Raw genomic sequence first — 144,179 nt, forward strand, 5'->3', positions numbered from 1 at the left:
AAAATGTGATAAATTCATATAAAATTTAGTTTTTGAAGCTCTTCCTGAAGCTAATGACTAAAATCACATTGAAATAATGACATGAAAAGGCGTTTATTCTTTTTCATGTAAGAGTGATCTGTTGAGCTCCTATTGCTAAAATCTTCCCATTTGGGCTTACATTTATTACTTTCTTTCTGAATGTCAAATAATAATTAGCACCATTTTTAGTAACTAGAGATAAAATGATAAAATTCAAATCTGTATCCACTCTGAATAGTTTGTAAAACCATTAGAAATTGTTTAGTGAACTAATAAAACCTCAATTTCTGAGGTGATATACCAGTTAAAAGACTTCTCTGGACCCATCATCATAGGACAAACTGACTGTAAAGATTTCATCAAATATTTGTATTTGAATTTACTTGATGACTAATGATCATTAAGTACCATACTAGTTATCCTTTCCAATTTCTTTTTTTTTTCATTAATTTTTAAAATTCTCTTTCCCCACCTATTCAAATTTCTGTTATATTTCAGAAAATAAATATTTAATCCAAAGGACAAATAGTGAGCTGTCCTTTTCCCATGAACTCCATAAATTTTCCAGGGAGAAAAGTTATTCTATTTAATAATTTAAAACAAAACCAAGTAAAAATAGTAAAATCAACATTGAAATCAACATTGCCGAAATTAATTATTTGGTAAGTTTCCTTAAAGATCCTTTACGTATCTTTAGAATGGTGACCTTAAAAACAATTACACATTTTTGTTTTTACTCCCAAGGGCTACATGCCAACCACATTATGTTTTCCAAGTTGAGTCTCATTTTGTGGTTGCCCTTTAATCACTGAAGGTCTCTTTTTATCATTTCTGTACTAATTGGTGCTAAAACACTTGACAATTTATTGTGATTTAAGTTTCATTAGCTTGCATCTCTTTCCTCACTAGATGATTTATAGAGATGTTAAGGAAGATTACAACGTAATAACAATGCCCTCCCTATTCTGCCTGTATCTCTTCTCAACTAAGTAGTAATGTGTTCTCTTGATGGAAGCAAAATGTAGTTTCAGTCTATGTCCTGTGAAGAATTAGGCTACTTATCATTGATAATTTGAGGAGTCAAAAGTTTTCCCTTCAGTTTATGGTTTATGTGAATTGAGAAAAAAATTCATCTTATTTAATTGATATAAATCTGTTAGTATTTGCATGAAATCAAATAATAAATAATTTTCTCAATAATTTCACATTTTAAATATGAACAAAAATGCCATGTATAGGAATTTCACACCAACACCATCTTAAGACTAATTTGCAATTTTTAACTTATGCTTTTTAACTTCTTGACAATATCTTAGAGTAGAATTCACTGCAAAGTTTGGGCTTCCATTAAACTCATGTCAACTGACAATTTTTATATTATTTTAAAAACAGCTTTATTGAATTAGCATATTATAAAATTAATTATATAATATGTATAATTCAGTGATTTATAGTATATTTATAGAGTTGGATAACCCTTTGCTTCATCATTTTCATTAGCTACATAACATACAATACATACTCTGTCCTTGAAACATTTTTGTATAGTAGTTGGCTATATTACTGATTATAACTTATGTGTTTACTTACATCATAGTCATTTTATACAGATTTGTTTTCTCAATATGGTTGCAAATTTATTATTAGGTAGGCGTATATGCTTGTACTGGGATATTTAATAGGAGGCTTTTAAGGTAGCAATAAAGTAAATAAATGTGAACACTTCAAATCAAATATGAGATAATATTAAGCTAATTCTTATGAAGGAAATACCTCCCAAACTCCTTAGTAGAATTCATTTTGCCATGACCATGTACTGTTGTTAGGTAGAGACTTTATCTGTGACACTATGCCTGAGGGAGGACTATACTATGTTGAATTGTGTCGCTTCAAATTTGATATCTCCCCAGAATCTTATAATGTGACCTTATTTATATCATTCTTGCTGGTGCCATCTAATCAATATGAATTCATAATGAATTATGGTGAACACTAAATCCAACAGGACTGGTTTTCTTGTAAGAAAAGGAAATTTGACCACAGAGACTAGGAGAGGAGAAGGCTATGTGAAATCACAGACAGAAATTGATGTAATGCATCTAGAAGCCAAGTCACATCAAGAATTACCTGAAATCTCCAGAAGCCAGAAGAGGCAAGAAGAAATTCTTTCCAGATCCTTCAGATCATGTTGTCATGGTCTGGCCAACACTTTGATTTCAGGCCTCTTGCTTCCAAAACTGTGGAAGAAGTAGTTTCTGTCTTTTTAAATTACTGTGTGTGGTGAATTTTCATAGCAGTCTCAGGGAAATAATATAAAAAATCAACACTTCGGAACGCATACTTATTCTCTTTCCAGGGTCTAGGCACATCTGGGCTAGGCATGTAATGTAGACAGAATTTTCTAAGTTTATTTATTTCAAGTTCACACCGGGTAATGCTTGCATTAGTGGTCAGCAAGACAGAGTAACCACCTTTCAGACAAGTATTTGAACTAAATATGGCTGGCCAGAAGAATTGGTGATATAACATACATGATAATTTAATTACAATTAAGTATATGGTATTAGGCAACTTTAAAGTCAAGAAACTATTGTTTTAATTTAAACCTTGTGCAAAAAACCACTTCATTGTCTGGAATATTGTTACTACCTTTGTCTTTGTGGGAAGATGTGACATCTCCATACACATCAAATTCTATCTTGTTAGGAAAATATAGTCATACTTAGGGTGCTCATTATTTGCTGAACTGAGGCTTTGACTTAAAAGAAGAATCTTGTTTTGTTCTCTGATAATGATTAGCAATGTTCAGGGATTCCAAGAAAAGTAAGAGAGACAGACTGCTCTTCATGGTAATATTTAAAGGAGGTGTGGAAATGAAAAACGAAATCCATTTTGGTTATAGTCCATAATTTTGTTACTTAAAGATAGCTGTCAAAATTTGTTATAACAACATGGTGAACTGTACATTATGTTAAATGAAATAAACCAGGCGCAGAAGACAAAGCCACATAATGCCTCAGTCTGGCTGGGCACAAAAATCCCGAGCCACTCAAGCAGGAACAAACTTTATTTCCAAATCTCTCATGAACCACGCACGCGGCGTTCTCCCAGGACATACACACCAACAGGAAATCCCTCCTACCGCACTTCCCCAACCAATGGGAACTCTCTGGGAGTCCCAAGAGCTCCAAAGTAGCAGGCTAAGGCGACAGCAGGGGTCTAATATCCAATTGAAAGCAGATCTTAACATAATCATTATCATCTCAATGGCTTGCTGGCATCACCTTTCAACCAAAGATGCCATGCATCATTCCTACTGGGCTATGGCTCTTAGCAACATAATCATGATTATATGTGGAATTTTTAAAAATTGAACTTATAGAAGCAGAAAGTAGCATGGTGGATAGACTAGAATAGTAGAATTTGAGATGAGTGCTAGATGTTGGTCAAGGGATAGAAAACTTTAGTTAGATGGGAGGAATAAGTTCAAAAGATCTATCCTGCAATATAGAAACTATAATTAATAAAGTATTACATTCTTTAAAACCACAAAGAGAATGTATTTTGCATGCTTTCAGCAGATTACCACCAAAACAAACAAACAACAAAAATAAATGGTGAGTAGAATAAGGCATGCATCAATTAGCTCAAGTAGCTATTCCACAATGTAGTTCTAAATATCATGTTTCACACAATAAATACATAATCTTAATCTGCCATTAAAAAGTTAATTATTTAAAACATTTTTCTACCTAATATAACACAGACAATGCTATGATGATACATATCTTGATTTGGGTTATGCTATCAAGAGCTAAAAGGAAGGAAGATGCATTTTTCTGTAGTTTTTGGATTGCATTTTTTTTCTTTCTGTCTTATATTTCACAGTTGCATACTTCAAGTTTTCTCTCCCTGAAGAAATTCTAAACAACCTTGACCTGATGTCTTTTCATCCCACCTGTCCTGCAAGCATCTATCCTTGAATAAATCCTGCTGCCTGTGTTCTCTTTGTCTGTACATGGACTTCTGAGACTGCTGAAAAAAAAATCACACAACTGAGCCAACTGGTGACACTACACATTCATGGTCACCTGTTTGATCGGTGTTCTTACAGTGATTTCAATTGAATTATGTTTCACTAAGCAATGTTCTTTCTCATTCCCTACAAGTGGTATTTTATCTTCTGCACTTACTTCCCTTTTTTCACAATCCCCTTTATTCTCAATAAATCATGTAGCCCTTGACTTCACAAAGAGAATCCATCAAGAAGTAAAGTCCAATTTCAGCTTCTGTGAACCAACAAATCTTTCTGCATCGATATACATCTGTTCTTTCCCTTAAAATAGAAAAGTTCTTTTATGAGTGTCAGACCCATGTTTCCTTCTCCATTCATGAGTAGTGATCTCAAATTTTGAGGACCTCACATTATTAATGAGCTCATATTCTTCTAGACTATCCAGGCTCTTAACCAGGAACCTTTTCTATCCGTGCGTGAACTTGTTCAAATCTCCTTTATCTAATATAACAACAACCACAGAAAATAGCAAAAAGCAAAAATAAGGACTTCCATAGAAAAGCAATAATAAACACTTATGCCAGAAAAAGACAACAGAAATAAAAATAAAACTTCAGTGGATACCCATTTATTATTTATAGTGTGAAATGATTAAACCTCCATTGGGAGGTATTTTTGGTGATTTCTACTAAATTTACAAAAGCATAATCCTTTTTCCTAGAAGCATAAGTATGGAATTACAAAGATTCTAGTATACACACGAAGGGGAAATGCACAAATTTATTTATTATAACATCATTGGTGATAAAAATCAAAGTTAAATCAACTTGGTCCGTTAAAATCTACAGTTCTGCAGTGGTTGCTGTATGATCTAGTCTTCATCATGGACAATTGTGCCTTCTTCTGCTGTGCTTTGGGCTCCCTGGCTTCTTATCTGTTCTTCAATTGTGCCAGGCATATGCTGGAATAATGCCTCTCCCCCATTTGTCATGCCTGCAATGGAATTTAGGTTTCCTCTACATGAGGTGAGCTGGCTGTGAAATTAAGCTAAGGAAAAGAAACGTTGAAGAAACCACACTACCCAGAGAGTAATTTTGGAAAGTGGGAGGTAGATGTCTCTAAGACCTTAGGGGTCCAGTTTCCACAGTGGGAAGAGAGAGAGAGCAGGAACCTGTGTTTGCTTTATTAAGTATGTATGGGGAAACTTCAAAGATTATCCATAGAATGTTCTTTGCCAAATAAGGCACGAGGTGGGCTGTCCAGGCCCAATGGGTCATGCCCAATTCTGGACCTACGAGAGCAGCCCCAGTGAAGACTGAGGTCACATGCATTGCATAATCCATTAAGTGGGATGGGCCACAAAATAGTATGCAATGCCAGACCAAAATCTCCTTGGCTCAACATTGAGGGATGATGCTAAATAGCTCAGGAGTGGCTGCCCACAAATGCCCTTCCCTTTGATGGGAACATATTTCCCATATTATCTTCCTCTTCCATCTGGAATATAAATTCTATGAAGGTTTTGATCTTTCTTTCTTTTATTCACTAATAAATGTCTGAAATAATCTTGGTACATAGTAGGACTTAATATGGTTTGTTGAATTCATGAAGGAACCCAGATACTCTCTCTCTCTCTCCCCTCCCCCTCCCTCTCCCTCGCCCTCTCTCTCTCTCTCTCTCTCTCTCTCTCTCTCTCTCTCTCTCTCTCTCTCGGTATAGATATAGATATAGACACACATATATATTTAATAATTTAATTACAATATTCATATGTTGTTTTGCCCTTAATAATATGACAACATATAAGTGCCAGAAAACTGGAAAACATAGGCTATGTACAATTTTAGCTCTTCATTACAAGGAAAGAAGACAAAAATGAGATTTTATGGACAGCTAGAAGTTACTATGGTCTCTAAGAAAATACCATGTGTCACAGAATACAGATATCCTGATTTCTCCCAGAATTTCTGAACATAGATTTTTTTTGTAGTCTTATATTACTGAATGGCAACTGTTGCTTAAACCTTTAAATAATGCTCACTGCTGAAAGTTTCTGCTTGTCTCTTCCTTTGAATTATTTATAGCAATCTGCAAAGGTGCTGCTGTGGTTAAAATTCCAAAGTGTCTGCCCCAGGCATTTTGTAATCCTTTTCACAATTTTCCCCCTCAACTTTTAAGTTTCCTGGCCTGTGAACCCTTGTATTTCAATAGCATTCAAATTCTGTATCTTGCTGCATTTGTCTGAACTGTAGGATCCGTGCTTTTGGGCGTGTCATTTCCTTCTGTTGTTTTTCAGTCACTTATAGCCATAATTTAAGCCTGGCTGCTTTTTGAGGACACCTCTTCATGTCCATGACTCTCAAGAAATATCAGAACAGGAGACAAATAGGTGATCTCACCTCAGGGTTTGACTTTCATGTCATCTCTTCTCAATTCTCTTTTCTAGAAACTTAGATCCTTTGCCACCTTGACAAAATCATCTCATCAATCTGCATCCTGTTTCCGTAACTATTCAGTGAAGATCTGAGCTCCAATCCATTGTTTTTCTCCACGACTCTTATTCATGTATGGATGTCCCTTTTGGCAGCTCAAGATTTCAGTGTTTCTATAGGCTTATGGATTTGAGTCCATAGAGGAAACATTCACCCTTTATGCTCCATACAAAGACATTTTATGGAAAGTACAATTTACAAAAGGGAAGACGGCTAAGGGTAATGGTGAACTAATCTGATAAAATATCAAATAAAATCAAAAGAGATACAGAAAGAACCATATAGACAGGCAAGAATGCAATAACCAAGAAAAGATGAAACAGGGAAAGAAGAAGGAGAGAAAGAGAGAGGGAGGGAGGGAGATAAAGACAGAGAGGGAGAGGAGAGGAGAGGCAAGGAGAGGGGAGGGGAGGAAGAAAGAAAGAGGGGAAGGGAAGTGAAGAGAGGGGAGAGAAGAAAAGGGCTTTTATGTACCAGGAGTCAGAGATCAGATCTGCTGTTTTTTCAGCTATGGACTATTACTGTACCCTAAGCCTTGCTCTCTGCAGTTAGCCTTCTAGGCCCCAGTCCCCCAGTCCAGCTCTTCCTTGTCAATCTTGATGCCTCAGTAGCTCTTCTGGTAATGGGCTCTTTACCTGTGTCCCTACTTGCAGGCAGAAAAGGGGTCTGACGAACAGGTATGCATTTAATATTAGAGAATGATTAACTGAATGACTGCATGCACCTAGTCAGCTTGACTCACTTGGTGTAAACTTGTAGTTCATAGAGCATTTCAGACAGGAAGATTTTAAGGATATTGCCACACATCTGTCAGGGCCATGCTGCTGGTCACATAGTCCCAAACTGAGATAAATATTTATGTCCTCGCATACTCTCAAACCAGATGTCACAGACCCCACTGCTCTATGATCATAAAATAATAATGTGTTCCCTTTTAATTACTGAGCTATGATTCATTCAGACTCTTTTATCCTTTTGTAAGAAATTGCCTCTCCAAGTAAAACAATGACAAAGCACTTTTTCTCCTCCTTTAGCTCTCACTGACCCACTTTGGCAACCTTAGTCTTTGCAGACACTCAGGCCACTCCTGAACTTTCTCTCCTGCAGGCTTTTTGAATACGGTTATCACTCATTTTGGGGGTCACAGTTGGAATATCATCTTCTCAGTAAGGAGTCTCTGCCTATCCTTACTAAATTAGCTCCCTGTTATCCTGTCACACTGTAGAAGATCAAAGTAACAATGTTTAATTGAATTTGTAATTTGAAATAGTCGATTTTCTCTTTGCCTATTTTTTTTAATTTAGTTATCTAATGGTCTTCTCTTTACAAACTATAAGTTTTGTTTTGTTTACAGTGAAATTACAAGACTTACCATGTTAAACATTCTGTGTAGGTTTTTCCTATCATCTAGGTTGTTCTTGTCAGACACATGATCTAAGTTCTAAAATTATAAAATTCATCACTATTCTCTTCTATTAAATACATGTTTATACTTAGAAATTAGAAATACAAATTTTATATGCTCCTTACTTGGAAAAAAGTTTTGCTAATGTTTTAAAAGCATTCAAAGCAGCTAATACAGGTGAACTTGATGCATCTTCAACTTTTACTTGCTGAGTTCTGACTGAATTTGAGTTCTCAAACCCATCACTCCATCAGATATGAGACAAAGAAATTCTTGTTTTAATGCTCAGGGCTTGAAGAGTGGATATTTAGCTATTAAAATGTATAATATTATTTGGATGAAAAAGCAGCAAGTTGTGCTAATCTTCTTAAAAGCCTTGTGCTTTTAATAGGAAAGCACAGCAGCCTAACAGCACAATAAAAATTAGTGCCCTACTGATTTTCTGGCATCAAACATTTGCATTTTGTGTCATTTCCATTTTCTTATACTTGGCATAATAATATCTGTTTATTCATTTACTCTATGACAAATTCCAGGGAATTATAACTTTTTTTTTCAGCTGAGCTGTTCAAGTTGTTGTGGCTGGGAACACATAATATCTTCAATTGCTATAATGTAGTCATTTCATGCCCCTGTCTCTGAAGAATTTGCCCCTAACACCTTGTAATCCGTGAAGGACTCTCATATAGCATCATAGGGATTTTAGGTCCTGAATATCAATAAAATCTCAAAAGGGGAATGTATGTTTGCTTTATGTCTCGGCTTTCTGATATGTCCCAACAGACCTATTTTATATTCTCTCTTCATAGGACTATATAGCACTTTTCCTCCAATGCTACCTGCAATATTCATGCCATATTTCTACTTAAATTTTTACTAACCTAAAGATTTAAGAAGGAAAATAAAATAAACTATTAAAAACTGGCCTTCTGGTCGATGTCCATCTCTCTGTAATAAGATTTGACAAAGGCAATTTTATGATATCAGAATACAGCACAAATTGTCAACTACTGAAAAAGAAATACAAATAACTATAAACTGATAGGAAATCTCCCTGTGATAATATTATTAAATGAATCCTTTCAGCATAGATGCAGATGTTTATTTATGTTTAGCATCTTGCTAGTTTTTCTGCTCTGAATTTAAAAATTTATGGGAAAATATCAATATTTTAGTTGTGCTGCAATTAACTCTCTAACATCTACCAGGCAGATTTCCTATTGTAAAATCCAAGCTGCCCAGATGAGTTGAGTTTGACTGTGCAGAAAACCATTCCATTGGAAAGGTTCAAGCAACTTCTTTTTAAGACGGATGAGGTGGTACCATCATTACTGACAGAATTACAGTCCAGTGTATTACATAAGTTGTTTGAATTAGACCACAAAGTTTCATTCTGTCTCTGATAGTGTAAGGACTGTGCATAATATCACAAATACTCCGTGGCATTTTTTTGGGAGGTGTACTGGGTGTTGAACTCAGGGGCACTTGACCACTGAGCTATATCCCCAGCCCTATTTTGTATTTTATTTAGAGTCAGGGTCTCCCTGAGTTGCTTAGTGTCCCACTTTTGCTGAGGCTGACTTTGAACTTGTGATTCTCCTGCCTCAGCTTCCTGAGCTGCTAGGATTATAAGTGTGTGCCATTGCATCCAGGACCCTGTGACTTTTTATAAAACATGCTATTAATAGAGGCTAAAAACTAATGCCATTTAAGGATTGAACAGAGATTATGTCAATACATTATTTCAGGCTTGTAAAAACATGCAACTATTGGTAAACTTTTAATAAAAATTCGAAAATTACTAAGGGCTTGAATATATGTAGCAACTTTTTAATATATTTTTCCTTTCTTTCCCCTGGAAAAGTCCTTATGGGAATTTTGCTGATAGCCAGTAAATTGTAAGTCTAAGAAAACAGAAAAAGAAAATGCTAAGTCAGGAAGTATTTTTTTTAACACAACGAGAAATGCTCTTATTTAGAGGAATACTATAAGCTATTACCCTGAAAACGGATTTAGTAAGTGTCTACTTTCATTCAATAGAAAGCTTATTGAAACAATGGAACACACCGAAAGTCAAGTTCTGAAGCCTACAGATTATCCTTCCAGGCAATATGCAACCCAGTACTTGCAAATAATTATTAAGCATTTTTGGCTAAATTCCTGCTAAGAAAAGCATGCCTTTTTTTGGACTGGTTTTGATTAAGCATATATAAAAAATTTGGTGTATGTTTAATATGGAAAAATTACTTAAAAGAACAAAGTTTCTTGCTTTTAAATAAACATGGCACAGAACATTTGAAAGTAAAGTTAGTTTGCATCAAATAGCATTGATTTACATACAAAAATTACTAGGATTTACAATGGCTTTGACTGTGACATCTTATAATTAGGGAACCATGCAAGTTTGGAGGTTAAGAATGTATCATGGCCTTCCTTTCTTTTTTCTTTTTATTGAGAGAGGATTAGTTCATATAATTGTAGTACCAGAGAATTCTAAGTTACCTAGTGATATGTAACACCATCCCCTAATTTAGGGGTATAAAACCACAATCATTTTACTATGCTTAGAGATCCTGTAAGCCAAGAGTTTAGGCTTGTGCAGTGGGGGTGACTTATTTCCATTTAAGAGTTTAGAGTCTCAGCTTGAAAATCTGAGCTACCTAGTGGTCATTCAAGGGACTCGAATCATTTTGAGGCTCTTTCACTTGCATGTTTGGCACCTTGTCTTGGGCAACCCAGAGCTTGGGTCTCATTGATCTGGACTCCTAAGTCCTCTCCATGTGGCTTGGGCTTCCTCAAACTATGGTAACCCAAGGACAGTAAAATTTCTTGCATCATGTACCAGTACTTCAGAGAAAGCATTCAGAAGACATATAACATTGACAAAAAATTTTGACTTCATCTTAAAAAATCTCATTCATCTACTCTCTTTACTTAGTCAAAACATTTTTAAGTCCACCCAGTTAAAGAGAGAGGGGACCCCCTCACAGTAGGAAGAGTCTCAAAAAATTTTCTGCCATATTTTTTAAAAAACACCCTCTAATATCTAAGCTATTATGTCTATTAATTGATTTTTAATAAAGGCACATATGTTTCTACTAACTCATTAATAATGAACATATATTTAAAATTAATGTAAGGCTTTTTAATCACAATCTATTTCCATTATTTAATTTAACTAACTCAAGCAGTGCATCTTGAGAAGAAGATTTTTCTCATTAGTTGTCCTCATGGGTGAAATGCTCTAGAGTTATGAAAAAGTCTCTTGGTATCTTCCCATTATCTTCCCTTCCAGAGGGCTCTTAGGATCCATAATGTTTCCTTCTTTTCAAACTTATGAAAATGTAGTAGTCTATGAAGAACTTTATAGACAGTGACAACTCTCATATACACCAATTCATAATTTCTAATGATCACAGAGACATGTAAGACCTTCAAAATTAAAGATATTTACTTTCATACTGCGTTCTTGAAAATTAAATATCCCTTTAATTTCCAAGAAGATAACTTCAAAAGTCTCAAATCACATAACATGCTTTGCATTGTTTTGTATGATCCATGTCATTTGTGTGCATCAGACACATTTATTAGGGACATTGAATTAAGAAGTACAAAAGGCACTAAAATGAGCAGTAAAATAATAGTAATTTTACTAGATAAAAGGGAATAGATCACACTCCGGATTCATCTTAAAATTTGGCCTCAACTAAAAAGCTACATTGATTGAAAAAGTATGAACTTATAATGTGATTTTTATACAATTCTTTATTGTTCAGTCCACTATAAGAAACCTCTCTTAATCCACAGTTTGTTAAATTAGACTACAAAAACTTAAAAAATGATTCAAAGTTTTCACATCCAATTGTGATGTGATTCATTGTAGGAACTGGATGCATTAACTATAATATGTATATTTCTACCTAGTACTTAATTCTATATACTATATGCCAAATTTTGGTATCACGATTCTACATAATTTAAATACATTGTCAATGAAGAATGAAATTTGTAATCTATGGTACACATGGTAGTATATTGTCCAGTTCCTGATTCAAGGAGGGATTTGATGAGAAAATGCCTTCCCAGAACACTCATGTCCAGTGTCTTATGGAGTTAGAGTATAAAGTCCTAGCTATTTTGGACAATCATGACATGTAATCTGCACCAGTTTAGTCATGTAGGTTCAGTCAAGAATGTTGCAAGACCTGGATTTGAGCCTCTGCCCATTCATGCCTTTACCTTCTGGTGGGGTTGATACTAGCTTAGGTTACACCCTAATAAATAGCTAGTATGTTTAACTACACCACAGATTCTGCTTCTAGAAAACATGACATATGATAAACTAAAAAAAGACTAAGGTTAATCAAAGCTGAATGGAAGGCATCAGATTACACTTAAACTTTTAAGATATGCAGGAACACATTCTACTAGGAAAGGAGTAACTTATTTTCTGTGTACAAGAAGTTCTTCTCCAATTGATTATGTCATTTTGAATTAAAATAACTCTCTTGCTGATAATAGAAAGTGTCAGTGTCATGTCAGAGCTTATTTGGAAAGCATGCTTAGACTAGTGTATTGAGTAGAGGCTTGATAGATGCAGATTGACTTGCTAGGATATCCTACTGCCGTATAATATACTGCTAAACAAAATGGTTAAAAATGTCATAAAGTATATAATAGTTTTCCTTTATGCAAGGTGAAAGAAACAACAGAAACACTCTTAAAAACCTTCTTTAAGGTGTACAGATTTCTATTCTAATAACGACAGCTAGTGAGTTATAGATTCTTTTCAGTGACTTAAAAATGAAATAGAAAAGAACAATCTGGGACTTAGAATTGGAATAATTGGCTAAAACAAACAGAAAGGAAATTATTTCTTTTTGTGCACTAAAAAAAATGTCAAGTTTATGGGTTTTTTTTCTCCTTCTCTCTTTCTTCTTAGTTAGGTATTATGTTGTTGAGTGTATGTGGATGTTGGGTAGATTTTTGGCTTGTCCAGCCTTTATTTTTGGAACAACAGAGTTCATATTTCATTCCCAAAACATTTATGTGTTTTATTCAGTTATTCACTTTTGACCTTCTATATTAAAGTGTAAATATACTCTGCAACACATAAAGACTTCATCATATCTAAAGAATTCTACAAAATTGGAAGTTATTAAATAAAAAAATGCAAACTGTTTTCCTTTTTATAGTAATTAATGTATGCATTTTAGTGTGCAAAATGTCTCAAGGAGCACCCTTATTATTTTACTAAAAATAAACACCACTTAACACATTGAAGCTACAAATCTTTATGTTCTTTCTATACACTCTGGACTGTTTTAGCTGAGGATATAGCTGAGTTGGTAGAGTGCTTGCCTCACATTCACAAGGCTATGGATTCAATCCCAGCACCAAAAACAAATTCTAAGAGAAAAAAGCACCCTCTTCTTCTCCTGGGGTTGTGTTAAACTTGAAATATTTAGATGGGAACTGGTCTATGTGTACTCATATTGCAGCATATTGGAAGTCATATCACCTGATTTCCAATGTTTAGTGGTCAGTTGAATAAGATGTGGACCTCAGATGACCCCTTTCAAAATGTATGATTTTCTTCTTTAATCTACAAATTATCAGTGGGATAACATTCTAGCATCATGGGAATGTATGCTTCCCCTCAAATCTTTCACTTAATAGTTTTAGCAAATATTAATGATCATAATTCTTAATTAAACATTTCATTACACTTTCCAAAGGGTAAATTCCTAACTCCATCATTCTTTACCTAAAGTATGAAATTCTTCTGTAAGAATTTCTGTTTCTCATTTGGGAAACACTATATTTCCCCATCTGAGTGTATAATCAAAACTTAACTCTCACTAATATTCAGAGTAGGGAGTTGATGGAATAATAACTTCTAGTAGATCCAAGTTGAATGTTTTCCCAAGTTTTTAAACAAAGATTCAATCAATTACATTCAAAAGATCTTACAGCACTGAAATCGTCTCTTTTTCCAAGGAACCCTAACCTTATTGGTTAAAAACATTACTTAAAAATGAGGATCTGGGTCCTTGCTTGCAGTTTTTGTTTCTATGAGATGATTAGTGAACTATTTCATGGACAAAAGTAGAAGATAAGGGGAAATCATTTGTATCTTAAAAGAATTATTTGTTTTCATGTAGAGAATGGAAACAGAATAGAGAAATAAAAAATTTGTATAAATTTATTGCCAGTGAGGATGGAAAGAAATAGACAGATTGGACATATGTGAAAATGGAGAATTTACCACTTTTTTTGTCGTTCACTGGTTTGAGACAATGAAATTCTTGGAATACTCAAGGATTTTTTTTTTCCAGAATACTAGTTAATGAATCTAGGTGAATAGTGTTGTCATAGTGAAATTGGATGTCTTTAAGGTATATTACTATTGAGTTTCACAAAATCTGTATCAATTAGTAGTCCACTACGCATACAAATAATACACTTTTGAATCTAATGAAATAAGAATATTAATTTACATTACAGTATTTAAGACTATGTTTATACTTAATCATGCTCCAAAAAATCCTCCTTAATCATATCAGATTGAAAGTGAATATTTTAAGTGTTTGGTGGCATAATTTGTATGTCAGTACAGGGAAAGTTTAAACTTTTTTGTCCAATCAAATCTTTCATTGCTTAGAGAAAGCTCGTGTTCAGACATACATTTTAATATGATAAAATCCTTTTTAGAGGACATTTAGAGTACATCTAACTATGCTCAGTTCAGCCTGTTCTGTTCTATTATGGTTTTGACATGCTTTACTTGTAGAAATGATTGCTAGTTTATGAAGTAATTCCTTACAAATAAATTATACAGAATTTAAAGAGTATGAACATTTATAAATCAGAACTCAAATGTGAATTAAAATGTTACTAAAATTACAAAATTGTCTTTAAACAAAATAAATAAAACCTGTGAAGATTTTTAAAATGTATACTCTACTAATATGTGAAGCATATCAAAAGGAATCATTTGGGAAGTATATGCCAAAACTACTCATGTTAGATTGAGAAATGAGATGAAAACACAATTTATTTTATATTTTTGCATACAACTAAGTAAATTATTCTATATTTTTTTGCTGACAGGTTAGTAGTTCTCTTATTTAATGTATTGACTTCATATATCTTCCTAAGGTATTAATTTATGTATCTCTTTGTCCATTAATATATCTTATACACTGCAAATGAAAAGATGTGCAATACTCAAGGAGTATTCTTCAAGACATTATTCTAAAGGAGAAAGATATGCATAGACAAAATATAACAGAGAGCTATGGGAGACAGTGAAAGAAACTATCAGGAGCTTAGGAGAGTCAGAAAAGGTTGTGAAGTCGCAGCCCTTAGGGTTGGCTTGGAGAGGTGGCTGGGACTCCCCGGAGAAGACGCTTTGGGTAGGGCCTTAGCCCTGGGACTCTCAGGTTGCATGGAAATCCTGGCACAAAGCTGAGACCCTCTGGGAGACTTTGGCTTTCCCAAGCAGTATCAACTTCAGGTCATCACCGCGATGCCCCGGGCCTGTCTGAAACCTTAGAGGGTACACGTTAAGCCAACGTTGTAAACCACAGCCCACGAAAAGGTGAAGTTGAAAAGGAAGCAGACACAACTGCTGGAAAGCAAAATACTTGGGTGAAGTGTTAAAAGCCTCAAAGAAAATAATAGTTGGCGGGTCAAATGGCCATGAGGCCTGAAGTCAAATACAAAAATCTGCTGAAGTGATATTAGAAATTTAACAAGCAAAACAGTCCATGTAGATAAGAGACCTGGCATTGTTTCCTTTCTTCAAATGACAAGGGCTCGAAGTTTCCTTTGGCAGTTACCTGTGTTCTACTCCAGATTCCTGAGTTTTACATAGTGATCATATTTCAAAATATATGTTCCATTTGGCACTCTTGTATATGTTTTACATATGAATTTATTGAAAAATATTAAATGTTACAGGCCTACTTAGATAAAGGTATTTTTGTAAATATTTATGCATAGCTTTCGTTACATATGGTATTTTTAAAAGTACAAATATGCATGTGTATATGTATATACATATATATAATTCTCCTTGAAAAATTTCTTTATACACACAAGCATTCCCTACACATGTCTTGTATGTGAATTTTTTTCATTTGCTGTATTGTTAGCTTGATAAAAGCACTATATTACCATATGACTAGATAAATAACTTTTTTACAATTTCTGCAAAATATAGAGTCCAGGTGTTGCATTTTTTTTCCCCCTGAAACCCTATTTTCACTCTTCCACTCCATTCTAGAGGGTTTGTTTTGTTTTTAATGAAACTTCACTTCTAGACTCTAATTTACTCAGAACCTACCCCTTCAAGGGCCTGGTGGTACTGGTGGGTCTGACTTCTTTGATGGATGCCTAATTATTTATTTGTACTGAACATCTTCTGTGAGAAAACATGCCCTCATATAGTGAATTGGTCTTACAAATTAGTGAATTTCCTTTACAGCTTAGAGGGCTTTTAGGTTTGATGGATTTAGATTTCAGTATGTTAGGGGCTCTACTACTAGATTAGAGGAAAGTTTTGCTTCAGGAAGATTTTAGTGATTCTAAGATTTCTCCTCTGAATTTTGGAAAGGGTTAGCCTTGAAAAAAATTGGTGGTAACCTTAGAAACCTAACTGAGACTAACACTTGTAGAACACATGTCAGGCCCAATTCAGGAGAAGAGCCAAGGAGTATTAGCAGTGTCCTTAATATCCAGAAAGCAATCCACTTGCAGGGTGGAGAGCAACTAGTGGCTGTATACAAGCAAGTACTGACTAGACTTTAGCCACTTGTTACCAAGTGTGGTGCAGAGACCAACCATACCAAGTCCACCAGATGCCTGCTCCATTGGAATCTTCATTTTAATGAGCTGTAAATGGTTTGCATGCCATTTAATGTTCAAGAAGCACTGACAATGAGTAGGGGTCTCAAACTCTTAATGCACAAACTCATTTTAAAAGCTCACAGGATTCATGAACCCCCTTCAGGGAAAACCAACAATTACACAGAAGCTTTCTCAAACAATTTTAGCCTTCCCCTGAAGACCTATCTATTCAGGGCAAGGAAGTCCTACGTTAGATCTCCAGTAACAAATCAAGGAGAGTCACTCAACTGTAGTCAGAGAAGTTAGGGGAGGATTCTTAGAGGAAACAACTTTAAGTGAGCCTTGAGACACGGAACAATTGGGTAGGGAGAGGAGTAGTGGAGGGTATTTCAGGCAGGTGGAATGCATAGGTGAATGGCCTAGAAGAGAAAAGGGTATACCCACGTATCCATTTTATGCGGGTAAATGTGAAAATTAACAAGGAAATTGTAATTCCACAGCAGATTCACCTTGCAATTCATTATCATCTCTTGAACCTTCAAAAAATGAAGCCAGACTGTAGTAGACCAGTGGTCATTTCGTTTTGGGGGATGAGAAAGAACCCTGTGATATGGGGTTTTATGTAAGACCTCATTTCCCATTACTTTCTCTTCTTGCTCACTCAGCCCTGGCCATATTGGCCTTCACGTGGTTCCATACTCAATCTATCTGCTGGGGCACTTCCCCAAATCACCCAGTCCTCTCTTCCCAGTTCATTAAGGTCTTTATTCAATGAGATTGCAAAGGAATGGCTTTCCCTTCCCTATAGCAGCAGCCCTACCCACATTCCCTTTCCCTGAGTAAAGCAGGAGGAACAATTTCTTCATGACCTGACCGTGGCATCATATTTATTTATAGACTCAGTTCTGTCCTGTGTTCCATAATGTGTGGACTTGATGTGCTGTTATAGCTTCTGTACCTAAAACAGGGCCTGAGCACATAGTAGGTACTCAAATAGTTATTAAATAAATAAACCCTTAACTACCATAAGCAATGAGTGTAAAAGCCTGTTTACAAACTCCATAGCTACAGAGTAATATTATATTAAACATTCCTAGGATACACCACATGTATGCTGAGGCTGAAATTTCAATCACTTCTCTTTAATCTAACTGAAAAAGAAATATAAAACACATGGAACATTTTAAGTTCTAAAATTCAAACATTTTAAAGTGAGGCTTACAAAAAATGTCTTTATAGTCTATTTATAATGCAAAACTATTTTTCTTCTGGCAAAGCTGAAACATACTCGTGTGTGTGCTCAGCTGAGGTTTTCCTCCAAAATGCCACATTCAGGCTGAACTTGCATGTGTATGTTCTCCATTATCCCCTGAGTGAGAATTAAGAAAAAATGTAAGAGAATCTGGAAGATTATAACTTTTTTTCCCAGTGTTGTGGATGCAACTCAGGTCCTTGCACATGCTAGGCACATGCTCTACCAAGGAACTATATCCCGCCTTGTTGAAACTTTTAAGTGAAATTTAAGTAGGACCCTCCTCTCCTTGGTATACAATTAGAATTTCCCCATAGAGAAAATGTGTTAACCTGTGCTAATTTGGCTGATTAGTTGCCAAAGTCCAAGGAATTTTCTAACCAGTGATTTCCTTATAAATAAAGAAGTTCAAGTCACATCCTGGTTAGGAGATTTGAGTTTCACCTAATCAAATGCAGCCAGAAATAGTGTACTATAAGACTATGTTTGCTTGCAGACTTAGTCTAGCATGTAATTCTGAGCAGGTCAGAGTCACTCACCATAACCACCAAATCCTAGGACATTTTTGGCATTCATATTAGCTCTTCAACCCAGGACAGCACCAATTTAATTGGTGGATAAGGCCTTCAAATATCAATGCACACATGATCTGATTGCTAATAGAGATCAGTGACTAATAAATAGAATTACCTGAGATTTATATAGCCTGCCATGCTTTTAGAAATCCTTTCACGTTTATCTCATTTCATCCTCATATTAGGTCGTCTTGTTCATATTAAGTAAGTAAAGCACTTATTGTTAAATTGTACTTTTCTTCTTTCCAGATGGGCTATGAGGCAACATAGAAGGCCTTTGTGTATAATGAGTCATTTTCCTGCTCACAGCTTACTGGAGTGGAATTGATTCATTCTTATACTCTTTTTTCAGATACCTGTACATCTCCCCCTGAGCTTTCTTCAGGTTTCTACTTGAGTGTTGGCTCTCTAGAGACCTTCTAAGTCATCTCATGTAAGGCATCACCCATGATACTTCTTATTCCTTTGCTTTCTTTATTCACAGCACTTACTACCTGACATATTTATTGCATATTTATTTATTTTTCCTCTTGCCCCACACCACTGGAATATAAGCTCTGTAGGATAGAAATCTTGTCTATTTTGTGCACTCCTATATCCCAACCTCTTGAACAGTGATTAGCACATAACAGGAATTTTTTTAAAAAATATTTTTTAGTTGTTAATGGACTTTTAATTTATTTATTTATATGTGTTGCTGAGAATCAAAATCAATGCCTCACACATGCTAAGCAAGCGCTCTTCCGCTGAGCTACAACTCCAGGCCCCATAACAGGGATTTAAATACTTGTTGAATGAATGAATGAATCCCTAATGCTTAGTACAGGTATTTGTTGCATAAAACAATGCTTTGATAAATTAACTAGAGAAAGGTCTGTGAATCATCCAAAAATCATATGGATAATGATAGTTTATTTTATTTACATTTCAATCCCCACTAATTCTTTCTCTGAGCCCTCTTAATTTGTATACCTGAGGGCAAATCCTGACTGTTATATTGTCAGAATTCTTTGTTCACCCTATTTGGTACCTGACAAATGAAGGTAATAAAGCTATGACAGTGATTATGAGGTGAGAAGGAAGATATGATTATTTAAGTTCATGTTCTGGGTTAGTGAGAAACAAGATAAAGAAGAGAGAGGGGAAAAGAAAAGTCTGCCATGATAGTCCTGCCCTCGTTTCTCCTGCCCTCCCCAAAGGCTTTCATACACATGCACAGATGCACACAGTCCCATCAGCCTTCCCCTGACATCCACATCAAACTCACCCTTACACCTGAGGGTACTTGATGCCCCATGGTCTCTCTGCCATCAGAGTCACCTTTCTTGATACCCAGTTTGAGAAGTCCCTGTGCACAAAGGACTAATTACAGGTGACTTAATTTGGACTTCCATGAAGAAAAGCAGGAAATTCACAATAGGGGACACCCAGGACTTTCCTTGCATTTATATCACATACACACACACACACACACACACACACACACACACACACACATACACACACACACCAAAGATATGGGCCATGTCTGACAATGGCCTACACCTCCTTTTAGGCCCTTGGTGGCTTTTGTTCAGGGCCAGGATCCTTTGCTGTAGCTCACCTTGCTGATGTGCTGGGCTCTCGAGTGTGGCTCTCCCACCTGGTGGAGTGGTTGCTTGAAGCCACTCTGCTAGATTTTTGCTGGTCATCAACTCTCTAGAAACAATAGTTTCAGTGTTTTCCTCAAGAAGGTTGACAACAGATAGAGTTTGAGGCCTTGACAATACTTTGTGCTACCTAGCCACTGACTGGACAGGTTGGAGCAGACGAAGGACTCATGTCTCACATTCTACAACCTACTTGTAGGTTTATTTACTGGGTACCTACTTTGTGCCAAGGAATTGGGCTAACTTGCTGGCACTGTCCTTGGGCTGCCCTATGTTTCTCTCATCTCTCCAACCCCGCTTGACTGAATGTAGAAACTGTTCTCAAAAGCCTAAAGCAAAACCTTCCAGGGACATCTTGGTGCTCCTGGCTAGTCTGAGTCAGGATATGTCATTTAAATTGGGCTCTATATAAGAGTCAGCATTTGGAATGTCTGTGTTTTACATCAGCCCAGAAATGCTGTGAGACTTAAGAAATGAATGCTGAGCTGCTTTGAAGGTAGTTGGTTTCCTCTGTGGCCCGATATTAAAAATCTTTGTTCCTAAGAGTGGCCTAGGACCTTCTTTATGGCTTGTAAAATCTTATCTTTAATTTGTTTCTAATTGTGACCTGTCTAGAAAGCAGAGATAAGAATCTTGCAAGTTTGTTCCGTTATATTGTAACCGTTGTGATTTACTGGTTAAATCTGCTTGCTAGTGAACATGACCAACATTCTTACTGTCATTCAACTTGTATTTGCTAAACACCAGAGTGTAAGGCACTGTGACAGGTATTCTAAAGGACACAAAGGTGAATACACTTCCTCCACATAAGCTATTTAAATTTGTAGAGATGATAAAACAAGCACTCAAATACCTTTAATGCAGGGCGGTATGTGATAAATGTCATAAACTTCTTATGTTCCAAATGCCAAGTGATGACACATATTCTGATATGTTATCTGACAATGGGACATTGTGTATTGAATTTGGAACTATATGGATCATTTGAGATCTATGGCCCACTAATACTGATGTTTTGATGTGCATTAATGGTTTTGAAGGCTTTTTCCCTTTAAAATTGAGATATATATTATAAGCAAAAATGCAGCTGCTCTGGTTGATCTCTAGTGGGGAGCCCTTCCCTCTTAGCACCTTTCACTAGAGGGTTCTTGAAACTCCTTTCTGACTCTCTGGGCTCTGTTATGAGCTAAATATTTGTGTTTCTCCCAAATTAATATTTTGAATACCCTAACTCCCAAGGTATTAAGTGTATAAGAAGCTCAGACCTTTGAGAGGTGATGAGGTCATGAGGCTGGAGCCCTGGTGATAAGGATTAGTGCCCTCATCAATGGGTCATGAGAGTCGCTCCTTCTGCCCTGTGAAAACCTTCTGCCCGTTGAACCAGGAGCGGGCCCTTGCCAGACACTGCTGTTAGCCTTACTACTGGACTTCTCAGCCAAGATTCTTCAGAATTTATTTCTCCAAATTCTTTAAGACTGTGAGAAATAAATGTTTGTTGATTAAATCACCAAATTTGTGGTGCAGTGTTTTTGCTATAGCAGACCAAACAGACCAAGATAGACTCCAAGAAACACAGTTGAAACCACATTGAGATGATCGACAAGTGGAGAGTTGAAATTTAGTTAGAGTGATCAGGATGACCTGATTAACATGGGATAATAGACTTTTCATTGTACAGGGCTGGGGCCTGTCATCTGAGTGCATCGCTACGTGATCCAGATCTTCACATGCAGGTAAATGGCCAACATGAAGTGTGTCTGCAAGGATTCAGGACTTGATTAGTTTCATGGCCTATATGGGTTCCAGGTACAGTGATGAAGGATCTGAGGTTCATTTCTGGCCTCTTCTTCCATGCTCCTCTCTAGCCCACTACAAGTGACTTCCTGCCCTCCCTGTCTCAGCTCACAAGGCTGGCTTCCTTGGATACTTTTCTTTTGTCAGCAGCAGCACTAGTAGAGGATCCTAACATCTCTTTCTTTAGCGTTGGACCCTGGAAGCACACATTCCAATCACTGCAATGATGGGTGGACAGAGCCATCCTCAAAGAACACTGTGTTTGCTTCCAAGAAAGTCAGATTTGGAAAGAGGTTAGGCTCCAGACCCACAGCGCCAATGGACTGGAATCTCTTCCCTTTGTGTAGCTACTCTGCACTGCTATTCTGGCTGCTCATGATGTCACCATGGTGTACAGTTAATAAGCTTCACACGTACTGGGAAGATGGCTTCTGATTCTCAGGTTCATGCTGTCCTGAAATCTGCATATGTTAGAATTATGATGGAGGAAGACTGTGTCTCAGACACCATTCTTGTCCTTAATTGCTTTGTCATATCTTATCAGGCTAGTGACCTAGGTAGCTATAAAAGAAAGGAGGGCTTATGAAAAACCCAAAGATGGAAGTCAGACCCAAATTTCTTAAAATTTGAGGGTTGTGCAAAGCATCCAACTCAATTAAAAAGTATGTTTGTTGATTTTCCCTTTTTAAAAATTTTTCATTCGGGGGAGTCAATTTTAGGTTCCCAGCAAAATAGAGCATGAAGAATAGTTTCCAAATATTTCCTGTTGCTACATATGTGCAGCCTCCCACACTAAGGCACTAAGCTACATGCCATTTAGAGATATAAAAGACATTGCTCATAAAACAAGACATTGTTTAGTAGACATTTACAGAGCTTACTCTCTCTTAGGTCCTTAGTTAAGTGGTGGGATTATAAGGAAGAAGAGATTACAACTAGTTAAACTTCAGAGTTCTGGAAGAAAAAATGTATTTGAGGAGGACTTAGAAGTATAGATAGGATTTCAACCTTATTATTACTGTGCTCCCCCATCTCAAATTCATATGTTGAAGTTCTAACCCCTAATACTTCATAATGACTGCTTTTGGTGACAGTCTTTAAAGAGGTAATTAACATTAAATGAGATCCTGTAAACAAACTTGAGTCTAATCTAACTGTTGTCCTCATAAGAAGAGGAAATTTGGACACACCATGAGACACCAGAATACCTGTGCAGGACACTCTGTGCAGGATCATGTGAAAACCCAGTAAGATGTTGGCTATCTGTAAGGCAGGAAGAGAGGACTCAGAGAAACCGTCTCTGCTGGCATCTTGATGGTGGACTTCCAGGAAGTCCATGAAGGTGTCAGGATGGGTTGGGCCCCTAGGATTGCCCTTCTGAGTTCAGGCAGCTTTGGAGGAGGTGGCTTGGTCAGAGTAGGTGCTTGTATATACTTTCTGGTAATGAAAGTTGTTCTTCTTTAAAAGATGTTGGCTTTCTGTTTATTCCTGATGCCATCATACAATGGTTTTGGTGCACTGAGTTTGCAATGCTGAAAGATACATATTAACGAGGAAACACCAGGTAGGAGGATTTTGAGGTGTTTCTCATCCGAGGTGAGCACCATGTCTTCCTTGGATATCTGTCTGTATCTCTCAACTTCAAAGCAAAATGGGTCTCCAAAACAGAGGTACAGATGCAGATACATCTGATTGTCATCATCAGAGCTTAATGATACCTTAGAGGTCATCTTGTCCTGCCTTATCACTTTACATCAGAGAAAACTAAAGCCAAAAGAAAATGAGTTCTGAAGTTTGGATGTTGAATGTCACCTACAGGCCCATGTGTTAAAGGCTTGGCCCTCAGCATGGTCTAGTGGGAGCAGCTTTGGATCTTTAGGAGGTAAGCCTTTAGGGGAGGTCTTCAGGTCACTGGGGCATGCCCTCCACAGGGATTAGGGGACCCTGGCCCCTTCCTGTTTCTCTTTATTCCTGGACATGAATCGAGCAGTTTGATCTACCATGAACTCCCTGCCATTACCATCCAGCATTCCCACCCAAAATTCAAAGTCATGGGTCCACCCTGTCTTGGATTGGAACTCCAGAAGAATGAAGTAATAAACTTTTTTTTCTATTAATTATCTTAGATATTTCATTATAGTAATTGATAGCTAACAGTAATTTTCTCAAGATCATCTAGTTGTTTGTAGTAGAGGTTCTTAGAGTAGAGAGCAAGTAGTTTTGATTTTTTGTTTTTCTTCAAAATAATGTCACTTCTATTTGAAAAGAAACTCATCATCTCAAAGATTAGGAAGGGAAAGTGTTCTGACTTATGTCTATGGAAAGGTCAGGGAACCCAGAAAAATTCATACCCACATAATCTGGAGCCAGTCAGCTGTCCTTTGGCTAGCCATGAAACCTTGGTTCATGACTTAAGCTCTCTAAACCTTACTTTCAATCTATAAGAATGGTGGGTCTTATAAAACTCACTTTGAGAGTGATATGAAGATGTATGTAACTGCTACATTATCAGAACTCAAAACATATATTCATATCTATTTTTCCTATCACACAGAGATTGCCTTATTCATCTCTGTGTCCCTTGAACCTGGCACAGTTCCTATTACTGAGTCTGTGCAACAAATGTGTGTTGGTTGAAGGAAGCATCAGGAGCAGCTGAGAAGAAAAGACAGCACGTAAAGCTGAGAAAAGAAACAGGGAAACAGAACACAGATACAGAGTGATAGATGGCTAAGAGATCTGTAAATATTTAGATTCTCTAGTAAGCTGAGAGATTTGAGAAATTGGTAAATGGCAGTAAAAGTACTGGACAAATCTTCCACCTCCAAAGAGGTCACACTGAGTCATACAACAGATGCGTTGACATGCTTTGCAAAGCATGAAGTACAAAACAGGTGAACAAGCACTATTAATATTAAAAGCGACCACACCTTTCTAGAACTTGAAGGAGGAAATATTGCCCCAAGAGTCTGGGGAGGCTTCCACCCAGCTCAATCCTCAGGAACCAGGAAGATCAAGCAGCCTCAGGCAGTTCCAGTAAAAACAGACCTAATAATAAAATCTAAGCAAGAAGGAGTGTCTTAAGCATGTATTTCATTCAAATACTCTAACATCATGCAAGTTTTCCTCAGGGTTAGCAAATTCCTAGAGACAGGGAACTTGTCTAGGAGTCTGCCTTTGTAGATGCAAACCAACCAAGCCAAAGTTCACATCTCTACCACACCTTTATCAGACCAGGGCCAGATACCACTGGACTGGAGACAATCCTATCCCTGAGCCTGCTGAACTTATTCACACTAGCCAATCCTAAACTTATTTATCCTATCTTGCCTTAATTTTCCTTTGAAAACAGCAACAAAGGCTCTTGCCCACATTTCCCCATACTCTTTCTGCTCCCTGACCTTAGTGCTTCTCCATGTGGCCCTATGGGTGTACCCCCACCACCTGTTTTTAAGGATCTGTAAATATACAAGATTCTTCTCTTGTCGTCATCTTTTTGTGTGTGTCTGTGTGTCTTACCATATCGGATCTAAACAAATCCTTGTTTTCCTTACAAAAAGGAGCCATCAGGGTTTTTATGATTGTCCTGTCTACCCAGGTGGCAACCCTCTCTTCCCTTATTGGGCATGTTTTTTTCATTTTGGAAATTATATTCTCCTGTGTTTTGAGAAGTTATTTTCTGTATCTCTCACCTACATACACATTTCTTTTACATAAATTATTATATTAAGTGTTAATTAGCTCACACAACTTTTTTGTTCTCTTATTTGAGGATGAAGAAAATAGGAGTTAAAGTCAAAAGGAGGAAACAAATTGATGGCTTCTATATCCCATTCTTAATAGGACCCCCAAAACACCACCTCTTCTCCAATAGTCTGAGCTGACACACAATGATTTATGCCAGTGACCCAGATCTCTTTTTTCAATTTTACTGCCCACTTCTGACAGACTTTGATTATTTAAAAAAGTGGTTGGGCTGGGGATGTGGCTCAAGCGGTAGCACGCTCGCCTGGCATGTGCAGGGCGCTGGGTTTGATCCTCAGCACCACCAAAAACTGTCCACCAAAACTGAAAAATAAATATTAAAAATATTTATTTTAAAAATAAATATTAAAAAATTCTCTCTCTCCTCTTCTCTCTCTCTCTCTCTCTCTCTCTCTCTCTCTCTCTCTCTTTAAAAAAATGGTCAAGCAACAATAGAGACATTATTACACACTGATTAAAATGACCAAAATACAAAACAACAACAAACTCTAACAGTACCATTTGCTGACAAGAATTGACAGAACTTTGTGGAACAAAAGAAACTCTCATTCATTGCTGGTGTGAATTCAAAATGTTAACAGCGACTTTGGAAAACAGTTAGGCAGTTTCTTACAAAGTTAAACACAGTCTTAACCATAGAACCCACCAATCACATTCCTAAGTATTTATCCAACTGAGTTGAGACTATATGCCTATGAAAAAATTGGCATCAGAATGTTTGTAATGATTTTGTTCATAATTACCAAAACCCAGAATTGAATCAGTAGGTGAATTATTAAGCAGACTTTGGTACATCCATACAATGGAGCGAGCTATCGAATCACACTGACGTGCATGAATCTATGAATCTTAAATGCATCCTGCTAAGTGAAAGAAGCCAGTCTTAAAAGGTTTCCTAATATGTAACTCCACGTATCTGACATTCTAAAAAAGGCAAAACTCTATTTTAAAGAGATAGTAAGTAGATCAGTAATTTCCAAGGGCTTGTAGAAAAAGCAACAGTTTTTAATAGGTAAACCACTAAGGAATTTTTTTAGGGTGTTGAAACTCTTCTTTATGATATTGCATTAAGGTGGATACATGACACTTTGTACTTGTCAAAGGCCATAGAACATGAGAGAACAAAGAAAGAACCTTAGTTATGCAAAATTTTAAAACCATTTAGGTGGTTTGAGGATCTCGGGATGGAATATAAAATATGACAAAAGAATCTAACTGTGTTACAAATGCATGAAACAACCTCACAGAACAGGGATGGGAAAAAATGCTAGCCTCCGTAAATTTGGAAGTGAATGAAGTGTGTAAGATTAAAGGCACTCCAGGTTTCCAAGTTATTTTCTGTAACATTATGAGTTACAATTCTGGAAGTACTATACAGTACATTGGTATTGAATCATTAAGAAAATGGATGGTTGATGGTAAGATCCAGGCTCTATTGCAAGAGGGAGAGGATACAGATGAGCAAGGGAGAAGACTAGAATTATCTATGTGGAACTAGGTTGGAGCTGAAGATGTCAGTATCAACTCATATTTACCTCCAATATAGATAGAGATTTACATATAGAAATATTTATAGATCTACATGTAGATACATGATTATACATATTATAAAATCATGAGATATAACATGAGATTACATATATATTATATATAACATATATTTATATAATGTATTTGTATATTATATATACAATATATTTATATGTAGCATATATTATATATATAGCATATATTAATATATAAAATTTATATATATATATATATATATATATATATATATATACTCTCTCTGCCAGTTGAGTGAGGGTGTCTAGAAGCCATAGCACCCCAGTGACAAAGAGCACACCCATGTCTTGGTACCTAATACCATTCTCCAATAAAAGTGCCAGGAGAGATCCTTGTAGAAATAGCTGATTCTGGAGGGAAGAGGGGGAAGCTATACAAGATGACCTGGTGCATCTTGTAGTTCTAGAAACCAAAACCCCACAACGGCAGGACTATGGGAGCCAACTGAATGAACTCTTGATGGCTAAAACTAGAACCAATTTGAGCATTAAAATAAAGTAGAATTGAGTTATAACAGAGCATAAAATAAGTATCCATGTGTCTATATTAATACAGAAATGATTGAATAAATAAATAAATGGGCAACAATAAACAAATCTCACATGCAGGAGAATTTCAAGTCATTTTGTGACTATTTTTCCATCAAAGAAGTTAGTATACAAGACACTTCTGACTGTAGAACATAATTGGAAATGAAAGGTTTTAGGGAATCCTGGTCAATCTGAACTCTTAGGTGTTGTTAAATAGGTGAGTGTCTTGAACCTTTGATAAGGCTCTCCTGTTCACGTTGGCCCTGGCACTGGTCAGTGTTATCCTGGTGGATGGATGACTCATAAATTCAGATCATTTTCAAATGTCTGGCAGTCTACTTTGGAGTCTTTTAGAAACTATGTGGACTTTTATGCCCAGCAGGGCACAGGGAGATGCTTTGAAGCCTCTGAAGGTCTCTGGTGGGCCTCAAGTGTCGGTTGGATGTGCAGGATGACAGAGAAAGAAACCCCTGCACAGGAGGGAATTGCAGGGCTTTTTCTTGGTTTAAATACTGACCCTGGCACCTCTTGTCCCTAACACATATAAATCTTGTATTTTCTATGTATTCAACCAGTATTTACAGAGTGGTTGATATACATAAGGATTGGCTAAACACTGCACAACACAAAGGTGAGTTAGACACAGATCTCTCCTCTGAAAAGAGGAGGTAACTTGCATAAATAATCAAACAAGGGGAGAGTGCTCATTGAAAAATAATATTTCTGAGTAGATAAGAGAATTATTTCATTTTCTCTTCTTGCCTCATGAAACCTGTGGGATCCCATGAGGCTATTTGTCAGTTACACCTAATTATACCTTTGGTTGAAGCTCTCATCATGTATCACCTGGATCCTTCATCTACGCTCTCCCCTCAGGCCCAGTTAGTCACCAAGCCAACTAGATGGACCACCTTGTGTGGCTTCTTACAGCCATCAGGATAAAATACAAAGTACTTATTTGGCTTAAAAAAAAAAATTCTGTTTTGCCTTGGCTCTGCCTACTTTTCCAGACTCATCTACAGGTTGCAAACACAGTGATTTATGTGGGTGGTATCCCAAACTGCCACATTCTTTCACCTGGGTGTGTTCAGGGTGCCCATTTTCTAGAAATGCCCTTCCTCCTGGCTCTCCATAGCCTTCCCAGTTCAGCAAAGCATCACCTCCTCTATGACATGCTCCTGTCCACTGGGCTCTTCCCCATCCTCTGTGTTATTATAGCTCCTTGTCCATGGCTCTGTCCCATTTATTATTTCCTAGAATGTGCACCCTTCCTTCATATATTCTTACTCAGTAGTCTTCCTCCCCTTAGTCAGAGTTAATCATCCCCTCCTCTGGTGAGTCATTAAGATTTTGTTTATCCCCCATCATAGTACCGAGTCCTCTCTGTCCTGTGTGTTAGTCGCTGGCATGTTTTGTCTGGATTTTTCCCCTCCTTGCAAATCATTTCAAAAGAGGCAGCTTATCTTCATCATTTATTTGATCACAATGTCTGGCAAAACACCTGTTGATTAAGACAATTACCCTTTCTGTGGTTCCTTGGGCCTCTAGGCAACCAAACATCTCAAGGCAGGCTTAGCCCCATTTCTGGACACTCTAACAGGCAGGTCAAGCCAGTCTGTATATGACTTAGGGAGCCTCACACAACCAGGAGTTGGACTTGAGAGCCTGTTTATTTCTTCTCTCAAGATACCTGTTCTGCATTCATGGCCAAGCAGAAAGAATACATCTGGAACAGAATCTGAAATGTAAAAAGGCAACTTGTCAACCACATCATTGTTTTCTGCTGGAGCTAGCAGGGTAGCCTCGGCTGTACATTCCTGGGACATGAATAATATCAGTTGTGATTACACTTCAGTATCTCATCCATCACCAGCCCTCTGCACACTGAATATAACCTAATTAGGAAATGTGAAGGGCCCTTTGTTGGGAATGAGTGCTGGAGGAGCACAGTTCTCTCTGACACCAGTGGGGCTTGCTAAGGGTCCTCACATAATCACCTTGAAGGGCAGACCTCATCAGCCAAGTCCACATTCCTCTCATAAGCACCAGGAAGCCAGAGCACAACACCTTGGATTCCATCCTATAGTACTCTGCTTCAGTGCATTGTGAAGGAGGTATGCCAGGATTGATAAGTCAGTCCATTTCAAATACGTATTTATGTATTAAAGTATTAATGAAGTCATTAACTCTCCTGCCTAAAACAGTTGTTGAATACTGGTTTTGACAGGCCTGGAAGAGGAATCCTGGGTTTATGTTGATGACTGGTTTCTTGTCTTTCATTGAGTTCTTTTCAGCTTGTTTTTCTTTTTCTATAGGGTATTTAACTGGCGCTCAGAGAGTTGCCTTCTGGCTTTCAAAGTTCAGAGAGTGAGGACTAAGAGGATCTGCTTGGCTAAATTGCAAAGGATGAGACACTGCCCTTTATGTTCCATGACTTCTCTTTGCACACAAAGGAACACTTGCTCAATCTCTCCATCCATTCATCTGACCCTTGTTGAGCACCTGCTATGTTGACAATTCATCCCATGACCCTGGTGCCCTGGCATCCAGGATTTACAGAGCAACTGGTAGGAGCAAACAAGAGGCCTATGGCCACCAGGCAGTGAAACAATCACCTGTTGTAGGAGTTGAGCGCCCAGCCAAGCAAGAGTCCTAATCAACTGGGTTAACTGATGGGCCCACCTCAACTACTTCAGAATTTTTTTCCCCCAAAACCATCCTCTGCTGACTCTATGTTCAGTCCTGTAATCCGTATCTTATTCTAACAATGTGTGAGTGTCAATGTCATGGCCCAAGTTTCTTTTACTACTAAGACATGGGATCTCAGGGATGATTACTAGAATCCTTTGTCTTGAATTACAGTTTAGCTAACCTATTGCATTTCTGACATTTGCCACCTAAGTTTCCAAGAGTCCTCTGTCCCCCTCATTTCACAGAACTGGTCTTCCCTTGATTTTCCATTCTGGGTATCTAGTCTACTTCCTTTCAATTTTTACTGCTCTTCCCAAGGTATAAAGCTTGGGTGGAGGTCCTGGCATGGACCTCCATGAAATACTGGGATTCCAGATAGCACTCACTCGATTTTGTTAACCACCCCTGACCACGAGTGAGGCCATCCTGCTACTTCTGTCCTCTAACCTTGCTCAGTGACCTTGGTGCCATGCCTGACTTCCTTGTCTGAATTTCTGTTGTCACTTTGGTCTGACCTATTTCAGCAGCTCCACCCTGACTCCCAATGTGTCTTCCTGCTGTGCCTTACTGAAAAGTCTTAAAATCCGATAGGGTGGATAGTGCTGTTGCTGTTACTATATTGCTTTCCTGTTAGGAAAGCTAAGTAAGGCTCAGAGATATTGAGTGACTGGGCCAAGTACATATTTAATATCAGCAGAGCCAGACCTCAAGTTAGGACTCCTGTCTCTAAGTGGTTTGATCTTTGTCCAAATGCTATATATGCTATTTTGCTCTAAAAATCTTAAGGGTGGTTTTAAGATTTAAATGTGATAAAAAGCTGAAAATATTCAGGACATAAATGTCTTGTTGTGATTATCAACAGTAAATGGGCTTCCTCCAGTTTGCAGTAATGTGTTTCTTCTGGATGTGTCCAGGGTCTTTGAAACAGAAAAGCTGCTACTCCCTGCGTAAGATGAAGCCTGCATATGGGTAGGAAATTATGGCAATGTCTACAGATGCCAGGTGTGAACAAGTCACATTCCAAAAGTTCATTTGTGGTTATGTAGAACAGAGGCCTCATTTTCCCAAACAGATAGTTTTATAAATGGTGGTTAGATTCTTGGGCTGGCCTACAACAGCTGTTTAACTGATGATGCAGCTGGAGCACATTTCTTATTCACCAAGCACTGAAGTAATGTATTTATTATGCTCTTGCAACATAATAATCGAGTTCCTGATCAAATAAGAATGTTTGTTTTCAGTCTTGGTCTCTGTGGAGATGTGTCCTGATAGCAATAGTGATTTGGTCACTAGGGTCTGGAACAGGGGTTGTTCAAAAATTTCCCTGTGTTTTCATAGTTAAAGGAGCTGATTTGCCAAGTAAGAAGTGAGAAGCTAGTCTAGAAAGAGGTCAGGTGTCTGGAAAAAATAAAAAGTGCAGGTGTGAAATAAAGAAAGGACAGGAGAAGAGGACATTGGAAAAGAAAATGCTGTGAAGTGGAGGAAGAAATGAGAGATTAAAAAATCATTGGAATCAAAATGAGCTGAGAATGAGAAGCACAATCTGATAAGGAATTGTGAACAAAAAATGGGACCTAGACAATGTGGAGTTCAACAGTGAGGGGTTTTGTTTTAGTCAGCTTCTCATTGCTTTGATCAAAAGACACAACAAGATTTAAAAGAGGAAAATTTTATTTTGGCGCACAGTTTCAGAGGTTCAGTTCGTGGACTTCATTACTCTGGCCTATGGGGAGGCAGAACTTCATGGCTTAAGGTAATGGTGGAGGAAAGGATTCCAGAACATGGCAACCAGGAAACAGAGAGAGGGAGAGTGTTTATCACCACAGATCAAATATAAACCCTAAGGAAATGCCCTCAGTGGCCTACATCTTCCAGCCAAGCCCTACAGGTCTAAGGTTACCATCCACTTAATCCCTATCACTGGATTAATCCACTGATTAGATAATAGTTCTCATAATCTAATCATTTCACCTCTGAAAATTATTGTATTGCCTCACACGTGAGATATATGAGCGATCCCTCATATCTAAGCTATAACAGGTTTACAACGTGAGAGACACAATTTTGGCAGATGATTTTGAATGGCTTTGAACAGAGATGTTTTAAAGAAAAAGTTCTACTATAGTGTTTGTGTAACTTAATTCTAGGTATAGGCAATGGGCTGTCAGATTAGCCACAAATTTTCACAGATGGGTACAAAGTATGACCCAGGAGAACCTTAAGTCTGAGGAAGGATGGGAAAAAGAATCTTGCAGGAAACTGAAATTACTCCATGCCCAGCATAATTGAAAAAAGGCAACTTAACAGAGAAGAAACAAATAGCTCTGGTGAAATACACATCTTTATTTTGGTGTTTGCCCTCTTACTAAGATATCTGAGAGAGAGAAAGAGAGAGAGAGAGAGAGAGAGAGAGAGAGAGAGAGAGAGAGAGACAGAGAGAGACAGAGAGAGACAGAGAGAGAGAGACAGAAATATGGCTGAAGGTCCCAGAACTCAGTAGTCTCTGGGGGAGATACTATTGTGAGCTCTCCGTGTCTCATGATTGATTTATCAAAGAATGAGAGATTATATTTTAGGACATGACCAACACCCTTAAATAGGGAGATAATTGTCCTAGGGGAAGGTAGAGATTTACAACATAAAGGATTTAAGAATATTCTTTATTTCGAAGGTAAGAAGGGAGCAAGGCTATGACCTGGGAGACCCAAGTGTATCTATATGATGGATTTAACTTGCTCTTTAACTTTTTTTTTTTGTATAGATTTTGGAAACAGGATGTTCAGTGTTATTTTTAATATTAAAAGTTTTAATTTCCAAATCCTTAGTCAAGTCCCACAACCTCCTTATAGATGGACTGGATGAATGAAGGAATGTGGCAGTAGAGGGAAATGTCACCTTCTATCAAGGTCATAGACTGCAGCAGAGTTCTAGGGAGAGGAAAATACCCTGAAGATCTGAGCAGTGAACTAACAGTGAGGAGCCAGAGGCCCAAGGTGGAGCTGGGAGACTTCAAGAGCAGACAGGAATGGGAGTGACCTTCCATGGGGGAAGTGTCCCCTGGGATTACACAAATTAAAGAATGGAGACTTTCTATCTGACCTTCCATTAAGATGTTGGAAGGGCAGATTTCTCAGAATCCCACATAACTGAGTACATATGTGGCTGGGCTGTCTCAGGAATGCAAAGTAGTTGAAGACTGTTCCAGAAGGATTGAAGATACATGGAGGTGAGAGCCAGGAGGGACCCATCAGAAGACCTCTGACAGAAGCCAGTGGGGAAGCCAAGCCAGAAAGACTTTCTACCTCGTTAATCATTTTAGTGAGGTAGGGAAAAAAATGCATATATACAGATGTAGGAGTTAGGCAGGACTAGGAATTGTGTTTGCCTTTTTCTGATACTATTTATTGTGTTGCTTCCTATTAATTAAACTTCTATTAAGATAATCTCATAATGAGAGTATGGCAAGAGAAATACCTGTTCTTTATGTCAGATACTCTTAGGCAAGTTGGGGCTGTTGGCAGAATATTTCAGCCAAAGAAATATTTTGTGAAATTAATTATCTAGAAAGCTTTTGGAAGAGTTTGCTATAGTAAATGTGAGACTTAGGAGAAGAAAATTTTCAGAAACTGTGGAGGTCTCAAAGGATTTATTTTTTAGTTGATATAGCTGGAGCAGTAGAAGTCAACAGTTTCTGATGGAAGCAGACCCTGAGATAGTATTGTTCGTGCAAAATTAAGACAAGCCTTTGGCATTACTTCCAACCACATCATATAATTAGGTAGGAGGCTTGGTGAGGAAAAAAACTTGGAATTTGGCTTTAATTGTATTGCAATTTTGCTAATCCTTTTTTTGTACAATGTCCTAAAGTTTTATCACATTCAGGTGTTTCTTACCCCTAATAAGACTTTGACAAAAGTCTAGATAATTTTTATGTTTCTGTCTCAGTGTTATGTGTTATATCCTATAGTTAGCAGCTAGCCAAATTGCCTTCAAATATGGTTTTCCAGTTTCATTCATATACCCCATTTCTGGCTTCAGTTCATGTATTCATTTCAGTTTTTTTTTTGCTTACCTACACTATGCCTGTATAGCCACTTGGAAATTAAAAAATGCAGTATTTCTTGTGTTGATAGAATGTTCATCAACACCTTTCTGTGATTCACATTAGTTTATATATGACTAGTAAGAAGAAAAATAATAAGAGTAGTATAGATTTATGTGTGTCCCTTATGATAACATTTTTTTGTGAAGCCTAAATAATAGTGTTGAATACTTGGAACACAAAGGACACCACCACAGCGCACAACAAGCCAGTGCAATCCACAATGCCCAATCCCTGCATGCTTTTGCTCTTTCCTCAGTTTGGCTACATGCTATGTCTTGGGAGGGTTTGTTATTGGAAGAGTTCCTGATTTTTGTGCATGTGCTTTTTTTTTTTAAGTGTTTTTAATTTTGAGTTAATTGTAGACTCACATGCAGCCCTATGAAACAGTACAAAGAGGACATGTACAAACATTTACCCAGTTTCCCCCAGTGATAACATCTGGCAGAATTATAATATAATACCCACGTTAAGATGTTGATGTTGATATAAAGAAGATGCAGAACTTTTTCTCCACCATAGGATCCCTCCTGTTTGCTTTCCCTACCTACTCTGACCATGAGTCCCTGTCATCACTGATTTGTTCTCTAATCCTGAAGTAGTGTCTTTGTAGATTCAAACCTTATCCATGGAATCATATATATACGGAATCATATATACACAACCTTGGGAATTGCTCTTTTTTTTCACTTAGCATAATTCTGTGGAGATTCAAGTTGTGTGTGTGTGTGTGTGTGTGTGTGTGTGTGTGTCTAGTTCATTACTTTTACTGCTGTATCCCATGGTATTTAACCTTTTACCCCCTGAAGACAGCTGGGACGTTTCCAGTTTGAGGCAATTATGAATAGAATTTTTATAAAAATTTGTGTTCAGGCTTTTGTGTGAACAAAAATCTTCATTTTTCTAGGATAAATGTCTAGGAGTACAATTGCCAGGTTACATGAGAGCGACATGTTGTTTTGTAAAAACGGCCAAATTGTTTTCCAGTGTGGTTCTGCTATTTTACATTTCAACTAGCAATGTGTGAGCTACCCAGTTTTCCTGCATGCCTCCTGATATTTGCTGTTGTCTCTATTTTTTTTTTCATTTTAGTATTTCAGATAGGTGTGAAGTGATATTGTAGTTTTAGAGCACATTTCCCCTGTGTTTGATGACGTTGAACAATTTTTCATGTGTTTAATTGCCAGTGGTATGTCTTCTACAGTGAAATCGCTCTTCGTCTCTTTTGTCCATTTTCTAATGAGATTTTTTTAACTGATTAATTTTTTTTTATTTTTTTCATCTTTCATACATTTGATTCAAGTGAGTTATGCATTTCCATTTTTACCCCAAATACAAATTGCAGAATCACATCAGTTACACATTCACAATGTTTACATAATGCCATATTAATGACTGTTGTATTCTGCTGTCTTTCCTATCCCCTACTATCCCCCCTCCTCTCCCCTCCCATCTTCCCTCTCTACCTCATCTGTTGTTAACTGATTAATTTTGAAAGCCCTTTGTATATTCTAGATTCTAGTACTTTGTCATAGATGTGGTTTGCAAATTTTTTTTTTCCATTCTGTACTTTGCTTTTGGATCCTCTCCACTGAGCAAACATCTTTAATTTTGAGGAAGTTCATTTAATCTTCTTTCTTATAGATAGTGCTTTTGGAATCAAGTCTAACTTTGTTCCCGGCCATGAATCCTATAGAATTTCTATTTTTAAAATAAAAGTTTTACATTTGACATTTAAGTTTGTGGTTAATTGTTGTATTGCATGTGAGTTTATGTCAAGGTTTTTTTCTTGTTTTGTCTGTGGATGTCCAATTGTTCCAGCACCATTATTTGAAAAAGCCATCATTTCCTCCATTGATTTGTTTTTGCACCTTTGTCAAAAAGCAATTGGATATAGTAGTGTGAGATTATTTCCAAGTTCTCTACTCTGTTCCACTGATGTGTGTTTCTATCCCTTTGTTAATACCACACCATCTTGATTATATAAATTGCATTTGGGTAGATGGATTTCTCCCAATTTATTCTCCTTTGTCAAGGTAATTTTTAGCTATTTCAATTACTTTTCTTTTCTATATAAATTTTCTTGTCTATCTGCAAAAAAAAAATCATTAAGATTTTGATAGAAATTGTGTTAAACTGTATTTCATTTTCACTCAACTATGTTGAGTCTTCCAATCCATGAACATGTTTTGTCTCTCCTTTTGTTTAGATCTTCTGTGATTCCTTTCATTTGAACTTTTGTAGTTTTCAGTGTACAAGTGCTTCATATGTTTTGTTATATCTACACCAAAGTATTTCCTTTTTGAGCTGTTTTAAATGGTATTGTATTTTTAATATATGTCTTTCTAGGCTTTCCCTTTTCTGGTCCTTTGACTAAAAAAGCAAGATTTTGTTTGGGGCCTTTTTGTCTGTGTCCAGTGGTGTTTCTGGGATTGTTGGCTTCTTCAGCTCCAGGTCTAGCATACACGAGGTAGAAAGAAAACCTGGGAAACTCAGTACTGTGTTATTCCTTAGATCACAAGGTCTCTAGCTGGTTTAATAATCTCTTTTACGTGTTTTTAAAATAATTTTTTAGATCTCAAGGTTTTCACATATACATATTTTTATTTTAGTCGAGATGCATAAATATTAAATCGGAATCCTTCCCTTCAAGAACTTATTATTTAGAATGCTCCAAATTTCTCTCCACATTAACCCTACACAGTAAATTAACAGAAACACAGGCAAAATTTTTAGTTGCTAAATAGCTCCTCTAGTTATACTTAAAGCTACTATCTGTAGGTATACTTAAAGCTTCACTATTTGCACTGCATTCTACTAGACTTTGTTCCTTTTACCAATAGAATATAATTACTACCCATGTCTCAGGAGAGTTCAAACAACCTCTTCCTCAGGGAAAAGGGAAAAAAAGTAGATCTGGCAACTCTTTACTACACTTGGCCCCAATGACTCATTCTAAATTCCTAAATTTGTTTTGTGCAGGTCCTACAGGCTAACCACTTCTTCTCTTTCTGTAGCTCCGATCCTGTAGTTCAGTCAAGAAAATGGCCTTGTTATTTTTCTCAATTGTGCTTATATCTTTCTTTTGAACATTACTCTTTTAACGTGAAGTGTATTTCCCTTTTTTAAACCATTCATGTTTACTGAGTGTTTGCATTAAAGACAACCCTGACATTCTGCATCTGGTTCTGATTAAATTCACCTAGTACTGACCATTTCATTTTTCCTTTCTGAGTTCTCCAGTCATTTAGAGACTATAGTGTGTGTCGCATTAATTTACATTTGCTGAAAAGTCTTTAAAAAACTAGGTATTGCCAAACACTGCATATGTATATAGTCAATTCAGCTTGTAAATTCCAATAGGATGGGGCTGTTCTAATCTTGTCTCTTCTCAGATCACCAATGTCAGTTATTTTACGTAAGCCAGATGCTACAGTTCACATGAGCTGGTGCTTCTGAGTGAGACTGACAACCATTTGAAGAAATCATAGCATATTGAAACAGCAGAGAGGTCAAGAACACCGGGTAAATAGGACCTAAATATTTAGTAGGTGTTCTGTTGCTGAATGAGTAAGAAATGAAATGAATGCCTGCATGCATAAGGACCACTGGGGCTTAGCAAATCCATTTCCAGTGGAAATTATTTTGTTGCATCAAATATTTATTAAGCACCTAATAAGTTCCTGTCACTTTGCTAGGTGCACAGATAGGAATGTAACAATTGTAAAAAATTCAGTTTACCACTTCAGGAAAAACAGACAGTGAGGAAAGACACATATGCACATGGTTAATACAATCCAAGAAAAGCACACTGATAGCCCAGGGAGAGCTGCAAAGCTTGGCATGATTATTCAGGAAATGATTCTGAGATAAAATGAGACCCATCAAAGCTTAGCATGGAAGAGACCACCAGGCAAAGAAGGGGTGGAAGGGGAAGGGTACTTCAGGGAAGGGGAACTGCATGGGGCAAGGCCTGGGAGCATTTTAGCATGACTAGTCCAGTGAATGACCAGTTGTTTGGTATTATTAGAGGTAAGAATAGAGAAGTATATAGGCATGGACCATGAAGGACCTATTCTTCCTGAGAGAGAAAGAGAGTTTAGCCAGGTTTTGGGGAATCCCTAGACCATGGCAGGCAAAAGAGTAACAGGGTTAGAATCATCCCTCTGGCTGGAGGATGAAGTTTTTGAGTGAATTAAAAGCAGAAAAATAGTGTGATAGTCTAGGCAGGAAATGACAGAGTCCTTGAACTGGGCTATCATAATATAAATGAGGGAGAAGGAATGCATTAGAGAACTAGTTAGCATGAAAAACTGTCAGGGGCTGGGGATGTGGCTCAAGTGGTAGCACGCTCGCCTGGCATGCGTGCGGCCCGGGTTCGATCCTCAGCACCACATACAAAGAAAGTTGTTGTGTCTGCCGAAAACTAAAAAAAATAAATGAATATTTAAAAAATTCTCTCTCTCTCTCTCTCTCTCTCTCTCTTAAAAAAAAGAAAAAAGAAAAGCTGTCAGGAAGTGGTGATGATAGAATATGGAAGATGAAAGAGAAAGAAGACTCTAGGCAGATCTCAGAACCCTACTCTGGGTCATTGTGTCTCTTATTGTGTCACAGAAGAAAGGGAAGAGAATGGATAATGGAGATGAGAAAACAAGTTTGATTTTGAGTCTGATATAACCCTGGGAATATTCAGATGAATATAGGATCATCTTCAACTGGAGAAGGCTACTTAGGAGAGCCATGTCCTCAAGGGAGAGATGAGTTTCAGGTAAGAACAGGAATGGATCACTCATATGGACTTCGGAAACAAGCAGGAGTGTCCATACTCATATCAAATAAAATAGATTTCAAGCCAAAGTTAATCAAAAGGGATAAAGAGGGACACTACATACTGCTCAAGGGAACCATACACCAACAAGACATAACTATCATAAATATATATGCCCCAAACAATGGTGCAGCTATGTTCATCAAACAAACTCTTCTCAAGTTTAAGAGTCTAATAGACCAACATACAATAATCATGGGAGACTTCAACACACCTCTCTCACCACTAGACAGATCTTCCAAACAAAAGTTGAATAAGGAAACTATAGAACTCAATAACACAATTAATAACCTAGACTTAATTGATATATATAGGATATACCACCCAACATCAAGCAGTTACACTTTTTTCTCAGCAGCACATGGATCCTTCTCAAAAATAGATCATATATTATGTCACAGGGCAACTCTTAGACAATATAAAGGAGTGGAGATAATACCATGCATCTTATCTGATCATAATGGAATGAAACTGAAAATCAACGATAAAAGAAGAAAGGAAAAAACATGCATCACTTGGAGAATGAACAATTGGTTACTAAATGATCAATGGGTTATAGAAGACATCAAGGAGGAAATTAAAAAATTCTTAGAGATAAATGAAAGCACAGACACAACATATTGGAATCTATGGGACACATTAAAAGCAATTCTAAGAGGAAAATTCATTGCTTGGAGTTCATTCCTTAAAAAAAGAAAAAACCAACAAATAAATGATCTCATACTCCATCTCAAAATCCTAGAAAAAGAAGAGCAAAACAACAGCAAAAGAAGTAGAAGGCAAGAAATTATTAAAATCCGAGCTGAAATTAATGAAATCGAAACAAAAGAAACAATTGAAAAGATTGACAAAACTAAAAGTTGGTTCTTTGAAAAAATAAATAAAATCGACAGACCCTTAGCCATGCTAACGAAGAGAAGAAGAGAGAGAAATCAAATTACTAGCATACGGGATGAAAAAGGCAATATCACAACAGACACTTCAGAAATACAGAAGATAATCAGAAACTATTTTGAATCCTTATACTCCAATAAAATAGAAGATAGTGAAGGCATCGATAAATTTCTTAAGTCATATGACCTGCCCAGATTAAGGCAGGAGGATATAGACAACCTAAACAGACCAATATCAATTGAGGAAATAGAAGAAACCATCAAAAGACTACCAACTAAGAAAAGCCCAGGACCGGATGGGTATACAGCAGAGTTTTACAAAACCTTTAAAGAGGAACTAATACCAATACTTTTCAAGCTATTTCAGGAAATAGAAAAAGAGGGAGAACTTCCAAATTCGTTCTACGAGGCCAACATCACCCTGATTCCTAAACCAGACAAAGACACATCAAAGAAAGAAAACTACAGACCAATATCTCTAATGAACCTAGATGCAAAAATCCTCAATAAAATTCTGGCAAATCGGATTCAAAAACATATCAAAAAAATTGTGCACCATGATCAAGTAGGATTCATCCCTGGGATGCAAGGCTGGTTCAATATACGGAAATCAATTAATGTTATTCACCACATCAATAGACTTAAAAATAAGAACCATATGATCATCTCGATAGATGCAGAAAAACATTCGACAAAGTACAGCATCCCTTTATGTTCAAAACGCTAGAAAAACTAGGGATAACAGGAACTTACCTCAACATTGTAAAAGCAATCTATGCTAAGCCTCAGGCTAGCATCATTCTGAATGGAGAAAAATTGAAGGCATTCCCTCTAAAATCTGGAACAAGACAGGGATGCCCTCTCTCACCACTTCTGTTCAACATAGTTCTCAAAACACTGGCCAGAGCAATTAGACAGATGAAAGAAATTAAAGGCATAAAAATAGGAAAAGAAGAACTTAAATTATCACTATTTGCAGATGACATGATTCTATACCTAGCAGACCCAGAAGGGTCTACAAAGAAACTATTAGAGCTAATAAATGAATTCAGCAAAGTGGCAGGATATAAAATCAACACACATAAATCAAAGGCATTCCTGTACATCAGCGACAAATCCTCTGAAATGGAAATGAGGACAACCACTCCATTCACAATATCCCCGCAAAAAATAAAATACTTAGGAATCAACCTAACAAAAGAGGTGAAAGACTTATACAATGAAAACTACAGAACCCTAAAGAGAGAAATAGAAGAAGATCTTAGAAGATGGAAAAATATACCCTGTTCATGGATAGGCAGAACTAACATCATCAAAATGACGATATTACCAAAAGTTCTCTATAGGTTTAATGCAATGCCAATCAAAATCCCAATGGCATTTCTTATAGAAATAGAGAAAGCAATCATGAAATTCATATTGAAAAATAAAAGACCCAGAATAGCAAAAACAATGCTAAGCAGGAAGGGTGAATCAGGCGGTATAGCGATACCAGACTTCAAACTATACTACAGAGCAATAGTAACAAAAACAGCATGGTACTGGTACCAAAACAGGCGGGTGGACCAATGGTACAGAATAGAGGACACAGAAACCAATCCACAAAACTACAACTATCTTATATTTGATAAAGGGGCTAAAAGCATGCAATGGAGGAAGGATAGCATCTTCAACAAATGGTGCTGGGAAAACTGGAAATCCATATGCAACAAAATGAAACTGATTCCCTTTCTCTCGCCATGCACAAAAGTTAACTCAAAATGGATCAAGGAGCTTGATATCAAATCAGAGCCATGGCGTCTGATAGAAGAAAAAGTCGGCTACGATCTACATACTGTGGGGTCGGGCTCCAAATTCCTCAATAGGACACCCATAGCACAACAGTTAATAACTAGAATCAACAAATGGGACTTACTCAAACTAAAAAGTTTTTTCTCAGCAAAAGAACAAATAAGAGAGGTAAATAGGGAGCCTACATCCTGGGAACAAATCTTTACTCCTCACACTTCAGATAGAGCCCTAATATACAGAGTATACAAAGAACTCAAAAAATTAGACAACAAGATAACAAATAACCCAAACAACAAATGGGCCAAAGACATGAACAGACACTTCTCAGAGGAGGACATACAATCAATCAACAAGTACATGAAAAAATGCTCACCATCCCTAGCAGTCAGAGAAATGCAAATCAAAACCACCCTAAGATACCATCTAACTCCAGTAAGACTGGCAGCCATTATGAAGTCAAACAACAACAAGTGCTGGCGAGGATGTGGGGAAAAGGGTACACTTGTTCATTGTTGGTGGGACTGCAAATTGGTGCAGCCAATCTGGAAAGCAGTATGGAGATTTCTTGGAAAGCTGGGAATGGAACCACCATTTGACCCAGCTATTCCCCTTCTCGGTCTATTCCCTAAAGACCTAAATAGAGCATGCTACAGGGACACTGCTACATCGATGTTCATAGCAGCACAATTCACAATAGCAAGACTGTGGAACCAACCTAGATGCCCTTCAATAGACGAATGGATAAAAAAAATGTGGCATTTATACACAATGGAGTATTACTCTGCATTAAGAAATGACAAAATCATAGAATTTGGAGGGAAATGGATGGCATTAGAGCAGATTATGCTAAGTGAAGCCAGCCAATCCCTAAAAAACAAATGCCAAATGTGTTCTTTGATATAAGGAGAGTAACTAAGAACAGAGTAGGGACGAAGAGCATGAGGAGAAGATTAACATTAAACAGGGACGAGAGGTGGGAGGGAAAGGGAGGGAGAAGGGAAATTGCATGGAAATAGAAGGAGACCCTCAGGGTTATACACAATTACATATAAGAGGTAGCGAGGGGAAAGGGAAAAATAATACAAGGGGGAGATATGAACTGCAGTAGAGTGGGTAGAGAGAAAAGAGGGACGGGGAGGGGAGGGGAGGAAGATAGTAAAGGATAGGAAAGGCAGCAGAATACAACAGACCCTAGTATGGCAATATATAAATCAATGGAAGTGTAACTGATGTGATTCTGCAATTTGTATACGGGGTAAAAATGGGAGTTAATAACCCACTTGAATCAAAGTGTGAAATATGATATATCAAGAACTATGTAATGTTTTGAACAACCAACAATAAATAAATAAATAAATAAATAAATAAATAAAAAACCATTTTATATTTCAGAGTTCTTGGTTTCTATATTTATTTTCCACACAATATGGAACTACATTATCAAGAATATTAGTGCTGTAATGTATCTAGAAAAGAATATTCTTCTGTTGTCTGGAATTTTCCCAAGTCAATAAAATTCCCTTCTACAAATTTTAGTTATCCTGAATATAACAAAAGAAAGTCCACGGAAATTTTTCGAAAAACAGTGAAGACATATGTCTTCTTCAAGTTGTCTTTTAAATCATTTGTTCACTGAAATGTCTGCTGTCTGAAGTTAGAAATGATGTCTCCAGCAATAACAATAATGTCATCATCTGTAAAGCATTCTTATTTTGAAGCTGTTAAAATATAAAAACAAAATGTGCATATTACAGTTAGAACAGTATATTAGAGAACTGGTGACAAAACTACTGCCACGCTTAAAAGAAGTTGATTCTGATGACCAGAAACAGTGAGTGTGGAGAATGACTTGAAATACATTTCTTAGAAAGCATCTCTCTTGTTTAAGTGACATAATCAAAGAGGGGTCTGAGGAGAAGGGAGTTGGGGAAACCTAAACAGAGCAGAGGAAGACATTTAAACCAGTTTCACCTTGATTCTAGAGAATTCTAAAACAAGCTGTAGCAGAACACGTCTTCTCTTGAGACAGGGGTTTGCACTCTGTATCAGGTGGTCATTAGGTAGAGAGATGTGAACTCTGGGGCAAGGCAGTTTTCATTAGGTCAAGGTCAGTTCCACTGTCAGCAACTGGGAGTGTGTTAACAGGCATAATGAAGAGGGCATTGTCAGGCAACAGAGCTTTTCAGTTTGTTGTTTGTTTAAATAAATATTTTAAAATATTTTGCTATTTTGAACTATATGCTTAAAATAGTGAAGTAAATGTTTTTAATACACTAAGGGAGAACAGAGGAAGGAATTTATGAATTTTATAAACTTAGGGAAGGTTTTATGAACAAGATATTTGAACTGGGACTGGAAAGCTGTGTCAGTATAATAATTTCTCTGCCTACATCATAAAGTTATAAGTAGCAAATGAAATCATGCAAAATAAAGTATTTTTAACTGATAAGAAATAGCTCTGGTCTGCTTTAATGAAGATAACTTGTGATGGCATTAGGAAAATCATCCTTTTTCCTAAGAATTATGTCTGAGTGTTAGCCAAGATAACTGCCTCCTGAGTTTTTATATTTCTGAATGATTTTAGGCCAAAGACATTGGGATTATTGTTATTATTTTTTAAAAATGTTTTTGTTCACATCTTCTATCCGGACTAAGAGAAAAATAGACGTTTATACAAAACAAGTTGATCGATAAACATCAAAGTGTTCAGGGAAAAAAAACTGATTTAAAAAATTTTGTTTTAAATTGTTATAAATTAAAGTATTATTTTTATATATTATTTGTAAAATAATATGTAATATATGCTAAAGAAGTTGGCCCCCTTTTAAAAAAAAGCTTAAATTATCTCAGTATTTTAGAAAATGTGTTTGCTTAAGTACAATACTTTAAAAAAGGTATTTAAAAAATAATACTTTAAAAAAGTGCTGGCATTGATTCTTTATTTTTTACTTTTTTTTCAGCACTACATATTGAGCCTATGGAAGCTGTGTCACTGATCTACATCCCTAATCCCCTTTTTTGGAAACAGTGTCTCACCAAGTTGCCCAGGATGACCTTGAACTTGTGATCTTCCTGCTTCAGCCCCCTGGGTACTGGGGATTACAAGTGTGGGTCACTGCACTCAATGGCATCAATTTTTTCCCCTCAAAATTAAAAAATGTTTTTTTTAGAAAATGATTTCTAACTAACATAGTCCCTCTTAATTGGGGTACATCTTCTCTTGAGGGTGGATGTTGAAGTGTTTGAATTGGTGTTCTCATGACTTGCCCCCAAATATTTCAATTCTTGCTCATGAATGTGATAAATGGCAACACACTAATTATCACATTTTTCTCTTGCAATCAAAGTCCTCATTTGTAAAAGCAAATGATCATTTGTGGTTTATTAAAAATTTCCCAAACTGTGAATATTTTGTGAACATTTAAGCAAAAAAGAGAACACATTACAAAATACATATATTTCATTTTTCCTGACAACTACTGTCAATTTTAATGATTTATTATTGTATTTTAAAGTACACTGCTAAATGAGCTGTTACATTTATGATTTGAAAAATATAAACTCTACATGATATCTGATCTCATTACTGCTTACTATTAAAATAATAGTAAGATTTTTTAAATGTTATTATTTTCTGATAAATTTAAAGATATTTAACAAAAACTTTGATCAAGAATACATAATAAGGTAGAATAAAAGTGAACCCTTCTCCAGAAAAATTGATCTGTCTGGGTTCATTTAAATCCAAAAGATAATGTCCCTTCATTAAGAAGAAGTTGACTATTTGCCTTAACTTCCCACATTGACATTGTACAGTATTTTGACTCGCAAGTGAGTATATTAAAAAAACAAAACAAAACAAAACAAAACAAAACAAAACAAAAAAACAACTGAAAACCTTCCATCTATAAAGCTAAAAAAAGTATGGACTTGATTTTATAAAGGATGCTTTTGGATACATATTTATTTAAAAATGACACATTAACAGGTGCAATAGAAGAGAGAATTAAAACCTGGAGGAACATGTAGAAAACAATTAAACTAGCATTGTAGCCATCCTTGGGATAAGGTAGGCTTTGTCTAGTGGCTTGTTTTCTTTAATGTTAAGTCATAGTAGTGGTAAGACTCCACATTGTGAGGACTGGGTCTGGGATAATATGTAAATTTTTAATCACCTAAGTTTAAAACCTTCAATAAAAAGGAGAAGATGAAGCATTTCTCCTTTGGACCAAGGTATTAATAAAATATTTAGATCATCTATGTGATTTCTAATTAGGGTATAGAGAAGGAGACTTCTTCAGTGCTCATAACCAGTGGCTATCCCTTGCATTAATTTGAATGTTTATATTTATATTAGCCATGTGATTGAACAACCAACTAACTGAAATATTTAACCCCTTTGTTTTAGTTCTCAGATATTATCCTTGAGATAGCCCATAGGAAAAAAGCAAAATCTCTAAGGAATGGTACTCCCTAAACTCAATTCCTATAAGATTTTACTGTATTAATGCCCTACTGTAATACACATGATTTCTAGTTAATACAGATGGAGAATCAGTAATCTGAAAGTTTACAATTGAATTGCTCTAAATTCAAAACTTTTTGAGAGCCAATAGGATTCCACAAGTGGAATATTTTACAGCTAGCCTCATGGAATGGGTCATTGGCAAAACACAAGCACACAAAACTATAAAATTACCTTCAGACTATGTGCAAAGTGCATGTGGATTTTCTGTTTAGACTTGGACCCCATAATCAAGACCTATCATCATGCATGTGCAAATATTCCAAAATCTTAGAAATTAAAAAAATATGAAACATTTCTGGTCCCAAGCATTTTGGATTCCATATGGTAAAATAAAGTAGTCCACAATGCTAAGAATTAAGACACTATAAATATAAGCTAATATGTTGAGAAATTTTAGGTAATAAAACTCCCTTTGGTACCATCTTTAAAACTGCAAAGAAATATGTAAAATATGAGAAAATAATAAGATATATCAGCAAGATGCATGTTTTTTGCAAAATACATATTGAAATAAAAATGATTATTGAAATCAAAACTAAGTGGGAATATGGGTTAAACAGCAGATCTGATACAGCTGAATAGAAAATCAGTGAACTTGAAAATGGGAAAGGGAATTTACCATAAATCCAAATAGAAACATAAAGATATTGAGTATTTGACATAGAGTGTAATGACAATAGTTAAAATAATGTATTATATGATTGAAGTTTGCTAAGAAAGTAGATGCCAAGTGTTCTTAACCACCTCCCCCCCATCACACATACACAGACATGTGAATTGACAGATGTGCTTACCATGTTGATAATGGTTATCACTTCACAATAAGCAAACTACTACTAAAATAGTACATTGTGCTCTTTAACATACATAATTTATATTTGTCAATAACACTTCAAATAATGCTGGAAAAACAGGATAAGTAGGTCCAACAAATAGTATAAGAAATTGAAGAAGGATAGAACAAAGAAAATAGGAGCAGAAAATGTGAGATTATACATGAGGATTCTTTATATTCATATATTTTATAATTAAAAATAAAGTCATCTCCAGGCTAGGCAAAACAATTATAGAACCATAAAGACAAAATTTAAAACAATCACTCAAAATTAAAGATGAAATAAATGTTGTGTTCAGGAAAACAAATAAATTTATCATTGAAAACAATGATGAAAAGTATATTTAAGAAAGAAGGGAATTGATACTAGAAGAAAAAAATAAGGTATCAGAGACAATAGAGGCTAAAGACATTAGCTAACAAGTGGGCAGATGTGAGTGGGATTTTGTTATTGCAAATGAATAATAAAATTACTCCTTTGAGGATAAAAGTTGAATTGATTCAAAACATGAATAATAATGACTATTTTTGAAAAATGATAATATAATTATGAATGAATAGAATCTCGGAAACACTAAAATACTAAGGAACAATTAACATGTAAAAGAAGAAATGAGATTATTTGGCAATGGGGAGATTCACAAATTCCTTAGTTTTGTGAAAATGAAGTGAAAAATCCTAAGAGTAGATTTAATAATTAAATTATGCACATATTCATTCAAATAATGGAAAATTATTTATAAGCAGTAGAAGAAAAAATTAAATAGTGACATTTAACAAATTTGAATAAAAATGTGGCTGTATAACAAATGTGATCCTGCAATCTGTACACATGGAAAAATAAGATTATGTACCCCATTTGAATCAAATGTATGATATGTCAAGATCATTGTAATATTTTGAGCAACTAATAAAATTTTTTTTTAAAAAAGATAAAAGAAAAACAAAAAGAAATGGTATCCAAACCTATTATATATTTGAAAGTCTTCCAGATTAATCAACCCAAAATTTGTTTCTATATTTGGTTTGCAGAAGACAAAACTAAAATTTAAGAGCAAAGAAAATTTGACAGTGAAGTGTTAGAGAAATATCTATATAAAAAATAAAGTGAAAATGTGTATGTATTATGGAAAATAGATATTATAGCAACAAAGGTTTATTATACTCACTTGAAGCTAATGTATGCTAATGTATGAAATATGATATGTCAAGAGCTTTGTAGGGTTTTGAACAACCAATAAAAAAATAAAAAAAATAAATAAATAAAATAAATTTCAATTTAAAAAAAAAGAATTAATAAAGAATATTAATACACATTTTTTGATTTTTGAATACAGTGGGAAATTATAGAATTACAGTGAAGAAACAGACACATCCATGATCCTAAAGGCAAATTTTAACAACCTCTCCCAGTAATTTACATATTAGAAAGAACAAGAATTTCTAAGAATATTGTTGAGGACACTGTATTTTTACCCTGACATTTGTAGCCTATTCGTAATTCTCTTCTCCCTACTTTTTAGTTTAAACAGGCGTGCTGAGCCTTTTTACTTCTCGTCTTCAAAAAGGTGGATTTTCTCAATAAGGTTTTAGGGACTCAAGCTTATAGTCTAAATTCTAAAACTTAGCTTATGAGGCCAATGTAAGAGATACTGAGATACATGAAGTATGTATTAATTATTGATCAGAGGAAGAGTTTGTGGGCTATCTAATGCCAATGAATATGTTCAAGTCTAGGTGGAACTGAACTGGTCAAGAGTGGGCACATCAGTGCCATGATCTCTGATCAAACTTTTGTACAGAGTTCTGTTGCTTTCAAAGCTCTTGGCAAGAATCAACCCATGGAGACCATATTTCTTGGCATACACTGAAAAATTATTTAATAGATGAATGAATAGATGAGTTATTTCAATCTATCAGGGTGAAAGAAATCTGTTTCTTTCTGCATTAGCTCCTCACCAGCATTGAAGAAGAAAATGTAGAATAACAAGATTTCAAGTTGTTTTTGAACATAAATCAATGAAGGGTACTTTTTTTCTTTGACTTTGTTCTGCAAATTTACAAAATGGAAATTAGACCCCAAGGTCAGAATTTTCTAAGTAATAGAGAAAAAAATTATAGAAAACAAAACAAGACCTACATGCTGGTTTTTTACCTTAAATAACAATGTTTCTTATGCTATAAAGAAAATAACTTCAATAAATAGCTAACATAATTTCCTAAACACAACAAGGTTTAAATATTTATATGACTACACTGCTATATTTATTACTCTTTATCTCTTTTCATCAACGAATAAAAGACTAGGGAAAATTTTGTATCCTGGTAGAAAATATTGTGAAGAATTCCACTCCATTTATTAAGAATGTCTTTCCCCCTGAGGTGACTGAAATATGGAAATTGTCTAACATTTCTTTAATCTTGATGAGGCAGCCTCACAGGGCTTGTTTTACAGTAAATCTGGAGCTTACAGTTATATATCTTTGCATATCATTGTTAAAAGTTATTTTCTGTTATTTTCAAAACAGACACATAAACATTTTTCTTCTTCTCCCCTCTCAGCACCTCCCAAACTGATTCTCACACACAAAAAGATACAAATGGTCAGTATTAAAAAAAAAAAAAAAACCCAAAAACTTGTTGTGTCTTCTTCCTTTAAAAAATTCAGACATTTGAAAGAAACTATTGGGGAAATATATACTAGTATGGCATTATGTAAAAATGTGGATGTGTAACCCATGTGATTCTGCAATCTGTACTTGGGGTAAAAAAGGGAGTTCATAACTCACTTGAAGATAATGTATGCTAATGTATGAAATATGATATGTCAAGAGCTTTGTAGGGTTTTGAACAACCAATAAAAAAGAAAAAAAAAGGAAAAAAAGTGAATCAATGAGGTTGGAAAAGATAGGAGGGAAAAAGTAAAGCTGAATTTTTAATTGCAGGCTTCATGCATGTGTTGAAATTTTACACTGAACCCCATTAATAAGTGTAAATGATATATGATAATAAAAAATAAGTAAAATATTAAAAACAATTACTTCCAATATCTAAGAAAGCCAGCATTCCTAACCATAAATTAATATCAGAAATGATAATGCTTACATTAAAACAAACAAGGAGGGCTAGGGCTATATAGCTCAGTTGGTAGAGTGCTTGCCTACCCTGCAAAATGGCTTAAGTTCAATCCCCAGAACCATCAAACAAACCAACAAGGCCAAGTGGAACAAAAAGCTCTAAAAAGATGAATAAAATCTCTGAGTCAATACTCATTATCAAACAACTTCTGTGCCATATAAAACTCCTACACACAACATGTATACCTGACTCCTGCTCACATTTTATAGAAAATTTCCATACATACTGTAGTTGTCCACTGGCTTAAACAACTTTATAAGAATCAGAGTACAAAAAATCATAATGAAAAAAGAAGCTAGCAATATTTCTAATTATCAACACATTTATAAAAAAATCTTTTAAAAGGAGGAATCGTATTTCCTATCTTTAAACAAAACAATTCTTATAACTTGTGAACATATTCATATTCTTTCATGGGCTGCGATTTGGCACGTAGCACATTAGAGGAAATTCTAACACATAATTAAGAGATCTGGAATCAGACAAGTTTGAAGATAGCATTGTTTCTCACTATTTTTATACTTTTGAGTAAACTATTTGAACTTGTTTATGTTCAGTTTCTTTCCTGAAAACTGAGGATTAGTATACCCCATATGGGGTTGATATAAAAATAAAATGACATAAAACATGTAAATCTGCTTCATAAAATATCTGCTCAGAGTCATTGCTTAGTAACAGAAATGCTCTTTAAATTTTGTGTTTGATAAAATGGCATGTATTATATTTGGGGTTAATTTTGAAATAATCATACATGCATGGAATATACTTTGCTCCACTTAGGTCCCCAGTACTTCCTTTTCCCTCCCCTTTTCCCATACTTTGTTCCACTTCCTCTACTGATCTTCCTTCCATTTTATTTATAGTTTTGTTTAACTGGTGTTTTACAGATATACATAAAGGTGAAATTCACTATGGTACAATCATATTTATAAATGATATAAATTTATCAGTTTTACTCCACTGTTCCATTTCCTGTCCTCCCTCCTTCTTTCTCTATCTCCTTCCTCTATACTACTGATCTTCATTCTAATGTCTTGGGATCCTTCATTGCTTTTTTCCCCCTTACTTTGGTCTAGCTTCCACATATGACAGAAAGCATTCAACTTTGATTTTCTGAGTCCGACTTATTTCACTTAACATGATGTTCTCTAGTTCCATCTATTAGCCAAAAATGCCATTTCATTTTTCTTAATGTCTGAATACAACTCCATTGTGCACATATAACACATTTTCTTCATCTAGTCTTCTGTCAATGGGTACCTGGACTAGTTCCATAACTTGGCTGTTGTGAATAGCACTGCTACAAACATCAATGTCCCTGTATAATTATAGTATGCTCCTTTAGTTTTTTAGGATAAGTATCTAGAAATTAGATCAGAAACTTTGCAACTGCTAGGAAAAAAAAACATAGGGTCAACATGCAACATATTGGCATTGACACCAGCTTCCTTGATATGACTCCTAAAACTCAAGAAATAAAACTAAGAATTAATAAGTGGGTTGGTATTAAATTAAAAAGTTTTTGCACAGCAAAGGAAACAAAAGCATGAAGACAGAACCTACACAATGGGAGAAATTTTTTACCAGCTGCTATCTGATACAGAATTATTATCAAGAATATAAAGAACTCAAAAAATTTAATGTCAAAGAAACAAATAATCCTATCAATAAATGGAGCAAATGAGCTAAACAGACACTTCTCAAAAGAAATACAAATGGCCAGCAAAGACGTGAAAACATGTTCAACAACCCTAGCAATTAGGGAAAAGCAAAAAACCAAAATTACTTTGAGATTCTATTTCTGCAGCTAGAATGTAAACATTAAGAATACAACTCATGGACTGGTAGAGCACTTGCCTGTCATGTGTTAAGCACTGGGTTTGATCCTCAGCACAGTATAAAATTAAATTTAAAAAATAAAGCTATTGTGTCCATAAAAACAAAACAAAACAAGAATACAATTCATGATAAATGCTAGTAAGCATGTTAGAGAAAATTTACACTTATACATGTTGATGGGACTGCAAATTACTACAATCAGTCTGAAAAGTAGTATGGAGATTCTTTCCTTCTTTAGGTATTTATCGTAAAGTAACAGTAACTCTTTGAATTCATTTTTTAACGGAAAATATATTTATAAATGAAAAATATTTCAAATGATGTCTTTTTGAACATATCAGTCCTATAGTACAGTGTAAGCCATTTTCTTTTTCTATACGAGTTTAATTCTCAGTGTGCCTATGTTTGGAGTTTAGATGTTAATTTGAACTTCTAGTATTCATAAAAGTCCAGAGTTACATAGGAGGTATCTGTTGTATTCATCTTAGTAGACAATCCATCAGGAAATTCCATCTCATTTTTTGTAGCAGAACTTTTTAAATTTTATTTTTGGTAATAATCAGCCCATCTCTAACCCAGAGAATTAAATAACATTGTTAAAATCAATCTAGAAAATCTCATTTCCCTTTTTAGTAATTGATTTAAATATTTACTAAATGTTGTTAGGGAATTAAGGGAAAGAGTTGAACTGTGGTTGCTTGGGGAGGGTCTTTCAGTAAAAGAGATTTATAAGACAAGACATCATGGGACTTGCTATCTGTGGGTGAGGTTGCATGTGAGAACTATGCTTGAAGATGCAACCATGCAGACAAGTCAAGAGAGGTAGAAATGAAGAGAATATAACATCTCAGACCAAGTACATGCAATCTGGTACAGCCCCACTCCAGAACTGTCATCATGATATAATCAAAGCATAACCCATGCAAAGCAGTGCTCGTGATATTTTCCGCAACTTGCATTCAAAAGCAAAGCTAAAGGTGTGTCACTATCCCTGAAAGACATAAGCATGTGAGTTATTTTAAAACCAAATATTTTACAACTGTGTACAGCAGAAGGAAAGAAGCAGAAAAGTTCTGTCTAGTTTTATTGAAAATTTTATGGACAAATAAGTTACAAAAGGTCCCAGATATTTGGTTTTCTAATTCTTTAAAAAATTATCACAACCTTGGAAGACTTGCTCATGGTGATATGAAATCAGATGTTGATGTTTGATTTATCATAATGCTTTATCGAATTTAAATATCTATGCCTACATATAAAGTTTTAAAGTTGTTTTAAATTTTAATTTAAGCATCACATGAGCTAAGCAGGCATTCTACCACTGAGCCACAACCCCAACCCCAAGAGTTGAAAGACCTCTACAATGAAAATTATAACATGCTAAAGAAAGAATTAAATAAAAGTTATACTTATATGCATTGATGGGACTACAGATTGCTACAACCACTCTAGAAAGTAGTATGGAGATTCCTCAGAAAACTGGGAATGGAACCACCATATGGTCAGCTATCCCTCTTTAGGTATTTATCCTAAAGTAACAGCTTTTATAAATTCTGTTTTAGAGGATGGAATGATCTACTTTGTTCTTGGATAGGCAGAATTAATATTGTCAAAATTACCATACTATAAAAAGCAGTATACAGATTCAATGCAATCCCAATCAAAATCACAATGACAATCCTTATAGAAATAGAAAAAGCAATCATGAAATTCATCTGGAAAAATAAGAGATCGAGAACAGCCAAAGCAATCTTTGGTAAAGAAGAGTAAAATAGGTTGCATTATTCTAGGAGACCTTAAACTATACTACAGACCAATAGTAACAAAAACAGCATAGTATTGGCACAAAAACAGACTGGTAGATCAATGGTACAGAATAGAGGACACAGAGACAAACACATAACTACAGTTACCTTATATTAGACAAAGTTGCCAAAAACATACATTGAAGAAAAGATAGTCTCTTCAACAAATGGTGCTGGGAAAACTGGAAATCCACATGTAACAAAATGAAAATAAACCCCTATCTCTTACCATGCACAAAATTCAACTCAAAGTGGATTAAGGACCTAGGAATTAAACCAGAGACCTTGTGCCTAATGGAAGAAAAAGCAGACCCAAATCTCCACCATGTCTGATTAGGCCCAACTTTCTTAATAAGACTCCTATAGCACAAGAATTAAAACCAAGAATCAATAAATGGAATGGATTCAAATTAAAAAGCTTCTTGCTTTTTCTCAGCAAAAGAAACAATAAATGAGGTGAATAGAGAGCCTACAGAATGGGAGCAAATATTTACCACAAGCACCTCAGATAGAGCACTAATCTTTAGAATGTATAAAACATTCAAAAACCTTAACACCAAAAAAAAAAAAAAAAACAAATAACCCAATCAATAAATGGATTAAGGAATTGAACAGGCACTTCTCAGAAGAGGACATGCAATCAATCAACAAACATAAAATAATGTTCAACATCTCTAGCAATTAGAGAAATGCAAATCAAAACTACTCTAAGATTTCATCTCACTCTAGTTAGAATGGCAGCTATCAAGAATACAAACAACAAGGGGTGGGCTGGGGTTGTGGCTTAGTGGTAGACTGCTCACCTAGCATGTGTCAGGTGCTGGGTTCGATCCTCAGCACCACATAAAAATAAACAAATAAAATAAAGATATTGTGTCCTAAAAAAATACAAACAACAATAAATGTTGGCGAGTATGTGGGGGGAAAAGGCACACTCATACATTGCTGGTGGGACTGCAAATTGATGCAGCCAATCTGGAAAGCAATATGGAGACTCCTTGGAAAATGTGTAATGGAATCACCATTTGACCCAGCTATCTCACTCCTCAGTTTATACCCAGAGGATTTAAAAACAACATATACTACAGGGACACAACCATATCAATGTTTATAGCAGCACAATTCACAATAGCTAAATTATGGAACCAATCCAGATGGCCTTCAATAGATGAATGAATAGGGAAGTTTTGGTATATATACACAATGGAGCATTACTCAGCATTAAAAAAGAATAAAACCATGGCATTTCCAGGTAAATGGATGGAGTTGGAGAATATAATGCTAAGTGAAGCAAGATAATCCTCCAAAAACAAAAGAATGTTATCTTTTATATGAGGATGCTGACTCATAATGGTGATGGGAGGAACATGAGAGGAATGGAGAAACTTTAGATAAGGCAAATGGGAGGGAGGGGAAGGGAGGGAGTAAGGGTATAGGAATGATGGTGGAATGAGTCAGACATCATTACCCTAAGTACATGTATGAAGACACCAATGGTGTGAAAATACTTAGTATGCAACCAGTGAAACTTGAAAAATTGTGTTGTACATATGTAATATGAAATGAACTGAATTCTGCCACATGTATAAAAAATTAGAATAAATAAATAATTTTAAAAAGTTTTAAAATTGCTTTTAATAAGCTGTGGAGTATTCTATGATAGTAAGGGAAGTATGAGTGATCCAATAAGAAACTGTAAGAGAAATATGTAAAATAAAGAATGATTTTTTTTTTCTACTGCCCATGTCATAGTGGAAGTTTCTCATTTGGGGTATTATTCCTCCAAATGACTCTTGAAATCATATACTTTCCAGGTAAACCCTGCCTTCCTTTCTAGAAGAGCAAAAGGGCCAGCTCTTCACTCTTCACTGTCTGGCACCTAGCATGTTCATCTATGACAGGGCTCTGCAAACTGGATCCATGCACTAGGACTTGAATTCTTTCAAAGCAAAGTAAAAACCACAGTGGGTCATCAGAGATGACTAGATTTGACTGTCTAGGTCAAAGTCTGGCAATCCAAAGCAAGTGCCTAGAAGCAAAGGCAACAGTCTTGTCTGTAGCCACTGGTCATAACTTCTATTCTATCTGCCCTTGTAGATTCTGAAAAAGAATTTGTTTCCTTTTGTGTAAGAGAGCCACAGAGGTTTCTGCTACCTGCAGTCACGAAGACTGTCACATAAGATCATGGAAGAATATTTCTGAATGCATAATTAGTTTAAAATTTCAGGTGATGGGCTGGGGATGTGGCTCAAGTGGTAGCGCACTCGCCTGGCATGCGTGCAGCCCGGGTTCAATCCTCAGCCCCACATACAAACAAAGATGTTGTGTCTGCCGAATACTAAAAAAATAAATATTAAAATTCTCTCTCTCTCTCTCTCTCTCTCTCTCTCTCTCTCTCTCTCTCTCTCTCTCTTTCTCTCTCTTTTAAAAAAATCCTTTAAAAAATAAAATAAAATTTCAGGTGAATTAGAAGTCTTATTTGTAAAAACCTTGCTTTAGGCTATTGACTATGTTACATTTCTCTAAGTCTATTGTCCATAGAAATCTTCACAGTCATCTGGAAAAAACTGATAATACTATCAAGGAGAAAGTTTAAAATTGTATCTATGAGTATGGTTTTATAATTTGCATTCATTTAAGTCAATTTTTGCAGAGAAAATTGGCTACTTTACTAGCAATGATGTTACTATTGTATAAATTGATTAAAATTTGCTAGATTAAAAAGAGATTAGAGTTTTAGTTATCTATCAATTTGAATGCATTTCCCTAAATGTTTACATATACTCACCTAAAGTGGTGTTAAAATTTAATCTTTCTTAACACCTGAAAAAAATGAAAGAATAAAAACCAAATTTAATAGTAAAATCTTAAGCAGTTTTAATACTATTTTGTAGGCAGATTGGATATGGTTGCATTATATACTATTTATTTTATTATGTTTATTGGGAGTAGTTGGATTAAAGACTATAGCTAGTTCTCAAAGTGTGGTCTAATGGCAATGCCTAGACCTACTGGATTCAAAACCCTGAAGGTGAGCCCTAGTGACCTCTGATATAACAAACACTCTAAGTTGTTCTACTGCATGTTAAATTGGACTGAACAATTAGGTCAAAGAGCCCATAATAGTGGAAATAAGTCCCTCAACTCTGTTTCTAATGCTATGGTTTACATTCTAGTATAATTTATTTGGTTATAGGCTCATCTTACCTAATTCATTATAGATATATATAAGCAATCCTGTCTTCATGTCAGTGAACCTGTTCCACATGCTGGAATATATCCACTGATAGAAAATATTAGACTAAAGATTTCAGTTGAAGTGCACAAAAGAAAATAAACTGACAAGTACATGAAAAAGATTAACGGATTTGCAAAATAATTATTGTCATATTTTCCTTCTCACTTCCTATATGAAAGGTGAGTGTGGTGGAGCATACCTGCAATCCCAGCTCTTCACAAAGCTGAAGCATGAGACTCACATGTTTGAAGGCAGCCTGAACAGCTTGGAGGGACCTGTTCAATCACCAGTATCACAAAGACCAAAAAAGTAGAAGGATGGAGAGAAGGAAAAGAAAAACAGGGTGAGGAAAAGGAAAAACAGTTTATCCCTGATTATATCTCTTTGAAAGAGTTGTGTGTTAATGGAAGCTCTCTGACTTTAATGTTATAAAATAAAAACTTGCATGTTCATCCAATCATATTATATATACAATATTATTTTTAAATTAAAAAATTTTAAAGGAAAAAATGATAGCAGTATTTCAACCTAAAAATTAGTAGTGATGTAGCTTCACCACATTATTGTGAAAAACGTTGTTCTATTTTTTCTGAAACAATTTGAATTCATAAGGAAAAATATAAATCTGATTCAGGCTAAGGAAGGTAGTTATTTCTTTAATTGTTCATTTTGCTCTTGAATAGGTTTGGTTTTGAGTTCACATTGAAGGAAGAGAGGATCATAGCAATTTAATTAATAAAGTGTTTCTGCACACAAATCTTTTTTTCATTATGATAAATAAAGGAAAATAAAAGTATAATTGCTACTTCAAGGTACCAGTTTGATAATTTATATATAACTTTAAAAACTTCTCAAGTATATTATTTCTTACAGATATTCAAATAACTATTAATGCTCTTTGAAATAAAACTTAGTAATAGGAACTTTTCAGCATTAATAGATATGAGTGAGGGAAATTAGGTAGTTCCATAGTAAGAAATATACATATTATTGATCAAATATGATATGTTTGTATTTTATGGATTGTAACACAAACTACTTTATTTTCCACATTGGTAAATGTGTAAATTCAGAAATTTTATTAGTAAAATTTTATTAATATTTTATTACAGTTAAAATTAGATAATTATAAACTGTTAATTTGAGGAACATGCTTCCAACACAGATTTCCATCAAGGCCTATGCTTCTGATGCCCATCATGGCATTCAAATTTGATTAAAGTTCAAAAGAATGAATAGCTTTTGGGAACATCAGATGTAAGAAAATTAATTATTAGGTTTTACCAACATTCATTAAAAGAGTTTATTTTTGTCCCAAATATTCTTTTTAAAAACTTTACATAATTACAGAAGAAATAATTAATTTCAAAGAAAAACTAAAACTACCATGCACACAAATAAAAAAACATAAAATATATCTGTATTTCATGTCTTTCTGTATAAATTTCTAATTTTGCTTATGTATATGTTCACAAATATTTTTTAAAAAACATTGGTCAAGATTTAAACCTACATCAACTATTCTTTGGTAAAATATGTCAGTGACATCCTCCCATGTGCTATAAATGCACACATCTAATTTGTTTTTTTCTAAGGCTAAATAGTATTTTATGCAAATATTATGTCATAAATTGCTTAGTAAATCCTAAACTGATAAACAGTGACATTTTTTTCTATTTTACATTAAACCTTCATGTATATTTTTTTATGTAAAGGTATGTACATTTCCTTATAATGCACTCTTAGAAATAGTTTCCATTCTTTAAATAGAATGGTTGAAGTTAATTACAAATCTGATCATTAATTTAATTTTAGCAATTTTATAGAAACATTTTATAGAGCATAGATTATGCTTTATAGATTTGAATATTAACAGCACTAAACCTAACTGGCTTGAAAATATAATATTTCTTTAAGAGCTCAACAATTCTCTGAGAGCTTCAAATTAGTCCTGTTATAGTTATTATTATCATTTACAAATATGAGAATGTCAATTCTCCCAAATAAAACTATCAGGCAGGAATTAGAATGTAGAACTAAGGTCAATATAACAATATAGCACAGCACTTTCCAGATATTAGAAATATAATAAATATTTGCCATCAACATGAATGTGTTGGATCTATCTATGGAAATGTGTTAGTGCCACTTCAAATCAGCACAATTATTTTAATCACTGTAAGGCTGTAATACCTTGACACTGATATTTATTTCTGAAGAATAATGTTATCTCATCCCTACCTGTCTTACTCTCTTGACTGAATAAAACATAATGAAAGAAATAAGTGGAAATGATTTGTTGAAGTTGCCACCATTGTTGTTCCCAATGAAGAACACTATATTTATTTTCTGAGTAGAATAATAATGGTACATACTGAAGTCCTACTCAGTCTGACTCCAATCAAACCACCTATGCTCACTACAGGAACTGCTATTATTAGGTTTATTTGTATATAGCTTAAAGGATATTTTATAAAATATAACCAAATTTATAAATATATTTTCTTCTTAAAGCTAAAAATGTTATTCATCACTATATCAAAATAACTGAGAGAATTAATTTATAAAGTAAAAGATTTACTTTGGCTCACAGTTTTGGATTTTCCAGTTTACATTTGGTTGGCTCTGGTGTTTTAGCCTATGTCAGGCAACACATCATGGCAAGGTAAGGAGTGTGTGGAAAAGCACAACTGTTCATATCATGAGCCAGGGAGCAAAGTAGAAAGGAAAAGGAGCTGGGCCCCCTTATTTTTCTTCAATGGCACCATCCCAATGACCTAAGGGCCTCTTACTAGGCTTCCCTTCTTAAAGGTTCTACCACTTTCCAATGGGGACCAATCCCTCAAGAGGGACTATGGGGAACATTCAAGATACAAAGTATAGGTATTACCTATTGTTTTTAAACTGTAAACAAAAGGGATCACATCTGTCTGTCTCTTTTCACCAGATGAACATACTCATGCTTTTGAGATGAATCATGCTACTGACTACAGGTATGATTTATCTTTGGTATTAATGCTTAGTAATTCGTTATATGTATGCACCATTATTTATTTATTTAATAATAAAATTTGGGATGATTTTGTTTGTTTGTTTGTTTGTTAGTTTCCAGAGGATTAGTATTGCAGAACTGTGTGGACATTCTAGCACATATTCTTTGGGAAATATGTGCACACTTTTTTTTTCTATTTTGTATTTTTGTGGTACTGAGGGTTAAACCACAGTCTTCAAGTATAATAGACAAGCACTCTGCCACTGAGATGTTTTTGTTTGGTTTTGTTTTAAGACAGGATCTTGTAAAATGACAAAGCCGGTCTTGAACTTACAATCCTCCTGCTTAAACCTCATGGATAGCAGGATCACAGGCATACCTAGAAGTGTGTGTGTGGGTGTGTGTGTGTGTGTCTTTGTGTGTGTGTCTGTGTGTATTCAAATTAGAAGTTGAAATTTTGGGTCACAAGAATGTATATGCTCAGCTTTATTATTTACTGGCGAATAATTTCAAATAAAACAACTGCAGAAAATTTGCATTATCAATGTTTCTTGCTTCAGCTTTTTTCATTTCATTCACTTAATATAATTTCTATAAAATTCCAATAATGATTTTTTGAGATTGGCAAACTAAATTTTAAAAAATGAACAAGAGTAAAATTTCTATCAATTCAAAAAAAAAAGCCCAAGAAACAAAAACCTAGTAATGTAAAATATACATCCCAAGCAGAATACTTGAAATAGGAATTCTGAACCATATTGCCAAGCTATAGTTACCAGTCTGGTATGGATTTAGAAAGACACAAATAAATTAATATATAAACCAGAGATCACAGAATCAGATTCCTACCACACAGATACAATATATGAAAACCAAAGGTTGTGGCAGACATCAATGAAGAGAGAGATTTAACTTGTAAGTGGATTATTTGGCAGATGATTTATCTGAGAAAAAAACATGAATGAATCCCAGCTGTACACCATAGCAAATAAAATGGTAAAATTAATTAAAATCCTAATATATAAAATAAAAAGGTTCATGAAATCACCCAGCATGGGTGGCACACACCTGTAATTCCACCTATTTAGGAGTCTAAGGCAGGAGGATTGCAAGTTCAAGCCCAGTCTCAGCAAAAGCAAGGCACTAAGCTACTCAGTTTGACCCTGTCTCTAAATAAAATACAAAATAGGGCTAAGGACGTGACTCAGTAGTCAAGTGCTCCTGAGTTCAATCCCTGGTACCCACCTCCCCAAAAATAATTCCATGAAACCATGAAGAAAATTCAAAAGTATTTTAATTACTTTGGTGTAGACATAGATTTCTTAAATTAGAGAATAAAAAGATAAACCATTAATGGAAGGAAAAAAACTATTACATTTGAATAAATCAAAATTAAATAATCTGGTACATAATCTGATTATTTAATTTTTTGCTATCATAAAATAGCAAAAAAGTTAAAATATATGTAACAAATTGTATGAAAACAATTTTGTCATAGAGTAGAAACTTATATTTCAAGAATTCTCTGTCAATAATAAAAGCAAATATAAGAACTAATAAAAAGTTGACAAAAATATACAAAGCAAGTGACAGAGGATTAAGTCAAAAGTGGCCCATAAACCTATAAAAATATGCTCAACTTGCTATTAAACCTCCACTGTTTTGGCCAGTACTAAAATCTCTGAAAAAGAAAAAAATAAAAACAAAACTATGGAGTATAAAAAAATGATCATATATCTTTGCTTTAACCATTCTTCAGATTATAAGTAAAAATATCTAAGAAAGTTGCAAGTATACAGAAAGTATAACCTAACTCTATCTCTATGTCTAACTCTGAAATAAATCTTACATGTTCATAAGGAAATTTATGTACATATTTTAGACAAAATCATTTATAATGAAGGCACATTAATAAATACATTCTAGTATAACAAAATAAAAAACTGTAAAGACTTTTAAAATCTCTCTTTATATATTGATATAACTAATAAAAAACTTGGGTGGTAATAGCAAGTGGACTAACTGTGCATATCCGATAATCACATTAAACTAAACAATCCTTAAATTTTTATAGATATATGAACATTTCAAATAAAAATTGACAAACAAGGTGCTGGGGTTGTGGCTCAGCAGTAGAGCACTCACCTAGCATAATCGAGGCCCTGGGTTCAATCCTCAGCACCACATAAAAATAAATAAATTAATCAAATGTATAAAAAGTGACAAACATGGAAGGGAAATTATACAATTTTTAGAGTGGAAAGAAAGCAATTAGAAAAAGGCATAAAATGGGTTAAGCTATATAGTGATGTTTCATGTTAAAAAATAAGACTACAAACTGATTAATTTGGTGTAGTAGTTAAATGAGTGTTTAATGTATTTCACTCTGCTTTACTTCCCAGTTCATATAAAAATTTCCATCATGTCAAAGGAAAAAACAGAACTCTTGGCTTCTATTGTCTTGCTTTCATACAATTCCAGGGTCCTTTGTCTTCTCTAGCCTCATAAAACAATTTAGTGTAGCTTAACCAAAGATGGATTCTAGTACTATAATTCAGAAGAAGTTACAGAAAAGTTTTTGGGCCTCCCAAATGAAATATCCCTTTCTGATTCATAGTGGGGTAGAGACAGAGAGAGAGATCATGGGAGGAATAGAAGAACTCTAGACAGGGCAGAAGGGTGGGAGGGGAAGGGAGGGGCCATAGAGTTAGAAATGATGGTGGATTGTGATGGATATTGTTATTCAAAGTACATATATAAAGACATGAATTGGTGTGAATATACTATTATACGCAACCAGAGATATGAAAAATTATGCTCTATATGTATAATAAGAATTCATTACGTTCCACTGTCACATATAAATAAAAAAATTATAAAATGAAACAATAAACAAACAAACAAACAAATAAATAAATAAAATCCTTTCTTTCACTCATGGAAAGAATATTTCCTACCAGATACAAAGATCTGATTAGGAGATCAATTTATAAAATAATATGTTCCATGGTGAACAAAAATTGGGTAGAAGAAGGTGGATACATTTCTCAATGTTTTTCTACACCTCAGGTTCTCTAATGAATTAGCCTTTCCACTTCAGTGATGTTCGGATTCAAGGAATTAGTGCTTGTCATTTGAAATCAGGCCATTTGCTGCCTTACACTTTTGGGTAGATATATTGATGAATTCTTGTTCTATTATTTTTTTTTCTGTTCCTAGTGTTGTGATGACAATCTAAATCCCTTCATGTTATTTTGAGGAAGGTTTCAAGGGTAGTAATGAATCACACTCTTTTCTTCTTCTCCCTTTTCAAGAAGACCTCCAATGTGATCAAAACAGAGACCTGGGAATCAAACACTGAATTCAATGATGAGGCTTTTGGTTTCATTGCTGATCTGGCTGGACTGAGAGCTATGGGTAGGATAGAAAGGCAACATCCCACTTCCTCTTTGTGACCCTGACCTAGGACTTGGGAAAGCAGCAGTGTGTCCACACAGTAGAGATATCACACAGTCTCACAGTCATAGCTGGTGAGGACTTAGAGAAAAGTCTGAGATGGCAGTGTGGCCAAATCTGGCACAAGAATGTAGGGTGGACCTTGACTTAGGGTTCGTCTATGTGGGAGCAGCAGCAGAATCTTCAAGAAAAGGAAAATGCTATGAGACATTAGAAAGTGCAAAACCACAGATGCTCAGTTTCTTCTCCTGAAGCCTACCAATTATCTACTCACTGTTCTTCCTTAAACTTCTAAAGGAAGGATCAGATTTGTTGGACCATACTCAAACAATACAGAGGGAGAAAAGAATTCCTCTTTTTCCCTGTTCCTTTTCATGAAAATCACACATATTTCATCAAAGCACACCTAGATGCTAAATCTCCTAGTACTCAACACAGACTGTATGTTGAAATGACTGCTTTCTTGTCACATCTGTGACGGGAGTAAGAAATTTTCCTGGTTTTGAACATTTTGTGGATTGATTTCTCTTACTGAGGGCATTTATTGAAGGCAGGGACCTTATCTGTTCTTCATGGAATTCCTTACATATTAATTGTACCTTGCTAGAGTAATCCTTTAGGTGAGTCAATAGTTCTTACCAGTGCATTTTCTCCCAAATATATTGTTGAATGAGTTACTTTGAGGAAGGATTCCTGTGGACAGTTCATCATCCATGCATGATATGTTTTTTTAGCTAAAATTAGGAGACAGAAAAGGATCACTCATATTACTTCCACTATTTTCTGAAGAAACCTCAAGTGTCTTTTGTAGGAATCAATGCACCTTGATCCTGGAAGCACTGTGAAACTTCTGAAAATTACCTATGCCTAGGCCTCACCCCAAATTCTGATTAGTTTGGATAGTTCTTGGACATTAAATGTTTTTTGTAAGCCCTTCTGGAGATTGTAATGTGAACTCAGGACTAAAAATTGCTATCAGAAATCTTGAAGTTGTCTTTCATATATATATATATATATATATATATATATATATATATATATATATATATATATATATGTATTCTGCAAGTTGATGATAATTAGTATATTAATGAAAAAAATGACAATTTATGTAAAAAAGACAATGTAAGTATGGGGGAAGTTCTAAATATGTCCACATGTTGTTAGTTTAATAACAGAATGATTTTGTTCTTATATTGTTTATTCTGGGACCTGAAGGTTACCAGGAAAACTTTTCCTCTAGGAAAAGCAAAGTTAATTTCAAATTAAACTATTTTATCAATAACTGATTTATTTCCCTTGGACTCAGAGGATTAAAATTTATAATTTAATTTTTCCTATTTGCCTGAGAATTTCATTTAGATTCTATACTTAGTAAATGTTTAAACATGTTTTGGGCTAATAGTTTTTTTTTTCCATTTGTGTTTAACCATCACTTCATTATCACATTTTATGGCAGTCTATTTTTGGATATTTCATTTACTATTTCTCATATATTTTGGTTTTATAATTGTAACAATCCATGCATTTTATAGATTTTGGTTGAAGGAGTAGTAACTATTTAATGAAAATATCTAAAATGTCTAGAAAATATTTTCACTATATATTAAAATATTATTAACCTATATCCATTCACAAAATACAAAAATACACATAATTTTTTTAGGACCTTTGACTTATTTGTGGATGTTAAAATGTTCATGTTTTGATGACATTGAAAGTGAGTTTTAAAGTGTTTTTATCAGTTTTGGGCATCTTTGTTTAACTTGAGATTTATGCTACTTTTATGTCTGAACCATAAATTTTTATTGTCCAATCAATTTAATTGAAATTTCCCCTGAATTTCGTATCTTGTGCTTTTTAATGCAATAAAGACTGCATGACAGCTCAACTCGATTTTATTTAAACCCAGAACAACAACAAAAATATTTGGTATTTTCAAATGCAAACCGAAAGACTAGCTATTTTCAACCCTTTCCTCAAACCTGGAAATTCTGACTTTTGTGTTGATTGGATATAGTATTTAGCTTTACCTGTACACAGAGGGTTGATCTGCTTAATGAAGAAATGATTTGAATGTTGGTCTCTCTGCCCTTTTTCATTAATATACCATGTAGCCATTTATTTAAAAATAATTAGTTTTCAAGACTATAAAAACCACATGACTAGACATTAGAGTTGCAATAATCCCTCTCTTTTTTGAGTTTGACAAAAACTTTTCATTGGCTACTAATTTATTATTTCTCAAATAGGTGAAGATATGAAGCAGGTTGTGGGAGAAGGCTAGTAAATAGTGAAAAATAATAATTTTTCAATGCACTGCATGAGGAAAACATACAAGACTAAAACAACGGGCTGGGGTTGTGACTCAGTGGTAGAGCGCTTGCTTAGCATGTGTGAGGCACTGGAGGTTCAATCCCCAGCACCACATAAATAAATAAATAAATAAATAAATAAATAAATAAATAAATGTATTGAATCAATCTACAACTAAAAATATTTTTTTAAAAAAGACTAAAACTATTCAGGAAGACATAAAGTAGTAAGTGACACCTTATAATATGTATCAAAAGGACTTAAAATTATTAACTGTGTTAATAGATAGGAAGGTTTACTATGGTAAAAGTGATGTTTCCCCCAAATTAATACATACATTTTAAATACATACAGTTAAAAAAGTTTATTTTAAAGTATGAGTTTATGAAAATAGCCAAAAAGTTTTTAATGGAAAGTTCAGAGCCTGGATGATCAGATATCAAAATATGCTTTAAATGATACCAATTGAAACAGAGTTGCTCTTTTAAAAATGGCAAACATAGAATATATAGGAGATAAATAGAGGAAAATTTTATTAAATAAAATTATGTTAGTGCTGACAAAACATTTGGAAACAACATATGTAATAAAGTGCAATTTATTCCTCCTTCCAAAATATCTACTGAAAGTCAACTAAGAGTAGAAAGAACCCTTGAAGATGCAGCTAAACAACAAAAAGCTGGTGTGAAAAAAAATATGCTTAAACATATTGTCAATTTAATGTAATTCAAAAATTTATTATATGTATGTGAAATGAAATGAAACATCTTTAATGTTGATATACTCATTCTTACCTATTAAAAAAGTGTGTCAATTGACATTATTCATGAGAATCTTGCCCTTAAAAGGAGGAATATTTAGTCTGTATTTAAATGTCTGTCTACATATTAATGAGGTGGGAACATGATCTTAGTAAATAATCTTTCATTTTTGTTGAAAGAAACCATTAACTATGATCCTAGTACTATTTTAGTTTCTGGAATAAACAAAAAAAATAAAGCACACTGTCTTAATCTGTCTTAATAATGTAATAATCACTCTAACTTATTTATTTATTGAATAAATAGTTGTTAAATACCAAGCACTCCCTGCCCTCCTAGGCTTTTCACATTCTCAGGAAAGACATGGCAGGAACAGAACTAAGCATGTGGGAGTTAACTCAGAGTCCTCAGGAAGAACCTCAGTGATGATGGGTAGGACATAGCCAAGTGTAGGCTGAGAGTGTCCTAGTGGATGGAAAAGCAGTGCAGGAACCTGAGAGAACAGTCCTTGTATATGAATCAGGAGCAGAGGGAGGAAAGAAGGAACAGACGGAATGGAATCAGAGATTAATTTTTAGGGCTTCATGGGCCATTATAAGAGATTTCTCTTAATTTATGAGATGAGAAATCAATAGAGATTTTGAAACAGGGAATTATATGATCTACACAAATTCAAGGGGATCACTGTATTGTCAGCTTTCCATTACTGTAACAAATACCTGAGACAATTAGGAGAAAAGGTTTATTTTGGCTCACAGTTTTAGAGGTCTAAACCTCTAAATCAGTCTATGACCTCTTGACTCCGTTGCTTTGTCAAGACAGCATATCACAGCAGGGTGTAAGCAGTGGAGCAAAACTGTTCACCTCATAGCCAGGGTATAGAAAAGAAGAAGTGGAGAGGCTTCAAAGTCATAACCCCAGTGATCAGAAGTCCTCCCAAGAAGCCCCACCTGTTAAAAGTTTCTGTCACATCAGAGTAACAGGAAATTAGGGAATAACAATTTAACACATGGAACATTCAAGATCCAAACTATAGTAATTCCTTTAGTTGCTTTGTTGAGAATATAATGGCAAAAAGGTGAAAGTTAAAATCTAGTTAGAAGACAATTAAAATGAGCCAGGTGAATAATGATAGTACTTGCATTAAAGAAGTTAGCAGTAGAGGTGGTAAGAGATAAGATTTGAAATATATCTGAAGACAGGCCTAATAAGATTTTCTGATGCAAAGCTATAAAGAAAAGATAATTATAGCAGACTCAAAAATACTCATAATAAGAAAACTGCAAATTAAAACTATGTCATATAGCATCTCCCAGTAGCCAGATGAGAAATATATGTGTCATACTGTGGGTAGGATACATAGTGGTTTACATAACTAGTAGGCATAAAAAATGGCTCAATTTGGAAACAGCTCAGAATATTACATAGGCAAATTCAGCAACTTTAGGCCTAAAAATTTTCTCATGGAGAAATATCACACACAACATAAAATACATTTTTGCACATGTATATTTTGACATTATTTTACTTTGCAAAACATTATAGGAAATCTGAAACCCATACCTACAATATTGATTAACTATGAAGCCATTCAAACTGTGAAGCCCATATGTATTACTCAACAGTATAATGATTCATGAAAATTTAACAAAAAAGAGCAGGTAGAATCCTTTATTTTATATAAGAAAGATAAGAAAGGCAAATATGTATATATATACGTATGCATGTGTGTGTTTTCACATATATATGGATCACATGTATGTTTATCATTCTTGCTTTTGCAAATGAAACATAAAAATTTAACAAGAACATTATGAAATTGGTTACTAACAAAGAGTATAAGTAAGGTCAAAGGAATAGGGAACCAAATAACATTTCATTTTGTTCACCCTTTTATGCAATTTGGATTTTAGAATTTGTCCATGTGCACACTTTTAAAAGAAACAAAGTTAACATGATGGAGAAAATTTAACAGAAATGGGAAAAATTATCCTGTGTTTCCAATGAAGAAAAAGATGAATTTGAATAACCTTTGAATGCCATACTTAGGTTATATTAGTGCAGGATAAATGGCAATGAAACCCACTCAAAGCAGTTTTCATTACTCAAATCTGTGGCAATTTAATGACCAAACTAAGTATTGGCAGTAATAAAAACCCAAGGGAATAAAATAAGAATCACACAATATGAATTAGTAAACAAATGAATTAGCTAATTAACATGAAAGAAGAGAAAGCTTTTCCTTATAGTGGAATGAAAATGACTAAATGTAGAAAAACAAAAGAATAAAAACTCCTTTTTGGATATATCATAGTTATAATTAGTTTAGCCAAGAATCTATCAATAGATCCAAAAAGTGCTGCTTGAAAATTTAGATACGAAGTCTAAAGTTAATTTTTTCCTTACATTAAAAATGAAAAGTGGTAACATTATGATTGAAAAAACCAGCCAACACTACCTTTATATGTGAGCAAAATTAACATCACTGATTTGGAGTACAAGCTGACATGATATACCTCCTAACCTGGCACTCTGAGAACATAGCACCACTCATGTAGTGTTCTTGCCAAAGAGGCGTAACCTGAGTTATCACGAATAAATACTAGACTACCTTGTCCATAAAAGAACAAACCAGTAACTTTAAGGACAGTAATCTCATGAAACAAAAGACTATTTCCAGTTTGAAGGAGAACAAAGAGATCTGATAGCTAAATGTAAAGGGTGATTTGGGTTTAGATGCTGCTTGGAACAAAAGACTATATATAGAGAAAAATTATTAGACAGCAGAAAAAATGTTAATAAAGGCTATTAATAATACAATGTACACATTTTAAATTTCATGAATTTTTGTGATCACACTGACATAAGCGAGGGTCATTATTTTTAAGAGCTATATGCTCCAGTTACTCTTTAATAGTTCAGTGAAAATTATAACTGCAATAATGATAATTTATTTCTCGATTTCAAAGAAAAAGCAAATATGACAAAATCCTAACAACTTATGAATATAGATGACGGGTGTAAGTCAGTTGTTTGTAAGATGTTTTCAACTGTTCTGTAAACTTGAAATTACTTAAAAGAAACATTACTATAAACGAGCAGTACTCTAATGTAAAATCTATTGACCTTGTCAGCAGACAGATCTTGAGATTTGTTTGAATTATGTCAGAAACTTCACCAATGTTTGTGCATTACTACTTTTTCCACTTGTACTTCTACTTACTAAATTATTGGTTAAGTATTGCTATACCATTAGTTTGCTATTAATATATGGGTGTCTTTGGCATTTTTGTTTGTATCAGTAGCACTTATGACATTTTGCCTTATGTTCTGAGTAATTATGTAGAACATGTGACCCCCAAATACAGCATGAGTGATCACTGAAAATTATATTTGAATACTATATTGTCTTTCCTGGAGCAATTTAATATCTTAAAGGGAATGCTAACATTAAACAGATATGTTTAATATGATTTACAAAAAGATACAAAGGACTTATACAGCGTATACTCCAGGCACCAAAGTTGAGTGTTGACTTAAAGTCCAAAAGGGACAGGTGAGGATAGAAAAGGTTTCCAGATTGTCTCAGGGGTAAATATGATGGAGGTGGAAAAATTAAGTAGGCAACTGTGTGGGTTCTCCTTAACATGTACAAATAAAGACTGAAAGCAACAATTAGGTTTATTTGGAAAATGGCAGGTGAATGCATAAATGAAGGAAGGAGTTGTTGGCTAGTGATAAGAGTTGAGGTTGATTATGAAAGAATATCCATTTCATTGTTCTAATGTTTCAATGATGCACTTTGGTATAAATTACATCAGGCACTTGGAATATATGTGATTAGATATGTTTATTAATATTCAAGAAGAATATTATTATCGTTATACTGCATAATAGTTTTTTCTACCCAGGAAAATTATGAATTATTTAAGATGAACCTCCCTTTTAGATGTTAAGCTCACTGAAGAAAAGGCCAGAGCTCACCTTCAGTGCTATATAAATCTGCCTCCAGGTTAAGTCTCATTGTGCACCATTCTGCTTGCACGCTATTCTTCCTATTGCCCCCTTTTTTTTCCATTATAAATGCATTCTTCAACAGGGATGGTAGTGATAAATTCTATGAGTTATTGTGGGTCTACAACAATAATAATAATTTACTTTATTCTTTGTTACTTAGGCATGTAATTGGTTCTCATTTAACTAATTGTAGTTTAGTTGGTTTCTGTTTTCATTTATGACAATAGAAAAAATTTCATATTCTAAATATGTGTTTTTGAACTATCTCTTCACTTTTTAAAAATACTATTCCATGGTCAAGTAGCTATTACTATCATTGTGTAGAAATTAGATATGATTTGCCCAGGAAATGGATGAAACTGTAGAGGCTCAGGAAGTTCATGATCATGGAGCTAAAATTGAGTGCTCCTTTTAAAGCCAGTACATTTACAAAGCCTCTCTTTTTGCAGATTATGCCTCTTCTCCTTGTGTTACACGAGAGAGCACAAAAGGTTGAGGTCAGTGAATTGATGCAGTGGCCTTCCCAAATTCCTGAGGACTGTTTCCAATTCTTTGTATTTCATTGGGCATAATAGGTAGAGTAGGTTGGAGTGGTTACAACACAGGTTCTGAAATTATTGGACTGCATTTGTCTTTCAGTTGCAACTCAATATATTTGACCCCTTAAAAAATCTATTATTACCTTGGTATTTTTTATCTATAAAATAAGAGCAAGTGAGGTTATCTAATTTATAAACATATAATGATTAAATACATTATGAATAAATGGTATTAGCACTTAATCTGAGGAAACATAATGTTCAAAAATCAGAAATAATTTTGTTGAATATAACTTTGAATTTTCTTATTCCTCTTATGATTGGCTGAATACTGAATTAACCTAACCAGATCTTCCCACACGTTTTGATAAAACCTGCAACAGTCTGTTTATGCATAACTTTAAGACTCTGTAAGATATCTATCAGGATAGCTTAGACAGGAAAAAATTAATCCAATATGCTAAATATAAAATAAAATATTTAGCATTTATAGATGAGTATGCTGAATTATAATTTATAATTTTTACAATATTTACTTGGATAAATTGAATCTAATTTGCTTGTATTGCTTCTGCCTCAAGAAATTCAAAGATAACCTCTGAGTTAAAAGCAAACAAGAAACAGTCATGTAGCAAGGACTATGGGATCATGAGTATCCATACATTTTTCTTGATGAACAAATGAAAACATCAGATATAGTCACAATTCTCAACAAAGATTTGTGAAAGCAGGGCTAATTCTGTAGGTCAAAATACATGTGTCCCAGGGACAATTACTTCCCACATCCACCATTTTTACTACTATCCAAATATAGGCCTATTAAATATAACTAATGTCCCTTGTGTCCGGTCTTAATCACAGTATTTGAAAATGTTAAGTATTTTCTAATGCTTTTAGTAGATGTACCTAAAAGAATTAAGCAGAAATGTATGCAAAATGGAAAAATCTGAATTTATGTTGATGATATTTTTGTGTTCAGAAATGTTCTTCCCAAATCTTTTTATTTACTAATTATATCTTAATGGCAAGTTATAAGGATTTACAAAGATATAAAAAAAACTGAATATATTTAGTTTAGATAATGTACACATCTTTGAACTTTATAAAAGAGACCAACACTTGAAAATTGTCTAATTGTATTGACTTTCACATAATGTCTGTATCTCAGTTCAGTAAGGCTTGGTATTATTAATGCTCTTGCAAATCTTATGTGGTTCTTTTAAGCCACACTTAAACAGAGGAAACAAATGCAGGATTGTTTTGTTGTATTTCTGCTTAGTGTTTTGCCTGTCATCACAAGTGGATTTAATCTGCATTATTAGTAACTGTCAACAGCATACTTTGAGCATAAGACAAATACAGCAGGTGGTTTTAAAAATGGCTGAAAGCAAAACTGCAAAACAAATGATGCCTAGGAAATGGGATTCTACTCTTGCATAAATTTAAGATAAATTTAAATGCATGCAAAGCTCCCACTGAAGGCTATCATTATAGAGGAAAGAAATAAATGAACTAATTTCTGTTATTAAGCCATTTGACTTTAAGCTAAATTGTTAAATATTTTACTATATACTGATTAGTTTGATTCCAGAAATATGGTTTACTTACATTTATAAAATGACAAAATGGAATTTAAATTTTAAGTAACATTTTTATACTAACAAATTTGAAAGTTGTATTTGTGGCAACATATTTTTATGATATAGTTGATTATTTTTAAAATAGCACCAATTTAACTAAAATGAAGATATCGTAAATATAAAATGGAAATGTACAGAGAGATTATTTTTTACTCTGATGTAATTATATATTGAGTTAATGTAAGTTTATCTTCTTGATTTGGAGGGTGTTATAGTTGAGATCTAAATAACCCCCAGAAGTCCATGGGTTAAATGGTCAGTGCCCAGGATAACTGTTTGGAACTTATGGCACCTTTAAGAGGTGGGGTTTAGTGGTCCTTAGGTCAGTGGGTGCTGCCCATGAAGGGGATTATGGGACTGGATTTGACTTCATATTCCTCTTTTGCATTTTGGTCATGACTTGAGTAGTTTGCTCCTCTCTGTGCTCCCTGCCGTTGTCATCCTGCACCCCCATAAGTTGGTTAAAAGCAATAGCCAGAGACTGGCACCTCTAAAACTCTGAGCGAAAACCATTCTCTTTTTTCTTTTAAACGTGTCATTCTTTGTTCTTGTTTTAATTAGTTATACATGACAGTAGAATGCACTTTGACATATCATACATAAATGGAGTATAATTTCTCATTTTTCTGGTTGTACATGAGGTAGAATCACAGGGGTCATATGATCATATATGCACATAGGGTAATAATGTCTGATTCATTCTACTATCTTTCCTACTCCCATACTCTGTCTCTCCTCCCTTCACACCTCTCTACCTAATCTAAAATAATTCTATTCTTCCCTAGCCACTCCTCTCCCTTTTTGTGAATTAGCATCCACATATTAGAGAAAACATTCGGCTTTAGTTTTTTGCGATTTGGCTTATTTTGCTTAATATGATATCTCTAGCTCCAGCCACTTACTGTCAAATGACATAAAGTCAATGAAATTGAAACAAAAGAAACAATTCAAAAATTGACAAAATAAAAACTTGGTTCTTTGAAAAAATAAATATGGTTGATAAACCCATACCCACACTAATGAAGAGAAAGAGTAAGAAAACTCAAATTATTAAAATATGTGATTAAAAAAGGAAACATCACAATGAACACTATGAAATACAGAAGATAATTAGAAACTATTTTGAAAATTTATACTCCAATTAAATAGAAAGTCTTGAAGACATCACAAATTTCTAGAGACATGTGAATTACCCGTTTCTCTTTATAAGTTAATTATTTTAGGCATTCTCCTAAGGTGACAGGCAACACGGAAGAAAATCAGGTCAAGTTATCTATGGTATTCTGCACTTATTAATATCATGACGTACAATTACAGTGGGAGGTAAATGACAATTTAAAAAAAGAAATGATTTTTCCATACTCCACCCACTATTTTCTTCTCCATAGATTAGGGGAAAACACTGTGAAGACGTCTATACTTTCTATAGGTATCACAGAAACCATCATTTGAAATCAGGCTGCCAGATATCTAACAGGTGAAAAAATGATAGAGGTAATTTCATCAGTAAAAGAGAATGTCACTCCAGAGAAGCATTTACTCACCTGCCAACCTAGATACAGGAATCTCAAAGGGGCTCTTGTTATTTTAATCTTCTGAAAAATTAAAAAGGATGATAAAACTACTGAGACCAGGGACTTTGAGATGGTTAACTTTAATGTCTTTTTAGTGTGGGCCAAGGAAAGAAAATGAAAATTCAAATGAAATGAATATAATCATCAGTTAAAGTTTAAATACCCACAGAATACTGTTCCAAGAATTGAGAGCTCCTTGAGAGAGAAGAGCTGGTTATTAAACATGGGTAGAATTTCTACATTTGCAAGAAGTATTATGTGGAGTGCATATTTCAAAAAAACAGATAAATTTATTACAAAAGACGTCTCCACCATAATTTCAGAACAATGTCATTAATCAATTGCTTTTAAAACATGCAATGAAGGTTTTTTGTTTGTTTTGTTTGTTTTGTTGTGTTTTCCAAATGTGATGTAACACAAATTTCAAACTAATGGGAACCAATGCAAATCAATGCTGATTCAAACTAACAGCGGCTATTCAGGGGTCTCTTAATAATTATCAGTGCAAGGATGATAAATACACTAAAATGGACTTCAAAATGTTTTATACAGCTGTCTTTATCCCTATCTGCTCTCTTATCCTCTAAGTAAAATGTACCTTTCTTTCCATATCTCTCTAACCCCCAATGCATTTCTCTTTGTCACCATTTACAAAATGAAAATAATGGAACCTAGAACATATAGTTTGCAAATATATCACAGTGTGGTACACATACCAGTTCCACAAAGGAAGGGGAAGGGAGAGGTGTGGAAAGTGAAGGGGTTAGCATGGGGTGGCACTCACCTGTACTCCTAGTGGCTCCGAAGGCTGAGGCAGGAGAATGGAGAGGTCAAAGACAGCCTCAGCAAAATCAAGGTACTAAGCAACTCAGTGAAACCCTGTCTCTAAATAAAATACAAAAGAGGGTTGGGGATGTGGCTCAGTAGTTGAGTGCTCCTGAGTTCAAACCCTGGTACCAAATAAATAAATAAATAAATATAGATCTAGAGAGACTCTCTGGAGTCAACAATGCTGCATGTCAAGGTTAACCTGATGAAGATGTATTTTAAATCTGGACAACAAATGTTAGGGAATAAAAGTTTGACTTTTTAATTGTTCTTTTTAAATCGAGGTCCAACACTTGGGTGGTTCTGAGTAACTAAGAAAGACAATTTTCTTTCAGCTTTGAAATATAGCATTTTCTAACCGTTAATAGATATAGTTTATGGTTCAAGGACTGTGTTAGAAAATATCAACAAAACATAAACCAAGTTTTTAAATATGACTTTAGCACTTAATAACAACCAAATTCATGAAAGATAAATGTTTGTTCAATATGATTCCAGAGAAAAATATAGTCAGTTGTGAGCACTTTGAAAATAGAAAAACAGCAAAATAGAGAACATAAAATGTATTCAAATACAGACTGAAGGTCTGGGTTGGCCTGAAGACTGAAGACTGGGTTTGTGAAAGGTGTTTGATAATAAAATGTTAATGGAGTGTGTCCAGAGAAGTAAAAAGGTGGTAGAGATCCAAAGTTATGTGGGATCATGATGAGATGGTTTAAGGTGGGAGTGAAAGTGGGTGAGACAGAGCAAGACATATTCAAAAACTGGATGACTAGGATCACTAAAGAACAGGTAGGAGAAGGAGAAAAACCAAGTTATGTAACAGAGTTTGGTTATCATTTCAAGAACAATAGGAAACCAAGAAAAGGGCTTTAGTTAACAGATCAATGTAATCAAATTTAGATTCAGAAAGATGCCTGAAAAAGTGAATAGAAGTGACAAAAAATTTGTAAGCGTTGAGGATACAATGTATGAATTCAACTACTAGGTGTTACTTTAAGTGTCACAATTTTTCTTTGTAGCTATTAAATTATCTATGAAGTGAGGATGCTACAATCTCTACTATATAATAATTTGATGCTATTGTTTAATGAGATCATCCTTGTAAACCAATGTCAACAGCTGGGAGTGCATGGTAAGCATTCTGCAAGATTTATCTATCAAAATTACTATAATCAAGACTATTAAATAATGTGAAAACAATTACATAGGTGCCTGGCAGTGGTATATGGATAAAACTATTTATATGTATATATATATACATGTATACATAAATATACATGTATGTACATGTTATGCTAGTAAGAAGAGAATTACAAATGTTTGTTGGATTTACATTTAAACTCTTAAGTGTATAAATAGCATGTTGTTGGATCATGTGTTTCTAGTCTCTAATATCTACTTTTTATTTCAAACTTAAAATTTCCCTCCATTTGCTCAATGTGGATATACTTGAGTTTAATTCATCCATATTGCTTGCTACTTGCTTTCTGGAAGTCCTGCTATTCTTCATTTCTTACTTAATGGTTTTTGTAAGTTTAATTGTATATTTTAAAATTTTAATTTTAACTTTTTTATTGAAATTGCACTTAAAACTCCATGAATTGTATTTTATTGACAGTTCTAGGGATTACATATTATTCTTCATCACAATCCACCTTAAATGGAAATGACACCACTTTGATTGTATTATACCTTTCACCAAGTTAATTCCATTTATGTCTACTTGTATACTTTATGCTACTGTCATATATTTTACTTCTACCTAAACCATTAACTACATAAGATATTATTACTGTTTATTTATTTCTTTTTTGGCAATCAATTTATTTTCAAACAGTAATAAATCAAAATGGGTTTTATACTCACTCACTTATTTCAAACTTAACATATATGGCATTCCTCATTTCTTCTTGTACATCCAAAATTTACATCTGACACTGTTTCCCCTGTTTTCAAAAGACCAAATATATCTTTGTGGGTATACACACACACACACACACACACACACACACACACACATATATATATATATATATATATATATATATATATATATTTTATATATTTGTATATATGCTCCCAGTTTTATTTTTGTTGAACATCTATTCTTGAAAAGTTTTATAATGCTTCCAGTTCTTACTTATTAAAAAAATGTTTCCTCCTGTAATGTCTTCATATCACTTAAAAGTATAAAAAAGAGGATGAGTATATATTATGCCTCAACGTGCTTTCCTTTATATTTCCTGGTTATGTGACCTGTTTTAAAGAAAATTTTTAAAAATACTGAATTATATTTAATTTTAATGATTTTAGAGACTCAGATCTTTTATACTCTTGTGTTCAATTTTTTTGTTCATGGTATGCAATTTATATTTTGAAAAATATTGATTAGTATTATGTTCTAGAATGGCCACTTGTTTTGTTTTTATAAAAATTTTCATACATCTCTTGAAATTCTCTCTAAAATATTCCTTCAGATTTCTTAACATATACATTGCAGTTTTTTATCCATGCTATTTTGTCAATTCCAACATCCAGGTGGCCCAAGTGTCAGTGTCTATTAAATAATTTTTCTCTTAAGTATATAGTATATGTTTTCCTTATTCTCATACCTATAACATTTTGATTGTATAATGGGCATTGTGAATGACAGGATTCCAAGGATTTTTTAACACTGTCTAGAAAACTCTGTAAGTGTGTGTGTGTGTGTGTGTGTGTGTGTGTTTTCCAAACAGCAGATCAATTACTGGACTATGACCTTAAATTTGTAGATACTTATTTTAGGTTTTATGTGTATGAGAGTCTATTTTAGTTTTTGCTTTATTCCCAGGAATAGATCTTTATCTCTAAGGTCCATTCCTTTTTAATCTTAACACACAAATACCTTCAACATTTTTTTCTCATTTTTTTTTCATAAAATTATAATGGGTATGATGGTTATTTTGTGATTAGTTACTTTACAACTACCAGAAGTCAGAAGAAACTATGATGAGAATTTTTTAAAAGTATAGGTCATGACTTACTTATTAAGAACATTTTTTGATTCTCTCATAATTCTTTACAGGATCAAAAACTCAAAGGCAGTTAACTAAGGAGCAAGGAGATTTTAACAAAGTTTACACGGTATAAAAAATATGTCAGGAATATTTTCAGTAAATTGGTAGTAACAAAATTACATATTGAATGGGGTTTTCAGGACAAGGCAAAGTCTGTTTACTTGTCCAATAAAAAGTAGCACATTGTGCTTTAGTAGATGCTCAAACAAAACAATGAAATATTCCATTTGTTTCTATGAACCACCTCTCCCCCAAAATCCATCAGAAACTTTTATTTGGTATAGGTTTTTCCCTATGTTTGTTTAAATACATTTTTAGAAAACCGAGATCATGATATAACATGAATATCCTGAACACTGGCTATGTAGTTCCAATGGCTTTTCTGGATATACACGTGTCCTCTGAACTTCATGAATATGTCCTTTTTTCTTTGTTAAATCCATAGCTTGACTTAGTGGTTCCAAAACACACATTAGAGAAACAAATTTAAATATTTCAAAAGTTCATAATATTTTGGAAACTATTGATCCACTCTTTTAGCTTCTAGAAAATCATGATAAGAAAAATAATCAGACATTTAGATATTAACTCATTGTTGAAAAACGGTGAGATACAAGAAAAAATAAATGTCAAAATGGTTGATTTTTATGTAAGAAGTGCTACATATTTTACTACCATCTTACTAAAAAAGGATTACATTCAATATTTTGTTAAGATATGGGAAGACTTCCCCCCCTCCACCATATTCATATCAGGGTATTCATACCTAGAAAACTCAACTGTATAATAGACCAAAATTTAAAGGTCTATTATACAAATGATGCATATTTACATGGACCTAAAATAGTACCTTGGACTATGTGATTTGGAACATTTAATATTTTCTTATCTGGTTTTTGTTCCTATAATGAATACAGATTCTTATGATAAAACTAGAGGAGAAAATAAGTATCTTTTCTGGGGCTCTACAGAGTCCATGCCAAGAGTAGATGAGCAGTGTGGAGCAGCTACTGGAAATGTCAATCATTCTGAAGCAGTCTAATGCAGCTTGTGAGGATAATGGAAGAATCATAATGGGAAGACAGCAGAGGCATAGAACATATAATTGCTGCCAATTTGGGGATTTCTCACCTAAACAATATAAGCACATGCTGGTGTTTGCTGCTCCTGTTTTAATTTTTTTTTTACTGTGCCATTGCTTATTAGATTTGTCAATCTCCCCATCTCCAATTTTGTGACTATTTCTACAGACCAAGTCTATCACTATTGAAATTTTACTTTTAGTTTTCTTTTATAACAAATGTTTATACCATCCATATTTTTATATATGGAAAGAAATCTTGATTAAATACTACTTTTAAGGTCACTTTTTCATCAATTTGTTTGTGCAAAACTAACTTATCAGATCAAAATTGTCATAAAATACATTACTGAAAAATGCAAATACTTTTTCTGAGCTAAATGATTATTACAGGTTTCTGCATGGATTTCTAATTTAGTAGGAACTAATAATATCTAAGTGATAAAAAGCTTTATTTGAGGAATGAAAATCAGCAATAGAAATGCCACTTTTGTTCTAATTTAAGCCTCTCATATCCTACTCTGAGGAGTTTTAATTATGATGCTTAGATACTGCAACTTTCATATGAGTTTCCAAATGATTTAGCTCAAAGTTAGTTTTTAAGTATCTTCCTCTGTAACACAAATTATTTACTAGTATACTTACTGGAAGTTTGAGCTGAATCAAATACTGCAGGAAAGAGAAACCATTTTAGGTGCTTATGATAATAATCATCCAGTGATTGACCTCCGGGATTTCTTTAGGTTGTTGGAATTGAGTGAGCTAAGCATGACGCCTTACCTCTCAGCTAGAGGAGTTGCAACTTCTTCTGAGGACATGTCTTTCCACTACTGGGCATGTCTCTCAGGTCCTCAGGACAATGAACAACTCCATATCTAGGCAGTTATAGTCTCCTTGCAATCTCCCATGAAGGAAGCACAAAAGGTCTAAATGCAGGGTACCTAACCTCAAATAGACTATTTATTAAGGCTTCTTTATCGTTTGCTCCTATTAGAAGAAATAACACCAAGTACGCCATGTTTCTCCAGTGAATTCTTGTCTGTGGACATGGCATCTATACATTGTCCCAAACATAACTCTGCAGACTGCCCATAGTATAGATGATGCATTCACCTACTGATCCTTTTGATGTTAAGTTCTAATCTGCACCCTGAGGATGTCAATAGCCAAGATGCTCGAGAGACTCTAATGTAAAATGGCATACTATTTGCATATAATCTATGCAATTCACCCATATACTTTAAATCTTCTCTAGATTACTTATAATACCCCCCCACAAGTATATGCTATGTAAGTAATCACGATGCTGTATTTTTAAGAAAATAATTATAAGAAAAAGAAGTCCACACAGGTTCAATTAGAAGTATTCTTTCCAAATATTTTTAATTGTGGTTGGTTGAATCTGTATGAAGCCCACATACAACCTGAGAAATGATTTTATTAGAGAACTGTCAATTTCTCAAAATTGTGATCTTCAAAAGTGGATTTCAGCATGCAACTAAATACCACAAATAACTTTGATATGTAGTCACAACATATTTCTATAATAAATTGAGAAATATTGAGAGGAAAGGAAATACCAACATATTTGACAGTTCCCTTATTGTGAGAATGATCCTTGATTGCTTACTTGTCTGTTATAATTTTTGATGTGGTTTCAAATCATAGATACAGGGTGTTATTGAAACAAAAACACATGTTACAGATTTAAAATGACAAATTTTCCTTCTGTTTTGAATAGTTTTTAGCAGCTACTGAAGAGGAGAATTCCCTTACCATAATATAGGTAAGGATAAAAATTCATAGGATACAGAAAATCTTTGCTATAGTTGAATTGATTTTTGCTATGGGATATCTATGTAAATATATGTTCACTACTGTATTATTATCTAGGCATAATCCAAGAAAGCAATATATATCCTGAAAAATAATACATATCCTACACTAATTCATAAAATAAACTATAGTACATTATTGAACAGGTATCCTCTAAGATTTCTTCCTTGTCTTAGTTCAGAACTCAAAAAAATACATTCTTCTGTGAAATTTCATATGCATGTTACCAATGAAACCCACTTGGCTCAAAGTTGTTTTTCACACTGCAGTAAATGAAATAGTTATGGGAAAGAGAAGGATTAGGTTGAGAAGTTGGGCATCAAGCACAGAATGGAATCTGCTTATATTCTCAATAGAAATTTATGAGATGGTATTTAGTGGACTGAAGCCAATAATGCTTGTTACCTTACAATGAGCAATAGACTTACACAATGAAATCTTGTTCTACTTCAAGTCTTTCAATTTCCACTCATCACTATATCAGTGTAGATGTAAATCCTTTTATAATTACAAATGCCTAGAACTAGCTCCTTTTGTCATAAACAAAAAATATTGAGTATTACTTTTTCATTAATAAAAATTAAAAAGTGTGTGCAGAGTGAAGTTTTACTAAAAGAGATTGTTACTGTTTATTGAATTTTTAGTTGTTGAAACTCCCATAATATGTGAAAGAAAAGTATACTTTCCTTTTTTTTTACAGAATTTTATCAGAAATGTCCCACTGTTTCACACAATCCCAAAATAATCAATAGCTTTGCACATGGCACATTAATTGCCAATATTCATTGTGTTGGATGGGAAAATGCATGTGTTATTACATGCTTTCTACAACAGACTTTCTCAAATAGTCCAGTTACAAAGTATATATAATTTATTTGAATGATATTTCACTCCTCTATACATCTGCAATAGCACGGTATTATTTTTTAAAAATCTCTGGAGTTGGCACATATGTTTTCTATCAGTTTTCCTTCATGTTAGTAAATGAGTTTTACATAAAATTTCTCATGAGAAGAAAGTAATTGATTTGTAGGCTTGAGAAGAACCATTACAGATTATTTCTGGATTTACCTTTTAAGAATTGCCTGGTCAGAATTGTGTATTTGAAAAATATTTCTGCCAGCACTGATAATACACACACACACACACACACACACACACACACAAATCAACCCCGAAAAAAAAAAAGGTACTACTTAAAACTACACTGCATTTGTGGGTGAGAAGATAAAGACTTAAAGGGAAATAATAGTGAGAATGAACAAAATGGGAGACTTTGAAGAGACATTAAGAATCGTCTCTGAGACTTGAGTTTGAGTGACAAGTTTTTACCTGGTATGGAGAAGGCAATAATTCAGAAAATAAATAATAGAAAATAAAAATTGCTTTAGGGGATAGTTGGTGAGCTTTGTTTAGTTTTTTTTTTAATAAATTAATTTCTCTGGAACATTCGGTAGAGGTCTGGATCTCTGGATGGAAGCTGATTTTGACTGCTTTGGATTTACAATTGCATGTGTGAGTAAAATCAGCAAGGGGTATGTGCAGTGTAAAAATATACTTGAGGAGGGAGCCAAGAATGGAATGCTGAGGAAGTGCAGTATTTAAAGACATCTGAAGGAAAAGAAAAGTAGGAGTCCCCAAGGAAGCCTGAGATGTAGGACAATGTGAAGAAATCAGAAAAAGAAGAAACAAAAGCATTTAATAAATATAATGATTAATAACATTAAGTTTCATCTTATAATTCCACCGGATTTATGGACTTTAGGATGAAGCCAGAGAAAGGTATTCTGCATCAAAAAAAGACCTTGAGTTAAGTGCTACAAATAGGCTATAAAGAAATTAAGAATTTAAATTTCCACTATTTGAAAATCAGAGTTTATGATCATTTTTTTTAACTTGGAGAACTTTAAAAAATTTGCTGATATCTATATTTTCATCAAGAGGTTTTTAATTGGTCTTGGGTGCAAAGTGAGGATGGAAAATTCAAAGCTACTACAAAGGAAGAGATCCCGAGTGGAGTTTAATTGAGTACCCTTCCTCAGCACAACCAATGCCCCAGGTGTGAAGAATTGGTGAAGAAGTGAGGGTGGGGTGGCTGGAGAAAATGAAATTCAGAAGAAAGTTTACAGATAATTCTAATCAATGAAAATACTTACCGTATGCTTTCCCCTTAAAGATTCTATTCAAGTGTGTATGCCAGTGATTCATCATCATGTACCATGAAACCAGAAGGCCTAGATAAGGCATGCTGGCGTGTGCCTTTAATCTCATTGACTTTGTATTCTGAGGCAGAAGGATCCCATGTATGAGGTTATCCTTACCAATTCAGTGAGATCTTGTCTCAAAAATAAATAAATATATAAATAGATAGATAGATAAATAAATAAATAAAGGTGTGTAGCTCAGTAATAAAGCACCCTTGGGTTCAATCCCCAGTACAAACAAATAGATACATGAACAAATAAAATCAGAAGGCCTTGGCATTCTGTTGCTTTCCATTTTGAATGAATGTAGGAGAAAAGGTTAACTTATTTCAAAAAAATATTCAAATTTAATAACATAACTTGAACTGCCATACTATTTAATAATTCTGAAAACTTATTTGTGTGATATTTTATTTGACTGAGGCTTTTCTTTTAATTAATTAAAATAATATTTTAAGTGAACTCAACTAAATTCTAAATCAATTTGTTATGACAATAAAATTGATATTATATCTAGAGACATGTCATAGAAATATCACAATAGTCAAATTGATAAAACTTTAATAAAATGTTATAGACATACTTCTTTATTTAATACATAATGTAATATTAAACAGATTTATAGTAGCTGTAGTATCATAGATTAGGCAAAGCTACAAACTACACAGTCCCAAACATTCGACAAAACTTATAAATCAACAGTGTGCAAAAGAGAAAAGTTGACTTTTTTAAAATTGTCATGTAGCTATGGTTCTAACAGTACAGAGAACAACACAGGATGAATTTAACATTTAAATAACTTTATGTTTTAGAGGTGCACAACAAAAGAACTGGGTGAATATTTTATTAACCTAATTTGTGGGCTTTGCCTTATATGGAAGCAGCACTTGCTTCATCTTGTCTCTTCATATCCATCAGCTATTTTTTTTTTCACTGATTTGTGACTTTTTTTTTTTTAGAGTGGAAAGTAGAAGCTTTATTAAAGGACAGCAGAAAAGACTTCTCCCTGGAGGAAGAAGGGGATCTGAAAGGCAGAATCCCTGATTTGTGACTTTTTATACTCATAGGAATTCAATGTAGAAATCAACTCTATTTGTCTGCAAATGTACACTATGCCATAGTTGCTTGTAATTCTTCAATACTATTTTTATTTATTTGGGTATTTGCTGGGGTGCCTTAGGAAGCACAGACATTGTTATCCATAGGTCATGCTGCCACTGGAACAGGCAGCAGGATTGACCAGTCCTATATATTTTACTATATCATGAGGAATTCATCCCTAATGGCAAGTCAACAGTATGGCTTGACTGTAATATGCAGTTGTCTAGAAAATAGGCAGGAGGAAAAAAATAAAGGTGACTGTATAGTCCCTGAAGATCCAAGAAAATGTCTGAAATTTATAAAAATGCAGCAAGCATGGCTCATTTCTATCATTTCAGCATTCTTCTCATAGATCAAGCTTTTTGAAGTTAAAAGTAACTTCCTCATTCTCACATAGAAATTATACTACTGCACACAATTAGACACCACACACACACACACACACACACACACACACACACACACACACACAATATTAAATAGAACTAGTTAGTTGGGGGTGGGAGCAAGGATTGAGCCCCACATGTATTCACTACTTGTCTCATTGCCAGCTTGCCATTGGCCTTTTTATAGAGATGCTAAAATTCATGTACCCACATGCTATACATGAAAGTTAGGTACTAGGTTGTATAATTTAATAAATGTGAAGAAGTCACAGTCAAGAAATATGAGATTATTTTTCTTTTACTACATCAATCAATTTGAATGTATAAGACTGTGATCTTCAACCAGTTTTTTTTTTATTTCTTCTAGCATATTTCTTCATCTGTTGAATCAAATTTACTACAAGGAATTTAATTTCTTTACAACTTGTTCATATATGAAATAGTTTCTGGTGTTGACAATTAATTTTAAGCATAAAACAAAAAATATTACAATATCAATCATGGGCTTATATCAAAAAATTTCTGAGTTTCATTTTATAATCCCATTGATTTTATGGACTTTAGGATGAAGCCAGAGAAAGGTATTCTGTATCAAAAAGAAAAAAAAAGACCTTGGGTTAAATACGGTTTCCTTAAGAATGGAGAAAGTTTTCAATTATTACATTGTTGGGAGTGGTGATTTGAATCAAGCTCTCAAAACTGTTCGGTGACAGGAGTGCACCTGAGCTGGTGCAAAGGCACAGTTGAGACTGCTTAGTTATTATGGTGATGCCCTGTTCAAAGGAGTTCCATGCTTGCCTTAGGACTATCAGTATTGATGGTCTTGAGTTCAGACACTGGCTGCCAGGGGAGGAAGGTGGTAAAGAATTATGAGTGCAATGATAATTATAATTGGGCCAATGGTCTTCCACCTTGGTCCTGCTTGCTTTGAAGAAATGTTCCCACAAGAAAAGAAAAAAAAAAAAGCTTATTGTTAAAACCTATATAATAAACATGCTGAGCTGGCTCTGGATCATTCATACCTTATCAGGGGACAAAGAAGCACCAGGCTCCAGCTGTGTGTCTGTTAGTATTTTCTCCATCTCCCATAACCCCTCACCAGTTTCTGAATTAAACACCATGCAGGATGCGGTAGTTGATGCTGGAACAGGAACTGGACACAGGGGAACTTCTCCAATGGTAAGATGAGGGGACACTCTTGAGGACACATATTAGATAAAGGGAGCAAGTTTATAGCCCAGTGTAAAACATGGGACAAGTAGGATCCAAAGAAAGGGGTCTCTATGTTGTTATGCTTATGCTAAAGTCTATACTTAAGTCAAAGAAGGTGCAGTTGTCACAGTTTTTAAAATTTATTACTGAAACTTGCTTCTGGTTCCCTAAAGAAGGAGCAGTGAATGTATGGATGTGGGCAATTGTGCTCTGCTTAAAGTATGCTTAAAGCTTGAGGAATGAAAAAAAAAGAGGGGGGGAGGGCTCTCCCAAAAAAACATGAACCATAGCACCAAACTTTTAGAGAAGAGTTTTACAAAAGAAAAAATGGCTACAGCAGCTTTTCTTACTTCTTAGCTTCTGCTAGATCTCTATCTTTCTTAGGCTTGCATTTAAAATGTAAATTGGGTTAACCTACAAGAAAGGCTTGCAGAGAAGAAAAAAGGGTGTCATTTTTATATCTTGCACAGAATGGGTTAAGACAAAAGAAAAAAAGTGTCACTTAAATCCAACCTGCTTCTGGGTTGGTTGGCCATCTTTTCACACTCTACTAGTCTGCTTTATTTTGTTTTAATTTATATATGACAGCAGAATGCATTACAATTCTTATTCTTAGAGCACAATTTTTCATATCTCTGGTTGTACACATAGTATATTCACACCAATTTGTGTCTTCATACCTGTACTTTGGATAATAATGATCATCACATTCCACCATCATTAATTACACCATGCCCCCTCCCTTCCCCTCCAACCTCTCTGCCCTATCTAGAGTTTTTCTATTCCTCCCATGCTCGCTTTCCCTATCCCACTATGAATCAGCCTCTTAATATCAAAGAAACATTCGGCATTTGGTTGTTTGGGATTGGTTAACTTCACTTAGCACTATTTTCTCTAACTTCGTCCATTTACCTGCAAGCCATGATTTTATTCTCTTTTATTGCTGAGTAATATTCCATTGTTTATATATGCCACATTTTTTTTCATCCATTTATCTACTGAAGTGCATCTAGGTTGGCTCCACAGTTTAGCTATTGTGAATTGTGCTGCTATAAACATTGATGTGGCTGTGTCCCTGTAGTATGCTGTTTTTAAGTCCTTTTTGTATATACCGAAGAGAGGGATAGCTGGGTCAAATGGTGGTTCCATTCTCAGTTTTCCAAGAAATTTCTATACTGCTTTCCATACTGGCTGGACCAATTTGCCGTCCCACCAGCAGTGTATGAGTGTACCTTTCTCCCACATCCTCACCAACAGATATTTTTGTTTGTATGCATAATAGCTGCCATTCTGACTGGAGTGAGATGAAGTCTTAGAATGGTTTTGATTTGCATTTCTCTAATTGCTAGTGATGATGAACTTTTTTTCATGTATTTGTTGATTGATGTACATCATCTTCTGAGAAGACTCTCTTCAGGTCCTTGTCCCATTTATTGATTTAGTCTGCCTTTTTAACAAGTTCCTCCCTAATGCTATAGCACAGGGAGAGAAATTGAGTGATCTCATATATACAAGTCTTCTTTTCTTTGAGAATCTTGACCTAAAGACTTCATAGATTTCCACATATTTTAAATATTTGAGCTGACTTTAATCTAAGCTAAAAGTAAACACCTGGCAATGACAAAGTAAAATTATTCTAAGATGAATTATTTCTACTAATAACAGTTACTATCCATCACACAATTAAAAAAAATAGCCAGGCACAATCTAAACACAAGACCTAAACTATAAAACATCTAGAAAAAATATAGGGATAAATGTTTATCACTTTGACTTGTATAATCAGTTCTCAGATGGAACACAAAAAGTATGAGAAAATGAGAAATGAATGTCAAATTAAAGTTAAAATGTGGGGGCACAAAGGATCTTTATTATGAAGATGACAAGACAACCTATAGAATCAGAGAATATATTTTCTAGGCACATATCTATTGAGGGACTAGCATCCAGAATAATAAAAGCACTTGCATAACTCAAGGTCAAAAAGACAAAAAAATCAAACTAGCTTAAAAATGAGCCAAGAGGGGCTGGGGCGGTGGCTTGGTGGTATAGCACCTGCCTACATGTGCGAGACATTGGGTTCAATTCTCAGCACTACATATAAATAATTAAAATAAAAGTTCATTGACAACTAAAAAGTATTTTTAAAGATAGACCAAGAATCTGAATAAACTTTTCTCTCAAATGTTGTACAAACTGTTGGCAAGCATATGAGATGAATAGCAACAGAATTAATCATAAGGAAAATGGAAATTAACACTGAAGTGAGGTATACTTCACAGCCACTAGGATGATCATAATGATAGCAATCAAAGAAAATAATATCTGCTGAGGAGGGTATGAAGAAATTGGAAGCTTACACATTAATGATGAAATGTAAAATTGTAAGGTCACTGTGCAAAAAAAATCACTCCATTATCTTAAAAAATAAATAATTGTAGAGTTACCATCTAATCCAGAAATTCATCTTCTAAATATACATCCAAATTAATTAAAAGCAGGAATAAAATGGATACTTATATTCCAATGTTTATTTCAACATTATTCTAAATACCCCATATATTTAAAAAGGCAAAATGTCCATCAATAGCTTAACAAATAGTTGTGCATGAAAAGAACAGAATTATTCATCTGCTACAAAAAGGGAATGAAATATTGATACATGCTGCAATGCAGATGAACTTTCAAAATACAGTGCTAAGTGGAAAAAAAAAGAAATAGATAAAAAAGTCATATACTCTATGACTTATTTTCATTAAATATCCAGAATAGGTGAATACATAGAGACAGAATGCAGAATATGTTTGGCAGAGGGTGGGAAATGGAATAATAGGGGAAAAGTGATTAATGACTAAGATGTTTTACTTGGAAAGATAGATATGGTTGGAACTAGAGAGAAGTGGTGGTTTCAAGGAATGTGAAGAAACTGAGTGCCCTGAATTTTTCACTTTATAGTAGATTCATTGTGTGAATTTTTTCCAATAATCTATTTTTTAAACAGGAGACACAGAATGAAGTGACAGACATAGATGAGAATAATCAAAAGTAGACTCCAATGGTTATAGATAGCAGAATAGTTAGGGCTATATTAAAAATTGTGCATTATGTTTAGAGTGAGAAAAGAAAAGATTATAAATTGTAGCATAGAAAAAAAGATTACTAACAAGGATGCCATATATTTATTCAAGAACCAAGTTGAAATTCTGTAATTTAAAAAGTTCAACAACAGAAATGAATATATCAGTTGGCAGTTTTAATGGCAGTTTGAAATGGATGAAATGAGAATTAGTAAACTGGAAGACAGGGAAAATCTAAATATTAGAATAAATTAAATAGAAACAAAGGGATGGAAAATACAGAGGACAACAGGTAAGAAATATTCAGCTTCTACGGAGAAGCTCTATCATAAATTTGAACGGAATCATGGAAGGGAATAAAAGAGACAATAGAATATAAGAAACATTTTTAGGTATAATGACTAAGAATTTTACATATTTGCTGAAAGAAAAAAGCAACAATAACACTGATTTAAGTATCCAAGTAGGATAAATGAAAAAGAAAGATATACCTGAAGCATAATAAAACCAATGTAAAATAAACATAAAGGAAAAGTCTTGCAAATAAGCAAAGAAAAAGGAGATTACTTTCAAGGAGCAATGTATAGATTACTAAATTTTAAATAATGAAAAAAATAATGCCAGCTGGAAGCAGTAAAATTTAAAGTTCTGAAAGAAAAATGATTATCTTGGAATGATGTACTTTAAAAAATTCATTAAAAATTTAGATTAGAACATTTTCTCCCAGGGAAAAAAACTTAGGAGAATTTTACACCAGCAAAATATCACTAAAGGAAATACTAACGGATTTTTTTAGTAGTAAGTAAAATAATTAGATATGGAAGACCAGAGATATGGACAAAAAGAAGAGCAAAAAATTATTTAAAATCATAAAAGAAAATATTATATTGAACTCAGCATTTGAGTTTTACTGTTACCTTTTGTGAGAGTCACATTATTCAAGTGGATTACTCCAGAGTGTTATATTGTTATTATATTTAGCTGACATTTCTTCTGTAATTGAATCATTATACTACCCTCAGTACTGATTTTGGTACTAATAAAGGAAATGATTTTTATTTGTTTGCTTGTTTTTATCATTACCATGGCTTTATTTTTGTGTATTCATTTACACAAAAGACTTAACATTAACTCCAGTAAGATGTCATCTCAATAAATCCAAGATTTGAGAAATAAGTAAGCATAAATGCTTTGAAAACTAGTTCAAAACAAAAGCATGCAACATAGATTAGTTTGATCCACATTGGAAGCCTTAGGGAGCAATGTACCATATTTTCTATTATGTGTCAGGTTGTATTTATTGATTTACATATGTCAAACCATTCTTGTTCCCCAAGAGTGAATACCATATGATAATATTGAATGATATTTTTAACGTGCTGTAGACTTCATGTTGCTAGTATTTTGTTGTGAATGTTCGCATCTGTGATCATCAGGAATGTTGGTTTGTCCATGTCCCTCATGACCAAAACTTGTGAGATTTTGAGTTCATCATTGATCATGTGATTATTACTTGCTTCATGGGTGAATGGTTTCTTGGTGCATAGAACACTCTCTATTCATTTAATAAATATTCTATATTATGCCACTTGTAGGATCTAGTAGTGATCAGCAGTAAAAACAACATTTATAATCTAAAGTAATGAGGCATTAAACAAAAAATTATAATATAATATTAGGAATAAGGACTAAATAGAGTAATAAAGAAAGATAAATATATATATATGTATATATACATGTGTGTATGTATATATATGTGTGTGTGTATGTATACACATATATGTGTGTGTGTCTCTGTGTGTGTGTGTTTGTGTGTGTGTGTATATACATTCTATTTTTCTACCAGGGATCAAGAGTAGACATTCTAAGAAATGAATGTCTGAGTAGGGACTTGAATTAAAGGATTCCCTGAATCCTATACATTTTATTTAGCAGAAATTTTGATTTTAAGTATGTGGACAATTCTTATCCTCTGTTGTTTTCAGCCAAATATATATACACATTACATATACTCTTGTATGAACATTGTAATTAAGTACTGAAAGTATTAAGCCTTTATTTTAACCCAAAAGAATCTGAATTTTTATTAATAATTATGCTTAATTTTTAATATTTAAAATGGCCCTATGACATTCATCTCATTAATTATATAGAAAATCAGAAAATTTTCATACCAGTGATACATGTAGTGCTACAAAAAGCCCCAATACATCTCTTACTTTCTGCCCTATCTTTGTAAGTTTATTTAAATGATGACATTGATTTTTAGATTGTCTTTATTTTTAATACAGTCATTTATTTATGAATTAATCATGCAAAAATAATTTGAAAATGAAGGAGTTTTGCATGAGTATCATAAATCACTATTCATCTTTCTTAAGAGAATCAATTAGGATATGAGACACTGAAAACAAAATGTCCTGAGCTGGTATATGAACAATACTTTATACTGAATATATTGAAAAGCCCATTTCTACTTTGAGGTAAATATTCAGACATTTTAAATTTACATTTTAAAAATACACAGATGTATTGACCTCATATAAAAATGCTCCTGTTCACTAAATTTGCAACTTTTACTTTGCCTTCAAATGACTTGTGTTTATAGGTCTTAAAAATTATTAATTTGTTTCTTTTGAAAAATTTTTGATTAACACATGATTGTACACATTTATGAGGTACTGTATGATCCTTTAATTTGTGTATATATTGTGTAACAATCAAATATGGGTAATTAGCATGTGTATTATCTTAAACTTTTGTCATTTCTTTATATTGAGTATATTAAAAATTCTCTCTTCTAGATATTTGGAAAAATACAATGCATTACTCTTAGCTATATTCACCATATTATGCCATAGAACCTCAGAACTTATTCCTCCTAACTGAAACATTGCATATATTGTAATTGGAAATGTGAATTGGTTTAGCTATTATGGAAAAAATTATAAATTCTTTGTTAATGCAATCCACATTCAATTATATTTTAAGAAACATTTAACACAATTACTAGCTTGACTTTAAACATCACCCAACATATTTTCATTTCTAAATGTTATTTTGTGTCAATAAAAATGTGAATATTAAAAATATCCCTCAGGATCATTTTACTATTTCAAATAGCACTCATATCACACATTCACCTATATCAAAATGACTTAAGAAAGGAAGGAAGGAAGGAAGGTGTTTGATAATTAACACTGAGACATAGTAAGACAGTTTTTTTGTTGTTGTTATTGTTGATTAAGTTTGGATAAAAAGAGTTTATGGTAAACTATATCGGTAGTATAATGATAACATTTGTAATCATCACTGAATATGATAAATGCTTTTGTGATAAAGTAATCAACCCATACATTTATTTATTTTTTGTTTTATTTTCTGCAGAATTTTAAAAGAAAAAACCCGACTTTATTGGTACAATGATAAAGCTAGGCTACATCAAATGCTTTGTGAAAGTTACATAGCAGGTAAGTGGCATAGCTTGGTACCAAGTCTCCTGTCTACCAACACAGGGCTTCTGCGTTGTAACATACCACTTCACTCAAGTCAAGAAATAAGATCAAAGTAAGGATCTAGACATAGCTGTTGCTGTTCATCCCACTTGCTAATTCTAGTCATTACTTTGATCCTGTTGAACATGTACAATCTCCCAGCTTTTATCTAATTGTAATCAAGACCTCTTCAGATTTTCTTCAGGAACTTATTAGAATAATAGATCAACAAAGGGATTTATGCTCTTGGACTTTATATAAGGTAACCTTTCATGATTCTCTAATAAAAATTAAAGTAGTTGTGTTATTTAATTATGAAATATGTAACCTCATTTTAGCTTTCCCTATCAGGCAAGTGTTGAAGCTGACACTTCAATTGAGTTTACCTAAGGGTTCAGAAGCTTAGAGAGTTAAGCACAAGCAGCTATCAGACACAGGCATCATCATGGACACCCCATACCTAATTACTACAAGTGAAAAGTTTCCTCCTGAGAGAGACCACTTTCATTCCAAATCTGACAGGTAGAAATTAGTTGCCTAATGGAATGGAATCGTTCTGCAAATTGAAGGAATTAAGTGTGCTTTTTTAATTTAAACCCTCCCTAAATTAGATTTTAATTTGGATTCAAATGTGAAGAGGTTGATGGCATGAAGCAGCTTATGTTGGCCCAGAACCAATTATTTTATATTCCCTTGTCCAGATATAGTGTGTCCCCTTTATCACCACCAGCTATGATGGGACAGAAAAACTGTCATACCTTAATCAAGAGAAGTTTTCTTGAGAGCAGTGTGTCAGTTTGTAGCAATGATAAGTGAGTTGTTTTTCTAAGTCACTTCACTATCACATCTAAGGTTGAACAGAGGATGTTTTCATGTATGTAGGGGCATGTTTGTTTTTAATGAATATTGTTAAAAGGAAGAATAATAAATAAAATGTTATCGCATCAGAAGTTGTCACGAGCCATCCATGGGTTGCATGTGGGTCATAGCGCAGGGAAGCCTAATGGATAAATACATCTTGTGTCTAGGAATGACCAGTGGACATTTTCTCTGGTCAATTGCCCAGGGACATTGTGAATTCCTATCCCACTCTGCTGTGGCCCACATGGAACCTGAGATGGGTGTGACCTGAAAAGATGCCAATCAACCTGCTGACTGCAAGATATCTGGAAGCAAGACTCTGCCCTTGAAATCTTATCCTTGCCTTTGATGTAACCCCTTAAATAAACCACCAGAGCCAACTTTTCATTATGTAGTTCCAGCGCCCATGTGGACAAGATCTATCAGTGGCTTTGCTATTTAAATATATTTCTTGCTATTTGTATTTTGTTATTTGCTAATTATTTAAGATTTTAAGTTTCCGGGTGACTTATATCCTCCTGGGCATGAAGAAGAACACCCCAATGAGACACTGGCCATCTTAAGAAGTGATGATTTATATAGTCCTGGTTGAAATGTGGAACTATCCTCTCCAGCAATGATATAGCAACACCAAGGAAATCAATAAGATTATCTCTCATAATAAGTGATATACTAGTGATCAAAGTGTCTGCTGGAAGATGCTGAAACTCATGTTTCAGCAATAAACATAAATATGTTGGGAGTGTGGCTAATGATGCTCAAAGGGCATCTGTGCATACTGTCATATATATGAATTGAGAGCTTTAGCTGTTTATTCCAAAGGAATATATAGATTAACTATATTAAAAGGATGTCACATTGAATTCCAGGAGGAAGAATCTTCTTTAACAAATTTTTAAACTTCCAGGTGGAAATTTCAGATAATCATGAAAGCAACTATAAGTCTTTAAATATCTTGAAATATGAATGCACCTGTAATGTCAATGGTATTATATGCAAATATTGCTGTATGGAGTCAATTAATGAAATAATGGTAAGGAGGGGAAGCCCGTATTAGGACACAGGAGTACAGGTATAAGGATTGTACAGGCAAAAATCACAAAAGATATGCCTTTTGGGCATGAGGGTTGAGAACACATCATTTATTACTTACACTGGAAAATAGTCTTCATTTCTCACTAAAAAATAAGTCAAAGTATTGCCATTGTACACTCACTATCAAATAATATATTATTCTGATGATCAAGTACCATGCTATTCCTTGGTTGTATGTAATATTCAGAATACTTTTTAGACAGAAATGTCTCTTTCATATTCAGCATTACCGGCACTAGCTTGCAAAGGTGGATAATGTATTAGACATGAGAGAAGACCAGGACTTCAGCAAAAGGTCACTGTTCAAATAAGAGATTTGATTGAATAGCAGACAGAGGAGTTGTAGCTCTTTTATTTCTCTTGGTAAATAGTATTTGTTTATATAAAGAAAAAAAAAACACTTTCATAAATATGTGCAAATGGGAGGAGCTTAAATATCACTCATTTAAATTATTATATTTATCTTTTAAGGATATGCTAATTTTCTTCTTGTAGCCAAGAAAATATGAAATCAGTGATAGAATTATATTTTTCATAATCATAGGTTGTTATTCAGGTTGACCATATTTCTGAGAACAATTTAAAATATTGAGAAAAATACAGGTTCTTTAAATGTCAAATTAATTAAAGAACTGACAAGACTGATGGGAGTTTCCAGGTCCAGTGTTGAAATAGGCCTAAATCCTATTCAGTAAATGAAATGCTAAGTGTGTGTGTGTGTGTGTGTGTGTGTGTGTGTGTGTGCATGCATTTCACATATTGAGAAGATAAGAATGGAAGGCCAAATGCTACCACAAAGAGAGACTTTAAGAGAAACCTTTGTCACATTAAGGTAGGATACCAAAGAGACCCAGGATAAATGTGAATTTGATAGAAGTCTTCCAGGAGCACCTTGAATGCAGCAGTCTCTGGAGAAGGCCTTCCAGCCAATTTCTGTCCATTGCTTGTTTTGTGTCATTTTTTTCTTTTCTTTTTGTCATCAAATGAAACAGAGATATAACTGCCAAGGTGAAAACAATGTTCCATTGTTGTGTTTTTAGGAAGAATGTTCTCTCTGGTATGCTGATGCTGACACACAATGAGGGGCAGGTAGAGAATAGAAGTTCATGGTATTAGACAAAGGGGAATGAAGGGAATGGGGGAATGGGAATAGGAAATACAGTGGAAAAAATCAGACATAAAATTCATATGTTAATATATGAACACACAACCAGTGAAACTCCTCATCATGTACAATTCCAAGAATGGAATCCTAATTAGAGTAAGTATACTCCATGTGTGTATAATATGTAAAAAAATAAATAAATAAAATAAAAAACCACTCTATTTTCATGTGTATCTAAAAATAACAAAAACAAAAAACAAACCAACAAACTGAAGTTCCTGAGATGATGTAGCCACAGCTTTGTTCTTAAATCTAAAGCAGATGGTGTATGAGCAGGCTACACAGCTCAAAATCACATTTGGTTTGGGGTTTTCCTCAGTTGGTTTTAGCATAGTTGCATGGGAAGAATCAAACTCAATTCCTCCCTGTATAAAGATCCTTTAGCCTAGGCCCAGAGAATTCAGGAATATGCTTTTATTGTAGTGACCAACACTAGCCCTCATTCAAAAATAACATTAGTGACAGTGAGCAGAAGCAAATTGTATAAAACTTTCAGCTCACTCTGCTATAATTTCTGGAAGCAGAAACTAACACAAATTCCAAACACTGTTCCACCAGGAGAGGAGAGAAGAAATGGAGATTAAAAACAGTATTTGAAAGATAAAGGTTGAGTCCAAAAAGAGGAAAGACACCAATTAAAGAAGCCTAGTGACTTACTAGAATAAAGAAAATTAAATCTTTAGAAGGTAATGAAGCTAAGAAAACTAAGGACAAAGATACACATTTTTCTTTTCTTTCTCTTTATTTTATTTTATTTATTTGTTTGTTTGTTTATTTATTTATTTATTTTGGGGGGTACTGGGGAATAAACCCAGGGGTACTTTACCACTAAGTCCCCAGCCCTTATTATGTTTTTATTTTGAAACCGTGTCTCACTAAGTTGCTTAGGACAACTAAGTAAAAAAGAAAACAAAGACGTAGTAATTATGAATATTAGGGTAATTAGCTCTTTGACTTTCATATTCATAGCCCATTTCTTTTCTCTTTTTGTTCCTAATGTAAAACTAACAAAACAACAACAACAACAACAACAACAAAACTAGCCAGTAGTCTTAAGCTATAGATTTCTTGCCACAGGAAAAATCACCCCACTTTTTTTTTTCCTGAAATTAATTGCTCAAAAATTGGATCATCAAGGTAAGTACAGAATAGTTCTTGGATGATGATAAGAATTTTGTACTTACAAGATATTATGGTTAATTTCATATGTCAATATGGGTAGGCCACTTGGTGCCCAGCTATTTGGTCAAACATTCTGGGTGCTTCTGCTAGAGTGTTTACAGATGAGATTAGCATCTAAATTAGTAGATTTTTACATTAAACTAAATTCTAATCAGTGGACTAAAACAGATTATCTTTCACAATGTTGTTGAGAATCCTCCAATCAGCTGAAGTGCTAAAAAGACAAAAAGATCAGCTTTTACATAGGAAGAGAAAATTCTCCAGCTGATTGCCTTCACACTTCATCTGCATCATTACCTCTTCTGACATCCTCTGAACTGGAACATTGGTTCTCCTTGTGATTCCTACACCACTGGAACATCTTGCAGGTTTTGGAGCAATCCTAATATCAGTATATTATTTTTATGAGTATTTATTTAAATTTCTCTCTCTCTCTCTCTCTCTCTCTCTCTCTCTCTCTCTCTCTCTCTCTCTCCATGTTTGAAGTAGCAAACAGAATAATCTGACATGCACAAATTCATAGTGTTGTCTAGTTGATCACAGTATCTCTAGAAATGAAATGGGAACACTTTTAAATTCTCTCTTGATCTTCATAGGCAGAAAAGTGGTAAGTTAAGTGAACAAAAGACTAATCTGAACCATAAAAGAACATCATAGACTTTCAATAAATTTTCAATCTTGAGCCAATTCAAAGATTCAAAATTCCTTGAATGAAAGGGAGATTAGATCTCCTTGACAAAGGACCCTGTCATGCTGCCAAAAATGCATATGATTAATTGTTCTCTCAGCCTTATCCAATGAGATCCAGTGGATTTTACCCAGGATATTTTGTCTTGGGGAATAGAAAATCAGACCTCTGGGACAGCTGGGTCTTTACTAATGCTGATTCCAAGAGAAGGGAAATGTCACTGTGGTCTACTGGTCAGAGTAAGGACTTAAGAGAGATAGGTGATCCATGGTCCATCTCACAGTGATCTCAGTGGGTATCTGAACCCATTCAGTGTTTATTTCCCCAGTTCCAGAACCTCTAACTGAAATAAACACACTCAGATCCTGGTAGAAACATCACACTGATTTTGCCATTTGTATAATCAGGTTTTTATTGTGGGAAAGCCAAATGAAAAGCCTAGAACTGCCTCAGCCTAGGAAGATAATAAACCAAAAGCCATACAACATTTCTAGAGGAATTTTAAAGAACAGTTTCACCATTAAGGCCTTGAAAGATTGAAAGGGTTCTGATTCTCATAAGACCTTGCTCAGTTCTTCTAGTTGGACTATGCAGAAGACAGAGGACTCTGAAGAATGGTAGTAGAATATGGTAATCCTAAATAGGACAGCCTCCATTTGCAGCTGCTATACCAGATGTGGTCTTATTGGTTGAGGAAAATTACACATCCTCTTGTACCAGGTACTCAGCTCTCAATCTGGCAAATATGCCAGTAATAGAAGAATGCCTATTTTCTAACAATAGGAACTAGGAATCTCTAAGATTGGAAGGAGACATTGATATCTTACTATTGTTAGCTCCTTGGAGAAGAAAAGACACTAAAGATAGTGGTTGCTCTGATGACACGATTGATTTATTAAAGGACACTGCTTTGAATATGACAGCTAATGTCAAGTTAGGGGAAGAAAGTATACTTGTTGCCAGCATGCATTTAATAATGAACCAAAAGAGCATAGTAACATAAATCATAAGTGACAGGCACACAAAACCTTCCTGAGCACTGTTTCCACTGGCCATCTTCTCACGTCAGCTCTATAATAAAGTGACCTTATCTTAAGAGTCTAAAATGAGATATTCAGTTATGGAGGCAAATAGGGGCTAATCCAAATTTAATTTAAGAAATAGGAAAAGGAAAAAATCTAACCATCATTCACTCAAAGTGAAATTGTTATCTTTATGACTCAGAATGAGGTGGAAGGTAAGCCACACCTATTTAACTCTTAATTATATATCTCCTTAAAAATAAGGCTCTACTTTCTTCCTTTTGTTGAAATCATACAAATGCATGTATTTTTTATATAAAAGGAAAAATTCCCTTTTTATGGTTAATAGAAGATCTATTTACATAGGAAACCAATCATCTTAGCTACATATTAAGTAGTTAGTGGAATGGATAAAATAAAGATGTCCTCCACCATCTTTATTCATTCATTAAGAATGTATTGGTAAACTGGGCATAGTGGCAAATCCTTGTAATCCCAATGACTTGGAAGGCTGAGGGAGGAGAATCCCAATTTCAAGGCCAGCCTCAGAAATGTAGTGAGATTCTATCTCGAAATAAATAGAATACAAATAGTAAATTAAAAAAAATAAATAAATAAGGGCTGGAGGTGAAGCACAGTGTTCTAGTACTCCTAGGTTTAATTATTAGTAACTGTGCGCACACACGCGCGCGCGCACACACACACACTCACACACTCAAAGAATGCTTTGACAACCTATTATATCTTGATATTTGTATTTCTACAGCATATATTTATTTGTTTGTTTGTTTTTTAATTTATTTATGTGTAGTACTAGGGATTTAACCCCGGGCTTCTTTGCCACTAAGCTACATCCCTAGCTCTTTTTATTTTTATTTTATTTGTATGTATTTATTTTAAAATTATTTTAGTTATACATGGACTCAATATCTTTATTTTGTTATTTATTTTTATGTGGTGCTGAGGATGAAACCCAGTGCCTCACATGTGTGAGGCAAACGCTCTGCCAATAAGCCACAACCCCAGCCCAGCAGCTATTTTTATTTTTTATTTTATTTTACTTAGTTGGTTATTTTTGAAATGTGTTTTCCTAAGTGACTGAGACTGACCTCAAACTTGTGATTGTCCTGGCTAAGCCTTCTGAATCGCTGGGATTACAGACATTTGCCACCCAAACTGGCTCTTCTATAGTATATATAATGTGTCATGACCTGAAAGCTACATCTTTCCCAGGACAAGTATTATATCTTATTCATTGAATATTCCTTCACAATTCAACATATTTAATGTATATGATGCTTAGAAAATTAAGAAAAATGAATGAGTGAACAGAAATTCTGTATGTTAATCTGATATAACACTATCAGCTGTGCATTCTTATAGAAAAAGGGCTAATGACAAAGAGAGCATTTAGCAGAACATTCTCCACCATTCAGGATTATTAGAAACTCAAATTTTCAATGACCTGTTTCAAGTTTTCAATGACCTGATTCCATAATGACTTTTCTGTTTTCGGAATCAATATCTCTCTCCTCTCTCTCTCTCTCTCTCTCTCTCTCTCTCTCTCTCTCTCTCTCTCTCTCCCTCTCTCTCTTTATATATATATCGTGCCTGTTTCTCACCAAAGAAGACAAATATACCTAAGGAATGTTAATAACTTAACAATACCATTTACATTCTGAGATTGAATCTTTATTGGCAAAATTGTTTCATCCAGGAAGAATGTACTTAAATGTGTTGCAATATTTTTTGTCTGAGTAAAAAATTAAAATTATTGCTCTATAGTTTTATTTTTCTTTGTCTTATTACTTTGTATTTATTTTGTTTCTGATATGTGCCCAATTATTTAAAAGTTAGACCTTCTAGGAAATTACAAAGAGAGGTATTAAAACTATTGCAGATTGACCACCTAGAAGAGACATCATTTCTGATATTACATTTCAAAAGTGGGAAATTTCTATGTACAATTCAGCATCTTATTTTATTTTTAACATTATCTTCTGAGCACTTCTCTATTCATTAAACATCCCTGAAAAGAGATTTAAATAGTTGCATCATAGATGTCATACATTATGAATGTTAAAAACCTTTTGGGGGAAAAGTGAATACTTTCAAATTTTAATTAATATACTTCAGATTAAATACATAAACCTTTTGTTAACATGGTTGGTTCTTTATTTAGAATGGTTCCTATGGGTGGATATACTATTAAATCTATAGGTGTATATTGCCAGAATCTTAACTAAAGTTTGGATAAATTAAAATGCTTTTTGATAGACTTTTTCTATGTATAACAGTGAAAATCTCAAAGGAATTGACTTTTAAAAGGCACCACAATGTTTTAATCATATTGTCTGTTGTTGAGCTTGCATACTTTATATATTTTTGGTCATCTTTTTACATTTTCGTTCATTTCTCTCTCTTTTTTTTTTTTTACTTTGTACATTTGTCTTATTGGTTTATTTTCCTTTATTATAGCTGTAAGAGATTTTTTAAAGATTAAAGATATCAGTCTGTGAATGTAATTATTCAATATATATTTTTTCCAGTTTTTAAATTTAACTTTCATTTGTTATTATTTACACGAGGGCTTTCTCATTTTTATATATTCCAACTTTCATTTTCTTCCATGTTTTCATCTGCTATATTTATTGTAGCTTTTTTGTATTTTCTTGCTATAAAAGTAATAAATGTTTTTTTGGAAGCACTTGAGAAAAAACACAAGAGTTTAATAAATAAAATTAAGTTAATTCAATCTTAATACAAAGAAAACAATACTGCTAATGGTTTATGGTATTGCTACAGTTTGGATCTTGAATTACTCCCAAAGGCTCATCTATTAAAGCTGGGTTCCCAGAGTGGCACTATTGGAAGATGGTAAAAACTTTAAGAGGTGGGGCCTAGTGGGAGATCTTTACATCATTGAGGGAGTACCCTAGGAAGGAACTGTGAGACCTGGAACACCCTCCTTCCTCTACTTTCTGCTTCCTAGACATAAGGTGAGAGGATTTGTTCTTCCATACATGGTTGCCATAATGACTGCAGCCTCACCACAGACAGAGAGCAAAGGGACCAATCAATCATGGATTGGAAGCTTCAAAACAGTGAGTCAAAGTTAGACTCTTCTCTTTAAAAATTGATTATCTCACTGTATTTCACTATAATGAAATACATACCGGAAAGCTAGCACAGGTATTTCATTATCTTTCCAGAGTTTCAATATAGACCATGGGTTCCAAGTTTGCCTGATCATGTTTATTTAAAATTTATATATCCAGGCCCTTTCTAGGAATTTCTCATTTAGTACTCATGTGTGGAAGCTATTCTTCTGAATTTTAAAAGTGCAGATATTCAATGGATTCCTCTGAAGACATATTAGGTAAATGGGATCTGAGAATATATAAAATTTTTCCATCTAGTGGATGGAAAAAATATTTTATTTTTGTTGTAAATTTATCTTTTTGATTACCATAGATTGTAAATCTTAAATATGTGTTGTCTCTATTATTCTTCATGAATTTTCTCTTTATACTTTTTGCCTATTTTAATATTTCTTATTGAGTTTTCAGAATTCTTTCATTGATAAATACATATATTTATGTTTTCATATACAAATATTTTGATAATAATAAAATGTTTCCTGTGAGCATATATTTGTTCAAATGCACATATGATGATGTTTTCCTACATTTTATATTCTGTGTGTTCAAAACTACCTTTTTTCTCTTAAAACTTCAAGTTTTATTAATATTATTAGAAACAGCTTTTTATACTTTTCCTACTCCATCTCAATGTTAAACAAATGCTAACTTTTAATAACACTTGTACTTTACAGTATTTCTGGAATTTGTTTCAGATTTACTATAAATATACAATACAAAAATATTCCCTAAACACTAAATTTTCTCAACATGATTTTATTAGTGTAGTTCATACTTTTTACCATCTGTATCATGGAACACACTTAGACACACCCGCAGAGTATATTCGGACTTCTTATTATCACCTCATCATCCACCTGGTCATAGTGCCAAGGTGCTTTAATTATTTCATCTAGATGTGGTAAAATTTATTACTGTAAACTTGGCATCCCATTCCTCTTTATTTTGATTTTAATTTTTTTAGATGATGATTTTCCATAACTGCAATTAATATAGATGATTTCCTAGGCTTTCCTTCCAGAATCATGGTCTCTTCCTTTCTAAAACTTTGTATATATTTTAGAATGTATGAAATTGAACACAAATTCAAATTACTTTTCTAAGCTCTTTTACTATCTCATATCTATCACTTAGCTGTCAACATAGTTATATTTCCTCATAGCCATTATTCTTCTCTTAAAACTTGATTAGCAGCATTAATTTGGATAAAATCCAGGAGTGACTGAGGAAGTAAAACTCAAAAGATTTTTATATAATACTTAGGTTTTTAAAAATTTTTTGTTGTTGTTGATGGACTTTTATTTGATTTGTTTGCATGTGGCGTTAAGAATCGAACTCAGGGCCTCACACATGCTGGCCTAGCACTCTATCTCTGAGCCACAACCCCAGCCCACATAATACTTATTTTTAAACAAATTCTACATTGAAGATTTACCTGCATCTCTGTTGACATGCTTTTTCAAACTAAATAGCTGAGTTAGCATTGACTTTGTAACTCTGAAGACATTCTTTAAGCAAGAAAAAAATATAAAACTCCAGATTAAACTGTACTTCGATGACTTCAGAGCTCATGAAGAAAAGGAAAAATCAAAATCCACCCTTGCCCTCAGCCAGTGCTCTAAAGGAAAAGCATCTCATGTAAATCCTTAGGACAAAACCAACAATAAGTAATGATCTCACGTCATGAGGTCAAGACATTGAAAGCTGCCTTAGGGTATATGTTTCAAAGCATATTTGAAAATAAAAGAGTTGAAAGGAATAATTAAGATTAAAACATAACATCTGAAATATGGTGATTAAAAAATCTAGAAACTTATGGAAAAGAACTATTGATCGGCTACTCCTACAAAAATAATTATTAAATTAATCACAAGGAAACCTATGCCTACGTATGTGGAATTTAATAATGGTGAGGGGTTATGGTGATAAGGATGCATTAGTTAATGGTTGGCCCAACCTTGGTACACAGGTCGACTCCACTTGGGACTGGCATTTTCATGGCAAAGCGTCCAAGAATTCTCAGGGTTTTTGTTTGTTTCAGTTTGTTTTTTTCCTCCTGGGAAATCTATGCTGCTGCCTTTCCCAATCTGACGAATTCCCTCTTGAAGGGCAAACTGCCTCTTTGAGTTATTTGTGTTTCTGTTCTCTCCTCCTTTGAGAAAGCTTCGTGTATGGATGTAAAATAAAGCACATGTAGGATTAAATGAATTCAGGGATGAGTGAGTGCTTAGAGTTATACTTGAGAACCAAGTATTACCTGTTAATATTCTTTTTTTAAATGCTTTAGGTAAGTATGGAAATAAAGAGATCTGAGTACACAAAACAAATAAATAAAAATATTTTTTCAATTGTGAAACTCTGTTTTTGAAATTTCCTTTCCAATCCTTTAAGCCTTTATAGTTAAGCCTTCATATGAATGGAAAAGCAATACATGAAATACAGAGCAAGTCTACAAAATTCAGATTAAATATGATCACAAACATAAAAAGATTTTTTTCCTATTTGGGAGTCTTATTGGAGAGATGTTTGCTATTTTTTGTTTCCTGTTTTTTTTTGTTTGTTTTCAAAGTTACTCTATATCTTTAGTGTATGAAATGTCTGGTTATGAGCAGTTTCTCTGAATAGTTTGATATTTGCATGTTATCTCTCAGAACAATTAACAAGAATGTGTAGGCTCATCAAGTCAATGATGTATTAAGTTTTGTTTTCATTTGCATCTCAATAACAACTGACAATTTATTTATATAATTAATTTATCCTACAGTAGGCTCACAGAAATTACTATTGTATCTATAAATGTTTTTGACTCATTTTTTGTATTTTTTTATAAACAAAATTAATGAATGTGTAAGAGAACAGAAGTTCAAAGGTTATTTGACATACAAAAATCACATATTTGTCTCTTTAGAATAACTTAATATTAAACAAACTCAGAGAAACATAAAAAGGTCTTTACACTGTGGTCTGAGGATGATAAAGAAACATAAAGCGAAGATCCCACTCCTAAATTAAGGTGAGATAAGGAAATTTAAAACAAAATCCTAAGTTTACACAGGACCAGGAATAAAATTTTCTCATGAGCATGGATACGAAATTCCTAAAATGATTATTTAGTTTTTAAAGGGATCCAAAGACAGTGAAAGCCCTGGGCTATCCATAAGGAAAAGAAAAAATATATATTATGTAACTTAAAAAATATCTAAGAACAAAATATTAGGTAAAGATCTTTGAAAAGTTAAAAGGATATAGGAAAATGTTAAAATAAGTGAGAGGCAACATGAACTAGATCCCTAACAGTTTCATATAAGAACAATTCTATAATGACAGCAAAATATGCATATTTAAAGTGACTAAAGAGATGAAAAAATAATCAGAAACAATTTTTTATATTTAAATATCAATATTTTACTTCTTTCTTTTCTATTTTTCCTTTATTGATTATATATTAATTATACAGGCTAATGAGTTTTATTATAGTGTATCTGTACATGAAAATAGCATACCTTAATCTCCCCACCCTCCATTTCTCTTCCTCCCTTGAAACCTCACCTATCCCCTTTCTCTTGTCTAATATTCTCCTTTGTACTTTCATGATGCCTTTTTTTAATTTTCTAGATTGCACATATGACAGAAATACTTGTCTCTCTGAGTCTGATGATCTCAATTTACATCTCCAGTTTCATCCACATAACATGATGTTGTCCTTTATGACTGAACAATTCTCTTCTGCGTGTGTGTGTGTGTGTGTGTGTGTATGTGTGTGTGTGTGTGTGTGTGTGTGTGTGTGTGTATACTGAATTTTCACAAAGATATCTTTTACAAAGGGATAAAAATTTGAGGTTACAAAAGAATCAATGTGAACTTGTAAAAATGCAAAATACACCAGTGTAATTAAAAACTTAAGGGATGAAAGAAAAACATGATAAAATGAACCATAATGTATCACTGAGAAACAGATGAACAATAAGATAGACTAGTTACGTAATAGAAATTAAAATAGGAAGTTACAACATGGATACAAGTATGGTTCAAGGAGAAGAAAAAATAGGAAGACAATTTATATAATAAGAAAATTGTAGAGAATATTTTTAAATGTTGAAAGTCATAAATATTGGAGAACCATGAGTCCCAACAGGGCAAATAAATATACAGTCAAACTTAAACACATTATACTGAAATATATATCATGAAGAACATCTAAAGAGTAATGTAATAAAAGCCCAGATTATCTCCAAAGAAGCAATGAATGAATTTAGGGCAATATTTGCAAAAGCAGTAAATGAAGGCAATGTAATTTTGTCTTCAATATGTTTAAATTGCCAATATAAAATCCAGTATCCTTCAAATGATCCTAAAAATTGAAGGAGAAAAAAAAAGCTTACCCCCTTATCACTCATGTAAATTCAGTTACATAACAACTGAACACAGAATTCTACAAAAAGGAAATTAAACTCAGAATGACAAAGTGTTACATAAGAAGCAATTATGGATGAATGAAATTTATAAAATAATAATGAGCATTACAAGCACAACTAAAGTACCAGATAAGGATATCAAAGAAGATGACTGAGGTACAATAGGAGTTAAAGTGTTCTAAGGTCCATCTGCACTTCGCAAGAAGGATAGAAAGTTGGTAAAATTTAGATTTAATTAAATTATATAGGTTTGAAAATTATACTAACTATAGCATAGAAATAGACTGAATAGCTTCTAATAGCAAAAAAGTAGAAAGGGAAATAAAAATTTATAAATTCAGTAGAAGAAAAGGAAAGGCTAAAAACCCACAAGGAAAACTCATCACCAAGAGAACATAGAAAATAGCATGATAGAATAGCTAAACAATGGAACCAACCTATATGCCCTTCAACAGATGAATGGATAAAGAAAATGTGATATATATACACAATGGAATATTATTCAGCCTTAAATAAAAATGAAATTATGGCATTTGCAGGTAAGGGTGGAGCTATAGAATGCCATGCTATGCTGGGTGAATAAGCCAATCCCAAATGACTAAAGGCCAAATATTTTCTCTTATGTGCAGATGCTAATTCACAATAAGGGGAGGGAGTAGCTAGGGAAAAATATAGGTACTTTGCAATGGGTACAGGGAAGTGAAGGGAGAGGAAAAGTATGGAGGTGGGAATGATAGTAGAATGAACTGGACACTATTACCTTAAACTCTCATATATGACCAGTGTGATTCTACATCATGTACAACCAGAAGAATGAGAAGTTATATTCTATTTATGTACCATGTGTCAAAATGCATTCTACTGTCATGTATAACTAATTAGGAAAACAACAAAAAGATGGTGATGGTGTTGAAGCCAAACATTCAGACCACCTCATCTTAAAACTTGAAGAATAATTTTTCATCTCTTGCTAACACCTACCTTCTGTTATATGCCAATGTTCATTAAATTTAAACTTGTCTTAACACCTTCAAAAAGGAACATGTATTTTCTGTTGCTGTTAAGTTTAAATTAAAAAAATAATTCTAAACACAAAAGTGATTATGAAAATGTTAAGTAAATCAAATTTGCTACTTTAAAAAATGTAAGATTTCTCAAATTGGATTTTAAAAAATCTACCAGATTATAAGTGTCATATACAAATATAATGAGATGAAATGTTTTAAAACAAAGGAATGAAAAAATATAATAGACATACACTAGATCCCCTTTAGAAAAACTGGAACAGAAAACAATGCAGAACAATTAAAAACAAATGAAAAAACAAAGACATTTAGTGTACACAAAAACTCCAAGCACTACAAAGAAAACATTTCTAAATCAGGAAAGCTGAATAATGTATCCTACCTAAACAAATAGCAAAATAAAACAAAAGCACTGGTGAATACAGACCTTATAGAACTTACTACACATGATTACAGAGAGACATATACAAAGCTGTTCATGGTAACAATGTTTGCAGAAGACTCAAAAAACTTAATTGTCCACAAATATAGAAATGGAAAAGTGATATTATATTTGTTAAATGAAAACTAATTTTTAATAATTTAATTAGGTATATATGATAGCAAAATGCATTTTGATTCATTGTACACAATTGCAGCACAACTTTTTATTTCTCTGGTTGTACATGATGTAGCATCACACTCAATGTGTAGTTTCACATGTACCTAGGGTAATGATGTCCATCTCATTACACCATCTTTCCTTCCCCCCTGCACTCTCCCTACCCTCCCTCACCTTTACCCAAAGTTAGTCCATTTTTTTCATGCCTACCCCCTCTGCATTTTAGACCAGCATCCACTTATCAGAGAGAACATTCAGCCTTTGATTTGGGGGGATTGGCTAAATTCACTTGAATTTAACCAATCCATGACCTGAAAATACCATGATTTTATTCTCTTTTAATGCTGAGTAATTTTTCATTTGTGTGTGTGTATGTGTGTGTGTGTGTGTGTGTGTGTGTGTGTATAACAGTTTCTTTATCCATTCTATTGAATGGCAACTAAATTGCTTCCACAGTTTACCTATTGTGAATTGAGCTGCTATGAACATTGATGTGGCTGCATTACTATACTATGCTGATTTTAGTCCTTTGGTATAGACTGAGGAGTGGGATAGCTAGGTCAAATGGTGGTTTCCTTCCATTTTTTTTAAAGAATCTCCATACTGCTTTCCAGATTGGTTGCAACAATTTGCAGCCCCACCAAAAATGTATCCTCGCCAGCATTTATTGTTGCTTGTATTTTTAATAACTGCCATGCTGACTGGTGTGAGATGAAATCTCAGAGTAGTTTTGATTTGCATTTCTCTAATTACTAGAGATGTTCATTTTTCATAATATTTGTTGATTGAATGTATATGTTCTTCTGAGAAGTGTCTGTTCAGCTTCTTAGACCATTTATTGATTGGGTTGTTTGCTTTTTTGGATTTATTTTTGAGTTCTTTATATATCCTAGAGATTAGTGCTCTATCTGACATGTGCATAGCAAAAATTTGCTCCCAAATGTAGGCTCTCTGTTCACCTCATTGATTGTTTATTTTGCTGAGAAGATGCTTTTTAGTTTGAGTCCATCCCATTTATTAATTCTTGATTTTATTTCTTGCACTTTAGGAGCTTGTTAAGAAAGTCAAGGCCTAATCTGACGTGATAAAGATTTGGACCTACTTTTCCTTCTGTTAGGTGTAGGGTCTCTGAACTAATTCCTAATTCCTTTATCCATTTTGAGTTGAGTTTTGTGCATGACTTTCACCTCTTTTGTTAAGTTGATTTCCAAGTATTTTACTTTTTTTGAGGCTATTGTGAATGAGGTAATTTTCCTAATTTCTCTTTCAGAGAATTCATCAATGATGTAGAGAAATGAATTTGATTTATGGGCATTGATTTTATATCCTGCTACTTTTCTGAATTCATTAATTAATTCTAGAAGTATTCTGGTAGAGTATTTTTGGATCCTCTAATTATAAAATCATGTTGCCAGCAAATAATGATAGTTTGAGTTCCTCCTTTCTTATCTGTATCCCATTCTTTTGTCTAATTGCTCTGGCTAGAGTTTCAAGGACTATGTTAAATAGAAGTGGTGAAAGAGGGCATCCCTATCTTGTTCCAGATTTTGGAGGGAATGCTTCCAATTTTTCATCATTTAGAATGATGTTGGCCTTGGGTTTAGAATCGATAGCTTTTACAATGTTGAGGTACATTTCTACTATTTTTCTCTAGAGTTTTGATCATGAAGGGGTACTCTGTTTTGTCAAATTGATTCTCTGCATCAACTGATATAATCTTATGATTCTTATCTTTAAGTCTATTTATGTAATGAATTATATTTATTGATTTCCATATGTTGAAACAACTTTGCATTTGCTCCTTCTTACTCTCTGCTTTGTGGTTGCCATGAGGTAAGCAGCTGTCCTTCAAAATGTCCTTGTGCCCCAATGCTCTGCTCCACCTCTGGTCCAAGGCAATGGAGCTGGTTGTCCATAGACTGACACCTCTGAGACATGAAACGTTCTGCATCACCGTAGCCCCAAAGCAATGCAGTCAGCCAAACATGGTCTGAGATCTCTGGAAAATGCAATGGTAGGCAACAGGAAGAACACTGCACACCTTTAATGTGGTGTAGAGAAAAGGATGTGTTTATGCTTTGGTCAGGATGAGACGGAACTGCTCCCAAACAAAATATACATATTTTACCAGAAGTAATATCAGAGTCAGGCACCATTACTGGCTCAAGGATGCTATGGGACAGTTCCAGGGACAACTATAATGGATTTCCAAATTGATAGTATGGTGGGAACTATAGCTGTAGTTATCTGAGGGCAACGGATGGTGGTTTGACTCTGATGGCTACAGTCATGTCCAGTAGAATGGTGGAGATATTTTTGGAGCCAAGTGAAATGACTGCCTAAGTAACCCAAATAAAAGCAACCTCACAATGACCCTCTGGAGGGTGAGAATAACTGTGTGGTGGGTGTGGGAGAAGAAGCAGCTCAGAGTCAGGAGGAGCCTGAGCTCAAACCAAGTTGGGGTGGGGGGTCTCTTCACCCTGGAGCCTTCCTTTGACCAACAGTCTTGGCTCAAGTCCTTTGTGCATCAAGTGTTCCAGCCACACGTCACAAGGGCTAAACTCCAGTTCAGCCTTTGGTCGAAGGAGGAGCTGGCTTCTCAGCCAAGCTGCTCTGTGCGGACTAGCGTTGGACTAGTGTGGGACTTGTGCCTAGTGACGAGCCCCAGGTGCCCTCCATGGGCAGTTTTTTGACCAAGTGCGGTCGCAGGCTGCAGCGCAGGGCCCTCTTGGGCCTTCACACTCCCCTCCGCCTCGCCAGGGAGGCTCCCTCTCCTCACAGGGACCACCCCGCTGCACCTGCCTCTCCTCTCAGCCCTGCCAGCAGGCATTTCCTCCAGGATCCCCGACCTCGGGGGCCTCCTGCTGCTGGCAGGGACAGAGGCCCGCTCCTCTCTTGGGGGATCCTGCTGCCCATGTCCTGGGGGCCGCTCCCCAAAAAGCCAGTGCTATCACGGAAGAACTTGCGCATCTTGGGGCCCTTGACAGCAGTAAGGGTCACCCCTCCTGGACTCAGGCCACTCCTCCTGCCTTCAGTTCCTCAGCTCATCCACCAAGCTGAGGGGCCCCTGACACCTGCTTGCTGTGCTGTTGGTGCGTCTAAGGAAGCTGAGCTCAGGGCCCAGGAACCGCGAGAAAAAAGAAAGATCCACGAGGAGGAGGAGGAGAAGGAGGAGGAGGAGAAGAAGGAGGAGAAGCTGAAGGAGGAGAAAGAAGAAAAGCTGGAGGAGGAGAAGAACGAGGAGGAAGAGGAGGAAGATGAGGAGGAGGAGGAGGAGGAGGAGAAGGAGGAGAAGGAGGAGGAGGAGAAAGAGGAGAAGGAGGAGGAGGAGAAGAAGGAGGAGAAGAAGAAGGAGGAGGAGGACACTCGGGGAGACCTCAGTGCCCTGGAGGGAAAGAGTGTTCCAGAGAGGGCCCAGATGTCTCTCAGGATGCTGTCACATGGGAGCCCCACCACCTGTAGCTCCTATGGCCCTGCTCAGGGAGTGCTCCTCCTGCTTCAAGCCCAGGGCCACTCAATGATCCACAAGTGGTCCCAGGAGCATGTAGGTGAACTGGATCTGCCTGTCTCTCCAGCCTCCCAAGATACCATCCAGGGAGAGCAGGGCCTAAAGCCGACCTGTGTTCTATCCCAGAGTTGGCCCTCACTAACTGCTGCTTCCAGGAGGCCAAATAAAAGGAAACGGCTCATGCCAGTGGCCCTGCCATCACTGATTTCCTGGCATCGGGATGGGCTGCCCCCACCTGCAAAGCGGCCACTTTTATGTACAAAAGGCACCCTGAGGAGGGTTCAGAGTGCCAGAAGTAACAACATGGAGCCTGAGGCAGAGGTCGCCCAGGGCAGAAGAGAGTCTCTGAGGGACTGCACCACCACTGTCCATGCATCCTCCCCACCTGCAGGCCCTCCCTGGAATGCAGGCCCCCTCCCCCCACCCACTGACCCCTCCCCCATCCCAACCAACCTTGCCAGCAGGCAGATGGAATTCCAGCCTGCTGGGCCCCTGAACCTATCCATCCCTCCACCTTCCCCCTCATCTAATATTCCTCTGCCTCTTCCCTGGAAACCTCCTTCTCCCTTCAGCCCCAGTCCCCACGTTGGAGTTACCCCTAATGTGTTTCACCTTCCCACACCTCTTACCCAGGTCCCTTTCCCCTCCAATCCTACCTCTTCCAGAATGGAATCCCCAACCCCCATGTGTATTGATCTTCCTCCACCTCCCCCTCCTCCACCACAACCACATCCTCCCCTTCCTTCTCCTTTTCCCCCTCCTCTTCGTTCTCCTCTTCCTTCACATTTTCCTCCTCCTCTTCCACCTCCTCCCCCTCCTCCACCACAACCACCTCCTCCCCTTCCTTCTTCTTTTCCTCCTCCTCCTCATCCCCCTCCTCCTTCTCCTCATCTACCTCCTGCTTTTCCTCTGCCTCCTTTTTCTCCTAATCCTTCTCCATCTCCTCTTCCTCTTCCTCCTCCTCCTCCTCCTCCTCCTCATCTTCCTCCTCCTCCTCCTTCTCTTCCTCCTCCTCCTCCTTTTCTTCCTCCTCCTTCTTTCCCTCTTCCTCCTCCTCCTCCTTCTCCATTTCCTCTTCCTCCTCCTCCCATTCCTCCTCCTCCAACTCCTTTTTCTGCTCCTCCTCCTCTTCCTCCACCTAATGTTCCCTCTCCTTTGGCTGCTCCTCCTGCTGCTCCTCTTCCTCCTCCTCCTAATTCTTTCCCAAGACCCACTCCTGTCCCTTCCACCCACAACCCCAATACCCAGGGCCAGCACTCCGTCCCTCCAACCCTCATAGCCATGTCATCGGCTTACCTTTCCCAGCATCCTGCTGTGCTGCCTGAGGACACGACCATGGACACTACCCCCCCTTCCATGGCAGTCATTTTCCCATCTTCTGCGTCCAGTGACAGCTCTGGCCCACACCGCAGTGTCCATGGCCATAGGCAGCACAGGCAGCCAGCAAAGGGACCAGTCTTCCCCGGGCTCCCAACCCTTCAGTTCTCCCAACCCAACCCCAATCTGTCCCATTCCATTGTCCCACCACCCACCCCTCAGCCTGCATCAGGGAACCCTGCTGGACAGCAAAGAGCCTCTCTTCCCAATGCCCCCATGGTTACCATGCTGCCAGTGAAGGTCCACTCACCGGCCTCCACCCTGGCACAGAAGGCCTCTGCACCACCAACCTCCCAGGCTGACAGTGAAGAGCCCATGGATATGACCCCACCTTCGAAGGCTGTCATGTTCTAGTCACCTCCTGCCTGACAAGTTCTTAGACTGACTCAATTTGGTAAGCATGGCAGACACCTAGACAGCTATTTCTATATTGTAGGCCTGGTGCCACATATTTGGGGTTTGATTTCTGCTTGCTATTTCTTCCCAATGTTACTTTTGAGGTAAAATGTGCTTTGCAAATGTTGGCTTTTGACATAATAGCTGAAGACTCAATCACCAATGAAGCAGCATATGTGTGTATATGCACACACACACACACACACACACACACACACACCAGAAATGCCACAGTCTTTGTCTCTAAATTTCAGAAGTAGGCAAATTTGAAAATTTTCTAAAACTATAAAGGAGACTAAAGAGATGTGATAAGTGTATGAACTGTGGGAGCCTGGACTTAAATCAAGCATGGAGGATGACAACAGGACAACTAACAAATTGGGCTGTAGACTGGAGGAATGTCTTGTGTCAATGTTAGTTTCCTGAATGTAGGAATTTTTCAGGGTTATGGGAGAGAATGTGCTATCCTGGACTACTTTTCAAGAAAATTGAACAACTGGGCCTGGGCTCCCACACCAAAAACTACATTTTTGATAAAAAGGATAAATAAATTAACAGGCTCCATGTAAATGTCAATATGCGGAAATCTTAATAACAGTGTATAGGAAGTATGTTGAATAAATATGTATTTTTTTTTCATGGATAGCAAACATAGATGGAGAATGGGAGGAGAAGAACACACAACAGCTTCAGAATAGGGCTGTTTGGAGAACATAAACTACATTGGGGGGGACTGGCAAGCCACAAGATTCTCACTAAAGCTGTTCATTAAGTCTCACATTTGGACAGGTAGTAGCAAGATGTCTAACAAGTCTATGCTCAGAAATTCTTACCTTATGAGGGAGATAAAATTAAAACAAGAAGAAGGAAGCGGGAGAAGATAAATCCTTCCAGGTCATCCCCAGCGACCTACTTCCTCCAGCTAGTTCCTACCTCTCAGAAGTCTATTCAGAACCCTCATAATCCAACCATTGCCTAAAAGCCCCACCTTGAACCTTGCTGCACTGGGGAACATGCTATTAACACATGAACTCTGTGGGGACATTACAGATACAAATGATAATGGATAGATCTTCCTGCTCAATTTATTATTGTACGTACTTTTAGTTGATTGTTTTATTTTTATTTTTTTTTCCAGTCTGAAGAACCTTTGAGCCAACTGAAAGTCTTTCAGATAATTGATTCAATGTTGGAGATGTTTACTGGAAGGAACTGAGAGCCACCTATTGAAACAAGACACTCAGTGGCAAGCTTGCAATGCATTTTGGAGTTCACAGAGTTTTAGGGCCACAATGGGAGGGGTAGATGAATATATAAACCAGTTTCAGAATTTAAGTGACTCTCCAAACCAAGCTACATCAACACCATAGCATATACTCAGAGTAATTGAAGAGATTCATACATATTATTGCACAGTTGAAATTGTACTATTTATTCCTTTACTGCATCTCTAGTAATTGTGTAATTTATTTACTTCAGCTCAAACAATAATCTTAATTTTACATTTGTAATCCCTGAGGAATTTCACTTTCTGTTCTTTAAACTAACAGGAAGAGTTCTGCTACACACACACACAAAAAAAAAAAAAGAAAGAAAAAGAAAGGAAAAGAAAAAGAAAGAAAGAAAGATACAGTACAGTCCAGCTTTGATTAACATTGCAAATTTTCAAAAGACAAGAATGCTAATACTTGAATTACATATTTTATTACAGCTATTTACATTATGGCAACTAAAAATTGAAGTAGAAAATACAAAGTTAATTTACACTAATTTCTGCCAAGTTTTCTTGACAAAAATATTTGAAGTTCAGTTTATTCCAAAGAAGATTTTTAACAGAGTCTCAAAAATGGTGGTGATGATAAAAAATAAAAACAAAACAAAACAAAAAACTACAGGTATGTTATATTAGAGAAGATTTAATCTATGAATACTTGTCTTACATTCCTACATTTCCAAATTATTCTATTATTAAACACAAAAACTCTATGTGTGTAAATTCTCATGTTTGATAAGACAAACATGATCTATCATTATTCTTAATACTAGTGAGAAAACAGGCTGACAAAAGTTCATTGAACTGTGAAAGTTCACAAAGTCAATAAATCATGCAACTGATATAGAAACTGTTTTTAATTGTACATAAATAAACTTAGAAGAGCCTTACAATCCTGCTAAAATACTTAGTTTAAAAACTTTTCCAAACTGTTTTTGAAGAAAGTTCAAAAAACTTACTCTACACAAATAAAGAATTGTTCATTTTTCAGTGTCTCGTAAGCCCAGGCCTTTTTGAGCTTGTTCCCCATTTATTCTGAATAATTCTATGTACAATAGAACCCATAGGATAATGTTCAGGTTGAAAAAGAGGATAGAAATTTTAAGACAAAACAAAACAAACAAAAAACGCCACTAAATATTCAAGACAATAATGCTGAGGTCTTCAAGTATCATGAATAAGAAGATTTGGGGCAAAATTGTAGTAAATTTTCATTTTAATATTAGAGTTTTAGTCAGGTTTTTATTGCTCTGATGAAATACCTAAGAAAAACAACTTAGAGGAGGAAATATTAATTATGGATCACAGTTTCAGAGGTTTCCATCCATGGTCACTTGGTTCCCTTGTTTCTAGGAGTGTGGTGACGCAGAACATCATGTTGTGATAGAAAAAATCTCCTGGTGGCCAGGAAGCAGGGGCAGGGGGAGTAGTGAGGGACAAGATGGTCATGCCCCCAATGATTGTTCCTCCAAGATTTTCCACCACCTCCCAACAGCTCCACCAATTGGGAACCAAACCTTCAACTCATGAACTTTGGGTGACAGGGTATTTTAGTCAGCTTTTTGTCACTCTGATCAAAAGACCTGACAAGAACAACTTAAGCAAGAAAAAGTTTATTTCAGCTCAGGCTTCCAGTGGTTTAGTCTATGGTTTGCCAACTCCACAGCTCTGGGCCCAAGGTGAGGCAGAACATCACAGCAGAGGATATGACAGAGGGAAGTAGTTCAGGACTCAACAGCTGGGAAGCCAAGAGAGCTTTGCTCACCAGGGCCAAAATATAAACCCAAGACATTCCCCAAGCGACCTACTTCCTCCAGCAACACCATATCTGTTTACAGTTACCCCATATCCTTAGATTAATCCACGGATTAGGTCACATCTGTAATAATTTGATCACTTTACCTCTGAACATTCTTGCATTATCTTATGTAGGAGCTTTCAGGGAATAGGGGGCAGTGAATCTATTATGGGTTTGTTTGAGCCATATCGAGGCAGAGAGGCTGCTATTCTGAGAGCTCTAGGTAAAGTTCCACTGATTCAAGACTGCCCAGATTATGCTGACACCCTGGCCATTGGCTCCGTCAGCCCTAGCTTCAAACAGAGAATCCTGGAAGTGGCGAAGGTGAGTGTAACCTGCTAAGCCCCAACCAAGTTGTCTTTGCCATCTTCTTCCTGGTTTCCTCAGGAAGTCCTTCACTAGGAATCCCATTATTGTTTCCACCCCATTTAAATAAAGCACTTAGGCTCCATTTTGTTGTTAGATTTAATCTCCCTCAGAGCTGGATCATCCTGCCGTTCCCCCACTTTTCACTTATTTTTGTGTCTTGTATTTATTTCTTAGATTTCTCATATCTTTAGTATTTATAATCCTCCCCTAGTTCAGGGAAACTGGGTAAACATCATGCAGGTTATGATAGGGGGACACCATATATCCAGAAAATTATAAGAAGACATTTAAAAACCTAAACTATTATAGTATGCAAGGTGGCTTAGGGTTGAAAGAAAAGGATAAGAGTGGGGTGACTGAATTTTTCTTTTGAAATAAATGGTTCTTGGCCAACAGAATGTATTTATGAATGGTTTGGCATGTGGTTTACTGAGATTATATATGAAGTGGGAAGAGGTATAGATGGGATAGCTAACTTACTATTTGTTAGGCATAAATAGATTATTAGCCAGTTCGACTAATCCTGGATCCCTTTGAAGATTCTAAAATCTAATCATTATCTCATTTTTGTAATAGATATCTGCTGAACATGACACAATGAAACAATAACTTCAAACTGTCAGAGACACAATTGCTTATAAGCTATGGGCTCACCACTTACTGAGAATTACCTTATATGTAGTGAAAAGTCGATAAATGTGAGCCCAAACAATCATAAGATGAGAAGCATAAAAGTACACATGACTGATATAATCCAACTTTCTTTAATTTTATTGGAAGGACAGGGTATTGGTTAGAATGGCTTTTTCTGGCTATCAGAATTATACTAGTTCTAGGCTTTGGAGACAGATATGGAATGCTAAAGTAGTAAGGCAAAGAGCAAAGCGTAGTAGAGCATGATGGCCACACACCTGTAACCCCAGCTGCTTGGGAGGCTGAGGCAGGAGGATGGTGAGTTCAAAGGCAGTCTCAACAACAGTGGGGTGCTGAGCAACTCAGTGAGACCCTGTCTCTAAATAAAACACAAAATAAGGCTGGAGATGGGGCTCAGTGGTCAAGTGCCTCTGTGTTCAATCCCTGTACCCACTCCCCTGTCACCTCCCCAAGAAAAAGCAAAGGGTAGACTTTAAAAGTATATAAGCTATTCAATAATGGTGAATGGATGAATTTGAGAGGATTCTAAGGACTGTATTGAAAGTACATGTTGAAGTCACATTCGAAGGTCATTAAGGACCATATTAAAGCATTTGGCCTTGATATAGAAAGCATGGTTATTTGAGGAAAAAGCAAAGCATGATAAGAGTTATGCATTAAGAAGAATGGTCTGCAAGCAGAAATAGAAATTGGGTTGAAACAGAGGGAGTGCAGAAAATGGGGCAAACACCTCACAGCATCGCACTACAGAACTTAAGGTAAGAAGTAATAGATCAGAGCTTTCCATCTAGACTCTATTCTGAACTTCCTTTTGCTTAATCACTGAGCTATCATCACATCTTCCTAGGAGCTGCCTTTTCTTAAAAGGGATATATAATAACTCTACCATTTAATATAGAGGCTCTCATCTTGAGTGTGTACAAGGATCTGAAGATCCTTTCAAATAGGTATATACAGGATGTCACCTTCAGAAATTCACAAAGGGAGTTCTAGGATAGGACTCATGGAGGTGTCACTAATTCCCCAAGCAACTTGTTATAGTTGACCCATGAAATCATAACCTGAAAAAAAAATTGATTTAAGAGTTTTAAAACAATTTTTCTCTACTATATTTTCTCTGTAAGATATGGTCCAAAAATAACTAATTGCAAATGTTGTCTCATTGAACTTTGGACCTTTTCTATTTATGATAGTCAGCTTTGCATTTCTTTAACCTGAGCTCTCTCAAGTTTTATCCTTGAGATAGTAAACTTATAAAATGTTCTATTTAGCTCCTCACTCTTGGAGTTTCCAATCCATGAACAGTTGGCTCCATAGTTTTGGGCCTAGGCAAGAGAGCATATCATGTAGCAGAAGCATGTAGCAGAGCAAAACTGTTCATCTTGTGGCTAGGAAGTAAAAGAGAGGGAGACAGAGGAAAGGACTGGAGCCTCATTATTGCATTCAAAGGGCACTTACCCTAAAGACTTAAAGACCTCTTGCTAAACCCCATGTCTTAAAAGACTTACTCTCAATAGAGCAATACTAGAGACTAAATAAACCTTTGGGTAACACTTTAGATCCAAATTATAGAACTATTTAAAAGTATTGATTGTAAATGAACAAATTATTAAATCAATCATCTCATGTCATAAATAAGAAAATATTCATAAATTGAAAAGGTTTAGTACTACCTGTAACTCATTGTCCTTAAGAATTTGCTAGTTTGTGCGGAGATCTAGATTTTCATGTCATATTTGTCTCCTTTCATCATTCTTCTCAGGAACACAGAATTATTCAGATTTCATGTAAGAGTTGGAAATAGACTGTGTTCACTTGCCAATGAATCCACTGAATGCTTTCTGTAAATTTAAAATAAAGCTAACAAGAAATGCCACCCCTTACACTATTGAATCTTGGCTTCCCACACTTAATCACAAAACACACATGTGATGGAAATTCTCAGTGTTCAGGCCAGAATCCCTTGGTTTCTGGGTACTTTGCTTCCTTCAGCTCACATCTTCAACTTGTTTGGGAGGAATGTCCTTGAATGATCAGAGACCTCTTGCCCGCAAACATGAGGAACCACAGGTGCCAGGGCATTTACATTCTTCTAGGATAGTTCTTAGCCAGTGACTGACTCATATGAAATTAAGAAAACCCAGACCCCTCACTAAACTTGGGAAAAATTTTGAGTGCTGATCTGCAGTTTAGGACTTCCATGTGGGATCAGACTAAGATGAGATGTTGCCTGTAATCTCACCTGGTTGGCTTCCTTCCATTGCATACCCTATTTTCTCCATTATATGTTTCTCCTGAGAACACATCCTTGGTGAATGACATGTAGAAAGGGTCCCTGACTTTACATCTGTGGGTAGGGATTTATTAATGAAGTTTAAATACGGAAGTCCTTTTATTCCATCCACCTAACTCTAGATTGCTTTCACCAGACCCTAAATCCTCCCATTATTTACTCCTATGACTTAATACTAAAGATATATTTGATGGAAATGCAACATGTTGCCAGTTAAAGATGAAAATACTTTGATATTTTTTTTTATTTGTCAGTTTCATCATATAATTATCTCAGAAGAGTCACAACTGAGAACAGGCTCATATTTGAGAGGTGTCCAGGAAAGTCTGGCAACGCTGACAAGTTTGTCTGCAAATTTCCTTTTTTCAAAATCGATCAAACTCAATGGCTTCAGATATGCCTCTTCAACACTTAGGAGAAGATCTGTTAGATATAAATCATAAAGAAACCATTTGATCTTATCCATTCATCTACTGAAGGGCATCTAGGTTGGTTGCACAGTTTAGCTATTGTGAATTGGGCTGCTATAAACATTGATGTGGCTGTATCCCTGTAGTATGCTGCTTTTAAGTTCTTTGGGTATAGACCAAGCAGAGGAATAGCTGGGTCAAATGGTGGTTCCATTCCCAGATTTCTAAGGAATCTCCATATTGCTTTCCATATTGGCTGCACCAATTTGCAGTCCCACCAGCAGTGTATGAGTGTACCTTTTTCCCCACATTCTCACCAAAACTTACGTTTTTGTTTTCATAGTAACTACCATTTTAACAGGAGTGAGATGAAATCTTTTTTTTTTTTTTTTTTTTACCAGCAGGCCATTAATCATTTATTCAAAGTTATATATTTATATATGTTTGCATAATTTTTAATTTATAGTTTTTTTTGAAATATAGAACAAAGTTTGTGTAATTGAAAAAAAATTAAAACATATTATTTTTAAAATATATCTCTCTTTAATAAGTAATATCTGAAACAGTATGTGTAAAAATGAGAAAGTATTGTAATAATTTTCCTTTGCTTTTTCACAGCATATTTATTTTGGAAACCAGGAATAGTTTCTCTGAATATTTGCAGTCATTTCTCTAAAATTATCCATCATGTCTCAGAAGATTGATAACATGAAAAGGGTGGAAGTCTAAATCTGTGCATGGCCTCACTCTTTTTTCAACTCAAGAGGATGTGTTCCCATTGAGAATGTTGCATAATATTGGCTATCACCTTGATCATTGTGAATGAAATGACCTAAGTGACATAATAAGAATTCAGAAAAATCTGTTTCAGAGGGTCATGTCGAAGGGTAGTTTAATGCTGTTAAGCTAAAAAACAGACAAAAATTAACTTATATTTTTATCATTTCATATACTTTACTCTTCTCAAAGAACTTTTTTCAATCCTGATTTACTCTACTTCACTTCTGTAAGATTTCTGAAACAGCATGTCTTCTTGCTAGATAATTGTTTCAGTCTGTTTTTATCTGCAGTAGGACTCAAAATTTAATAGACATGGTTAAATTGTGCTTTTGCCAATTTTCCTTATAATTCAGGAAGAGACTTAGTACCAATATATTAAAATACAAAACACTTGGTAATTCCCTTAATATAACAACTCTGTTCCACAAGTATTGATAACTATAATAAAAAGATGAAAAAATCTATAGCATTTTGTCAAATTTTAATGGGCATCAGAACACCTGAATACATTTTTAGTTTAGGGTTTCCAAAACATATTCAATATTCCATTTCCTTGAACCATTCCTGGCATCAGTTGGGGGTTAAGAAGGATCCTCTCTTATACTGATGAAGATATTAGGAAGATATGCAATTTTGGAGTAAATACTTGGTAAAGATGGAGGGGAAGAGGATAAAAAGGATGGTAAAATCATTCACATGAAGATGTGCATGTGGGACATGGGTGTAACTCAGTAGTTTGCTTGCCTACAATCCATAGAGCTGAGTTTGATCCCCAGAACTTGGGAATGGGAGAGGGGTAAGTGTGAAAGAAGAAAAAAAAAGTATATTTAATATAAGAGGTCTCAGACTGTAGTACAGTTTTAAGAATGTTTTGACAAGTCTAGTACAATGGGTCAAAGTGGACTGTGAAAAGAGTCCTGCATCTTGCAGAATGACTTGCAGAATACCTCATTTCATATACTTGGGCTAATTAGTCATTGGCTCGGAGCAGTCTCCAAACAAAGTGGGGACAGATTCAAAAGGGCAGAAGTTAGGGTCAATGATTAATATTGCTCCCTTCAGCAAGAGATCTGAGCAGCACATTGACATGGTCAATACAGCTTGTCAAAACACAATTTTCGGAGCTCTACTCTAAAGAGTTTCTGATTCATTAAATGTAGAAGTGGATCTTAGAAACTGCATGTCTAACAAGTTGACTATGTTACTGTATTATTATGCAGTTTTCCATTAATATAAAAAATCCTGAAATAATTAAATTCCAAAGAGAAAAGGCTTATTTTGTATCACAGTTTGAGAGATTCTAGTCCATCGTTGATTTTGGTCCTTGCTTCACTGGGCCTGGGGTGAAATAGCACATAATCACATTTAGGAATGGTGGAAAACAACTGCTTACTTTATGACCCAGAATGCAGAAAAGAAGGAGAAGAGAACAAAGTCCCATGATTCCCTTCAGGGTCACCCCCTAATGACCTAGGGACTTCTTACTATCCCTGCCTCCAATAACTCCTCTCTAGAGACCAGGCTTCTGATTCATTGGCTTTTTGTGGCATTCAAAACCCAAACTACAGTTGCTACTGATTTATGGATTATGTTATGAAATATTATTAGCTATAAATAAACAGGATTTATTTATTCACTTTCCCCTTTAGATATCTCAGGATGGGAACTTAAATACGTAGGCTAGAGTTAACTCTTTGGATATAAAAGTTTCTGCAGAAGTTTACATTACTAAAATATTGAATAGCTCAAAGAGGGTGAGGGATAGTTCAGAAAACTGCATAAATGCTATTAGAAAAAAAACTGCTTTTAAAGCACTTTACCAGCTTGAGAAGAAACATGTGATATTTTTGCTTTGTACTCAGCAAAGAAAACCCAACTTTTCTTTATTACATTTTAATAGCCTGCATATTGAAAGAACACATTGAAAATTCATAGTGTCCACAGAAATAAATTTGTGGGGTGAGAGTATATTCAAAGAAAGGAGATTTACTTAATTCATAAAATCTACTAATGATAAGAAAAACAGAACAAGAATCCTCACCCAATGTACCATAGAAAGTACAAAAAACAAAACAAAACAAAAAACCCTCACTCGAAAATTCTCTAGAATGAGTAACACTCAAATTTCTCCTCAAATTTTGGTATATAAACGTTTGGCAAGAATTGTAGGAAATAATTTTGGCAAACAGATATTCTATCTAGGACTTTGTCAATAGAAAATATAGTTCTTTATTTCAATATGGGCAAAGAAAAAAAATGAGATTTAGCACCCTCAGGTGCTAAGGAGGATGTGAAGAACCACATGAAACTAAAAAATAAGGTACTCAGTGCTTAACAACAGAAGATAAGGACTCTTTTAGTGTGAAAACTAAAAGAATAGTAAAGAAAGAGTTCAGTCTATCCCCAGAAACAATGGGGCACCAAGTGCAAGGTCAAGTGGAGTGATTAAAACTAAGGTCTCTGATCTGAGATCTAGAATTAGGGAAGAGAGGGCAATGTACTAGCAACATTCATTCAATTTTGCTTATGAATAAGCAAAGCAGAAGTACACAATTAGTCTAGGTAAAGCAGAGAAGGAAAATTGTTTATTGTCATTGAATAAGCTCTCAAAAGAAGTCTTCACTGAAAGTAAATATATAGAGAAAGTATGAGACTCCTGGGTTATAACATACTCTCCATAAATGCAAAGATATCCTTTTTGCAGATTTTTAGTTTCATATTTCAACTCTTAACATCTCTAACAATTAGAACAAAACATGGGATTTAAAAGGACTTGATAAATTCACTTCATAAATTTATAATGAATTTTGAAAATAAAAATGAAAAATTATAAATGAGAATTAAAATATCATAACTATAAGAAATTAAATTAATATTTGAAAATATTTAGAAGAAATTAAAGAAAGATGATTCCTTTCAACATTCTACACATTTTCATGCACTAAATTGAACTTTGAAATTTCCTAATAAAGCAAAAACAGAAATATGGAAAAAACATGCTAGTTCTTTGTACTAGCAAAGAAGAAATTTCTTTCACAATTCTTAGATCTAAAAAGAATAATTTCGTTCTTTCTCTCTGATACCAGGGACTGAACCCAGAGGTGCTTAATACTGAGCTACAGCCTCATCTCTTTTTATATTTTTTTATTATTTTTTATTTGACACAGGGTACCACTATATTGCTCAGACTGGTCAGCAACTTGTGATCCTCCTGCCTCAGCGTCTTGAGTCACTGGGATTATAATATGCATCACCACACATGCCTAAAAAAAATGAGACTTAACAGAAATTAATAATTTTTGAGCAAATTTTTTAATCTCATCCCTCTTCTAAAACTAACATTCTTTGGGAATTATAAATGCTAATCAGAATTACATTGCTTATGTACTTTTCTATAAGCCTGATATTTTTCTCATTCCTTTACAGACATCATTTTACAAGCTCTGTAAATCCCTGAATCACAAATCTCTTTTTATTTTCACTTAAATGAGAGTAATATTAAGGTTCATAGAAATCAAGTAACCTGTTCAAATTCTTAGAGCTAGTGAGTGAAGAAGGCAGTGTTTTACTTTCCAGTAAATAATTTATTTAAAAAAAATATCAATAATGATGAACCAATATCATAGATAAAATTCAATGATGATTCCCCAGTGTTTTGAGTTTTGTTTCTAATCTCATCTCTTATATTTAGTTTTTATTCTAAGCACTTGAAGACACTACTTCAATTGACTAGCATTAAGTAATAGACATTCCAAAACCAAATGTCATAAAATAGCTTTATCAATTTCTTGGGGTGCTATATAGAGTGAATGTGGCTTCTGAGCAGCTTTTTGCTCCAGGTGACATCAGCTGGGGTTACTAGTTCCAATGTATTCAGCTGGTAGCAGGACTGAAAAGTCCTGGGAATTTGCACCTACAGAGCTGTTTATGAATCCTCTCATATAGGCCTTGGCTTCTTAACAGCATGTGTCCTCAGGGTGGTAGACTCAGTAAGGGGCAGGTCATTTCAAAGGGAAAAATGTAAAAGTTGTCACTCTGAATAAAATATGAGCATGAACCAAAAGTTACCCATTGTTTTATCTGTTAGACAAAATATGTCACTAGGCTGGTTCATATTCAAGCGAAACAGACTTAACCACATGCTGAGGGTTCCAGCAATCACATGTGGGGATGAAAAGAATTGTCTATGACCATCTTTAAGGATTGTAGCACAGATATTATATTTTTACACTATATTTTCTTTTTACTTGTCAAATATTTATTTCCCTACTCTTTGGTGGCAGTGCTTGAATCCTAAAGTATGTGAGAGAGAAAGAGGGAAGAATAGAAGGACATGAGAGGTGAGATAGAAGCAAACATTAATATTTTAGTGTGCAATTTGAAGTGGCTCTCAGTCCTTGATTTTTCTTTATGCCTATGTGGGGCAGACCAAATGATCCACGTGAGTGGTGGGCCAGGAACAAAGCAAGAGTGTCAAATTGAAGCAATTCTTGAGATCCAATAAGAGAACAGAAATCACAAATACAAATAAAAAGCAGGAAAAAAAAACAAGTGTTTGGTGGTTTCATGCAGGATCAGATCAGAAAAGAAAGAAAGGGACAAGATGTATTGATTTTGAATGACAAGCTCAGGATTTAAACTTGACCGTTTTGCTCAGAAACAGCCCCAAGCTTACTCTTTGAAATGGCAGTGGAGACAACATAACTAAGGGAGAATCAAGAAATTATTTTTACTTACTCAATGATGTCCAAATCTTGTCAAACATCTGATCTGTTTCTGAGTACACTTTTTTATGGTCTTAAAATATGATGACACATGTTTTGGAAAGATATATTCTTGACAGTGCAAAACAAATTATTACAGTGTTAAATGTTTTAGAAAAGTGTCAAGCTCAGAGAGTAGATTATATAACTTAGAATTTCAAGGTGAAATGGAATTCTGAAAATTATTAGTCTTCCAGTTAACATAATACACATTCTTAATATTGAATAAATGTAATTATTATCACAATTTAATACAAATACTCAGAGTTTGATTTCTACTCCACGAATCCAGGATGACTGACATTTCCATCCCCCATCAGCATACCCAGCCAACCCAAGCCTGAACCACAACAGCAAGAAACATGTCACCAAAAGCAGATAATTCAAAAGAAGACACATTGATAAAATTATCTGACCAAATATGAAAGTTGCTTTTAATAGAAAGGTCTTGTTAGGGAATAGGAAATATCAGAAAAGGGAGAAGATAACTTGGAGATTTTCAAATAATATCTCAGTTGTCTTTCAATAAATCTTTAGGGCACTTCATGCACCAGGCTATCTTCTAAATACTGTATAAATGTTTTTTCACATAATCTTCATAAAGATGTCCTTTGGAAGGTGCTACTATTATCTTTATTTCACAAATATGACACAAGTAATTATACTCTTGTCAAAAGTCATCTTTGTACCTAATGTCAACCCCAGCTGACAGTTTCTTTCCCAATGCTAAATAATGGGAAGGAACTAGCCATTTGAAGAGCAAAGACAAAGGATTGCAGGAAGAGAAGCAAACAGTGCAAAAGCCCAAAGGTGAGAAGGAGCTTGGTTTGTTCAAGGAAGAGAGAGAAGGTGAATGTAGTTATAATGTAAGGAGTGAGGGAGAGAGCCCATGAATGAAAGGGTAGGGCACAGACATGGGCAGACAACATGCTGTGGGGAGGCATGTAGGCTACAGTCAGGAAGTCAATATTTGATTACTGAATGAAGCTTTATGGTAGCTTTAAAAGCAGGGAAGCAACATTTCCAGAGGGAAGACTCACTGAAGTTTATTTTACTGTCTTGGTGATGAAAGTGACAGATTCAAGTCATCAAAATTAAAAGCACTACTTTCAACTCTTCTTGCTCTTTTATTTATAATAATAGCTTATTACAATATGAATGAGTAATTCTACATTTAATAGAAGCCTATGCATTTAGTGTACTTGAAATATGGCTGACAATGAATTCATTTGGCAAATTTCTATTTGTGATGGTTTAAAGCCTCTGCTCTGGAGGACACTTAGGTTCATTCCATTATGTGTTTTAGAATGAAGAAAATACACACTTTGATGCTTAATATGACAGTCTATTTCTGTAGTTTCTGTTGCAATACAGTTTATATAACAGAATAGATATATCCCTTGTCTTTAAATTCTCTGAATTTAATTTAAACTAGTGCACAGCAAGAAAACAAAGAAAACAAAACAACAACAAAAACCAAAAACAAACAAACAAAAAAAACTACAACAAAAGTCTTTGCAGGGAAAGAATGTAGAATGGACAAAGTCATTGGTATAATCCAGACCACCCATTCTCATACTCCTATGACAAAAGTTAACTTTTACAAAGCCTAGACAATTGAGTCATATCTGATAAACCAAAAGTAAAAAACTCAGTACATGCAGTAGAATTCAAATCTTACGTAACAACATCCATTTGTCACAATTGCCATTTCGTTGAGTATTATGAAATCTTAAAGCAAAACACACATGTGTGTGCATGCACACACACACACACACACACACACACTCACAAACACACAAGTGTACTTTAATATTTTCTGGAACACAGAAAGCAGCCACTAATATTTGAGAACTGTTTTCCTAATAAGATGATGTTTTACTCATCATCTCATAAACAGATAATGTTATTTACCTCTAAAAGTTTAAGGTAGCCTCACTTCTTTTTCATGATGCATTTGATTCTTTTATACAATTTTACATATTACACATTCAGCTGAAATTAAATATTCATAACTTTTATAACAGCCACCAAGATTACTCTTTTAGAAACATTTGCTTCTTAAGGTATTCTCATTTGTTAAGTTCTATATATTTAGCATAAATAAATTTTAATGAGTGTATCATCTTTATTTTTACCCTCAATATTTTTCTTATTAATATTACTTAATATTATTAACCACATTCTGTAATTAAGAATTGAAAAACCCTCATATTTTTCTGTGTATCCGTATCCCATATTATTCTCAAGTGGAATAACTGATTACATGTGGCAATTGATTTTGAGAAAAGCTGATTCTATGTGTAGTCCCTTTGCCTTTGCTTTAACTAAGCAAAATGAAAAATGTCTTATATTTTATTTGACTTATTAAACATATGCAATTTGCATTTCTACTTACCATTCCATAAATTATAAGGATAAACAGACTATTTAAAAATTACTATTAATAGAGAAATTGCCTTGAATTTTAAACATCTCTAAGGACATTATATTAAGATTTTATTATTACTTTGGGTTTTAAAAATCATACACATGACAAGCAGTATTTTTATATTTCCCAGGTGTCCCATACAGATGCTGATATATAGGTGCAATTCTGAAATGCCTAGAAATCGTTATCCAATTTTCTGAGCTAGAATTAAACAAACAAACAAAAGAAAAAAAAGGAAACCCTAGTGGTTATTTGCTAGCTTCAAAACATGAATCAGAGGCTGGGGTTGTGGCTCAGCAGTGGAGTGCTTGCCTAGCACATGTGAGTCACTGGATTCCATCCTCAGCACCACATATAAATAAAAAAAGGTATTGTGCCCACCTACAACTAAGCAATATTAAAAAAACAAAACAAAACATGAATTGGTCATTTTAATGATGCATGTCTTCATCTAAGCATAAGAAGTGTCATAAATGTTTTTAAAAAGCTAAAATTACTTATCAATTGTTGAAAAATCAGAGCTATATTTTAAAGGAACACAACATAATCAAAACATTGTATAGCCACACCTTTGTGATAAATTGAAAATTAAATTAGCTTTGCAAAGAATTGCTCAGAATTGTCAAATCATCAAATCAAGAAATCACTTTCTACCATAGATTTGTACTAAACTGCCTCATGATGGATTCTATCATTGACTCTTTCTCCTAATCCCTTATCAAAAATAGTATCTTCTTAGATAAAACGTATGGGAAACCAATAATGCAACCAGCAAGGACACAGTGAAAGGGGTCTCAAAGCAATTTAAATGTACTTTGATTTCTTGATTTCTCTACTGTGCATTTTCTTTTACATATAAACGAAGATTATCTAGTCACATTAAAAAAAACTTAAGAATTTTAAGAGCCTGCAGTGACAAATCTGAGAAAAGTATAAATTAATAATAGATATAAATAAAAATGTCATTTTCCATTTATAGAAGGAAAAGAGAACATCTCATCTTTTTCCATTTTCTCATGGGTTCCTTTGGAAGCATAGTGAATCTCAGCCAATAATTTAATATTTAAAATAAAATTAATTCTTTTAGACATTGATCCCATCATCAATTTTTATAATGTAGAGAAATCCTCAATGTCTGTGTAAAATAATCCCTAAATGATACATATTTAACATGGGATCTTCATGAGACATAGAGGAGAATATCACAAAGTATAGCCCTTTATCTCTTAAGAAGATGAAAAGAAATTTGTTTTTATGAATTTCCTGTGTATCTTAAATTTTGTTCAAAACTCATAATCACTTTCATGCTAATTTATGTGCATATAAATCTGTTAATGCTTATTTGGCCACAGTTTGTGTTCTCTCTCTTCTGCACTGGTACCGATGGTGTTCTTTTTGTTCATGAGGAAACTTTTTTATTTCTCCAGCACAGGAAAGGATAATATGACCCACAGAATTCACATTAGTAAATTAAAAGAAAAAAATTACACTGGAATTCAGTAAAGAATTCTCAGTGAAGCTTCAAAAGTAGAAAATTCCAATCACGGGAAAAGAAATATTTTAAAATATTTTAGTGAGGAGACTATACAAAGAATTGGTTTTTCAACTGGAGATTATAACACTGTATTTTACCAGGTAGATCCATAATCTACCTTCTTAGAGCTCCTTACCATATATAACATATTTTAGAAAGTTTTCTTCTGTACTACATAGCACTAATCAGTGTGTTATTGAAATTTTTAATCCAGGTGTCTGCCCCTTCTACACAATCTTAAGATTGTAAAAGCCAAAACCTGTTTTCTTCAAGAGTCTGTCTGGATTCTAAGAACTAAAATCACACCATACCATCTATATTAATATGACTGTGGTATTTCACTGTCTTCCCTAATATTTCTTTGCTCCATCCAGCTAAAGTAAATAGTTTTGAGTGTTTCATGTGGGAACTTACTTAAGATCTGTTTTCATCTTAAGAGAAAACACCAAAAGACATTTTTATTACCCACATTTCTTTTAATTTCCTTAAGAACTCTTATCTTATGTGTTCCATCAATCCTGGGCCATTGTATTATGATCCCAACTCAATCTGAGTCAAGACTTCATCTTGAAAGACCCACTTCAAATCAAGTTTCAAAACAGTAGAATTCTTGGTTAACATCTAGTCTTGCAATTTCCCCCCTCCCCATGAGAAGGATTGTCAAAGCTTTGTGAGTTAAGCTACTCAGTTACTACACTAATAGACTCAGCTTTGCATTCTCAATCAGTTTTGTTGATAATATACTGGGAAACCAACTTTGATAATCCTTGAGAACAGTAATTGTTTTCATAGTTCCAAAATTATTAATTCCAACGTATTGCCTAGGAACTAATTATGAATTATGTACCTATGTAGTCTTTATGTTTACAACTATCTATATGTAGATATTTGCTGTTTTTGCATTCATTTGTAATGCATATCACAATGCCTAGAATATCATGTTATGAAATATATGCTTTAAGGAATTACATAGTTGTACAATTATCATAGTTATTACTACCATAATGAGACCTTTATTAATGATGATCACAGGCAGTAAAGAAACAGAAAAAATAAGATATTCTGTTTATTTTATTGTAACCTGATAACTTAGAGCTGAGCTCTCTCCCCAAAAGTATTCCTTGGATTCATATTTAAATGAATCATACAAATTATTACCAATGTAGAGGAGGAGTAGATCACAATCTGACCATCTCAGAATTCCAGAAATTGAAGTAGCATATTAATTTTCTAATATCATAGGCTTTATGAATTTTTCTTTATACATTTTTTGTTTTGTATAATGAGAGTATCTTGCAGGACTGTTGAGAAAATTAAATGAATGAACATATGTAAGTAACTTAGAATGAATGAATAGGACCATTCACAGTATAAATATCCTCTAAGTGCTACCTATGTCATATGACAAACTGTGATTTCACCAGGTTTTATTTTCAACATATGTTGCACTCATGTCTTTGTCTCTATTAAAAGGCTTGAATGTGGCAGAAATCCAATTGTATTAACACTGAGGAATAGATGAGAGGACATTTGTGTGTGTGCTTTTCTTGTTTCTAATGCAAATACTCCCCAACACACAATTTTTTTTCTCTTCTCATGGAGTCTACCAATTCCATCATTTTATTCCATCAACCTTAACAAATAAATACAACACTATACAGAGACTGGTTAAACAGCATTGGATTATTTGCATTTTCATGTATATTATTTTTTCTTAGTTGTTTTCAATTTTTTTGAAAACTACATTAAAAAGTTCACTGTAGAATAAACAAAAGATTAACAAACATCCTTTTTTTCTGAAATGCTAAGAGCTATTGGAGATTTTTCAAAAATATAGGAGTATACATGTGCATTTCTATCTTAGATTAAGTTGTTTCACAACTCTCTAAAAACTATAACATATTCAATTAAATGTTAAGCAAATTGATTTTTACATATAGGCATATACTCTTGTCTGATTTGTTAATTTAATTTTAATTGATATTATTTTAAGTTTAAGTTTGAATTGCCCTAGGAAACCAAGGTTTACATCCATTTGCAAATTCATTTCAATAAATGAATCTATAAATATGTCTGTTAAATGATCTATAAATATGTCAGTACATAGTTCTTTCTAATAGCATATCACATAGTTTCTTTTCATTATTACATTTCCTTTTGAATTCTTTCTAAACAGTTTATCAATTATCTCATTTAACTAAAGATATAAAATCTTTATGATTTTGTATCTGCATGAGTGATGTTTGTGTGGGTGCTTGTGTGCATATGCATAAATTATTCTGTAGCAGTATTTTTTAAACAACTGTCATATTTAACTGGAGAAATTATTTGATTTTTCTTTTTCCTTTTTTCTGATAATTTCACAAAGAAAAAAACAATTAGCTTATATTAGACATGATAGTCTTAAAAATTATATTGTGAAAAGGTAATTTCAAAAAAGATAAGATTTCTAGTCTCAGGATAATTAAACTTTTAGATAATATATGATTCTTGAATTAATACAATCCAACTTTGTACTTAAAAACAACAAACATAAACATGCTTGGTTTAGTTGGTCAATATTGCTAATGAAGATAAAACTTGAAAACAAACCATAAATCATGCCAAGGGATTTAGTTTGCCATTGGTTTTGTTTTGGTGAAGTTTCAAAGGTATTATTAAGGAGAGTAAAATTTTGCGTGCAGCAGAAAAGAGAAAGACTGAGCTATTGCAATCTCATTCTTGTTGAAAAGCTCCTCTATTAATATGGGATGCTTGGAACTAGGATACTATTATTAATTGAGTGTGAGGTCTTCCCCAAAAAGCTCATGTGTGAGACAATGCAAAAAAAATCAGAGATGAACAGATTGAATATAAGAGCCTTAAACTAATAAAATGTATTAATCCACTTGATTGGATGAACTGAATTTTAACTGTAAGCAGGGTTTGGCTGGAGGAGCTGTCTCTGGCAGCATGCCTTTGAGGTTCATATGTTGTCCCTGCTGAGCCAATGAGTAGAACAGTGTCTCTCCTTTCTCTCTCTCTCTCTCTCTCTCTCTCTCTCTCTCTCTCTCTCTCACACACACACACACACATACACACACACACACACACACACACACACACACACACACACACCTTTACTCCGGCCATGTCCCAGGTCCTGAACTGTTTTTCTCTGCCACACTGTTACGCCATTATGTTTTGCCTCACCTGAGGCCCAAGGAATGGGCTGGCTATCTATGGACTGAGATATCTGAAACTGTAAGATCTTGTCAGATCTTTTGGTCATTGCTTCAAAAAAGTTGACTAAAACATAAATTTTCTACTTGGGATTTGGGTTCATGAGATGTACTTAGTAGGTCGCAAGGGGGAAAGTGAGTGGATTGGGAGCATTTCACAAAAGGAAACATGTTCATTTTTAAGGGCAGAGGATTCTCTTGGCTCACCGTATGCTAATAAAATTTGACCATTGGGAAGCTTTTGGAAAACAAACAGTTTTTCTTAATGGTCCTTTGGAGATTGGGTGGGGCTTCCATGGCAAGCAGGCTTTTGTTTTCCATAGGGATGTCTCCTCCTTCTAAATTAATGTTTCTTATTTCTCATGCAGTTAACTATTAAGTTATGTTGTGTCTTTGCTTTGAACAATAGTATTTAAATTTTAATACATTTATATCATTTTTCCTCAAACAGATATGCTCTTAAAATGTATCTCCAGTCTTCTGTGTTTTGTATTATTAACAAAATACAAACTTTCTGCTAATGAAATTTAACAAGTTACTTTGTTTGTGTTTAGAAGACTGTAGCTCAGTACATAGTTCTTTCAAATAGCATAACACATAGTTTCTTTCCATTATTACATTTCTTTTGTATTTTTTATTCCAGAATTTCAAATGTACCTTCTCTTTTACCAATATTGATGTGGCTAATTAAAAGGCAATGATTGCATTTATATAGTTGTAAATATGGATTAATCAATTTGCAAAGCAGAATTTTATGTTCTATGTTTTTGTGAGTCCCTAGGACTGATTCTTCAAATAATGCCAGGATCTTTGCATAAAGACCTTACACTGCAAAAAAAAATAATAAAAAATAAAAAAATTCTAACACCTTAATATTCTATATTCTGATATAATAATGCACAAAAGGTGGTAATTATATGTTCAGGCTTATAACACACCTCATAATTTTTTATCATGTTAGAAGCAAAGAGAAATGTCTCGTTATATAAAGAGTGGTTACAAAATTTTGAAGAAATATGTACATATAAAAGTGAAAATAATCTTGCTGGAAGTCATCCTTGGAGTAAAGATACATGCGAAAACATAATAATTCACATTTAAAATATATATGTGGAAATGCAATAACACACACTTAAAATGTACATTTAAAATCCACACTCAAGGAAAAGAGGAAATGAAGTTAAATCACTAAGACAAAACATAGAAAGCAGGTCACATTTACCAGAACACAAAGTTAAAAGACACAAGAGGTTGCATGATCCAAACGCTTATCACCTCATCATAAACACATATTAAGGTTCTTCATCTGGAATCCTGTACTCAATTTTCATATGTCTTTAAAAAAGCCATAAGCATCGACAGGAGAACATGATTCAAAGAATGGTGTCTTGTTCATTTCAAGATCTGAATTGAAAATAACAGTAGACTTGTAAATATTGATTTAATGCATACTCATCATTAAGCAATAAGCCTGTAGGCTTGCAATTATTGGTTTACAGAGAGAGATTGTGATAAATAAAAATCTTTGTCCTAGAAATCTGAGTATTGGAATTAACATTTGCCTCAGAAACCTAGTATCTGTAGATTGTCAATATAAAAAGATATTATTCATAGTTTCTTCCCCAGTGCACTTTTAGAAAGAAGCTGGATGGTGTGTTTAAAACCAAGGAACTTAGTGTTCCAAAACAGACACACAAGAACAGAAAGACATGGAGAGGTCTGATGTTCTGAGAGCTCATGTGGGTCATTTGCTTTTTAGAAAATGTTTGCTTACCAGAATTCTGACTAGCAATAGATTTTTTTATTCTGTATATAGAACCATGTAGGCATCAGGGATACAGTAGGTAAGTAGAAGCATTTCCTGATTATGTAATTCTAATCAATATATTGTACTTAAATACACCAATATATTAAAAACTCCTCTCCAGAACTTCCACGTTATACATACTTATGTACAGATGCAATTTCTCTGTCAGTCTATCTGTCCCGCACCTCTCTCTCTCTCTCTCACACTCCCCTACACACATGAGGAGAGAGAGACAGAGAAAGAAAGAAAGAATGAGGTGAAAGGGCAAGATTGGTACAGGAAAAAATATATTAAAAGTGTATTTGGTGTTGGTTGCTGGTGGTAGAGACCGTTAGAGACAAGGAAGCCATGGTTTGAAAATATATGTGTGAAATATTGTGTATTAAACATACTATCGGAATTTCCCTACACAATCAAATAAAGAGGAACTTCGCTGATGTCACAGTGTCATCACAATGAATTTTGAATGGATTACGGAGGAAACAATCCTTTAAGAAGTTAATATGTCAAGATCCACGATTAAACTAAAAGTAAAATATTTAGATCTTTTGCATTTTTGATATTACTGTATTAGTTGGTTTTATTTCTATTATACTTCTCCCATTTTTCAATTACACAGTTTATCATTTTTTGCAAGTATGTATACATTTTCTAGATCTATCCAAGACAGAAATGATTAATAAATATCCACTTTTATTATCTTCATAAGTCTGTTCTGTTTCTTGACTCACTTGATGTTTAAACTTTAAATAAACATAGTTAATTTTAAGCACATAAATTAAATTAAATTTTCCTAATTAATAATCGCAGGTTTTAAGTGCTCATTATCTTCTATTACTATCATCAATATTTTTCACTAATATACCCATTATTTTGAGAATTGCATTATTGATCTATCCCTAAGAAAGATTACTGTGACACATTATTAAGCTTGAAAGATCTTTTATAAAAAAATAGGCTTTACACTTCAAAATGCAATTCAGTAGATCATTTTCTCTTTTTAAGGTATTATGCTTAATTCTTTTTAATATCATAGAGCTTTGTACTTTTTTATTCTTCTTACCTTCTGGAACTAGGGGAAAAATGTAGACATCTAATTAATTCTATCTACCTCAAAGGAATAAGTCCCTTTGCTTCTAAGGGTGCTGATGAAACTTGTTCCCTGGAACTAAATAAGCTATGGCAGTTAATGGAACTAATTTACAAGTGAACAGATGAGGGAAATGAATTGTTTCATGGATATAAGGACTTTGAAATATTGATGTCATGGAGGTGATCATCCAAAATTATTCTATCTTCATATTAGAAAATAGAAATTTAAAAAATATTATTCCCTTCTGGCTTAAAAAAATATTCTCTCCCCAGCACAGGATAAATGATATGGCAAGAGCATAAACAGTTAGAATCCCCTTGGTATATATATGTATCTACACATTGAGGATTCACATAGTCATATGAACCTAAAACAGAGATACCTCCCTCAGTGTGGGGAAATCATTGAATATGTCTGACTTGGGACATCGTTTGTTGACCATATTTATTTACTTATTTTTCTTGAAATACCTTTGTTAATTGGTTTATAAGAATTAAAAATTTTGAAATATTCTAAATATTCTAAATTTTGAAATGGGCTAAAATTTCTAGAAACACATGAGCCACATATTCAAAATGGCAACCCAAGAAAGGTATAAGCTGAAATTCAATATCTTTCTCTTTCCTTCATTTGCCAATATCCATGAGGATTGAGGTTTCCAGTTATTAAAACTGAGATGATGATGATTCTGAGAAATATGCATTGGATAGTTACTTGGGAAAAGTATAATAAAATGCAATAGAGAAATGGAATCTTGCTCGAAGGACTTTTAGATCTCATTCTATTTCTAGGATACTAAAAAACTTAAAAAATTTCTGTGTATAAGCTAAGTAAAAGTGGATTTAAAAAAAAAGAAGTGTAATTTCCTTTTTAGATTCTTTAGTTTGCTTATAGGAAACTATGAGTGTTAATCTGAATTGTCAACAGGATTGGATCAAAAAATGTCTATGGTTAGGACATTTCTGGGTGTTTCAATGAGGTTCTTTCTTTCTTTTTTATATTTATTTTTTAGTTGAACACAATAGTTTTATTTTGTTTATTTTAATGTGATGCTGAGGATCAAACCCAGAGCCTTAAACATGCTAGACAAGTGTACTACTGCTGAGCCACAATCCCAGCCCTCAAGGAGGTTATTTCTAAGAATGATTGGCACATGGGTCAGCAAATGGAGGCAGAGATCTACCCTAAATATGAGCAACAGAAGTCAATTGGTTGGGATCCCTGGATGGAATAAAAAAGTGGAAGAACAAGAAAGCAGAGGAAGACACAAAGTTCAATTCTGAAATATTTCAATTGCTGCTGCAACCACTGAGGAAATCAGACTTTAGCTTCTTCACTCTTCTAAAGCAAACTCTGAGCAGTGACTCTGTATATAGTTTCCAGGCATTTGATCCCAGATAGGGGCTGCACCATTGGTTCCCTTGTTCTGAGGCTCCATCTTCTTGAAGTGAGCAGCTACTGGTTCCTCTAGCTCTCCAGTTTGCACCTAGTCATTGTAGGACCATTCAGCTTCTGGTGGTAAAGCCAATCTAATCAATCCTCTTTATGTAATGATATATATACATGCATACGTGTGTGTGTGTGTGTGTGTGTGTGTGTGTGTGTGTGTGTGTGTATACATATATCCTGTTGGTTCTGTTCTTCCAGAGAACTCTAATAGAGATTCTTTCCTGTATTTTACTTGATAACTTTCCAAAGGAAAACCTGTCTACCCAGAGTAGGATAGACTTATCTGAAGTTAATTAAATCAGAGATCTGAGATTGTGATTATACATATTAGGAACATAAAGAACATAAAATTTGAATTTATAAAATAATTCTTGAGAAGTAAAAAAAAATCTTTTAAAAATATAAACATATTTATAAATATTCATAGTTTACACTCCTGGATTTCTGTTATTTGATTTCAGAATAATCAAATAAACAAAGCTCTACCCTTTTTCTAAATCATTAACACATTTCCATTTAAAGGCTTTTAATAGGTTTTTTAATTTTAGGGGTTTTCTGGTTTTGCTTTTTTTTTTATTTGTGGTGCCGGGACCAAATCCAGTGCTTTGCACATCTTAGGTTAGTGTCCTAGTGCTGAAATACACCCCTATTCCCATCAACACATTTTATGTTTCACACCAAGTATAATACTGCTCAACACAGATAAATTTTATACTCTGAAAATTTATATACAAAATAATTTTCCAGAACTAATAAAACATTTTGAAGAACTAATAAAACATTTGGAGAACTGCGAATTCCTATTAAAAGAATTCAGTCAAATTAAAGTACCTTGGAGATGCAATAATATGAATGGGTTAATTAATTAGCTTACTGAGATGGTTCCTAATCCTGGAAGCACTTCAGAGTGAACATTAAAAATAAATATAAGTGTTTCAACTCAGGTTTAATGAACTGTGTTAGCCTTTTATTGCTCTGACCAAAAGACTTGATAAGAAAAAGTTAGACAAAGAAAACTTTACCTTGGGTTCATAATTTCAGAGTTCTGAGTCCATGATCAGCCAATTCCATTGTTCTGGCCTTGAGGTGAGGTAAAATATCATGACTGCAAGATATGGTAGAAAAAAGCAAATGGAAGCCAGGAAACATAAAGACAAAAAAGAACAGTTAGAGGCCAGGGATGCATACAATCTGAGGCCATGCACCCAGTGATCTACCATCACAGAAAGCCAGAGAATACCTGTTACTGGAAGGACTCCACTTGCCTTCATGTTTTTTCTTTCTTTTTGATAATTTATCCATTCATCAAACATCTACTGAATGTCTATTATAAATAGAGAATTAGGAAATATGTAAATAAGTTTATATTATGCTCTATGGGCCTAAGAAACTTGTATTTTATTTGAAGGAAAAGAAATTCTACCAAGAAAAAAAGTAAAATAACTGTTATTTAATAGGTGGCGCCACCCATTACCCTGGACATCATTCTTGCCATCTCTATCTTATCTCCCACACAGTTTTCACTCATCAATCATCAAACCCAAATATCACCATATATTTTCCAATCTTTTTTTTCTATTTCTAGCATCATCAATCATATCCAGTGTAACACTATCTCTGGTAACTTCTTTAAGAGTCTCCTATTTCCTGGCTTCTGGTTCTTCCAATTCACATTTCCCATGCAAGTGAAGTTTCTATTATCATCTTGTCATCTTGCTGGAAATCCTAAGGAATATTTTGAAAAACTGCGTGCGGATCCGCGGCGGGGTGGCCGGTCGCCCCCAGCCGTGACCTTGGCGGGGTCCCGCAGTGATCCCCCGCTTGGGGTCTGAATTTCGGGGCGCTGCGGCCAGAGCCTGGCACGCCCATGAGCCTGCTCCATGGGCTAGTGGGCGGTGGCGGGGAGCCCTGCTGGCGGGTTGGCTGGGGCTTGGAGTGAGGGGTGCTCAGGTGGGATCAAGCCCCAGTGCACCAGCTGTGGCATCCGGCGAGTGCCTCTGGCCAGGCCAGCCGTGGGCGGGGGCTCCCTGGAGGCAACAAAAATGCAGCAGGGTTGGAGGAGTCACAGCTGGTAGGACCCGGCCCTCGTGGGCAATGTCCAGGCAGGCCGGTGAGATAGGCAGGTGTTTGCACTGGCCTCCAGGTTCTGCCCCTTGTCCCTTGTGGGCCTCATGAAGGAGAGGATAGTAAGGTTGCAGACAGGCCGGTGGTCAGGAGGCTGGGCCAGCTCTTGGGCTGTCCATTCCTGGAGCCCACTGTGTCTTCACGTGTTACTGTAGGCCAGGCACCTACTGCTTCCTGGTTATGGTTGGATGGTCAGGAGGGGACCTGGATACAGTGGGTATTAGGCTGGGCCTGAGGCAGAACTAGGGTATTGTGCTGGGTGGGCCTGGCCAGGTGATAGCCCCCTTGCCTGCCCACCTTTGGCATGGTCTGTGACAAGGGCAGATATGGCAGGTCCTTGGGCTCCTGCTGTGCACACCCAGTCCCTGTGCTGAGCATTGCAGGACATGAAGAAGGGCCACCTGCTGGGTGTTCTGGTTCACATCTGTAATCCCAGCTACTTGGGAGGCTAAGGCAGGAGGATCTAAAGTTTGAGGTCAGCCTGGGCAATTTGGCTAGATCCTGTATCAAAATAAAAATTTTAAAAGGGTCTTGGGATGTAGCTCAGTGGTAGAGCACTTGCCTAGCATTCTTGAGGCTCTGGGTTCAATTATGCAAGAAATAAGAAAAAGAAAAGGCCACCTGTTTGCAGCAGGCCTGCAGGTTGGGATAGTGTGGAAGGAAGACAGGAAGGGCCAACCTGGGGGTAGCATGCTCAGCTGTGGAGCAGGAGTTCAAGACCAAAGGGATTGGGTGGCCACTGAGTCTTGAGCCTCTGTTGGGAGGTGCACGGTGCCTCCCCACCTCAGTCTCAGGCTTGCCCCTCATTCCAGTGGGCAGACCTTGATTGGGGCAGTCAGTGTGCAGCCCCTGGCTCGTGGGGGAGGAGGACATAGCCTCAAGAATGCTAGGCAAGTGCTCTATCACTGAGCTACATCCCAAGACCCTTTTTTATTTTGATACAGGATCTAGCTAAATTGCCCAGGCTGACCTCAAACTTTAAATCCTAGGACTGCAAAAGACAGGGTCACTGAATGGGATGTGCTTGGAGCAGGGGTGCAGGGGTAGCCAGGCAGGGTGAAGCCAGGCTGGGCTCTGCACAGCCCTACCCACCCGGGCAGTTGTGCATGCCGCTGTGGCTCTCTGTCCCGTCCCTCCTCTCCTCCTCCCCACCTGCCTGCTGCTTCTCTTCTTCCCTTCACTGGGTAAACTGCTCTTCTTCCTCTTGTCCTGGTCCTTCAGCAGGGTTCCTGGCTCCTGAATTCCCAGGCATGTGCCTCGGCTTCTGCACCAAGGAGGAGGACATAGTGTGCCTATTGCCAAGGGAGCGGCTCTTCCGGACAACCCATTCGGGGAAGAGCTGTGCTTCTTACCTGGGGTCCCAGTGCCCAGCATACTTATCTGTGGCTCTACAGGTGCCCATGCTGGCATTGTGCTCTTTCACCCCTGTGTTTGAGCACCACTGGGCAGGGAGAGGCAGTGGGCTGGGTGGGGCGGGCTGGGATGGCTGGCTGACCTGCCCATCCAGCTTGCACAGCCTCAGGAAGCACAGGAGGGGCCTTCAGAGGCAGGTCCATGGGGAGCATTCCCTGAGGTCCAGAGTCACCGTAGTGGGGGTTTTGGTCAACACTACACAAGTTGGAACGCCAGAGTATTGTCTACATGGCCAAAAGTGGGGAAAGAAAAGCTAGAAAAGGAGAAGGTCTAGGCTGGGGCCAGGCCTAATGCCCTAATACTGCATCAGAGAGACCACAGAATGCCCCAGGGGCCTGGCATGGGGCTGGAGAGGCCACTGTGGAGACTGACCCTAGTGTCCAGGGCTCTGTGCCACAAAGCAGGTGTCCCATCTTTCTGTAATATGCACTGGGGGACCTGGGCCTGGTTTCTGATCCTCCCTGTACAGGGCACCATCTCTGTTGGGGTCTGGTGCCAGGGCTCCTGAATCCCTTCATGCCAGGTGTGACACGTGCCCTTGGCCTTCGTATTCCTGCTGATGGCTGACGGCTGTGGCTTGGTGCAGACTCTCACCTTAGGACCATCAGGGTCCTGCCTCCTGCACACTCCTGAGTCCTCAGGCCCATTCCTGGGTCTCATGCAGGCAGCAGAGCAGCCCCTGCCCTGGGCCAGGGAAAACATGCTGACGAGAAGGGAGTAGAACCTTGACCCTGATTTGGGTTTTATTTCTGGGCCTGAATCCAAGGTGCATTTTTGTGCCCAAGGGGAACGTGTTTGTGGAACCAGTGCCAGCAGGGCTGCGAGCCAGGCAGGGTGATCTGGGGTTTGCAGAGTACAAGGAGGATGAGGCAGTCTCCTGGTTCTCGTGCCCCCACCCTCCTTAACCACCTCTGCAGCGAGGAGAGGCAAGGGGCTTGTGGAGTCCTGCACACAGGCCTGCGAAGCGTCTGGGCCGGGGAGCCCTGCTGCTCTGGCCCTGGGCTGTGGGTCAGGGGAAGGAAAGGTGTCCTGCTGCACACTGCCTGTCCACACACTGCCAGGATCATTTCCTCTTTTTGGGATATAACATGAACGGCCTGAGGGTGGCAGCAAGCACTGCCAAACTTGCCCTGCTGGGGGGCACTGGAGCCTGTCATGGCCACTGGGCCTGCAGGTGGCTCGGAGCAACTTTATGTCCTTGTGTCAACCTCTGGAGGAGTGGGCCTGAGCATTGTGGCTGTTTGGCCTCTGTGCTGGGGTAGCCTCAAGGATTGTCGGGGAATCATGAGCACTGGACACCAACTTACTGAATCCATTGGCTTTGAAAATCCAACCTGGGGCCTTAGCTCAAAACCCACTTAAATACTTTGTCCCTGGAACAGGAAGGCAAGGCCATAATCTCCTGCCCCTGAGGACATGGTAAGGTGGACAGCTTGGTTTGGGGCCTGCAGAGAGCAGCCTTATTCTTTGACTGTCCTGGCCCCTTGTGCAGGGGCAGACCCTGAGGGGCAAAGCCATGCCTGTTGACCAATGGCCTGGGCCTGGACATCCTGCAGGAAGAAGCAGGGCGTGGGCATCAGGTTGTGTTGGAATCCTAGATTTCAACATGGCTCTACTCCTCTCTGACAGGTGACACTGGCAAAGTAGCCATGGCTGTGGTCCGGGGTCCCTGGAGCCACAGGACAGTGGCAGATGCATGGTATACATGCACATGTGGGCAGGTCACTCTTGCTCGCCCCCTTGGAGATGGGTCGGAGTTGGAAACAGTCCCGTGTCTTCCATCCCTAGTTCCCACCAGGCCGTGCTGACCTGCCTGCTTGCTCTTCTCTGGTTGAGTTCTCCATTCTCCCTTTGGCCGCTGCTGAACCCAGGTCTGAGCCAGATGGGTCCCAGTCCTGGAAACATGGTGGTGTTTTTAGTATTTTTTCTGCACGAAAGAACAGTATCCGTTGTTCTTGCTCTTGTGACTCTGAATTTGGGGCTGAGGGTTCTGCTGTTCTCTGCTGTCACAGAGAAAAGTGAGAACGAACTGGTTTCATTTTCTTTTTTTTTATTTTATTTTATTTTATTTTTTTATTGGTTATTCAAAACATTACAAAGATTTCAGAATCACATTGGTTTAATTTTCTGATTGCTCTTTCCCTGCTTGGACCACGTCTGTATGCGTGGGTGAGGTGGGTGAGGTGGGTGAGGTGGGTGCCTGTCCATTACAGGTGCGTTTCTTGGTGCTGCTCTGCCCTCTGCAGGACACTGACCTCATTTCAGTAAGGCTTGGGGTGATGCTTCCCTCTGTGGAAAGCGGGGACAAGTCTGCAGAGCCAGGCGCTTCAGTGTCAGCGGCCGCTGACTCACTGGCTGTGACGTCTGCGGCTGCATGCCCACACAGAGCTCCTGAAGTAGTCATGGCCAGTCCTCCTTGGTGACCTGGAGCCGTGACATGGGGAACAATGGAAGAAAGGAGAGAGGAGGGGGAGTGCTGGGGACGGGCTCAGGGATGCAGCCCCGGTAACGCTGCCCTCCCTCCCTGCCCGGCCGAGCACCCAGCTCCACGTGGGGCCTCTGTTCTCAGGGGTTCCGATGCTGGCACAAGCCTGCAAGCCCCTCCTCTGGCAGCCCCAGGAAGCTGACCTTGTGGCCTCCTGTGAGAGCCACCAAGCACCTGGCAAAAGCAGTCCCCTTTGGGTGGCTTGAGGAGCGTGGTGGCAGACAGGGCCTGGCCCTCCCAGGGACCAGTCTGTGTGTGAGTGAGGCGCAGGAGGGGGACAGCACTGGGCAGAGATCCTGCTGAGCAGGTCAGGAAGAGCAGGACTGGAGTTCTGCTGCCTTCGGGTGGACAGCCCGAGGCCGCACTGAGTGGCCATACTGGGCTGGGAATACCTTTTTGGCAGCCTCTGGACAGCTCAGCAGCCTCCAGGTGTCTGGCCATCTGATCTCTTCTAAGCCAGGGGAGCGGCAGACAGGCTGGTGAGTGGCAGGAGGAGGGGGGCTTCCTACCAGCCTGGTTCTCTGTGACCCCCGGTTGCGTAGAAGAACCGTGGCTAGGCTACCAAGTCTCTTGAGTGACCCAACGGCAAGATGGGCTGACCATGGTCA

This window comes from Callospermophilus lateralis, chromosome 11, assembly GCF_048772815.1.
Source record: "Callospermophilus lateralis isolate mCalLat2 chromosome 11, mCalLat2.hap1, whole genome shotgun sequence".
NCBI classification, from domain to species: domain Eukaryota; kingdom Metazoa; phylum Chordata; class Mammalia; order Rodentia; family Sciuridae; genus Callospermophilus; species Callospermophilus lateralis.